This window comes from Corvus moneduloides, chromosome 2 (genome assembly GCF_009650955.1).
Source record: "Corvus moneduloides isolate bCorMon1 chromosome 2, bCorMon1.pri, whole genome shotgun sequence".
Lineage (NCBI taxonomy): Eukaryota > Metazoa > Chordata > Aves > Passeriformes > Corvidae > Corvus > Corvus moneduloides.
The window spans coordinates 90518689-90662867 of record NC_045477.1 but is presented as its reverse complement, the minus strand read 5'-3'; the positions used below and the strand labels follow the sequence as shown (position 1 = coordinate 90662867).

Below are 144179 nucleotides of genomic sequence, written 5' to 3'. Positions count from 1 at the left end.
TACACAGACACAGAGTGAATTGCTAGTCACTGCAGTGGAAGCAAACTCTTCCTTGTGACAACAACACTCTTGGTATATCATTTCATATTTCATAGTACATAATCCTGGATTGTTCAAGTAAGATGTAAAAATGGCAATATATTGAAACCAAAGAAAAAAAAATTAAAACCAGAGCAACTCTAAACTGACATTTTTAAAATTTCTTTGAAATGAAATTAAGCTTTTCAAAGACAAATGGGTTTCTTGTGGCTCCAAAAGAAACAGTCAGCAATAAAATCCAGACTTACTTGTGTGTAAATGATTTAGGTGGCAAGTGGGGAGGAGATGGTCATAAAGGGCTGAGCTGAAGAAAGTACATTTGCAAGTTCTTGAAAAACCCACGTAGGAGAGAGTTCCGCAGAAAAACGGAATAGTATGACTCAATCCAGATAAGGTTTTCCACAGGGAATAAAAGACAAAACCTTTGATCTAGGTTGCTGTGATAGAAAATTGAGGAATAAATAATGGTTCTGTTAATGTCTTAATCATAGCTTATACGTGATGTTCTCTTGCCAATATTCCTTTGCTTCTCATTGTACTTTGACACAACACGATTGCAGGAGTGTATCAAGTAAACTCAATAGCTCTTCCAGAGGAGGCCTGTCTCCTTGTAGCCCACCAAAGCTGGATGTATCAGAAGAAAGGGACTAGATGAAAAGCAGCCAAGGGGACTTCCTGGCTGGGGATTGTGTAGCCAGCCATCAGCCTACTTTCATGGAAAAGCTAGTAAGGGAAGCATCCCCAGGGAACCATTTGGGCAAACAATGACAGATGGATCTGGGGAGTCAAACGTCTTGCTTGAGCAACATCTGCTGGTGTTGGAAGTATCCAGAAAGCCACACCACACTTAAAAATGAAACAAATCTTCAAGAAGAAGAAGAGCAAACCAAGATAAATTAGCTGTAATAACCTGCACTTTAACCATCATCCTGAATGAAAAAGTTGCATAGCAGAAGTCAGGCCAAGTAGAAAGCAGAGATCATTCAGTATCATAATCAAGCCTAAGCCAAATAAGGGCTGGCCATATCCCAGACTTCCAGGTATTAAACTCTCAATCCTGCTCAAAACATGGTTATTTACATGCTAGTTATTTACATTCTAGTTCACCTGCACATTGCTCCTAAAGTATGGGGAAAGCAAAACACTTAAAAATTTTGGTAAATGAAGCTTTCGGTAGTGAAGCTTTGTTAGATTTTTGTGTTGTTTGTGAGTCTTGTATCTTTTTAAAGCCAGAAAACTGAGATACAGAATGGTTACACTGATCAAAAAGCAGAAAGAGAGGGCACCAAGGCTTTGAATAGAAAACATATAAATTCATAAGAAAAGGTATGAGGAAGCATATTTTTGAAACTATTATCCCTAATAAAAAACCAACAAAACCTAGTGCTACAGTGAAATTATGTGAAATTCTCACACCTGTTACTACATTTCACCTAGCATATTGATCTAATGACTGAGCAGGCTGTAGACTTTTGCTCAAAGATCGTAAAGACACAGTACCCTGCTCCAAGATGAAAAAGCTCTGTGTCTGCACATAGCAGATTAAGGCTGGTTCCATTAGTGTCAGAAACACCTCTGTACTGTTTTATTCACTTTTACAGATACAATTGTCAATAATTACTTGGCCTTCTGTTTAAACAGGGAGACACCTGGTCATTGATGAATGAGTTGGTACCTTAGTGGCTTAATGTATAGGAAGCTTTTAAGTTTCTGGAGGACAAGTGAAAACTGAGTTATTTATAGTTTAACCTTTCATTTCTTTTCATGCTTCATATCTTTGAAACCAATGTCATTTTTAGCTGTCAAAATACAGAGGCACCAGTTTCATTTTTGCAAACCTACATATTTAAAGAAGGATGTTTAAACAGTGCTGGCAACTTTGTATTTCTAAATGTTAGTGTTCTGGTTTTCATCTAAATAAAGGAAGCAGGATTTGCAGTTGAAATATAAGTTTGTAAGCACAAAAAATACAGTTGGGAAAAATATGTGGAGAAAAAAAGCGCCAATTAAAAATATCTGTGTTAAAATTGGACTGTAATGACTGCTGCAATATTGCTGTTACTGATGCAGTCACTGTAAAAAGCAGAGTGCCAGGGCCAAGTACAGAAGCAAGAGGAATTAACTTTTAGCTACTCCAGCAGGGCAGAGCCCTGTGAATCACACTAGGAAGCCCAGATCAAATCCTCTTGTGTAAACATCATTCGGGGCTGGCTCTAATCCTCCATGCACCCTAGGAGGACTGCTGATGTGGCATTCTCCAAACACACATTTGCTTTGCGTAATTGTGGGCAGTTGCTCTTGTGTGCAGGAGGCCTAAGTGTGAGCCTTCGTATCGTCTGCTCAGGGGGAGCAAAAATAGATGGGGGAAGGCAAATTCTGTACGTGGCTGTAGGCTCCCAGGGCCACCCCATACACCCTCTTGTTGTCACTGTCCTCCTCAGACATAGGATATCCTCCCCCCAGCACACCACCATCTCATGCCTGAGTCCAAGCCCTTGAAGAGCCAGGTGGCCTGTCCCAGTCCTACGTCCTCCTGGCTCTCCAGTCCTGTCACTGGTGTCCCCCTGCTTTTCGCTGCAGTTGTCCGCTTCAGTGAAGAATGCTGAGGACCCATCTCCTGTTTAGCATCAATGTTTAACTTGCTGAATCAGGACTCCATGTAATGATTCAGACCTGGTTTCTGGTGACTAATGCTGGGCACTCCCTTCCTCCTAGGCAGCAGTAGCTCCTCAGTGCTCCCAAACTCTGTTCAACCAGCCAGCTACAGGACTAGAGGCCAGATGTTCTGCTTACTCCCGCTAAACAAGTGGTGGCTGTTTTTTATGTACACAGCAGTGTCAATTTTTAGTCTGAACTTAATTTTTTTTCTTTTCAATCTGTGTGGTTATATGATCAAAAAGTATAATCCCTGCAGACACAGGTCCTATAGTTGACAGAACTGATTTTCTTGAAGAAAGTCTGGGTGGGGTACTGTGAAACTGTTGGTGTTCTTCTCACTCAGCTGGGATCAAATGTGAAATAAAGCAAATACCTTACCATGAAGACCTTATTATAGGCATGGTTTTATCTATGTAAATCTTTCTTCTTCCAGGCTATTTTATCATTCACACATAGAACTTTAAGACTTAGAGGAGCACTGAGTAAAAGCTCTGGCACATCTTCCATTTTCTTCTCCTCACCCATCAAACACAAAAAGTGTGATATAATACAAACACAGCAATTTCCCACAGAGACGACCATACAGCATCACAGCCAGGTACTTTCTGCAACATTTCCCTATTTCGTTCAGCAAGAATTTGAAAGCATTATCAGTTTGATCACTGTTGTGATTTCTGTGGTTGAAGGAAGCTCACCAGTCCTCACAGGCTCCAGTGTGGGAATGCCTGCTCATGCTGGGGGGATATCCTGAATTCCTGATTCTAGATTATTGGTGAGACAAAAATGTTTGTTCTATCAGCCAGGCCCATCCATCCTGTGCAATTTGTCTCTTCAAGGCTTCAGTGCAGAAACCAATGACATCCCCTGAGAGTTAAGCCTTCTTAACTAATCATCTAAAACAGCTTCAGAGACCTTTTGGCTTGGTCTGGATCTCCCTCCTATGGGTTTTCCTGAATGTGTTCAGTTTTCGTCTCTTAAATTAGGTAATTTCTCATCCTCTGAAATATCTCTGGTATAAGCATGAATATGAAAGGTACTTTGCAGTTACAGTGGTCTGTGCTCTGTCTTAATTTGTCAATGTCAGCGTAACTGGATGATGCAGACTCCCAGTCAAAACCAATAATACATTCAGCTCTTGACTGCAGGAAAGTTTGCTGCTATTTTGAATTACATTTCTTATAGCTATTGCAAAGCTTTCTCTCAGTTGTCTGTGAAGCAGCTGAGTAGATTTTTTTAATAGTTCCAGCATGGGAAGTTCAAGATGATGTAGATGTGGTCAGGCCATTTTCCACTACCCAATACCTCACAGATATCCATTATGACAAGAAAAAAAAAAAGCAAAGGCACATTGTGGTATATCACCTGATACTACACCCAGTTGCATGCTCAAATCCTTGCAAATTTAAGGTAAATGACTTGTATTAGAGCAATGACTTCTATTCTTTGTCATCTGTGAATATTTCCTTAATACCTATTCAAAGTGGGATGTTTCACAATTCTTTGCCATGACATGCTGTGAAATATTTGGCTGTTGTCTTTAGAATCTGGTAATGCCAATCACATTTTTGTTCTTACTTGGAGCCCAACTTTTGATGCCACATGAGGCAGCATCCTGACAAGGAGAAAACCTGATGGAACAGCTGTAGTTTCAAATACTCCAACAGGTTCACTTAGGCATACTATTACACAATGACCTAGTTTAGGTCTGTCATGGGGAGCAATTAATCTTTGTCACTCCATACTCATTCTAGAAGCACCTGAAGCCCAAAGAACTCCCCGGAGCAACATCTCTTCGTGTCAGATTTCTGTGCAGGGGTTCAGTTCTGCTCCAGAGCACATTTACTCGCTTCCGTAGCCCAGAACACCTTCAGGGTCCCTAGATGAAGGCAACTCTCAGTACAAAAGCAATAGAAATACTGATCACAAAACACAATCCACTGAGTTTTCACGCCCCCAAAGTTGATGGGAGATGAATTTCTTTTGAACTCTGCATCGGCCAGTCATTAGTAGCTCCCAGTGTTATTCAGGCAGTACACTTTCTTCCCCCTCAGACTTCTAAATATTTTCCATGGATCATATTTTCACCAAATCACAACTCTTTTCAGGTGTTGATTTCTGCACAGAGCAGCAGGTGCCTGGATGGCTCTTCACACATGTTCCTCTGTTTGGTGGGTGCTGACACCTCTGCAGCTCCTGCTTTTCTGGATGAGGCTTCCCTCTATATGGGCAACTCCACCTCCTTTGGCTTTTGTCTCTGCATCATCTGCAAATACCATCTGGCCTGGGGGGCCCCTAAAACAGCTTCTTTCACCTGACCCATGGGATGCCTATGAATGCATTGCAGTTAGGCCTCCTCCAACTCCTTAGTCACTTCACTAGAAATGTTTCCTTGAAATGCTGCATCTGGTCTAAATGACCCACCCCGAGGCTGGGAATTCACAGCTGATACCTTTAGAAAACCACCCTAAATTTCTGTCTCAGTGTTTATAACTCGTTGCTAACCTGTCCATGGAGTTAGCTTCTGCAACTAACAAACTATGAGTTGCTTTTGTGCAAACTCTTTACAAAGTAAATGTTAAAACAAAAGTTTTTAATAGTCTCCCCTTGGGCACACAATCTCCCTGTATTACTCATTCCAAATTCAATACACAAAGTTCTGCCTCATTAAAACTATCTTCTGACCAGAAGAGGGAAATCCCCAGAAAAGCTTCCTCAATGCAAGTAACCCCCTCTGTGGAGGTTGCCCTTCTGCTGCTTTTTGGTTTGCTGTTCAGTCACAATTTCCAAGGAGCCATATTTCTGCTTTTTTCTCTCCTGCACATCAAGAAAAGATTTATAAGACTCTGCTTTGCAAGATGCACAGCCTACACATGAAAATTTTTGACAAAAGCTTTTGGCCTTGACATGCTGTCAAGATGCCGTTCTCCTTTCTTTTTCCCTTTAGCTCAGTGACTGGAAAGCCCTCCTACTCAAGGCCAACGAATTTCTCTTTAGAAGGGTTTTTTTCTGTTTTGAGCCCACTGCATAAATCCAAAGTACACAATGGCTACCAGGGAAAGGCCCAGCATGGAGAGCAGCAGTGCCCTCCTTTACTGCCTCTGGCTCAGAGGCAGCAATTACACTATAAAGCTGCATAGCGTGTTATTAATAAAATACTGCACCATCTTTTGGAGGAAGTGCTGTCTGGCCTAATATTTTTAAACTACTTATTCCCTCGCCTGTCTCAGAGAGAGCAGGCACTGGGTGTTGCAACTTGGAGGCAATTGAGTTGCTAAAAAGGTAATGGTTGAGTTAAAGACTTGCTCAGGTTTTTGCAGAGGAAGGCTTAAGTTACATCAGGGCAATGATGGGAGACTTACAAGACTCTCCTAAACCTGAATCTGGCCCTTGAACTGGGAGAATCCTACAGAGTCCTGCTTTTAGGTGACCAGGCTTGCTGCTAATACGCTTTTCTTGGTAGATAAACAGCAACTAAGGCAAACTGCCTTATTCTCTTAATTAGAGTGAAAGAATATTGACTCATACCTCTGCCAATTTGTTTGCTGTGTGGTCAAAAATTTGTAAGGTGATCTAAGGCACTGATTCAGTGGGTTACCAATGCCTTTGCAATAAAGTATTTGTTTAAGTTTTTGTCTCAAGTAAAATAGATGTTATGAAGATTAACATTAGAATTGTACATAATAGAGTTTTTGCTCTCGTTTTTTACTTCTTCACGGAAAAGAAAGGCCTAGAAAAATTTCTTATTGTGGCAGTAAAATATCAGTTAACTTTCTAGGCTCTTTATTGTAGAATGACTTCCATGTAGCGCTATGGCTGACGTGTAAAGATGATCACCATTATTTTATTTTTTCTGTGACTCACTGAACATAAGTCCACATTCATTCAGACTTTGTAGAGCAGAATGATGGGTGGGAAAATTATAGTTACCAGGCAAATTAATATTTTAGTTCAGTCAATTTGTGTTGTGTATCTAGTTCTAGAATAAAATGCAGACATTTGGGACAAAAATCTTGTTTGAGGCCCATGGCTTTTGATCTAAGATTTGTAGGCAGCAGACAGACTTTTTATTCCTTTGTGTCTATGGGAGAACTAGAGTTATTAATGCTGGTAAAATAACAGCTGCTGAATGTTATTTCCATATGATCTAGCAATTATAGCACATGCCATCACCTGATAACTCAGTTGTTCTCTTTTACAGTTCTCACTGTGATGGTTTCAGATATTTAAATCCTTTATACTTCTCCCAGTGTATCAGATGACTCCAAACAGTCAGTGTGGTCCAATAGGCCCTTTGCAGAAGGCTCTGCTTTTTTTCTTTTCCTAATGGGGAAACTGCTTAGTAAGCCTTCTGGGCTCATAAATAGAAATACTGGATGTGTGTCCTGTCTCTGTGCCTGTCTCCTTCTTGCTGAAGGAAGGCCATTTAAAAAATTTTTTCCGTAATTCTGACAGTGAGAGTTACTGAATCCCCATTGCCAAAGATATCTGAGATCTGCCCAGCCATCTGCTGTACCTCTGAGACTGTGGTGCTGCACCTCCTATCCCTGTGGTGTGACTTCAGTGCTTTCCTTTTGCAGAGGAGGGAGAAGGGCCTTTGGAAGCCTCTGGTCCCATCACACCTGGTAATCCAACTGCCTTCCACTTACCTAGCATATGGTAAATTTATATTAACAGTAAAGGCTCTGACAAAAGAGGAACACAGAAATACAAGGAATAAATGACCCAACTATAAAAGCATTTATTTTCTAAGTTATCAAGAGATCAGTCATAGACTGTGCCTCTTACTCCTTCTTCCAGCCACTAGACACTTCTGCAAATACTATATAAAACCAATAAGGAATTAAATGCTGTATGTTGCTAAAGAATTTATATATATGCATGTTTCAGTTCTGCAATCTGTTCCTTTCCAATGAATCCAGGCATGGTGAACAAAACCACCAATATTTTAAAAATTCTGGAAGAAATCACTTAAATACAGCTATTTGAAGTAGAGCAAAGGATACCAGCTACAACAGGGAGATTGGTTTTTTCTGGGTGTTCATGAAGTTATGCTTTCTGCTGATTTTACTTTGTTGATTTTCCATAACTCAATTGTCACACTACTTTTTGTGCTTTACTGCTGAAAAGCTTTTGGTCATGGACTTCTTTTGACTAAACAGATACAGCTGAAGTTTTCCCACTGCCTGAATTCTTTAATTGGAAAAGACTCAAGACAAATATGAGAGGCCACCAGATCCCTTCCTGTCATCTGTAAGTAATTTTCAAAGACTACAGAGAATGTTGTAGACATTTCAAGTTTTCAGTAATCTCAGAAGGAGAGAGGGAATATCCTAAAGTAAATACCAAGCAGTATATGTTATCTGTCCTGGGAAGCTACCATGCCAATCGAACCAAAAATATGTTCTTTATTAGAAAGCTGCCTGCAGCTTTAATCAGCTTTAGCTGATATTTTTTTTTCAGAGTAACATACTTACCAAGGTGTAGAGTAACCTTGAATGGAAGGTGGTCTCTCACTGTCTGTTTTAGCCTGCAAAAAAATCAAATATCATTGTGTGCTGAAAATTCTCTTAATTATCATTGCAATGCAGAATGATCCCACCTCTGACAAGCCATCTCTAGTGCCTCATGGACACAGAAGAATTAATGTGGAGCGGGGAGTATGCTGGTTGTAAGGGCTGGGCTTTTTCTCAGATGAGACAGTTGGTGATTCCATGTGAAAACAAGAAAAATTCATCAAATAGAAGTTGCACCTCTTTAAATTTTGGAGGGTATTTACAAGAGAATTCCTGGAGAGAAGTGTATGGAAATGACAGTAAAGACTTCTGCAATAAAGAGCATGTGGTTTTGTGCCTATGATACATGGATGATGACACGGATAATGACCTGTAGGGCAATAATGTCATTTATGGGTTTCTACAACATAACCTATGCATTGGTGGAAATAATTACATCAGTAATTAAAGGTGCACCTGAAAAATAGATCCTAGGATCAACAACCTTGAGAAACCACAGCAGGTTGGGTATTGAGTTTGGTAACCAGACTGTAAAAGGAGGAACCATGAGCTGCAGATACTCCTTGTTAGCAGCAGTGCCTTCAGCTGGCATTTCAGGATGCTGTTATTAAGTAGTACTACCCTTAGAGATCTTTCGAAATGTTTTCTAAAATCACAAAAGAAATTACATTTTTTGCCCAACCTTATCCAGGAAATAAGGAGACAGTCATGCCTTTTCTATATGCAGTCAGACAGATCCCATGCAGAAGAGCTGCCTTCTGTCTTTGAGCGCTGCTTTAATCTCTGGGCAACTTGTGATTGCAACATGAATCCCAGAGGTTGGCTAAAAGTCCTAGACGTGATACATTCATCTCAAACTCTACACATACTGAATATTTCACTACTGGAATGTGTTATGAAAATTACTTTATTTAATTTAGTTGGTTTATGATGTGGGCTACAGTTTCTTTGGGAATCAGAATAATGCTGAAAAAAAAATCCAAATATCCATGTTTACAAGGAGAAGTCCTTTCTCTTCCTCCTTTCCTCATGCTTGGTTCCAAAATCTGGAAGAAAATCCCCCAAGTCATTAAAAGTATAGAGAACCATAGAATCATTAAGGTTAGGAAAGACCTCTAAGATCACTGAGTCTAACCATGTTTAGCTAGCAACAGTATTACTGTATGTAATAACAGGTCTGAAGAATAGACTACCCAATTTTTAAAAATTTTGCAATTCTTCTGACAGATCCTAACTTCCCAGAAAAGTCTGAAGACATCCTTCAGATATAAGGTCCTAACTGGACACATAATCATGTGATTGCCTAAATTTAGCTGTAGCATTTAAACTTCCAGCTTACAAGTTTGTTGGGGGCCATTCCCAAACATTTCTGTTCACTTAGCCAAGCAGAACATAAGCTATCCTCTAAAAATAGGGCAGCTGATATAAAATTATTTTGTTTGGACCTGTATCCCAATATTGCACATAGTTAAAGTGCTCAGAGCCACATGAAAACACAGCTTTGAACCACAGGAGAAAAGTCATGGCTCAAGGATGTATTACACATATGTGAGGACTACGCGGATGACTTGACAGCTTACAGATGCTTGGGAGGAATACATTTCAGGAAGGCCAAGGCTGTAGATCATTACCCGACATCTCTTCAGCTCTGTAAACTGTTCTCTCCGGGATCAGGTTTCAGAAAGGAATGCCGCCACAGGAGATTTTACCCGATGACTAAAACTGCTGACTTTCCAGTGCGACGTTTTAACCTCCCATTCCATGCTCCACGCTTGCTTTATTTACTAATCCAGCCTGTAGCTGTGATGTGGTGGAAGAATGGGGATAAATATGCCTTGAGAGCATATGTATGAGTGGACAAAGTACCACCCATCACCCCAGCACTGTAGTTGTAGAAGCCCAGAGAACCTGACTTTGTGTCAAGTTCTGATTCTGGTGTGGGTTGTCACTGTAGCCTCTGCTCTGAAACAGTAGGAAAAGACCTCATCTGCAGTCAGGGAGAGAGCATGAACAGGAATTGGACCTCACTCTCAGCTGAAAAATTAACAATATAATAGAGAATCCCAGGTTGCAATATATCTTCTGTTTACATTCTCCATGCTGGGAGGGAACATCTGGACAGGGTCCACTGCAAAGGCAACAGCTGCAGGGAAGTTTTGTAGCCACATTGTTCTACTAGATGTGGCTTTCTGGTGTCAGATTGATTTGGGACAACTCCTACAAAATATATCTTTCGGTGTATTTCAACAAACCACCAGCCAAGGGTAAAACCTCAAACTGTTCAGAAAGATCAATAATACTTAAAGGATAACAGTTTCTTAATGTCACAGAAATACCAAGCTTCTTATTACCTGCTCTTTTGTAGCAGCAAAAATACACGTCAAGATAGAAAAGTTCAAAATAGGAAACCATGTAAGCGTTGCTAACTTGTGCTGTGGACTTGGTTCAGCTGCTGTCCATGTTCACATGCTCTTTATGAGTGACAAGTCAGCTAAGTCATGTGATTTTATGAGATTCTTCCTTCTTGTCCTTCCCCTCCTATCAAAGGTTGATGCTGGCAGCCATCATGGAAGAATTTGAAACCATAGGCTTTCTGAAGCCTGAAAAGGGAGAAAGCAAATAAACCCACCTTTAATGTGTATATACATATACACCCATACATCACAGGTATATGTGTAGATGGTGTGTGTGGGTGCATCCCTGTGTGTCTGCCTATCCAGGTGGAGGGAGGGCAGGAGAGACACATTTCACGATCTCTGTGAAGGCAAGGATTTCATGTTTGGCAAGGCAGTTCCTGGCACTGCCAACCCTCTTAAAGAAACCAATAATGAAGGATTGCAGATACACAGCCAGTTTGGAGAAGACTCAGCCTGTTGCCAGACTAGGCCCTTTATGAGTGAGAACACTTATGGCTGGATCTTGCAAGCATTCGATCCACTTGCGCTGTTTTTGACATGGATAGAGGTGGTAGTCAGTAGAGAGCAGGAGCTACTCAGGAGGGAGCACAAAAGCTCCATCTCTTCCAGCAAGAGATTCCAGCACCCTCATATGGCACGTAGTTTTCTCACTCGTGGTGGTAGTTTGCATCATACTTTGTGAGGTCAGATGCTAAGGATCCAAAAATTACATTCTTTCTCATGAGTAAGCTGTAGTATGATCTGGAGTGACTCATCAGGTTAAAGGGTTGTAAGGTCAAACCATTTATGAAAATACTCTTTTAAATATTGGCTGAGTTTTCTGAGAAGGATATTTTGTGTAAAAAGCATGAAGAATTTCATCCACTAAATATTAAATATTTAAGGGGGGTTTTTGGTCAAGATTTGTAGTTCCATAAGCTGTAGACTTTCTTATTTGTTTCTTATTTTTTTCTGCATGTGAAAATAAAGTGTAAAGGAAAAAACCCAACATAGATGCTGGCAAATACTCATACTATCCAATATATTCAGACTTATTTAATTAACTTGTCAGGCTTGGTTTTTACCAAGCTAATTCTGTGGCTGTGACAAATTGTATCTTCCAGATCTGATTATTCATTAAACATCTACTGTGAATTTCAGGTTCCTGCATGCTTAAAATACAGTACATGTATAATGGGATTAAGAATTAAAATATGTTTCTTAATTTTATTTAATTTATGACTTTCAATTACAGAATTTAAATTCTAAGGATGCTGCAGAACACATCAGTTAACTATACTGAGCTAATTAACAATTATAATAACTTTTTTGGACTGCAGCTCACATATTTTCAGACCCGAAAGAAATGACTGGATTGCTTATTACTGATATTAGCTTAAAAGCTTTGCTTTTGTTTCAGTGGTGGGCACATTTTAATCCACTTTTGGAGTAAATAATGAATGACTGAATCATCATTGCATTTATCAGAAAGATTCAATGGTGAAATTAAACATTATTTTAGAGTATTGTTTTCCACTGTTTCTTGAATTGTGTAGTGAGGTCTTGGGATGAGCATTTCCCTGCTGTACTACTATACAAAACTTTGCTCTCCTGTGGTTGTGGAGCAGGATTAGAGTTGAGGTTCTTGGTAGCTGCTGCTCAGAAACCCCAGCCCTGACCCAGCACACACAAATGGCTACAGGGAGGTTCCCTCAGATTCCTACAGATTCTGGCTTAAATAGGTAAGAGCTGTGTTACAGTTGATACATTATTTTCATATGCCTGTTTCTCTGGAAAAAGTGGTTTCATGCTTTCTATCATAAAGATGACATATCACACACACATATATATATTATTTTTTTTGTAATGAACTATTGTCTCTGTGTGGCTGACTTTATTTTTTCCATTCAGTGCTATAAGAGAACCGTAAGCACAATCTTAGGTAAAATTTGCATAAGAAATGATTTGCAGCAAGCAGCCAACCACCACTTCATTATACTCACAGGAAACCCCTTCCCCTCTCAACAAAAGAAAAATTTAAAAATAGGGCTCTGTATGCAGAGCCTGATGTTATCGCTGCTGACTTCAGCTGCACTCCTGTCATTTATGACAGTTGTGTAGTTTGCACAGGTCTTCACAGGCTGAGAATATGCAGAGAGAAATGCAACATTTTTGAAAACGCCATTAAAGTAACAAGCAAGAAGGAGGACTCAGTGTTTTAAGTTTAAAAAAGAACACAAGCTTCCCAGTGTCGTTCTGACAGATCTTTTAATCTGTGAAGGAAAGTAACACCTGGACAAGTTGCCAGAGTTTGCTTTTTCTTCACAAGTAACTTTGAACTCCAAATGAAAGACTTTTCCAAGAGATATTTTCTGGTTCAGCTACTGCTGCTGGGCTGGGAAATGCATTAATTCAAGCAAGTGCAACAGCTTGTGTTAAGAAGGCCTCACCAACCCTGAAATGAACTGAAAATCAACAAATTTTTGTATTTTACCAGGCAAACACCTGTCAGGAGGATTAAGATTTGCTGTCAATAGGATACACTTCTCACAGCCCTTTTATATGTGATATCTATGATGATACCTTATTATCTCCTTTCCCTCCATAACACCTTCCTCCGTGGCATCCTCTTGTGCATGGAGGAAGCCCCATAAGGCCATCTCATCTACTGATAATATGTTTTCAAGTCTCTTTTCTGCTGCGGTGCCTGAAAGTAAACAGCTGCTGTTTAACAGTTTGAGTGAGGTAGCTGTAAAACAGGAGCTGAAATAAAAGCATAAAACACTGCGATACAGAGGGCTTTTTTGCATTTGTCAGTCTCCCCCTCTCCAAAACAGTTATGGTGCTGTTCTCTTAAGAGTCTTATCTACGAAGGGCAACTCAAGTGCAACACAGAGCACTATGAACCTGTGGGAGGTTCTAATAAACATAAATTAAATATTTTAAACCAATTATATGAACACCCAGCCCCAGTTAACTGAGGCTGATTACATAAGCAGACATTTTGCTGCTGATGGTGTTTCTTCCCTGCTTGGCAAAAATAGCTGGAAAAGGTTTTTTTCTGATTTGTAAAAGTAGTTTGTGCCACTGCCAGTTTCATAGTAATATGAACCCAGTTTCACAGTCTGAGATGGAAAGCCTGGTTGAAGCCATAGTAGGCAACAAGCCCTGACTAGAAGTAAAATAATCCTTAAATATTAGGTTTTCCTCAGTGACACATTGAAGGGGCTGCACTTAAGGTGCTGTCTGGCATTCATGGTGAATTTTGCCTTTCAGTTTTTGAGGAAAGAAATGAATTCTGCAGTTAGGGATGGTTTCAATAGGGAAAGATTCAAAAAACCTTCCTGTTTTCTCTCCCTGATTCTACTCTGGTGACTTCACGTGTCATTTGACTTTGGGCAGAAGATAACACCTGCCTCCATGCTGCCATAAGATTAGCCTCATGTTTGTAAAGCACTTTGGCAACATTAGGAGCTAAGTGTTACTTGGGAGCCCTATGCTCCTGTTTCTGACACCACCCCAATACACAGGGTTTCAACAGAAGGCAGACATGTCTTTTACAAGCCCATGGCAGAGGATGCAAACAGCCTCCACCATAGCCACTCTTTTGAGGAAGCCACCTTTGTAAGGCCATGCAGTGCTTTAAAATGACAGTTTAATTTGTTCAGCCTGTCATTGTTAATATGCAGCTGTATATATTTTGTTGTCTTCCATTTTGTGGTTATATTGGGCAGGTTTTTCTTTTGAGCAGCAGCTCTGATTGGAGGGAATAAGAAAACAGAAGTAGAAGGGCAGAATTGTTTTATGCTTAGTGTCATTTTTCAGATGTTTTACTCGCCTGCCTCTGCTTCTTTGGGAAATGGGAAGTGTTCTTCCTCTCTTTTTTTAAGCATCTATGCATTTTCCTGTGCTCGTGGGAAAAGCAGCGGGGCAATGACCTAATTCAATGCAAATGAAAGGGATTTCCTAGCAAAGGATGGTAATTGGTGCAGTGCTGCAGGTATGTGAAAGCACTGAATTGTAACCTGGGACTACTGAGAAAGGAAGACCTCTGCTGTAACAGAGCTATAATCACCTCACACTTTCACTAATTGCCAAGAGCTGGAGCTCTAAAGTGCCATGCTATTTTTTATATAAAATCTATTAAATTTCTACATCTTGGCCATTTTCTCCAGCTGTTCCTATCAGCCCTCATTATCACTGTCCCTCAGTAGCCAGTTTCAAAAATGAATGCAGTTCCTGCAGCCTTCCATTCATGAAACCCCTGTGGTAGAGGACACTGTAAAGAATAAAAAAGAGACAACTGCTCAGCACAATATAATGAAATGGGCTGTAAGCCTGGCTTCCCCTCTCAAAATTAAACCAGGAAAGATCTTCCAAACACAATGCCTTGCCTCAAATCAGATTCTTACACACCTATCGCTGATATTCTGTGTCATGGGGGTGCTGATGGTCATTCCCCCTTATATTTTCTCACGTCCTTCAGCAGGTTTTCAGGAATAGACAATATGCATTGTGTTTTCGTAATAGTTCTTCATTCTCAGATGTGAACATCTTCTAAACATTTCTTTTATCTCTTACTAATTTTATCTATCTCTTCCTTTCCCAAAAAGTTCTAATGACATAGTTGTGTGTTCCAAGTATGAATTTCTTCAGAGTGATAGAAATCACAGGACAAGGTAAACCAAATAATTGAAAGAGAAGATTCTGTGGGAGCCTTGAAAAATAATTCTATTTTTCTTGCTACATGTGCAGATCCATCCAAGTGCAGAGGAGGCGAAATATGCTTTTATCTTGCTCACGGATCCTCATTCAACCCATCAGTTATGACCCCTCAGTTCAACATGTTAAAGCTAAAGACTGGCTCATCCTGGATTCTGGTTTCCAGGATGCTGATAATATTTTTCAAAACCAGATACTTTCTGGCAACATTTTGGTGCTCCTTGTTTAGAGTTTGTGTCCAAAGGTGGAACAGGGGCTGTTACAGCAGTGAGATTTGTTCTGTTTCTTTGAGACTGCTCTGGGAAGACCTGAAAAGGGAAGACTGATGGAGTCTCTGAGAGGACGCGTTACCAAGAAGTCAAAAGAGGGAGAGCAGGACTTTCTCTAGCAGCTTACTAAAGAGCTCCTTGTTTGCTTTTGGAGGCAACAGCATTTTCTATGCTTAACATTGTGACACTGTGACAATACCAGAAAAAGAAAGGTATTCAACAGTCACCATGTGCTTACTTAAATACTTGTCAAAGCAAAAGATTTCACAAAAAGAATAAGAACTGTAAGGGCCAACACCCTTCTGCTAGTTAGGTACATCTTAGAGTGTATTTGTGCTCACTTTTATGCCTAAACTCAAAGTCTTCTTTGGCATTGAGGCCCTTTATTTTTCTGACACAGACCACAAAGTGTGGACACAGTGTGCAATCACAGCTTTATATAAGTATTCATTGCAAGGTCACTTCAAGACAGACAGAATTTAGGTGCATCTGAAGGCAATGAAATACCTGCAGGTAATGGAGTCTGATGTGATTATTGCTTGCAGATGTCCTGGGCACGCTGGGGACCACTTGATGGCACAGATTTTCTTATTGAAGTGGATTTTTGATATGGGATTCACAGCTTTTAGGCGCAAAGTGGTGGAAGGGCTTGTTACAGTATTTTCTTAAGCAAAGTAGAATAAAATAACCCCTAGGATCTCTCTGTAAATAAATATCCCGAGCTTCAGCATAGTCCTTCAGATAGGCTGTCTCTTTTTTTCCCTCCTGAATAATGCTTTGGATAGTATTTGAGAAAGGATGAAGAAGGGGTAATGATAAATTGATGACAAACTTCTAAGAATTAAGAAACAGGACATAAAGTTATTCATTTTAAGGATGAGTAACAGCTGAATCACAACACTTGAATTGGCAGACCCTTTGAATCTCTATTCCAAGTGAAATTCCAAAATAAGAAGTCACTTCAAAACAAAAAAATAAACTTGAGGTTGCCCATGGAAGTAGATTTTTGGATTTTTTTCCCCAGCACAACATTCTGAATGACATATTTGTTTGTCCTTTACTAATTTTCCCTCATGTTCTTTGAACAGCCAATAGTTTTGGCTCTCTACCATGCAGTGACGTGGGAAGCTGAAGAGAAGAAAACTAAAAAAGCCTGATTTCCTCAGATTTTTGGACTGTTGAGAAGCCAGGACTTGGAAGTCCTGGAAAAACCTTCACATGAGCATCTGTTTTGGAACCTGGATCTGAGGTATTGTGGGATAATTCATACGACGACACAGACTAATCACAAGGGCCTTGTCATTTAAATGCTCCAATTACTTTTCTTCTGCAATAACTTCTGCTCTTCTCCACATCCCACAATGCATTCCAAGGCTACTATGATAATTGGAAGTATATTCCTGTGTGTGAAGTGGACTTTAATTAGCACCTAAGGGGCACATTCTGGTGTCCTGACTCATGTGACATGGATGTACTTCTGAGTCACTCCATCACAGCCTGTGGGACTGCTCATGAAGAAAGGTACTTCCTGGCCCAGACAAAGGCTGGCTTGGAAGCTCTGAGCCACCCAGATGGGACAAGAGGCTCCACTGAATCTCCAGCATGCAATGCCATGGCCCGGGGCCCTATAAAACAATAGTTACACTAACACTTCCAATTATTTTGCTCAACTAATAAGCAATATGAGTGGCTCCAGATTTTAAGTCTGTGAACAATGTAGAAACACTGTAAAAACTGGGATTGCAGGCACCCTTGTAACAAATTAGTAACTTTAACTATTACATGAGTCATCTGTAAAATGGACCCTGAGTTACGAAGATACACACCAACTGTGGGGGATATAATGGAAAATTAAAATTAATGTGACATAATACTATTTCATTTACAATAAAAGTACTGCAGACGGAAGTGATGGGAAAAGTGTGTGGGGGGCAAAAGTCCACTGATCAGTATAATTACACCCATGCATCTGCTTCCCAAAGGCAATTTCAGCTCAGTATCAGCACCTCCTGCCAGCCATAGAGAGAGACATCTGTGAGCTGACATCCCAGCTCCTGCTCCGTGGGATGAAGCTGGCAGCCAGGGTGAAAAGAAACAAAAGGCACTGATTGAAACAAAAAGCCTAGTCAGCAGGTTCTTCAATCATGACGTAATCAATCTCTTTTTTTCTTTTTTTGTCTCGATGCTATTAATTGCGTTTCGAAGCCTTTGCAAAATGCTCTTCCCTGATGATAAGAAAACATTCTCTCCAGAATCAGTTATCCGGCTCTTTCCTTATTCCAAACCCACTTGCATTCAAAATCCTTACCTGGAGGACCATAGGTGGAGATGTCACTAAATACAGCTTCTTTCATGGTTACTACAGAATGATGCATGTCTCTGTCCTTTTCATGGACATCCTGTGACAATCCAGCAGGAAAAACCAGGGCCAAGTTATAAATCCCCTGGGCAGTGTCTCAATTGCACTATCTCTGAGAGTCAGGTCCTGCCCATAGTGACACCTTGGAATTAAAATGTCAGCAAGTACTTAATGAAAGTTGTTATCTATTAATTATTTCATAACTCTGTAGAATATTTATGAAACTATGCTGTAAAGAATTATTTAGACTTGAGAATTATCTTAATTGTGCTTAGACTGTAATTACAATGTACTGAGGTTACTGATCTCTTCTGAATGAGCTCAATGGTAGTCAAGTATTTTAAAATCCTTTAGAGTGAGGAAAGAGCTGAAGTTATTTAAAAACAAAGTTCTGCCTCAGAGTACTCTGAGTAGCATGTCCATCACAAATGTAGTAAGGAAATATATGAAAACTAAAAGGTGAAAAACAGGTCTTAATCGTTTAACATATTTCCTTCCTGTATTATCAAAATGTTGTGCAGGATTTTATCAACACCAAATCTATTTTATATTGTTAAAAGACAGTAAAATGCTTTAATATATAGCATGAATAGGTTTAATGTCTCCTGTTGAATCTAATGTAACTCATACAATGTGAAAGTCTAGTTATCTGCCAATGAGACAAAGCCAATCCTTTTATATCTTACATTTTGGAAATTATGCACCATTCTCTTCTAAATGAAATAACAGTCCAGCATACATCCTGCTAGGTAAAGAACTGTCATCTATAATATATTGCTTTTGGCCAAATAACCCTTAGCATGAATGAAGGTAATTATTTTATTGTTCAAAACGCAGGTCTCGGTATAAACACAGTGACTGGGTATAAATGTTGCTTTCAGGATCAATATTTATAAATCATGATTGTTGTTGGGCTGATGCTACATTTACAAATGGAAACAAATCTTTTTTAACCCCTTTTATCAGCAAGCCTTGCAATCTCAGCTTAAGATGTAGGCAGCATCTTTGAGACTTCGTTTTGACACATAACTCCCAGCAGCTCGGGTTTGGCAGAGCTGCGAGGCCCTCACACAGTCTTGGTCCCATCTTCCCTGCTGCCCTCCGGAGGGTTGGTGCGGACGGGAATGGCGGGAGCGCGGTGAACAGCCGAGCTCTCTGCTGCTGCAGCACAGGTCACTGCCTCTGAAAGCAAGCTCCTCTCTCACCAAGACACAGGAAGGTGTGTCTGCCTTGGCCCATCACACAGATCGGAGCCCACTGGTGGGACCACACCTGCCCATCATTCCCACCATTTCTAACACTGGAGAGACGGCGAGCACCCCTTCCTTCGCAGAGGTGCAAGCTGGCACACTCAGCCTGGGCAGCCAGAGCACACGTGGATGTGGGGAGATGGCTAACTCATCTCTCTCCAGTGACTTGCCAAGTAGGGCAGCTGACTGGTTCTGATTAATCACCCATTACACAGATGACTGAAGTCATATGAGGCAAACCCTTTTTTGGGGGCTTAAGTGATCAGCAATATGCCACCTGCAATTCTCACCTCCAGTTATCTCTTTTGGTAATGATGCTATACTCTGCATGAAATAAGTAATAGTTTAAATAATTTTTCAAGGTGATGCACTGTCCTTTGCTGTATATTTAATGGCTGATGAGGAGATAAGTCTACATCGACTTTACCTAAAATGGAAAAAGCTGGGTTTATAGTTGTCCACAATAAAATATCCAACCTGGCCTATACTGGAGCAGCTTACAGATGTAGATTTCATTTGTATATTAAAATGTTGAATTTATTGTTACATAACTACATATCTTGCAGAATGGTAGTGGGATATTTTGGGTCAGCTCCCATTCCTCTGATTCCCCCCTCTGCCTCCTGTTGTGCTTGTTTTCATCTGTGGCTGCCAGTTGCTCACCATCACACTGTGCCCCTCTGCAGCAGCCATCACTTTGGGGTCTTGCCCTTATTTTCATCAGCTGGTGCTTCTCTTACCCCATCCTTGCTGTCTGTAGTTTTGGCAGTAATTCAACCATATTACAGTATTTCTTGTCTAGGCTTGACTAGAAATCTTAACATAACCGCTTTGGTTTGCTGTTGCAGTGAAGATCCTCTGTTATCTGCTATACAAGATGGGCAGGTTCTTATAAAAATTGTTTTTAACAATTACTGGTCTTTTTTTCAGTCATCCCAAACATTTCCTAATCTCATAGGCTTAGTCACTGTAACAAGGATTTCCAGTGAACACATATTTCTCTACAGAAGGCAGACGACGTGACAGAAATGTATGTAACACCCTGGCACACATTTAAGAAAATAAAATACAATGGCAGAATTCCTTGTGTATTCACTGATGATTTGATTTGAGTATGAATAGTAGGGTCACAGCACAGCTAAAGTACAGTGGGTGCAGTGTGGCTCTAGATATTTATAAATAAAACCACCTGACTTTCATGAAGACTGTATCATTATAAATCAATGTCCTTTGAGTTAAATACAGCCTTTAGATATTATCAAAAAATTGCCTCCAACCTGGCTGGAATCCCAGGGACTCTGAGATATCTTGATAACTTTGTCACACATGACCTCCCTCTACCCTTTCACACCTGATGCTGCCAGAGAGATTTTGGTGTTTTTGAAGACAAGTCAATCTGTTGGTTTGCACAAACCACTGCACAATTTTATCACTGCTGCTCCCTAGTCCTTATGATAAGCCAAACCTTCCCTTACCAGAGGAAATTGTTCGCTCTCCATCTTGCCTTGAAAGAATGAACTTTTAGCTTTGGCTTATCCTAGTGTATTTAGCATTGAAGCATCTTCCGTGTAAACTGTCACAGCTGTGCCCCAAACGTTTCTCCACATTCAGTGTTTTTATGATGGTGCAAAATGAGTGTCTCAACCCAAAGTAAATTTTAGTAAGGGTTTTACATGCTCTTATTTCAAATACTCCATTGAAAATTTCCCCTCCAGTGCAAATTAATCTACTCATGCATTCATTCATTGATTTTCTCACTCCTCCTGTCTCTCCACTTATGCCTCATTATCCTCTTTCATTTCTATCTTGCACTTAGTATCCCTACTCCTAAGAATAGAGGAATGGGCAGGACCTTCTTGGTCAGTCTGTTCCGTTGTGTATTAACCTCTATCTTTTAAGCTGCTTGTGTCCCACCAATACTCCAGCTTAAAGTCCGTTCCAGATCCTCACTTTTTAACACATTTAAGAATTTTTTCTGTTTTCCAAAATAGAGTTATTAATAGCTACCTTAGTCTCCTTTGTTTGCATGTTGTACTAGCATAGACAAAAACCCAACAACCTTATTTTCCCACTTTTGCTCTCTGACCTTCCCAGCCCCTTTACCTGTATTGGTATTCCTCATTTCTCAATAAACCACTGGGCTTCAATTCTCTGTCCTGGGGGTCCACAGACTGAAGGATATTAGCAGGCAGATCTTAGTAGAAGTAGGCAGGGACTTTTTACTAACTAGAATCACCCTGTGATGGGAAGACAGAGATAGGAAAATGTCATTGCAAATAATGAGACAATTCCTCACTGGAACAAGAAATCAGTACCATTCTTTCCACTCCTCTTTAAAAGAACCCGTCAGTTCAAAGACAAGCTGTAAACAAGAGTGACTTTCAAAATGGGAAAGAAGCACATCACTGACAATGGTCTTGGGGAAGAACAAGAGCTGTGAGAGCCTCTTCTTTATTTGCTGAAGAAGACAGGAAGGGCTTCCAGGCAGCTTATGCCTCATACTCCTTTCAGTATAGTATCTCCAGTACTGGCATGATGCCTGCTAGCATGCTTTTGGGCTTGTGCAAGCAGGCTACCTGGAAAGAAATTCATGTGATTTAGGTAAGGCAATATCACCCCAGGGCAATAAGGAATCAGCAGTGTTTGTATCATTCATCCTCCATTCCAGAAGACACAAACACCATGTGGGTACCAGGAAGTGGCAAACCTTGATGTGCAGTGCCTGTCTTAAAAACAAAGGTCATGCAGCCCTGCGATCTTTTAATTATTTTTTAATTTTAAATTTTGACTGATCTGTTATGTACTGTTCCAAGTAGCATTGCTTCTTCAGTGACAAGGTCACCTCCATTAATGCCTGGTCATACTACATGTGGTGACTGGAAGACAGACATTTGCAGGGATGGAGAAGTTTCTGTTTGCTTCTGTCAGTTTGTAAACACTTCTTGTTAAGTATAGATCCAAAGAAAAGTTTAAAAGAAGAAATAAAAGTAAAAGCTGCAGAATGGTATATGCATATTCAGCAACTATGCTTCTTGCAAGACTGCACTGGCAGATTCAGGAAGCAGCAGTGTATGACTAAGTAGAGGAGACATGCACAGCCTAAAAACATGGGTGGGCTGGTGAGGACAACCAGTTGCTGGCTTCTGTTGGAAACAATTCTCTCTTTCCTCAAGGCCTGAAACTGGATTTTAAACTTGGGCACTAGACATTCACAAGAGATGCCCAGCTTTTCATTATCACTCTATGGCTAACAGTTTAGTCCTACAGCTATTACAGTTTATTAGACCTTTGTGCAGTGACATTAGCCTCCTACTCCCATGCCTTCCTTGTCCAGTTCAGTGCTCCTACAGTATGGGACTGTTTATCTGGTGCGACCTATTTGCTGCGGAGATTGTGGGTGGGGCAAGAGGCAAAAAGCCTCTCTACACACATCATTTCCACCAGGACAGTCAAGCCCTCTCCCATTTTCCTATCGAGTGTATTTAATGTGGATCTCACTTCTACAGCTTGAATTCTTGCTTCTCCCTGACACTGCACATCAGTCACATTATTCTTAGCTCCCTGCCTGTCTCTCGCTTTCCTCTCTAAAATTTTAGTTTATCCCCATTTGCCCTTCCCCCTGCCTCCCTTCATCCTCAGGACACAGTGTCTGTTTCTTTCATTTCATGCTACCTCCCTAAAATACCCTCACCCAAAAGAGTGATTACTTCTAAGTTCACAACAGATAAACTAAGGTACCCATGGACTGAAGTCAGTCCCAAGTTATAGGCTGCACAGCTCTGAAAAGCAAAACTTAAGGACTTCCCTTAAAAACTGAAAGAGCAATTTTAAGGAATGTTTATAAACTTAAAATACTTCTCTTCAGGTAAATGTACAGTGCAATACTGTATAGATGGGATTGAGCCTGCTCTGTCCCCCTCTTCTGCACAGCACTCTGTCCTGCCTTGACTGCCTGACTTCTAGGCAGGAACAGGTGAAATCCCACACTGATGCCAGTATACTACTGCTGACAGCAGGGGCAGCTCTTCTACGGCTAATTGATTTACCTCTGGTTTTCAGATACTCTGAAGAATTTTTTTTTAGAAAATTTTAGGAGGCTCTTGAGGGGTGAGAACAACATACACTTGAAAGGACTATTTTACTTCTTTGATGATATTTTTATGCTTTATCTATTCTGTGCTGATTAACTGTTTTTAGGTATATGCAGGGATTTTTTTAGACAATCACTGTAAACAATGTGTAAGGACAGCATTAACCCAGGTTCAGTCCAGCTTGTTTGTGTTCTTTTCCTTATCCCTTGCAACTGATCCCTGTTTCTCTTTGAAAGGGAGTCAACAGGAAGCATGACACTCTGGGGAAGGATGTGTGACAGCATTAAACTTCCTGGTGAAGCTTCATTCTTCGTACTATCACAGCCATAAGCATCAGTGCCATGAGTATCCTTACCTACTAATCCATGAGAAAGTGTCTTTCTTAATACGTTAGCAGTTAGATTAGATTCACCTTATACACTGCTTTGCATGGATAAAGAAATTTTGCAAGTTTATGTTAAATGTGGTTTTAGTTATCTAAAAGAAATAAGATATTATGTTAAAGAGTTGGGGGTTTTTAAAATGAAAGACAGAAAAAGAGTGGATTATGTCTGTTTTGATTGAAAAGGAATCATCATAAAACACAAGCTAACAGTTGCATATTCTAAGGACCACTACAGAGAAAATGCTGAGAATGCCAGTTTGAATCCATAAGAAAAAGTGATCAAATATATTTACTGATAGCTGAAGTACTCGAATCCGAATGAAGTCATGCTTGATAAAGTAATCTCAGGATGCATGTTACAATGACATAATAACATGTTTCTACCCATCAAAATCACTTTGTCATTCAACCTAAAGGTCAGATGACAGAATGGCTCCAGATTTAATTTTATCATCCCAATTGACAAGGAGTCAGTTCCCACTTCCAAGATATTTGGATCCCTGATGTCCTTTATTATTCATCCTTGCTTCATTCAGCAGGCAGCATCTGGAAAATACGTTCCTCGTTTTCATGAGTTGCAGAGTGGGCAATGGCCAAGGCAGGGCTTCCACATGAACAATGTTTATGAGATGTGTGGAGACCATTTTATTTTCCTAAGAATTTTACCTAAGAGAAAACACACAAAGCCCGTGGGAGTCAAAAGTAGCTTTGCATTTGTCAGCCTTTGCCCCTGGGCGTGTCAGGCAGTTCTGTAAGCCCTGCAGTTCAAAGCATTTTAAGGAATGTTTTCTTGCAACATATTTTACTTAGCGCAGCCAAGCCTTGAGTGAAGGTTTCTGGCACGCTCTATGCAGAGAAAGTTTCAGCACACATAATCACTTAAAAAAAACTTGTAATTACTGCATTTCCAGACATTTATACATGACAATATTTTCTGGATAGTGAGCTTTTCTGGATAGTGCATAAAAAATTACCTGAGTGAGGAATATTGAGCGTTGGAGAAAAAAGTTTTGCTGGAGCAGCATAACAAATCAAGAGATTGACTAATTTGATTTTTGGGCACCTACTTGTAAATCCATGGCACTTACACTTTCAAGAGAAACTTTTTAAGCCTTCCCCCAAAACTATGGGTGTCCACAGAAGCTTGTGCTATGGCAGTCATGGTGTCTGATCCTGAGAACATTCAGTACCTACTATTTTTAATTATATGATGGGAAACTGTTTCATGTCTGAGAAATAAATGCCTTTTCTGTACCTCAGGGAAAGAGTTGTGCAATCCCGAATGATTTGCCATGCCTAGGCTAGTCTTTAAACTCCTGGTTCCAACTATATGAGAAACTGGAGCTCCAGAAAGTCGGGTTCCCATCCCAACCATATGCCTTATAAGGAACTTTTCTTGCCTGTCACTGTTTAATAATCCCATAGAGTTGAAGCCAAAGCTTTGGCATGCTGCAGGATGGCCTATGGGTGCGCATTTCCATCTGAACATCAATATGTAGATAAGACTGATCCGTTGATCCTATAAAATGACAGATCTTTTATTACTCTGTGATTGCATAGTAAACCAGAGCAAAACAGGGAAAGTGCAAATCTCAGCCCTATGTGTTTCTCATCTGGAAACTGAACTCAAAAAAACATTTACAGACCAAATACTGCAAATAAAAGCCCGGAGTTCTGGTTATCTTACATCAACAGGATCTTTTTAATACCAACTTCAGGTTTATGGGGAACGTATTTTTGTATGTTTTACTACACTAGAATAGCTTTTATTTTGGCTTCTCCAGGAGAAGCGTGAAGGAGTTGGGCCTGTTCAGCCTCGAAGAGATGACTGAAAGGGGACCTCATTAATGCATATAATTATCTAAAGGGGGGATGCCAAGAGGAGGGAACCAGGCTTTTCTCAGTGTTGTCAATCACTAGGACACGAGGCAAGGAGTAGAAACTGATGCACAAGAAGTTCCACCTGAATATGAGGAAGAACATCTTTACTGTGGGGGTGACTGAGCACTGGAACAGATGGTCCAGTAAGGTTGTGGAATCTCCCTCGCTGGGGATATTCAAGAACCATCTGGACATAATTCCGTGCAATGTGCTGACCCTGCTTTAGGAGGCTGGACCAGATGACCCACTGTGGTCCCTTCCAACGTGACCAATTCTGTGATTGTGTGAGCACAGCAACTCCCCAGCTAGTGTATATGGCTCCTCTGACTTAAAAGGACATGCGTGGCTGCTCTTGTTATAAATATTGTCAACGGCTTAGCCTAAATTAAGAATTAACAACACCAGAAGGCTCGAATCCGCTATATATAGATTTCTGTAACTCTCCAAGTTGGCTCGCGTATTTCTGGCTCCCCAAGAAATGAATGCACGGCGTTGTGCCGGCGCCTGTTGAGGATGAATTTATTCTGCATTGGTTTCCCCGCGGCAGCAGTGGCAGGGGAAGGGGCAGGGTGCGGGCGGTGGCAGGGGCAGTGGCAGGGGCAAGGACAGCGGCAGTGGCAGCGTGAGGAGCAGCGGTCCCGGAGCCGCCCGTGCCCGTGCCGCCGGCCCTCGGGCAGCTCAGCCCTCGCGCGTCCCTCCCACCGCTCGGTTGGGGCGCGGGGTGAGGCGAGGCCGGGCCGTGCCGTAGCAACCACGCGGTCTCCAGGCTACAGCGGCAGTGAGGGCGGCCGGGCAGGCGGCGGTGAGGCCGCGGCCGAGGCAGGTGAGGGCGGCCGGCCGGGCGCCCCCGCACTGGGGGAGCAGAGGAGGCGGCGCAGGCGGCGGCCCCGGTCTCGCCGCAGGGCAGCGGCAGCCCGGCCCCGGCGCAGGGGTGTGCCGCCGAGCCGTGGTCCTTCACCGCAGAGGCCCGGCTTCCCTTCACCTCCCGTTCCCGGGCGGTGTATACGGGGACGCGGCCGGTCGCCTCAGGTGGCCGCTGCGAGGGCGCAGCGCCGGTGAGCGACACGGCCGGGACTCACCCTGGCCCTTGCCCCGCTCTCCGCTCTTCCTCAGACCCCGCTTTGGTTTTGCTGGAACACCTCTGCCCTGTTTGAGAAGGGACCTCATTAGTGTATAAATATCTAAAGCGGGGGGGGGGGGCGGAAGAGGTGCCAAGAGGAGGGAGCCAGCCTCTTCTCAGTGGTGCCAATCACCAGGACACGAGGGAAGGGGCAGAAACTGACGCACAGGAAGTTCCACCTGAATATGAAGAAAAACTTACTTACTGTGCGGGTGACTGGGCACTGGAAAAGATGGTCCAGAAAGGTTTTGGAGTCTCCCTCACTGGAGATATTCAAGAACTGTCTGGACACAATCCTGTGCAATGTGCTCTGGGACGATCTTTCTTGACCAGGGAGATTGGAGCAAATGACCCACTGTGGTCCCTTCCAACCTGACCCATTCTGTGATTCCATTATTCCATTTCTGCAGTGGGCAGCCACTAACCTCAGGCCCCTCCCTTCATCTGGGGTTCAGTCCTTCAGGTGGTATGTGAGGCAGCTTCTTGGGCTGTGTGTGGGCTTTCCCGAGGCATTCCCACCTGTTGGGGCAGCCCGGCGGAATGGCCTCAGCAAACATTGCCACCCGCACATGTGTTACACACGCTGAGCTGGTGGTGGGTTACGGCTTTAGCATTTTGTTTACACTGGCCAGAGCGGAAAGGGTAGAGGTGCCCAGAAGAACTCTGGTTCATGTTTTGAAAATAACCTGTTTGGATTCAGATCTTGGGCTGAAGATTATCCCAGCTATCATTGTTTTTGAGCTCGCTGTTTCCAAGACTTGAGGTAAAACTCACTGTTTCCATTGGAAGTTGCTTCATCTGCTTTCAAATGCTCCTTTTCATACAGAGCTAGCATTTCACATCCAGGTGTTGTTCAAGGAACTGGGGGTGGTGCTGGAGGCTAAGGCAAGGAAAAACCTGTTGCCATGCCCCTGGGCATCTGGAAAATGAGGTAGCACCTGGGATTCATTCTCTGATGCAGGCTGCTGCTTGAATTGTGTCTCAGCTATTTCCGTGGTACTTTTTCTTCATTTGGAGAGAAAAATGGCACAAGCCTTGTGGCTTGCTGTGGCCTTTCACTATAGGCGTTGTCTGCCATGGCTCCCCTGTGGCAAGGGCTTCCTTTTAATGCCCTGATGCCAAGGCTAGTCAGGGGTTGTGCTGCACAACACCTGGGGTGTTAGGGTGCAGAACAAAGTCCTGCTTTTTTCAAGTCCTCCCTGCCCTTCACACTGTTCATGTCTTTCTTTGTGAGCAGGACAAAGACTGGAATGGTTTATATGTTTCCACATGGGTATTTAAACCTGTGTAAGAGGAATAAATAGCATGTTCTATTCTGCATTGAAGAAAGAGGGAGAAAGCTAAGTCTTTGGGTTAAATATTTTATCCTGTTTTTGCTTTTCCTGTGGGAAAAACTGCTTGATGGCAATGGCTAACAGCTGGCCTGCTAATGATTCATAAATATCCCTCATTCATTCATCTTACTTATTAAAAGAAAAAACCAAGTCAATGGCAAAGAATGATGTCTGAAAGCAATACACTCAGCCAGTGTATGCTACCTTGCTTTCTCTGGTGTTTTGTCTTCTGTTCATCTGCTGTCTTATTCACAGTTGGGCCTTATACCACATTCACACACGTAATTCCTTTTCTTTGTGAATCATCTTGTAGTCTTAGGCAAAGTTATAAATCTCTTCACAAAATTGCATCTCGGATACTCCTAGGTTTCCTCATAAATAGAATTATAGCAAAGGTAAGGTATACTGCAAAATAAAAGAATATGATACAACTGGCTGACAGCAGGCCAAAGCACCACACTCATTTTTCTAGCATATTGGCTCTTTTTTATGATAATTAAGGGTGAAGGAAGGGAAACAATATTACCAATTTCCTGATTTCCCACTTTTGAGCTTGTGTATCCCTGTCAAATATGACTTCGGCCTTTCTTGAGATGGGAAGTAGCTATCCTTTTTAGTTTGTAATATTTTTTTGCTTGAGGAAAATCCTGATCTCATCCTTCTGCAGCTTATTATTGACTGGGCATGTGGAGCTGGTCTCCAGTTCATATTGACCTGTGCATGGCAATGTTTTAATTTTTTTAAAACATAATGATTCCTCAGGGTTTCAGAATAAAGCAAAGAGGAGCTGCTGGTCAAGAGATCTGTCATGACTGCTAATCCATCTAAGAGACTTGCTTGGAGTGACTGTGAGTATTTCATCACTATTTTTGCGTAGATTCCATGTTTTCCTAGATAACTTCCAGTTTTCTTTGGAGTACTGTGGTGTGCAATGCTGGCTGTGTACAAGCCATTCTGAAGCTGTGCCACTCTCACCTGGGCTGTGTATGGGGTGCTGTGCTGGCCTTTATGTATTTTTGGAGAAGGAAACTGGGAATGACTGTTCAAGTGACTATAAACAGTGCCTGACTATATTCAAAGCTCGAGCAGCTGCAAACCTTCACCTGCCTCTCTCTAGAGTTAACATTTGTCACTGCTGCTTCTGCACAGAGCAAAGGAGGGCTGGTAAAATGCCAGCCTCTATAGGCATGCCAACCTCTATAGGCATGCCAGCCCAGCGTCCTGCTTGTAGGACTGATGACTGTGAAAGAACTCGTGCCAGTCTACACTGTATAGAAGCCCTGTCACTGTAAGATGGTTTCTGAAGATAAGACTCTAATTTCCTTTATGTAGTGTTAACTGAGGAACTGTCTATCTAACGAACTTTTCAAACCAGGTCAGTTGTTATAATACTTGAATTTAGCAGGGAGTTCTGATCACTTTCCATACTAGACTGAAGGTTATTTTGAAGGCATTAAAAATGGAAGTACCTTTCTTTGTATTTTGGGCCAGTTTGATACATGCTATGCATTTACGGGCAGTTTATGGTATATGGGCAATGGAGGACTGGGACACACTGGATGATGTTGGTACTGGGGAAAATGAACAGAAATTTCCAAAGTCTACAGCAAGTAAACTTAGATACAGCAAGGGTATTTAATCAACTAGAGCCAGCTTAGCTCATGCAGAGTATTTTGGGAATGAACAGGAAATACCAAAGTCCTCCTAGAACCTCTGTGCTGAGGAACAGAGGCATTGTTGTTATTATTGCTTCCATTTCTGCCTCAGCACTCTGGGCTCTGAGCTGCCACTGCTGCCAAATACAAGTAGAGCTAGCCTAGCAAACCATACTTCCTTGCTGAAGTGTGTTCCACGTCCTGTAGAACTTCAAATGAACCTAGACCTTCATGTCCATGGTTTCTTATGCATGCACGTGGTCCATCACAGCCCAGAGCGGAAACTGACAGAATCATCATTTACACTTGAGGCAAGTGATGTGATCAGAGGGAATTTCACCAGCCTTGCAATAAAGTCAGGATCTTCTGGGGACAATGCTATTGCTTATGGTAGGAGTTCAACATGCCATTTTTTGGAACTACTTGTTTATTGCATAATACTTCTAATGTGTACATAGTGATGGTCTGACAATTTTTGAATGCCTATTATGTGTTCTGATTTCCAAGACTTAGGAGAGATGTCTTAGGAGCTGGGAGAAGTGCCGTTTGGCAAACTGGACTTAGATTTCAGGGCTTGAATTTCAGCATACAAGAGATGTTTCCTTTAATAAATTGAAGGTGAATGTATATGGATGAATAAAAAGATACAACAGCAAGTGGATGTGTAGGACTGAGAGCAGCTTTCCAGATTAAGAATATTATTCAGTATGAAAGAAAGAAAACAAGAGGTGAGCTTTATGTGTATACAGAACCGTGGAATACAGGTAAAGAAAGGAGGCAATAAAGGTAAAGAAAGGAGAAATTCATCTTGTTCAGTTTTGAAATTGTTTGGTTAAAATATAAAGGTTTTGTTTCCCTCGTTTCTCTTTACAGCAGATGCCTTTCATTCAAAGCACAGACAAGTTCCTGAAGATTCCCACGAGGTCGACAAGAAGAAATCAGAAGAGAAGGAAAAGAGACTGGCGGTCAGTCAATGGAGAACAGATGTACAATCCCTTGTTTCATCTTCTAAATGGCTTCAATGTTATGGTCTCAAAAGAAACAAATTGTCCCTGTCCCAGATTTTGTCACAGATTGGATTCCAGCACAGGAAAGGTATAAGACAAATCGATAATAGGATAATAAATCCCCCAACTTTGAATAGTCTAGAGGGTCACACTCATTCTGCACCCAGTGTACACAGTGGAGATTTTCATATTGTCTATTACAGTAATGGCAGAAATGAAAGCCGTATCCACAGTTGCTGACATTGCCAGTTCAGAGAACTGAGACACTCCATCTCCTTTTGATATGAGAAGGATTTAGGGTCTGAGAATGGCTTTCCTTACTCAGTTGTACTGTTTCTTTACCCTAGGCTGCAGTTCACATCCTCACCAATTTAGCTGTAGCTGGGAAATAGCTGGTGCTGCTGAGACTGTTAATCTTTTTCTTGCAAATAACACACGATAAGATCTCTGTCTCCTTTCAGATGGCAAATATAATGTATGCCATGCCATAATCTGTGATTTAATATTGATCATCAGGGTTAGTAAATGTGCTTGGGAGTAGTATATTATTTCCAGGTATCCAGCTTTAAGGAAAAAGTTAAATTTAATTAGAATTCAGTCTGCTTTTCATGCAAAGTCAGACTATAGAAAAATGTTCCTTTGCAGTTATCTGACAGCTGGAGGGGAAGAGTTTGCTAATAATTATTAACCACTGCCATAATGGTGCTTTGCCGAGCATGGTAATATATTCTTTTCTTTGAACAGCTTGCTGCCTGAGAAGTAGGAATTGTAATGTATCGCAATAGTTCTAGGTTGCATAATTTAAGATTTTGGCTGGCTTGTGTCCATGGGGCATTCAAAGATCACCAGTGCAGTTCCTGATATCTTGTGTGTTGCAGATTAAGAAGAAGCTGTTAAGCAGGGTTAAAGTTGTTACAGTATTAGGAGCAAAATGTACTAGCTTGGCAGGGCAGCATGGTGCACAGATAGCTGCTTTATGACGTTCACTATTCCCACCCCTAATGTTTCCCTATCAGTGGAGATCCTGGAGAAGATTTCTAGCTACTGAAAGTGCAGAGTGCAACCTTTTCCTTAGATGCACTCACTTCTGCACCCACTGAGTTGTGTAAGAGAACAGCATTATCTGTACCAGATTTTATATTATGTTTGATAGACAAATATTTGCAAGTCCTGTTGTGAGGTTGCCTAAACCTCACAATAATTAAAGTCCCATGTAGTTTTTGGCCTATAAGTAATTAGATGTGGTTTTTTTCCTCACTTCTGACTAAACTGGCAGGAAGCAGCAAAAGCAGGGCTGCTCTATGGGTGGAAAGTGAGCCAGGAGCCAAAAGGGACTGCAGCCCAGGCCGTGCCCTCTCTGAACAGGATACAGTCCTGCAGCAGGGCAAGGTAATTAACCATGTCTAGGGTCCAGCCAGGGAATGCAGCCAGGCACAACAGGAGATGCAGCCAGAGGCTGAGAGCCTCAAGTACCCATCATAGATATAACCAGAAAATAACTGTAAAATCAAAACAGAATTAGAATTTCTTTCAAGTTTCTTAATGTCAAGAGTCAATACTGATGCGTGTGCCTCACACATGGATGACATACACATCAGCCTGAAAAATACCTGTTTGAAGTAGTCTCAAAGATTAGCAACTTGATCTTTTGTAAATTTTACTGTAGATTATGTGACCACTTTGGGGAAACCAGTGGCTTCTCGGTATGCAGATGGTCTGTTTCCTCAATACAAGAGAGCACAAGATGGCAGCGTGTACAATGTAAGTGTGGCTGACTTGTGGTAACTTCCCTACGTGCTTAGAAGTTATTATCACTGTTGCAGAATGATATGACTAAAATGCCTTCCTATGGCATAAAATACTTACATTCTTTGTGAGTACTTTATCTTTTGATTTTTTTTCTCTGTTTTGTCAAACTGTTAGTGATAACTATCAGTGGTAGAAAAGCTAGACATCTTTTTTCCTTTCTAAGTCTTAGTCTCTTGCCTTGGTGCAGCATTGCAGTAAATCTTTTCCAGACAAGATTGCAGTTTCTAAGCAACATCTACCCTGTCTTGAAATACAGAATCCTTAAAGAGAAGATGCTCAGACTGAGTTAAAAAAAATAAAATTGTAATCAATAAAACAAATGGGGACATGGAAAGAGGAAGACAAAATGTGCTGTCATTGCCAATGCAAAGCAGTGCTTTGCTTAGTGCCAGCAGGTCACAAAAGGCTCAGCCTATTCTATAGAGACAGCTAGCTGGATCTCTGCCCGTGCTCATGTTCTAAGGAATGTCTTAGCAACAGCTGCTGGCAGCCCCATTGTTAAGAGCATGGATTCTGATTGAAGAGATGTGCATGTGAGTGTGGAAGGGAGAGAGTTAATTTATAAAGGATTTTACAAAAGCAAATGGCTTGTCATTTTTTCTGATGACTAGAGTAACTTTTGAGGCACAAAGCTTAAAAACGGGTAAAGAACGATTTCAGGGAGCCTTTCCCCCTCATTTTATGCCTATTAATTCAATATGAAATACCTACACATCTTCTAATCTTTGGACATGTTGTGAGCAGCAGGAAAGACATTTTTGCTACTATACAAAATCTGGTCAGATCTCCTTTAGGATATTAAGTACAAAATTGTATACAGTTACCACAGGCTTAGAATAAGCCATTCAAACCAGAGCAGGTACTGAGAAGAGCTGGTAGGATGAACTGCAGTGGAGTGATGATCTTATAAGAGGGCTTGGTTGATGCTGAAATGTAAGCCCGAAAGAAGACAGAAGAGGGGTAGTATTATTGCCCTTGAATGCTACAGAAAGGCAAATTACAGGGATAGGGCAAAGCTGTAGTTTTCTCTGCTAAAAGGCATGCTAGTCCAAAAATAAATGGGTATGAACGGCCATGAATAAAATTAGACTGGACAGTCAGAAGTTTCCTGGCCCTCAGAGAAATGGAAATCTGCACTTGCTTTCTATGAGTGAGAGGATATTCGAAGAAAAGTGCTTTATTTTAAGATGGAGTTTGGTCGATGTAGTGCAGTAAACTTTGTATGAATCTGACTGTCATAGGAGGAAACTGGATTTCTAAGTGCTCCTTCCCAGGCCGACATTCCTTTGGCAGACTGCCTGAGACTTTGTATCTGGGAGGCACATTACAGGGCCCAAGCTGATATTAAAGAACACAGAAAAATAAAAATGAGAGGGAGATGTGTGCAGACTGACGCACAAAATATCTTCTCCCTAAGAAATGTTCTTGTTTAAAAACATTTGTGTTTCCAAGGTTTTGTACTTAGTCCTGGAAAGGAAGTTAGAGGTAAAAGGCAACCAGTAAATCAGCTCACATGGCCCAGAGCTATTGGGGGAATCTGTGGTGCAGTTTTAGACTCACAGGTCATGGTGAATCTGTATACACTTACTCATTGGGAGGATGTGCTGGTTTTAATTTTAATACTGATTCTAGATTTTTCTTTACTGAAAAGGTATGGGAAGTTTTAGTTGTTGATTGCAGTTATCTGAACTAGATTTGCCTAAGTACCTATCCACAAATAGTTAATCTGTAATGCTGGGCATTGTTAGTGTTCAAACAAGAAACATTTTATGTTTTCCTTCCAAATGCTAAAGACAAGGTGGAGATTGAAGTGCCCTAGAACCAAACCGTATGCTGCCTTGTATTGCTGTAAAATTTTTTTAAAAGCCAGTCAAAGTTCTAGTCTAAGAAGGTACAAAGTTTCTGTGTCCTTGTTTGTTCACCCATCTGCTCTGCAGCCCTTTCTACATCCTAGCCTGTGTTCAGCTCATTCTAATTGCTGCAGTTTTGAGACAGACTAGTCAGACAACCCATTGGCACTGTCCCATGCTCACATAAAAAGATTATGAAAAGCAATTAGGACAAAATGCAGTGCCTTTTCTTTATAGCTTAGATGCATTTGTCAAGTATTTGCTCTTGAAACAGTGGAAGGAAAATGGGTTGTTTTCACTGCTACCTTGGCTGGCATGTCTGACACTTACAAACTAGCTATTGCAGCTGTGCTAAGCTTGGGGCTGCATTTGTATTATTTGTTTTGATATTCAATTTCCTTCTCTCCCTTATTTGAATAAAGCTGACAGCCAAAAAAGAACTGATTCTTCATTTTGTGGATTGTCTAATGGGAGCTATTGAGCTATATAAGCAGCGAATGGAATGGTTAACCAGTGAGAGCCGGCAGATATTTGGAGTGATTCAAGAACAGTGCATTGTCATTGTGTTGGATTTTGGCATTGCAGCTCCAACTGAATTTGATCTTTGTCGGGATGCACTTTCTATGGTACTTGTGGAACAGGTGATCCAAATTGCCAGATTCAACCTCATTCGGTAAGCAGAAAGAGTCAGAATCATAGAATGAATGGTTTGGGTTGGAAGGCACTTTTAAAGGTGATCTGGTCCAACACCCCTGCAAATGGGCAGGGACAGCTTCCACTACACCAAGTTGCTCAAAGCGGCATCCAGCCTGACTTCGAATGTTTCTAAGGATGAGGCATCTCCCACCTCTCTGGGCAACCTGCTCCTGTGTTTCAGCACCCTCATTATAAAAAAGTTCTTCCTTTTGTCTAGTCTGAATATAGGTTCTTTTACTTCAAAATCATCACTCCTTGTCCTATTGCTACAGGCCCTACTAAAAAGACTCTCCCCATTTTTCTTCTAAGTCCCTTCAAGTATTGAAAGGCCACAATCAGGTCTCTCCAGTCTGGACAAAGAAGTCCATGTCGGCCCATTGCTGGAGAATAAAAAAGAGTTGCATGTTATATGTGTTTGGATAAGGTGCTTTCTGTACTGGAAATTGTCGTGATTCATGTCATACTAATATCTGTAGATTTCCCACCAATTTTCACCCACAGTTATCCTGAACTTGCTACTTCCATTTAACAGAAGACCACTGTTAGCCCGAAGAACAGATAAAGGGTACCAGAACCCAAATACTGACACATGCCTTCTACAAAATCAGAAGGATTTGCAACAGCAGTAATACCCTTCAGATGTTGCAGTATTAGTGAAACAGTGAGGTTCTATCTGACCACCTATTGCATTCTTGTATCTTTAGACATTATAGGTTTCTGCCTTGCAGCTAAATGTGCACTCCCCGAAGTGCCATAGGCACAGGCACAGCCATTTGTATATCTATAGATTTCCATGGTCACAGAAATCAGTTGCAGCAGTAGGAAAGAATAATAGATTTCCATAACAAAAGAAGATTTCCAAGCGCTTGTTGCCTAAGAGGAGTAAATGAATTTGCATTTAGTTAGAAGAATAGAAGCAGCTATTCAACTCTTACCTATCTGCATAAAGTCTCATATATGCATGAGAGTTTGAATGTGTAAGCTTGGGTTGGGGTAGATGAGTGGAAAAAAATTATGCACAAATTAGGTCATATAATTTTAAAATTGGTTCTGCAATGTTAACTTACAATTGCATGGTGATTCTTAATGTTATTTTACCCAAGCATTGTCCTACAGATTTGATTCTGGTACCCTATCTTAATTCTCTAGATTGTGACACAACTGAGATTTGAAAAGGAGAGTAATACAATCACAGAATGGTTTAGGTTGCAAGGGACATCATAGACCACCTAGTTCCAAGCCCCCTGCCATGGGCAGGGACACCTTCCATTAGATTAGGTTGTTCAAAGCCTCATCCAACCTGGCCTTGAACACTTCCAGGGATGGGGAATCCACAGCTTCTTGGGGCAGCCTGTTGCAAAAGTAGATATTTTCCAAAGAAGATATTTTCCAAAGCAGATAACTTCCATAGTTTTTGATATCAGAGAACTTTTAAAAAGTGAAATGCAAAGCCAGGTCAAAATTGAAACAGTAATTATGGTCATCAATTTGTTTTTGCAGGACAGAGACAAAAGACAATATAGCATATAAATTATTACTTTAAAAGAATCTTGGGAAACATATTTGTCTTTTAGATTTGCAGGAAACCCTTCAAAATAGTTCTTGATGGAATGTCACAGATACTGGAACCAGTTGGTTTTTTAGTTCCTTTCTGCCTTTTTATGTACAAGTGCACAGGCACAAGTGCTCATTGGCTTTGTACTTCTGTTCTTCCATTAAGACTACGGTCTTCTATCAATTAAAATACCAAAAAGCTTAGCATCACAAATTTTATTTTTGATGGGTAGCCAAAGATCAGCTGTATTACAAAAAAAAGTGTCAGTTAAACTGCTCTGACACAAAGGTCGTGGAGCAAGTTGTGGAATGAGACTTGTGCAAGACGCTTTTTTTTATGCACATATTTTAAAAACCTGCTTGAGTTTTTATGATAAGGAGAGTTATGAATCAGGAACTCTTTTAAAAAATACTTTATCTCTCCTGACCCTACTTTGGAAACAATTGTCGCAAAAAAATTCTTATAAAATTACGCTATTTTTCTAATGGTTTCATTTTTTCTCTGCTTCCTTTATTGCAAGTATAGATTTAGTATCTGTGGTATATTGTAATTCTTACTTAAGAATATAAAAGAATTGTAATAATAGTAGAGCTCCACTCTCTTGTTCTGCCAGCGTGATTCTCACTGTTTCTCATTTATAGTTAATCTCATTTTCAGGGCTGCTCAGGATCTTATGAAGTGGCAACAGAAATGTACTCCTGTGTCTGAACATACTGTAAAGTCTGCAGTTACGTGGCTCTGGAAGCTGGACCATATGACAGCTGTCAGCCATACCAGCTCTGCTGAAGCTCTGCTGGAAGCCATGGGTGATGAAGCGGTAAGCTCATACATCTTTTCAGAAGCCTCGAGTAAATCCAAGAATATTCAGTGCTAGGCTGGCTGCTATGATTTGCCCTGATCAATGTTGCAAAGATAAATATTAATGACAGCATTTGGAAAGTTTTTTTTCCCCTCAAGTGTAGCTGCATACTATGCTTAATGATTGTCTTTTTATGTAAATGCACTGTACTTTGAATGCAGAAACTTGTTTATTTTCTTTCCTAGAGTACCCAGAATAAATAACATTCAGTCGTTAAGGGAAAAAAAAAACCATCTTCCTTTCCACTTTCTTTGCCATATAAGTTTTTCAGGGCTTTAAGTTTATGAGAAAATTTCTAGTACCAACATTATTGAAGGCAGAGAAGCAATTTTTATTTTGCTATGTATCCAACATGCTCATGAAAAGTTATATTTAAAATTCAAAATAGTGAGTACAGAGATATATGTAAATATTAACTCATGATAGGGCTATGCAAATCCTTTTTCATCAGCCAGGTGATAGCTAGACTTTCTTCCATGATAGAGACAAAGCATGCACAGTATTCCTGCAATTAAATGCTGTTCATTTCCAAAAGTACCGTGTTACTTTATTCATTAAAGCAGAGTCACAAGAAATGAAACATATATGCCAACATTTGAGCTAGTCACTTAAAACTTGTGTTATTAAAGGGATATTTTATGACTTTTCCTTACAATGTATATTCTTTCACTTCTCTAACCCCTGAATTTAATGGAAAATTTGGCCTACTGTCTGTGGAGTAGAATCACTGGTTTTCACTGCCATTAACATCCATCCCTGTGCACAGATCCAATCCTAACTCCTTTGTAAATCTCTTTCTGGGACATTGTTTGAAGGAGAAGGTATTTTTGCTTGAGTTACCTTCTGCTTTCCTATGCTGCTGGATTCTCATCGAGATGAGCCTTGATGATTGGTAACTAATATTAAGAAGGAACTGAGTAAGGAGCAAATTGTTCACCAGTGAGCTTTTTTTTCATGAATTCTTTTTAAAATGTCCCCTCCATAAATTTTATTAGCATTTTCAATTTCCAGTATAATGCTGATTTCCTGATGAGTAATTAAAAAATTTTATTTAGATTTCAGCATTGTCTGGATGAAAATAAGTCTTGTTGGACCTGGTGGGTCTGTTTGAATAAACAGAAATTAAAATCTGTTAGACAGTGAGACATCTATTATTATTTTTCCAGATATTGGTGGGCCAGTATCGGGGGGAGTCAGTTGTGGCAGGTGCTCAACATAAACCAAACTTCAATGGCTCCTAAACAGAGTCATTATTATTCATAACTGACAGTTCATTTAAGTGCAACCTTCACTGTAGTGCAGATGGAGGATATCCCATTCAGTCCTAGGCAAAAGTTGTCTACTTACTGAGCAGTCGTAAATAACTCATTCCTAAGAACTGGCTTCATTCACAGAAGTTGCTCCAAAACAATAGCTCTTTTTTTTTTTTTTTTTTCGCCCTAGACATGGCTCTTCTTGTCATTCCTTTAGCTGGTCTTTTCTTCCCATGTGTGGTGACTCCTTAGATTTTCTTTCCTTATGACCTGTCAATCCCAAACTGAAGATCAGTCTGCTGTAATGTTGCAATCCTTTGAGCTCTACCTGCCACAAATGCATCCACACTGTCTAACCTCCAGTTCTGTACAGGTGCCATTCTGTGAAGTGTGGATAACTCATCCAAAACACCTCCCAACCAAGATCAAGACTATGAGGAGCTATTCATGCTGTTCTCCTTTCTGTTCTTGTATGAATTTTGTTTAAATGTAAAAATTACAATTTTCAAAATGTGAAGGATTCATTTGAAAGGTTTTAATCTTTCCCCACTAACCTGTAAGGAACATTTCTTTTGTGGTATGTCATTGCTGGGTTTGTAGTTAAGTAGAGTGAATTATCTGGGGTTCACAATTTTTTTTTTATTTTCTTGTGAGGGGTTGGTTCTGTATCAGCTATGCCAAATAAATGTCAGCATTTTAAAAGTTGCAGAGGCAGGCAGTAAATCCCTTGGAGAAAGAGTGAAAATTGCTGTTCTTGTTGAATATCAAGTTTATGAATTAATGGCAGTCTTAAAAGGGAGAGGAAGAAGATGTGAATCCGAAGAAACACTGGGAAAAATGGTTGTGCAATATGCATGCATTCCTCTGGGCCAGGAGCCTCTTCAGCAAAAGCAGTAGGAACATGGTGTTGTCCAAGGACTGGGTCTCTTCTGGGAGATCTGTGTGCAGGCTCAGATAGCTTTTTAGCTGGAGGAAGGCAGACAGGGAACTTGGTAAAACTGAACTAGAACACAGATGCAAGAGTTTGTTCTTTTTGTTTCTGTGTACCTTCTTCTAAAGCTAGTAAGTATTTTGTTAATCTTGCACTTTAATAAAACACATTCATTTTTTTCTTTACCCTTGGTATTTATCTAGAATTATCAGTGATGCTAGTACATCTGGTCCTGCTTGCTCCCAAGCAAGTGGAGTCTGTAACTATGGCCCCTGCCTCCCATATGGAGTGTCTCGACCCTCTGCAAGATCCAAGAGAAGTTCAAGGTGGCAAGGTGCTGCTTCGTTAGTTTGCCTTATCCAGCCCAAAATTGGGTTGCTGCTTGGGAGAGACGTCTCCCAGTGTTGAGGAAGATGCCAAAAGGTAGATGAAGAAGGAAGCTTGAAATGCAGAAATGACTCAGGGAGCTAGAATACAAATCAGTATCAAAGGCAGTAGTGGAAATGTATGAGCACACTTGTAGGTGATACTGAATTTGCTTTACTACTGCATGAAATGACGTGAGTGCAGAAAGGCTTCCTCACTTCTACCCCAGACTCAAATAGTTGTCTTTTGTGGTGCATGTCCTGGGATTCCTAGTAATATTCATAGAATCATAGAGTCACAGAATGGTTTCGGTTGGAAGGGACCTTAATGACCATTTAGTTCCAACACCCCTGCCTAGGCATGTACACCTTTCACTAGACCAGGTAGCTCAAAGCCCCATTTAACCTGACCTTGAACACTTCTTGGGATGGGGCATTCCTAACTTCTCTGGACAATTGTTCCCAGTGCCTTACACCCTCATAGTGAAGAATTTCTTCCTTACATCTAAATCTACCATCCTTCAGTTTAAGGCCATTCTCCCTTGTCCTTGTGAAAAGTCCCTCTCCAGCTTTCATGCCCCTTTAGATCCTGGAAGGTGCTATAAGGTCTCCCAAGAGCTGCCTTTTCTCTGGCTGAACAGCCCCAACCATCTCAGTCTGTCTTCATAGGAAAGATGCTCCATCCCTGTGATCATCTTTGTGGCTCTCCTCTGGACTTGCTCCAGCAAGTCCATGCCTTCTTATGTCGGGGGTCTCAGAGCTGGACACAGTGCTCCAGGAAGAGTCTCATGGGTGTAGAGTAGAGAGGCAGACTCACCTCCCTTGACCTGCTGGCCATGCTGATTTTGATGCAGCCTTAGATACAGTTGATTTCTGGGATGCAAGCACACATTGCTGGGTCATGTTGAACTTCTCATCAACCAACACCCCCAAGTCCTTCTCCTCAGAGCTGCTCTCAATCCATTCTCCACCCAGCCTGTACTTGAACTTGGGATTGCCCTTACCCAGGAGCAGGACCTTGCACTTGGCCTTGTAGTTCATGAAGTTCACTTGGTTCCTTGTCTCAAGCCTGTCCAGGTCCCTCTAGATGGCATCCCTTCCCTCCAGTGCATCAGACACCACACAGCTTGGTGGTGTTGGCAAACTTGCTGAGGGTGCCATCAGTCCCAGTGCCCGTGTCACTGACAAAGATGTTAGAAAGTGCCAGTCCCCATATCGACCCCTCAGGAGCACCATGGACATTCCACTTGGACATCAAACTGTTCGCCCCAAGTCTTGGACTGCAACATCCAGTCAATTCCTTATCCACTGAGTAGTCCATCCACCAAATCCACATTTCTCCAATTTAGAGTCAAGGGTGTTGTGCAGAACAGAGTCAAATGCTTGATGCAAGTCCAGGTAGATGGGGTCAGTAACCCCGTTGTAGAAGGTTACCAGACTTGTCAGGCATGTTTGCCCTTAGTGAAACCTTGTTGACTTCTTATTTTCCATGTGCCTTAGCATAGTTTCCAGGATGATCTGCTCCATACTGGGCACAGAGGTGAGTGTATTCAAGTGTATTTTTTCAGTTAAACAACTATTTATCAGGTATTTATCAGCTGGTATGTACCATGCTATAGGGCTGATATACTGTACATATTGTCTTGAGAGTCATCATGGGATAGCTGTTTGTTACATTTGTTTTTAATGATGGTGAAAATTTTGGAAACATACTCACCGTGAGGATTGTTACATGGATAAGTGCAGGTAACATAAAATCCCTCAAAATGCATTATTCAAGCAATAACTAAAGGACATTTCTTCAGCTTCTCTCTCTTCTTGCAATAACATTTTCAGAATGTAAGTGTGTGTAGTTATAGTAAGCCTGCCAAACTCCCTCTGCCTTGGGAAGTATAAAAAATACAAATTATCTGTAAATACTAGCAGTAGCATTCAAATAATCACAGAATCACAGAATATGCTAAGTTGGAAAGGACCCACAGGATCATTGAACCCAACTCCTGGCCCTGCACAGGACCATGCCCAAGAGTCACACCATGTGCTGAGAGTGTTGTCCAAACGCTTCTTGAACTTTGTCAGGTTTGGTGCTGTCACCACTTCCCTGGGGAGCCTGTTCCTGTGCCCAACCACCCTCTGTGTAAAAAATTTTACTAATATCCAACCTAAACCTTCCCTCAACACAGCTTCAGGCCATTCCCTCACTGCTCACCACAGAGAAGAGATCAATGCCTACCCCTCCTCTTCCCTTCATGAGGAAGTTGTAGACTGCCATGAGGTCTCCTCTCAGTCTCCTCCAGACTGAACAGACCAAGTGACCTCAGACACTCCTTATACGGCTTCCCCTCAAGGCCCATCTTTGTTGCTCTCTTTTGGACACTCTCCGATAGTTTAGTGTCTTTCTTATATTGAGGTGACCAGAACTGCACACAATATTCAAGGTGAGGTTGCACTAGTGCAGAATGGGACAATCACCTCCCTTGATTGCCGTCTTTCCTAACCTCAGAATACATGCTGCCAGTAAAACTATGTCTGGTATAAAAGTTCCTACTTTTCAGCCCTGGCAAGGCACCAACATAGCATGTCTCTTGATAAAAGTGGCATATGGCACAGAACCTTTTTCTGACTAATGATGCAGTTGTCTTTCCTTACACCTCTCTTTGGCTTCAGTTAACTTCTGTGGAAAGAGGCTTGCCTTGGGCAGAATCAGACCCAGGGACTGTGGGACAGGTTCTTGTCTCACTTGAGGAAATTTTGTGTGGCCTTCCTTTGAATTACTAGCATAAATGAGAGGAAGAACCAAAGCTCTGAAAATCTCATAGCCCAAGTAATGTATCAGTTTTACCAAATTTTCCTACCAATACTGAGCACAGGAGGGTGCTGGAATAAATATCAGACATTTATGTAAAACAATGTCTTCCAATTACCTTTTTTTTCTGTTTAATGACAGGTTGAAGCTGTTTATTACTTTGCTGTGGGGGATGTTCCAGTGGACACGAAGCAGCTACTCCTTGAGAAGGTTTCAGATGGCTTCTGTCCAGTCAACACAGTGTCTTTCAATGCTAGGGATGATGAAACTATTCTTTTTCTGAAGGAGCTGAGCCGCTTGGCCTCTGGCAGGTAGGATAGAGAAGGACAGTAAAGATTTCAGTACTCATGAAGTGCTTTGCTGATAGGAATGGTATTGGGACATACCTGAATATAATCCATGAGGAAAATGAGACAGAGTAGTTCAGTAAGTGATCCGGGGATGGGAAAATAGGAGATATGAGTAGAATGCAGACCCTACTTAAACAGACCAGCTTTTTTTCGCTTGTGTTCTCACTGGCTTGGAGAAAGGCCATTCCCTTTTTATGCCCAAAATTGTCTGTCATTTGCCTTTCTCTTGAAGTCTGGAAAACTGTTCAAGGGAAATGGTCACAACATGAACTGAAGTAAGTTTTTATTGTGTTGCTTTGTACATTAGTAGTATCCACAAGCACCAGAAAACGATCTAGAGTTTTGCTGGATCAAGTGCCATAGAGACATGTACTGGAAAGGAAATGCCTGTCCTAAATGAGCAGCTCATGGAATAACAGAAAATTGATGGGGTGTTACTCTTCAGGCCTGGTTGTGTGGAAAAGCAGTTCTGTACCATGCTTTCTAGCATCTTTTTTTTATGGTTGGTGGAAATTAATATATTCCACATGGCTTGTTGACTGCTTTGTCCTGGGAATCAGCCATGTGGTGAGAATCAGCCTTCAGTAGAAGTGGATAAGACGACTTAAATCTTGATTCTGTTATCAAAATAAGGAAAACAAATGAACAAATACCAAACCCACAAGACCAAATTCATGCTCAACAGCAAGAAGGCAGTAGGTGTCAGTAGGTGTTTGTCTGCTTAACAGAAGTCACTGTACAGATACAGACTTGTGAAATGGCTGCTAGCTTTTTCTGTTTCACTGTTGTTTGTGCAAGAGTGGGAAGCCCTCCAACAGTAGAAATCTCCCAAATGACAGCAGAGCAATTGGTAAGATGGCAGCTGCTTAGCTCTTTTATAGCCATCTGTGTTTAGAAATAGCTTTTAGGAGATGGGAGCGTCTGCCAAAAACAAGACTGTGGGAAAGTGTTATGTTTGCTCTGGTCTGATGTGTGTTTAAAATGATTGTGGTCATTTAGAAGCATGGTACCTCTATGGTACCAGGTACATTGCTAGTCACTATCCCTCATTTTCTTTTGGTAGTGTTTTTACCTTCTTTATTAAAGGAAAGTGAATGCTTCTTGTATGGTAGAAACAGGCAAAAAGGGTTGTGGCAGGGAGCTGAGAGGAATTGTTTTGTTTGATACGATTCTCACTGTCGTCTTTTTACATGAGTCTAGCTTTTGTGCACAGACTTACAGGGACAGTTAATAACTTGCTGGTGGATATTTGCCCAATAACTGTCTATAAGTTTAAGTCAGCTTTCCCACAGGAACAGCCAAGATCATGGGCTTTTCATGGCTTGAACCTGTTTCTAGTGTAGTTCTGTTTTAGAAATGCATCTTTTTCCTGCTCTGAGAGCTTCTCTGTTTTGACAATGAGGATAAATGAAGTCTGCTTGGCATCCTGATTTGTATGTTGATAATGAAATAAATGCTCCTGTTAGTCTTTCAGCTGGGAGGATAATCTGATAAAAAGGTGTTAGTGTCATCTCAGACATCTTAAATTACATGCCTGCTCCCCCTGTTAAAAGCATTAATTAAAAATAGATTTCCAGGAAGAGTAAGGTGCCTTGCAGTAAGTAATATCAAAAAGAAAGAATATTCTACATGGGAAGACTTCAGGAAGTACATAAATGTAAAAAAAAGTTTGATAATATTAGTAATCTTACTGTAGTTGAAGCTTTAGATAAAATTCTGAAGTTGTATGTGTGAAAAGCATCTCTTTAAAATTGGAGAAGTATTTATGTAGTTTGTGTACTGGTGGAAACTCATTTTGTATTACAGATTCCATGCTTTTGCTGAGAAGAATGACTGTAGAGATTCTGCTGGACCTGCACTAAAGTACGAAGAGGATGGAAAAAGTTTAATTGCCCTGAGCTCCAGAAAAGTGAAAGGGCGAATGCCACTAGGTAGACAATATAAACCCCAAGATTATTCTGATACTATCAGCGATATGTCAAAATGGAAATGCAGTATAGGAACTTGATGAGTGTAAAATCAAAAGAAACCTGTAGGTGTGGGTGGGGTGAGGACAGGACTGGTCTAATGGAAATTCTCTGGGTGGGAAGGAGAGGGCAAGGAAAAGAGGAAAATGGAGTAGAGGATGTGCATGTGATAATGAAAGAGAAGAGGAAAAAAAGGGAGAAGAAGATAATTTATTTAGGAATATGAAGAACAGTACTTGTGTGCTTATGCCAGTGACCTTGTGGAAATGTATAGAGAAATGGTAGAAAGGAAGAGTAGTGCAGAAAACCATATGATACAACAGCCACATCAATATAGGCCAAGTTCTTAGGTAATATAAGGGGATTAAATCAACATGAGATTTACTTGCTTCTCCCAAGAATTTGTCACTAAGACAGGCAAAAAGCACAGTAAAGTGACTGTCAAGAAAGCAGTGCAAAGTGCTGGTGGGAGAATTGATAGAAAAAATACCAGGAGGAAACAACCAAAATAAACAGTTTCACTGGTGGGTGGAGCTGGGCAGAAAGCTCAGTGTGTTTCTCATTAGTCACACTGCTACTTCCTCTGGGTACGTGTTCAGTGGGACTGGACTGTGGTTTCAGGCGGGGTGGGAGGAGAGGGGCTTGTGATATGAAGTGAGGCTTTGTGTGTCAAATTTGATGTCTTTTTCAGCAGGAGAGTAAAAAAAATACTTCTTTTAGACATCAGGGATCATAAGACGTTTTTAGTCTAATGGCTTAACACACACGGCCACCCACCCACACACCCACCCACGCCCCCTCGTTATGGTGGGGGCATTAATGTTGCCCCAAAGGTAGAACGGTGTTATCCTCTTCTCACTGTTAGGGCATATGTGGCATAAGGTGGATTTGGTGGCTCATGTAAGGCTCATGTAAAGCCAGTCTTGAACTAACTGGCCTATATTTGGGTTGTAATCAAGTTTCTTGTGTACCTATCCTTCACTAGGACCATGATTATAACAGTACAAGAGAAAGAACCATTGTGGGGGGGCGGAAATAAAGGAGTGAGGTATCACCTGCTTTTTTGGGTTGTGAAGGGACACTCAAGCCTCACCCATGCAGAGTTCAGAAACCAACAGCAGAGTCTGCTTCAAAACACTATCGTTTCATACTAATGTGGAGCAGTATAATGCCTTCAGTCTGCCATGAGTGCTTTCTTGCTGTGCCACATTTGGGGGTGTGTGTGGGGGGAGCTGGCTCCCTCTTCCCCTGGGGCAGTCAGCCTGTTTCAATAGATGAGTCTAGAGCTCCTATATGACTGAAATTACTTCCTCACCACTGTTTCTAAAGCTGAAAGCTGAATAGCGTTAATCGCTCAAAAGGACAGTAATCCCCTTGAAGTGCATTGTCTGTTGTGTCTTATTGCTATTATGGAGTAGAATTTACACATTAAAAAGGAACACAATTAGCTTTCTGCATTTACTGGGTATTACAAGCACAGTCATGACATCACTGGCAGCCAATTGGAGTGTTTCAGTCATATGCAGAATCTAAAGTCCTTTCAGAAAAGAAAACACATTGAAGACATCATTCTGGTCTGAGTCTGATTTCTCTTGTTTCAGAGACTCCTTCAGGGTGTAGTAATAAGGCAATAAAAATAAAAGTGTCGATTACTCACTAATGGGCTCTGAAACTGGTTCTTGGATGTGTGGCATAAACTACACAAGGAAATAAATAGAGAATGAACCAGAGATTTAATCTTCCAAATGTGGTCTTTCTAGAAAATAAAGGGAGGCACAGGAATATTTTGATTATGTTCCTTTTGCACCACAAATGCAGCAGCTGGAAACTGAAACTCATAACCATGTTTTATGGACTGGAAAAGCTGTTTTAAGGACATCTGATAGTTTCTGGGTATCCACTGAATATCAGCATTTTGCAAATATGGGATATCTTCATGTTCGCTCCTTTGCATCGGCTTAACCAAAACAAGTCAGAAGTGAACTATTTAAAATTTTAGATAAGCGCTCAGTTCTCCCCTATTTTGCATCTTGAGCAGACATTTAGAAAACAAGTGTGAGAAACTGACAATTTTGAAATTTTTTACATCATATTGAGTGGGTGCTCAAGATCAAAACAGGTGTAACTCATTAAAGAATTAAGGTCCTTATGCTGGCAGCCTCAGATTTACTTATAGCAGAGAAATGCTTTTACATAAAGCCTAATTTCACCAATGTGATAATACCTCCTCATCCAGCACTAATTTTCCTGTTATCACTTCTGCCCACATTCTTTGTGCAGTTTATTCATCTGCAAAAAGATGTAGAATTAAGCAATCTTGTTATGTAGTTAAAATTATAAGTGGAAAGGAGGTGACGTTTAAGCTGGAACTTGAAGACATAGAGGGCAAGGAATGGTGGAAGCTGTGGAGAAAAGATGTCATTCTGAAAAAGGGCACATTTGTGTGAACTGCTTGGAGTAACAGGGTGAAGAGTGCTACATAAGGCTTGAAAAGCAGTGGTGCTTTGAACTAGATCCTGAAATGAACAGAGGGTCCTCGGTGGCTGACATAGAAACAGTAAATTTCTGTGTAGTGGTTTCTGTGTGGTGGAATAGATGAGCTGGCATGTGTAGGGAAAATGCAAATGGACTGAAATCAGGATTTTACTGATGTGATAAATCCAAACAGGGAAGTGTCTGACCTCCTTGTGAACAGTATAAGGCTCTGTTCTTAGGTGTGCTTGGCTTTTTACATTTACTTGATTGTCACAGGAAAAATTTCAGGTTGTGTGTGTAAAAAAGGGAATCATAAGAGCGTCATTCCCCTGTATGACATTGAAGTCAATGACCCCTGCGCTGTTTATTTACACTGACATGGGAAAGATCGAACCCTCTCTTTGGAGAGCCAGGATAATGGCTGAAGAGCAGCTACTTTGCTACTCTTTGCAAAGATCATTGCCTCTGCTTTTTTCTCGTGTGCTTTGTCTAGTCTCAGCAGCCTAACCTTGGCCTAGCAAATCTCTTTGCTAATGTGTAGGGAGTGATGCAGATAGCTGTTCTGTGATACCACATGGGATACAAAGTTCATTTGCTTTGTCCATTTGCCCAATGGAAAAGGGACAGGATTGGGCTGCAGTGAGTTTGAGTGCTGTTTGACCTGGCAGGTATGCAGGTAAAAGCTGTGGACTACCCTCTTATGCTTCTTTGTGCCTTCATTCATCCCCCTCTAAATGGAGATTTTAAAAATCAGTGCTTGAGGGTCTATTTCTGTGTTCTACTGCCACATGGAGGCTGAGAAAGGGACTGGCAGTGAAGAAAATAAATTTCCCCATCTTCCCTTGCTAGCAAATTCATTTTCAAATAGATTGTATTCCATTATATTTGGATTTGCTTGCTTCCACGGTCTAAGTCAGATAATCAGACAAGTAAGAAATACTTCTGTTTTCCATGATTTGCTTTTGTATTGGTATTTGCTTCCTGTTTCAAAGATATTGTAGATACTTTGTAGGCTTTTTATTTTTTTTTAAATATAGGCTTTTCCATTAGCAATATGGAAATCAAATAGGTTACAGTGACTTGTCAAACCAGATGAGTTTGTTTGAGTGGAGGTACATGTGGGGAAGCTGCTTCTTTTGAGATTGTCTGCCAGTTAAATAACTGGGAAATGGAAATGAGGGAGTTATGAGTTTCCTTGTACATGTGCAAGTGTGTTTGTGCTTTTGCTTAGATCTACTGTCTTGCTTCTCTATTCGCTGGTGTCAGCAAAATGCTTCTGCCCCTTGCCACAAGCTTTCCCCACACCCTTCCTCATCCTCTTCCTCTTTTCCAAGGCCTCCCTTCTCCAGAGCAGAAACGCCTCTACCCGCGGGCAGGGCACTCCCGGAGCATTAGCCAGGGTGAGGCGCTCTGCACGGTCAGGATGGCTGCGGGCAGAGCCGAGGGAAGCCGACTGCGCTTGGCGCAGGCCGACGTGTGCGGCAGCGTGTTCAGGCCGGTCCCCTCCTGTGGGACTGGTGGCCACCCTCCTGCCATTGCAGTGGGGTGGGTTTTGAATCAGAACCAGGGCGTCCCCAGAGGTCTGGCTGTTACACTGCCAGCCAGGGCACGTGGGGAAGTGCTTCATGGCAGGGGGAACCAGGAGGACCCTTTCTCTCCCTGGTTAAAGTCATTTTTAAAGACAAAATTATTCCTGGGACATGGATGCCTGAATGTGTGCAAGAGACAGTGGGCTTGGAGTGGTTGTGAACTGCACCCTCCAGAAAGGTGACTTTCTTTGGCTGGTGATCCCCAAAAAATGGCACATCTGAGGTGCGAGCAGAGGGAATTTAAACCAAATTAAATTTGGGTTCATGCTTTCTTGGCTATTTACCAATGATATGCTTTGAGGGATGGGCCACAGTTGAAAGCCACATCTGGAAGATACTATGCCTTGCATGTGTATGTAGGTTTTGATTTTGGGGGTTCAGTTTTGAAAGATACAGGGGTTTTCTTTCCATTCCTCCTTAGCTGTAGGGGAAAAGAGGTTGAGGTAGAGGTGCAGCTGAGCTTCCTGTGTAGAGAGAGAAAGCTGCTGTGGATATCATTGCTTGCAAGCTTCTCTCCCAGTTGAATCCAGGAAAAAATGTTGTAAAAATGTTGACAAATAAAGGGTTTTCTAAGCAACCAGAATTTCCCAATGTGCAATTCTTGGTGCCTGCATTTGTCCTGTGTACCAAGTGACATCAAGCATAGTTGCTTTTAAGGGGCATGCAGTTTTACTTTGCTGTGCTGCAAGCATAAATAGGGAAAAAATATCTTCTCATATAATACCAATTAAATACATTTATCTTAATGGGGACAGTAACAATAATCCTGTAAAACTGATGAGTCTATAGCATCAATTTAAGGGGAAATGAAGCAACAAAATGATATAGTTGTTACTGTTTTATAGGTAGTTGAAGTATACATATTTCTTCCACTATTTTCAAACTTTACATTAAAAATATTCATAAAATTAAATCTGGATGAAAGTAATTGATAGCTTGTGGAGGATATCCAGATTTAGTTGGAGACAGTGCCACTGGAATTGCATTCTTAACACCCTTAAACTTAGACTTATGTGCATGCATGGTTTGAATGCATGTGTTTGCATTTCTGGGGAGAGATTGCTTATAAAATAAAAGCTGACTTCTTTCTGAAATATTTGAAGAGAATACTTTTCTTAAGTTTAACAAGTAATGATTATAGACTGAGGTTTTTTCACCCTTTTGTGTTTTATGTTGTAGAATGATCTGCCTTACTAAAGCTTTTTGTGATTTCGGAAATGTTGATCTTTGTCCTAATGGTTGCAACAGATGTTTTTGAAATGCAGGAAGGTCCCAGGAGATGGCAGTGTATAATAACACAATTCAAAATATTTCTTGGAAGCTAAAAGCATTTCACAATTAAAATTGAGTTCTTATTTGTATTACATTCTTCTTCTTCTTCTTATTTCTGGAAAGTTTATCAAAGAACAAAATGATCAGGTTTGTTTGTTTACTGGTAGCCTACTTTAGTACACAAGTTTGCGTGTCTTATCTTTCATATAGTGAACCATCACTGTATATTAACTGAGCTACTGAATGATAATATATAGTTTGTCTTGTTCAGCATTTTTATGTGCAATTCATTAATGGGTTGTGATCTGCAATAGTTTGTAACATATATTTGTAGTTAGGATAGCTGATGATTCAGTTTCTTTTATATTTTTACTGTAACGCTGCACACAGTATCTCTGCATTGTCCTATATTACAGTTTAAACTCTGAGACTAACCTAATTTAACACATTTTTAATAATGATCATACTGCTTAGGTATACAAGGGGTCTCAATTTTAGTAGTTTCTCTTTGTGAAATAAATAAATATTTTTATTATTTTCACCAAGAAAGACATATCAGTCAAAATTAAGAAAACCTAAGAAAACCTTGTCTCAATTCCAGTTTTGGATTTTTCCATTTTTTTTTTTTTGACAATATAGCCTGGTAGTAAAAAAATTTTTTTTGGTAGCATTTGTTTATGACTGTTGAGAATTGTTGGGATGAAAATAAACTTATCTTTAGCAAAATTTCATCAGATAGTCATCAGGGAAAGAAGATTTAAATAAAATTAATTATGTACTTTAGGAAATGGAAAGAGTCAAAAATGTCTTCTCTTTAGAATGTCAAAACTGTGTTTAATATTTGGAGCCAAGTTTTGCAATGAAGTGCAGGGGGTAACAAGTGAATTTCAGTGTGGAGTTTTCTTATTATTTTCTGGCAGTGTTAAAATCTATTTGCTTCCACTGTGGGAACAATCTGTGGCCAACTTTGGAGGTTAGGTCCAACATACTGAGCACCTCTCATATTGTGGAGCCAGCTTTGAGCCCTTTTTTGAAGTCTGTCAGAGAATAACACTTGTCATTGCAACGGGACGTCAAGAAAACAAGGTTATATGGCAACATCTGGATATACCGATGACTTTATGGTGATTGAGGAGTTATAAAAAGTTGAAATTGTATAAAAATGTGAAGCTCTATTTATTATTTCTTTTGCAGTCGCTGGTGTCTGTGAAGATGTCTTTTTGATCTGGAAGGAGCTGGAGGAAGCCAGGAGTACAGTGAGACAAGTTCAGAAAATTTTATCAGAATCTGACCGGTCTGCTTCTCAAGATGGTATCATTTATGTTTCTTTCAAGACAGCTACCATTACATTAACAATCAACATCTTTTTGTGAACAGTTTTGATTGCACATCAATTTGGGGATGATTTTCTCAGAAATGTCTATTTACAGGTTATAGCACCTCTATGTCTATATAGCACCTTTAATTGTTATCTAAATTTAGGATTGCTTAAAACTTTCCAATACAAATCTCTGTTTACTATGGCTTAAACTTGCTAAACTTTAACAGCTCAGGCTGAAACACACTATTTTTATTTTACCAGTGACTCGGTTTAGAAGTTACCTGGATTTTAAGATATGGAAATTACTTCGGGTTATTTTTCATTATGTCTTCCTGTCTGCCTGAACCAGTAAATCTTTAGCTTGTTCTACACAGTGCTGGGGAAATACCAATACTGTCCCATCACAGTTTTCTTGGGATAGCCTCCAACCTGGTAGCTAGTTCATTCCGTGTAAAGGGAAGAAGCGGAGGGGTTGCATTTTTGCAAAGGCAGGGGTCTGAAAATAATTCAAAATAAGCACTCTGACAACTCCTGTCTTAAGAAACATGAAGGAATACCTACATGTCTTCATTAAACCAGTAGTTCTTGCCATTATGTTTGGCCTAGAACATGACTTACCTGTTGTTCTGTGCATATTGATTGAATTGAGCCCTGTTGGAGACAGAAGCATAGCTGGTTTCTGTAGTTCTGTTCTGGAAGGTTTTTACAAGGGACAGTGAGAAGCTACTCAGCCCCGCTAGGATGGAGATGCTCTGGGCATGCTATGAAGCAGAATAATGCCACTGACAAGACTTAAATACTAAAAGCTTAGGAATCTGTGGAGTCTAGGCACCTTCAGCATTGGACTGCAACTGAGGGGGTGGGTTTTCAGGATCACAGCCAAGATCATCAGTACTTAACTTCTTAAGTAGTCCTGGTTTTAAAATACTTACATGGTATCCAGTGGTATTTTTTTGTGTAAGTTGATACAAGATGCAGGTTGAATTAGCATGAGTCATGGGTGATTTTGTGTAGCTCTAGTACTGTTTTTGCAGTTGCTTTCACTTTGTCCAGATGGAGGCTGGGACCAGGTGGCCTTTTCTGGATCATCTGCTGAGGAATGCTTTGTACAATCAGTTGGTCAGTAACTTGAACTGTTTTGACATGTGTGACTGGTGTGGTGATGATGAAGATTTGAAGCTGAGAACTCTCTCTGGCTGCACTGGGTTTGAATTTCTGTCCATAAGATAACTATAGTTAAATCTAGAGGTTTTTTTCATCTCTGAAGGCACGATGTCATTTGTTATACTGATAAGAGCATCTTCTAAGTTAGCAGGACTTCCCATACGAAGTTAAACGTCTCTTCTGTAACGCATATGAACAAAGAGACCACAATAAAACTGCAAGGACAGCCTTGATGTCAATGTTTCCTGACTGCACAGCTTTAATGTTCTTTTAGTGTTTGCCTTGATACATAATACCTTCATAAATAAATTAAAAGAGATGAAAGTACAGTGTGATATATTTTTTAAGTTCTTCAGCATTATTTGGCCATTGCCCATTGATCCAAATAACTGTAGTTTTTCAGTTTTCATGTGTTTTCTTCCCGGTTCTGCCTTCCTGATCTGTTTAAAATGTTTTGCAGCAAAATATCTCTATGTAAAGCATGTGGAAGAAAGAAAACAACAGTTTTCTTTTCAAAATTGTGAGCACATTTGTGACACTTGTTCTAAGGACCACAAGCAATCATAAAGCAAAGGTTTCCATATAAACAGGCTCTGATCGTGCACCTGCCCTGATGTTGGCTCATCTCTGTGTGTGTAAGGGCAGTGGATGCCTCCATAGGTTTATTTACAGGCTCAGGATCTCACTATTGTGGTCACTGTAGCTGCATCTAAACTGAGTAGACATTTATACCACCTTGGTACAAAATTGAAGTGTGACAAAATAAATTCAGCCTGCTATGAGACCCACTGCCTGGTCATTTGGTTTAGGTGTGGTTTACTGGGATAGTGATGAGTGAGTGGAGAGTCCCGTATCCTATTATTTTATCTGTATTATCTGTATACTGTACTGGTGTCCAGAGATGTGCAGTGCCCTACCTTAAGACAGCCCTTGGAAAATTTATAAGACAATATGACATTGTCGTTTGCCTTTTACTTTAAATAGCTGTCTCTAAAAAGATTAGTGTTAACCAATGGTCTTGACTGTATTTTCGATTATATCTCTATTGTTTCATTTGCTCAAATGATTCTCCTTGAAGTTAGACGTCTTATTCAGGAATACTTTCTGGCATTTTGTAATTCAACTACTAAGAATATTCCTTTTATATGTTGATCTTACTATTTATTGTCTTTGCTCCCTGTCTTCTGGTGTTTTTTTTCCCAGTTACAAAGGAATTTGTTGCAATGAGTTGTCTGATAAGAAAAAGCCCCACAGCCGAAGTAGAGACTACTAAAAATCACTCAGAAATATCTATTCACTGCAGTGCTGTCAGAGCAAGCAGAACAAGTTTGAAAATTTTGATTCCACAATCAGAGTCTGTTTTTGAAAATAGCTTATCCAGAATGAACCATGTTATGCAGGAGGTTTTGTTTGTTTTCTTTATTAGCAAACAAAGCTGATCATCCATTACCAAAACATATAACTGACAAATATTTGACATCTGAGAAGTGGTTGCAGAAGTATGGCTTGAAAGCTCAGAAGCTCACACTGTATGATGCACTTGCTGATTGTGTTTTTCGCCATGTAGATGGGCTTGTTGACATAAAAACTAAACCAGAGGATGAATGTTCACAAACTGATGCTGTGAGTACTGTTCATGTTCCCTCACATCCTGTAAGTTGTTTGTTTTTTCTTTTAAAGTTTCAAAACTTGATTGATGGATAAATTGATGATATAGTATATGGCCTTGTTGTTTTGTAGTTCTTGTTAAAATCAGATAATTAATTACTGAGATAAAGAGTGTCTTAAAGAGCTTTTTGAGAATGACTGCTTTAAGGACTCCTTGCTGGTTCACATAAAATCTAAAAGGGAGAATCAGAACTGGCTTAAGCAATGCCTTGGTTTTCTTTGTCTTTGTGGGGCAAAGATTGCTTGTCATCTTTAGAGGATGTGCTAGTCTCAGCTGCTGCAGTGTCTTGCAGGTCCTTAAAATATTTGGATTAATTTGTCTTCTGTTTGTTTTTCTCAAGTTTTACCATTGCACTGTTTGGTAAGCTTCTGGTTTTTACTAGCTGCAAGAACAAAACCAGTTTCTATTGAATCTTGCTAGGAGCAATTCTGTGACCACCATATCCCATGTTTATTTCTACTCCTGTTCATGTGCAACAAGCATGTACCTTTGAAGTTTGTTCCCCAAATATTAAAGGCACTGCAAAATAGTATGTTTTGGACATAAAATGTGTTTTCTTTGTTGTAGGAGACAAAGAGGAAGGTAATTCATGCAAGATACTGTGACAAGTTTGTACATACTCTCTGGAAAGATGGATCTGTAGTTCATGTATATGTTACTACAGAAAAGTATAAGCAGTACAAAGAGAAAATGAGGACAGCTCTCAGACAAGTGGAAGGAAGGTTAGTGTTCTGTCACATAAAATCAGTTTGATTATTTTACGTGAGCGTTGAAAAGTTTGACATTTACTGTCATAATAAGTTGAAGTGGTTGATAAACTGACAGCAGTTTATCAGTACTAAGCCAGAAGTCTATTTTAAATCAGAATCCTGTATGTAGGATTTCTTAGTAGCCATAAAGGAAACCTGATGAGGATTTTGAATTTTTTTTCTCCTTCTTAAACACAAGTGTGAAAGTCAGTCTGCACATTTTTGAATTACTGCTAAAAGTGCCAAAAAGTATTGGGACTATAAGGTGGCAGACAACTTCAAGAATCATCAAGAAAACTCAGTAAACATTCATCCTGTGTACTTAGGATCCCTTGCAACACCAAGAAGCACAGCTTGGCTTGTGCTCAAGTGGTTATCTGCGTTTTTTGCAATTTTGTGTTGAAGACAATTTTGAACAGTCTAGATCAGAGTCAGGGCATGAGCTATTAAGTAATGCACATGATCAGAAGTTCACTGCTCAAACTAGCTGCCTAGTTTACATTTATGCAGCTGTACAGACACTTAGGTTTTGTATGAGATCTACAGAAAAATAGGCAGTCTAAGGTAGACCTATTTTAGGACAGAAAAAATAAATGTTGCTCTCTGTTTTGTATATATGGACAACGAGATGTCTCAGTGAAGAAAGCAGGATGGAACTTTCATTTTATTGGTGAATTTTTCATTTTATTGTTGCCTCTCGACCAAAAGTATAACAGCCTGATTACCTTTAGCAAGGTCAAATAGAGTTTTGTTATTGCTTCTGGTTTATCTTCATCTTACTGTATTTAAGGTAACATTTATATATGGTCAAAGGAAAATTTGAGAAAAGCAGTTTTGGTGAGTATGTATTTTTGAAATCCAAGTCAAGATTAAGGGCTTGCTGTTCTGAATGTTTCATCTAAACGTTAAGAAGTCTTGGTGGACCTCATCAAACACTTTGGGGGAAATAATCAGTGACAAAATAGCTATTGGTAGGTAATGTAACAGGATCCTTAAGTTTCCATGATATCATTATTTTTGAAACCTTTTGTAGAAATGAATATTTTTCCCAGGGCCATTATGTTCCATGTGTTAAATGTCTCTATTTCAGAGCAGATGAGCATTTTATGACTGTCAAGGGAAATCAGATTTGGACTTGCTGCGCCCATTACTGAGGAAATGTTCTTGTGCACAGCAGTATGTATGCATGAATTTAACTGGCAGGCACATTCCAGTCCTGTTTAAAATGTAAATCTAATTCTGTGTTTAAGGCTCAAGGTCCACAAACCACTGAAGCATCTGTGTTGTATTAAGCCTCTTTGAAGTGCTTAAGGTCCTTGGAGAATAGGTTCTCAAGTGGTTTCCTGAGAAGGGAGGCATAGTACTACGGACTTAAATGATTTACTGAGATGAGTCTGGAGAACAGATACAGGGACAATAGTTATAGTTGCTTCCACATTGGATTTCCCAGCCCAAACTACCTGATAACTGACTTTATAAAGGTGCTGTATTGTTTTGTCTTTTTTTTTGTCTGTGTCCAGATTTCTATTGAAATTAAAAATGTCTTGTGATGTTACATAGGGACAGGGGACTGATTCATCAAGGGCTTCTGACAGTGACTACTAACAGGTGCTTAGGGAAAGAGAATAAGGAGTACAGCAGCAACAAAAAGATCCTACCTTTCAGATTCTGATACACAGAGCCCCAGAGATGTTACAGAACAGGTTTTGATATTTTTTTTCCTCCCCCAGGATTAAGTGGCTTCAACAAGGAAGTAGAGGGCTTTTTGGGAATGTGTTTGAAGACGATGTCTATATTCTTATTGATACATCCCAGTCCATGAACAACAAGCTGCCACTAGTGAAGGAAAAAATATTTCAGCTAATACAGGTGTGATAAAGTGATGACTCTGAAGGCTGAGGAGCATTTTAGAGTAAACTGATCTTTTCTCAGTGGTTGTTACTCTACTTTTTATTTTTAAAACGTGTTTTTAAAATAGCAGCTTTATAAAAATATTTAGATTTTTCTTCATGTGCTCATTTTTCAGGTAATAATTTATATTTCCCCCTCATTTATACAACTCTTTGAAAAAAGCTAGAGAAGATACTAAAAATTATAAAGGCTTAAGTAGTTGTTTCCCTCAAGCCACCCCCTTCTAAAAAAAAAGAAAAACAAACAAACAAACAAAAAGAAAAACAAACAACAACAACAAAAAACCCAAACCAGAAACAAGCTATGCAATGAAACACCTTTTGGCATTTTAATTTTTGCTTTGAAGCAGTGTCATCCAATTCCATTGGCTTGTTGTGATTTGTAATGTGTGTTCTAGATTCACTCTCATAATTCTACAATAGAGGGTGTAGAACATTTTGAACTTCCTTGCACCTTACAGTGACTCAGAACTTTGCAAAGGGACTGGCAAAGTGCAGAAGTACCTCAAAAGCTGTGAGTACTGGAAGACACACCTAGAACAGGATTTGTCTTGCCTAGTTTTAGAAGTCTACAGTGATGTCACCTAAGCTTACATTAATATTTCAGAGACATGATTGATCTTTAATTTCTTTAGTGCTAAGAGAAGTAACTGAAATAAAAATTCAGCTTGGCATTGATAACAATCATTAGTAGGACTAGAAAAATTAAAACTATGACAGAGAGGTTTTTGAGCTAAGTGCTCAAGACATAGGGCATAGTATCTTGTGCTCCTCTAAGCAGATCAGCACTAGAATTATATTAGATACTGTGCCAGAAGGTTTCACAGGCAGCTGCACAAAAATTGTGATGAAAGAGAGGCAAAGACTCCAGACTCTGAAAGTTTGTGCTCGCTTGCACAAATCTTCCCTGACTTATAACTTCTGTCCAAAAGCAACTTCAGCAAATTCTTGATTTTCTCCTGCTGTCTAGTTCCCCTTGCTAGTGCTCTTTATATGATTCTTGTTCTCCTCCTCTAGATGATATCTTACTTTCTTTCTGATTTCAATTTCCTCTGGTAAGCAGTGATATCTCTTTCTTACACCACTGATCATATCCAGTTTCATCTCTCTCTTTCATGCCCTCCTAGACATTTGCTATTTAAATTGTTTGAGAAATATGAGTATATGGAGACTTATTGGGAATTTCAAGCAATCTTAATAGTTGCAAGCAATAATTATCTCTGGTTTTGTATGTCTCCCTGTACACCATAACATTTATTATATATGTTATAATTATTTATTGTAACCATATAATTAACTATATATTAATTAAAACTATTGCTATTACTCAGTGTTTCAGGATACAAGTATTCTTTCTTTTAATAGTAGGTAAAATTCAGATGCCATCTCTTGCAGGAACAACTGAGACACAAGAAGAGATTTAACTTTGTGAAATTTAGTGCCCAAGCAGTGGCATGGCAAGAGAAACTTGCTGAAGTTAATGAGGAAAATTTGCAAGATGCTTGGCTTTGGATAAAAGGGCTTGAGGTAATGTGGCAGCTAATTATCACAAAGCGTGCTTGCTTTGTATACAAAGTTGTATTTGTTTCTCCACTTTCTGTATGGCTGGGGTGATTTTGCATAGACTAAGTATTTGACTCGAGTAAGCTGAAAATATAGATGATGGGTAAACTTAAGTAGAACTGAATACAGTACGTCTTTCAGGTTTAATAATGCTTTAACAATGGACCTGTTTATAAGATCATAATAATTCAAGTTGCAGCCTGCTATGTTTAGCAGCCACAATGCAAGCGTTGGCCAATTTGAATTCCGTAGGAACCGTATCATTGCTCAGACCTTGCATCTGAATTTGTCATTCTTGCTGCAGGGCTGCTGCATGGTTGAGAGGTGTTGCTGGCAAACTTACAGCTCAGAGGTGGTACAGGAAACCAAACCCAGCAAACTGGAGAAGCATTTCTAGTTCTTTTTGATGAATAGACAGCTAACTTTAGGTGCCCTAGAAACATGAGAACAAACATACTCAGACCAAACCTCTGTCTATCTACCCGGTATTCTTTCTCTGACAGTTGCCAGAGCAGAGCTGCTTGTAGTCAGCCACAGTCATCCACCTGATTGTAACTATCAACAGCTTTAGGGCTACTTAATGTGTAAAATGTGGACAGCAATGTTATGAACACGGGACTGAAAATCAGTCATACAATGGTATAGATACATCGCACTTCATGTTTTTTAGCACAAAAACCCATGTTCATGTAATAAAACTCCTCAGCATTATGATAGCTCTTCCTCAGACTTAATTGGAAATTCCTGGGGAGGAGGGAATTGGGGAAGCTGTATAATACCTCTGAGACTACAAAGCAAGATCAATAACTTGGTATTCTCAGAAAATCCTAACAGACCAACACACAGAGAAAAGGAAGTATTAGTGTGGCCTCCCTGAGTAGTTGAACATTTGTAACTGAGCTTATTTAGCCTTATTTTGCTGCCCTGCTTGAGGCTTGAGAACTTGGCTCTGTTTAAGTCATGTATGTTGTACAGCATCATGCAAGTTTAATAATACTTTGACCTACCATATTTTGATACCACTTGTATATACATCAGTGAATGGCCTTTTCCATCATTATTCAAAAAATTTTGAATTTTTTGTTTATAAATTTCATTCTAAGTTCAGATCTAGATATCTGAAATGGAATAGGAAATGGCACAAGAACGATCTACTTTTTTCAGGGATGACATCTGCTGCTGACCTTTTAGCCTCTTTTAAGCATTGCAGGCATAAATCTGAGATCAAAAAGCCGGATTTACAGTGAAGCTGAAATGAACAGAGGATTTCTCTGGAATATTAATCAGAGTAGATCTTTTGATCCCATTTTATGCTCTTTGGTCCCAGGATTATGAATGAGGAAGCTGAGCTATAAACAGTAACTAACTGCTCCTTAAAAAATACTTTAGATGTGATAACATTTAAAATTTTAGTGGTAGCAATGTCTTATAGTTGAAATAGGTCATCATTGTTTGAATACTGAGAAAATTGGTGTTCATTTGTAACAGTAGCAATTGAGAAACCTAAAATGAACAGCATTTACCATAAGGTACATGGTTATTTTCTGCACATCATCAGCATCCACCCTGTGTTCTGATGATGTGAAAAGAAGTGAAAGAAGCTGTTTTGTTTCAAATCTGTTCAAAACTATTATTGAAAGAGCCAAGATGGCCAATGAGCGATGTGTCTAAAACTTTATAACTACTAAAACATCAGGAGTATTAGATAAATTTAACAAGAGGAAAATGGCTGGTTATTTCTTATGAGTGGGTACTGGTAAGGTTTGCTTGTGAGTTAGAATAGTAGATTATAAAGTAGATGAGCTGTTGTGTTGCCTGGCCCACACACTCTTATGCAGTCATACAGAGTAACTCTCAGAATGTACCTCCTATCCCATCTCACCTGATTTCCTTTGCCCTTTTAGATAGAACTGACTGCTCTTGGGAAGGACTGGAAGAAGTTTTAACACAATTAATAGGACTGAAGAAATAATGCTATCTCTTAGCATATTTTTGCATATATGGGTCAGTGTTAGAGATTTATATTTATCTTCTCTAATGCACTATATATGTGTATCCTAAGTCTGTTCTCACACCACTGCAATCCTCACTGCCCTCCAGAGCAGTACTCAGGTGCTATATAAGCATAAAACAGATTCTTGTCTTTTTAGAGGTTTTGCTTTGGTTCCATTAAAAGACTAAAACTTGATGAAATAGTTTTCCGTACTGGTAAAACCTTACATATACCTTTAGTTTGGAAGGTTTTGTACACAATGTTTGAAAGGTGGATGTTTGAAGATACAAAATGTATCTAATGGTTCCTAAGCCATGAAACGCATTTCAGTGAGTTTAGTGTAAAGAGAAGAAAGATACACTAAGTATGTGAATGACACAGGAAAAGTTCTAGAATTACTCCAATGGATTTTTTTTGTGAGCACAGTATTAGTTTACTGGGCATCTTTTGTTGCTATAGCTAACTTTTTTTGTGCTAAATCATAAATGATATTTACATTAATGTGCCAAGGGGGTTCATGAGAGAGAATCTGAAACAATAAGTTTGGACAACTAAGAACTCCTTTACCAGTTTTGGAGAAATAAACTTTTGTAACTCTTTTGTGTAACCTTTGAACTGTTTGGTTAAGTAAAATATGTGTTTCAATGGAGTGTTTCAAGGCAAGCAGGAGCATCAGTGGGAAAAATGAAGAGAATGCATCTTTTGTCTTACATCTTCCTATCTATTTATAGTCTTTTAGTGATTGCTTTTGTTTGTACAGCTCAGATTGCTGCTGCCAGCATTTTGTTCATGTGTGTTTGCATAAGCACTGAATACCAATCTGGTACCAATTTATGTTACTTTGACACTTGGGTAGCTTTTCCTAGCTACATGACATAAATGTTTTCATCATTTTATTAGTCATTTTGGTTCTGTATTATCCCTAGAATCAGTACACTGTCATTATGAATTTAAGAACAGAGGCAAAGGACTGTTAGTATTTATGGCTGTTTCTTTGTCTTTTTCTCTTTGGTTTCTTAGGTTGGAAGTTCCACAAATACACTCAAAGCTCTCCAGATTGCTCTTGCTGATACTGACACTCAGGCTATTTATCTCTTGACTGATGGGAGACCTGACCAGGTGTTTCTAAAATGAGAAAACAGAAAATGCAGAAAAGTGGTGTCAGAAGTTGGAATTAGGAGATGATTGTCATGCCTGCAGTGCTGAGTCTCATGGAGTCTCTTGCATGTTTACTGGCATTGTTTCACAGTTTTTCTAGCTAAGAGCATAAATTAATATTTTACCAAAGAATAATTTGGCTTCATGTACACTTATTCATATTCTTATTTTAAATATTTTTATTAAGTTCAAAATGAGTGAATAATTTCTTTTTACCTTGTTAATAATGTCTTTTATGAATTATGTTATACCTTTTTAACAGTTAAAAAAAGGAAATGGCTGATATTGCTTTTAACTATCAGAGTGCAACCAACACAACAATTATATTGCAAACATTGCTTAATTTGTCAAGATTTTTGAGTATTTTGAACAACTGAAATGTTATCAGAATTTCGAGAACTGAGTCAATAATTTTTTTCTACCAGATCCTTCAGCATTTTTGGAGATGGTAGATCTATTTTTTCACCTAATTTTTATTTGTTTATGGGAGGAGGAAACTAGCATTCTTATTTTCTCAGCCTCTATTTTGTTTCCTGGTATTGAATCAAATTTTCTTGGAACTAATTCAGTTTCAGAAAAATATCTACATTCATATACTTTCAAAAATATTTATATATATATATATATCCAGTGATACTAAACACTAATGTAGTAGTTTAATTTCCTATACATTAGTAATTTCTTTTAAAACTTCATAAACAAAGAGTACTGATTATATTACAATTTACATCATGGGCCTTAATGCGTTTATCAGTCTGTCCAAATCTGTTTTAAATTAGCTCATTTAGCTAATTTCTGATTGAAATGGCAATCTGTATAAAGTGGATGCTTTTAACTGATCTATATCCATCTCTGACCAACTGATCAGAACAACTGATTAAATTCTTACAAATTCTCCATGTTTTGATAAATATGTTTCCAGATGCCACATTTTTAACATAAGGGTTTTTTTTATTTTTAGCCCCCCCAGATAATTTTGGCTGAAGTCCAACTTCACTGTAAAATTCCCATCCATACTGTATCCTTCAACTGCGATGATATAGAAGCCAATAAATTTTTGTATGAACTATCAACTAAAACAGAGGGACGGTTTCATTATTACAACATTTATTTGAATGATCCTGATACTACAGAGTTTATGGTTGTGAGTATCTGAAAATAAATACATTTGCTGCTTCATGCTACTTGGAAGAGCCACATGACTTGCATTATTGTAATTTTGTACTACAGTAGATTACTAAAAGAAGAGAGGGTTAATCCTAGTCAGATTTGACATGATATGAAAGCAATGATTTTTTTTGCTTGTGAAATTTTTCCAGACCACAACAAAATAGCCCAAATATAATGCAAAGTACATCTATAGTGCTATTGTTGCAAACACATTCTCCCTTCCCTGATGACCCCATCTGAAAACTAAAACCTGAAATTATGTGTAGACCAAATCAGCTCTGGAAGAAACACGTGATCTCTGGTGTTCCAGAAATAAGTTACTGTTTAAAATGAAAATATGGTTTGTATCCTGTTAATAAATAAGAGAATGCAGAGCTGAATTTGAATGATAATGATTTTATGGATTTTGTTACAAGTTTGTTCTACAGTAGCTGCTGGGATCTATAAGGAGTAAAATGACTAGAGTAACAGTCGTCTATCAAGTGTCACTAAGCAGCTCAACAATCCCCAACAGGAAATTTCTAAATAGACTAACAGAAGCACCCATTTGAAATGTATTCTTGCTTTTAATTAAAGTTAATTTTAGTTAACTCAGTGAATTGATTGCATAGATTTCAGATATGCTGGTAGTGGAACCATGAGAAGAAGCTGGAACAAGACAGTAGCGGGAAATTTGAACTTTGCAGACACCAGTCAGAAGGAAGATGTGAAAATAATCCAGCTCTTGAAAAATATCAGTGTACTGGGCAATTTCAGTGATTCTGCTGGTGTGGACTGTGTGACACTGCTCATGTTGGAAAAGCGAGGGCCAGAGTCTGTGTTGTCCATCTTCAGACTTGGAGATGGGAGCCTGTGGCCCTGTGGGAGCTGTAAAGGGATCATCATTGGAATTCCCTTCCTGTTTCCTCCTCTAGTCCAAATGATTCCTCGTCAGTTCCAGTGTTCACTTGAAGAGTATGTTTTTTGCTTCCCTGGGCCTGGGACAGTATGTGATACAGCTGAGATCTGTAGAATGACAGGCCACCACTTGTAATGTACATATCTTGTATTGTATTTTATTTATTTCCTTACTTATTTTCTTGCTTGCTTGGAATAAGTGGAGCTACTTATTACCTTATTCAGAAATACAGCTGTTCATATCTCAAGGGGTAACTGGCTAGTTAGGGAATGCTTGTCATTTTCCTAGAAAGGAAGAATAATTTGAAAGGCTATAATGCCTAGCACAAGAGCCTACCTGAAAGAGTATACAAAATTTGGAAGCTGTCCTGAGTCATTATTCAGAATTATTATCAGAACTTACATAGTTTCAGTTCAGAAATGAAACATATTTAGGAGTAATTGTACTGAAACATTTAATTTTTTTTTTTTTAGAATAAAGACATACATCTTTTGAAAAGAGAAATTGATCAAGGAGAGAAAGATCTAGAGAAAGTAAAGACCTTTCATGAGAAAAGTCTGATGATGAATTCTCATAATGAAGATGATTATCCAGAGAATAAGTATGTCCTCATTCTGTTATTATCTTAATAATAGGTGGAAACATTTCTCCTTTTTCATTGTCTTGCATTTTTAACCTCTGACAGTCTATTTTTAAAATAAAGGTTGTTGCTCTCTTACTCTGGGGTTTTTTTTTTAACTGCCAAGGTAATGGAAAAGAAAAATCTGGAAAAATATTTTAATACTGTGATGCCTGAAACAAAATTATCTCAAATATACCAATAGTCTCAACATATTATGAATAATTAAAGCAAAGAGGGGAAATTATTTTTTTGTCTCCAACACAGTTGCTCCCTCTGACCTAGAGAATTCATGAAAAATTATTGTCATCTAAGTAGAGCTGGCTTGATACTTCATGATTAAATGGCTGCTCATTGGGATATGCTGATTGAAACATAAATTATGTACAAATATATTTGTGTATTTATTTGTACAGTGATAGTAAAAAACCATAAAAAATTGCATTAAAAGAAATCAGATTTTTAAGACAGAGATCTATTTAAAACAGTAATTTAAAGTAAAGGTATGAAAATAAAACAGATTAACAGTGGACAGTGATGTGTTATGATTTCATGTGTGTGGAACGGCAGGTAGGATGTCCAGAATGAAAATTTTTTTAAGTGTTTATTTGAGAATTTGCATATTTTGTTTTTTATTAATGCTGTGACATAGATATCTATGTATGTGTATATATATATGTGCATATATATGTATGTAGCAGATATTTTCATTGCTGATAGTAGACTTACTTAGCTCTTGGATTCAAAGTAGCTGTTACAGAACATTCTGTCCTTACGAAAAATAGGGTGTTACCTTAAAAGTAATGAACATCTTTTAAATAAACTAAGAAATTACTTTTAAATAATTTTAAAAAACTAAGAATATTTTAACCTCCTTTGAACTCTCCTTTGAAATGCATATTAGTATAACAGAAGAAAATATTTTGCACTGTTTGAAGCATTTGAAATCAGTGTTTAAATGACCAGAAAACTTCAGCTTAGTGTTTTTTAAACAGGTGTTATATATTTGCAGTAATTTCTTTTTGTCACTTACGAGCAGTAGTCACAAGCAGACACACACTGTGTCCCTGTATCTAAACACATTGAAGAGCTGAGTACTTCTCTTAGCAGTAGGCCGTGCTGTGCTTCAGAAGAACCATCAGTGCCATCACATGAGCAAACCCGGCAAAGCACTGCTGACAGTCCAGCCCGAAGAAAGAAAGCATTATATGCAGGTAAGACTCAAATGAGCTGTAGTTGTTAGCAGAATTCATTCACTGACTGGAAAAGATTCTGTGGCAAATGGCAAAAATCATCCCTCGTTTTGGGAACAAATTAAGTATTTGCTGACTTAAGTAATCATCATTTTGAAAATCTTAACTTCTCTTCATCTCTACTTTTCAGCCATCCTACTCATTTGGCCCAAACAGACAACAAATGTCTGCTCATTTGTGCTTTGTCACAGGCCCTGCTGTGGAAAAACAGCTATTTTAGCAGAATGTTTTTAAAGCACTGTATTTTAACAGTAGATATTAAACCCTAATCTATTTTTATTCTAAATAAGTGCATAATTGGCAAGAATGAAGAGGTGATCTTTCACCAATTACAGCATTACTTATACTAATGTTTCCCCTTACTACACTCATAATACTACATTTCTCCTGGAAGTGTCCTTTGTATGCAGTCTGAAACCAAAGTTACCCAGCTGAAGTAAAATAAACCCTCATCCTTGGGGAAAGTACAAAGTACAACTTAGTGTTGAAGTAGTTTTGTGTTTGAAGTCTTGTGTAGGCAGTCCCTTAAAAACCGAAAGCCAAAGAGGAACTCAAAAATCCCAAGCATGTATTTGAGCAGTAAGTTAGCTCTTCCTTTCTTTCCCTTTCAACAACTACAGATCAAACAAAGACAAGTCTGCTGCGAATCCTGAGCCATGTGAAATCTAGGGAAGAAAGCCCAGAGGAAGGAGTGTCTCCAGAGGAAAAGAGTTTTTCTGTCAAGAAGGGTGTGAAATGTACAGCCATTTTCAAAGGCGAGTTGACAGAACAAGAAGTTCGGAGTGGGGCAGGTGATAACATTTCTCCTGTTACATTTGTATCTAATGGTGCCTCGTTTGAGGCAAAACTGTGCAGATCTGCTGTACAAAGGACTGAAATTCAGCAGTTGGACATGAAGTTGGGTATTGTGACAGTGCTCTTACAGCTGTGGCCAGACTCCTGCCAGTTCCCAAACTAACAGTTTGCAACAGGGTTTTCAATGGGGCTTAGAAATACATCCAGATAATTAATACGTAGTAATTAATACATAGTAATTAATGTATAGTATTAATTTCTTTCAGTAATTAGTCCAACTCCAAACTTTTTAATACATCCTCTAAGTCATGCTATAACCTTACCTATGACACTTAAAGATGTTTGACTTCTTTACATTTCAGCATCTTATGTTTAGTTTTTTACATATCTTTTATACAAATTTTCATAGTGGTGTACCTTAAATTAGCTACTCCTGGCCATCTCATTAGTGGTAGTACTTGTTATCACATCTTGACTTGGGAAATAAGCTGGTTAACCATACGTTTTGGTCAAAAATAAATATACTGAAACAAATTTTGGTTTACAAAAGAAATTGCCCACCTATTTTATAGATTTCCTTGATGGTTAATTAGGGCTCATGAGGCATATGGTAACACTGTTACTATTGATCAAGCACCAAGAAACCTAGGAAAACTAATTCTCATTGATTAATTTAGAAACTGAAATGTTGTATTGTCTTTGTGTGTGATGCTGCTTGTAGGCTCAAATTTTAAAAAGGGTGCTATTATATTGCAACTTATTTATGCATGCTTTCTTGTGCACAAAACTTCTGAGATAACAAAATACAAATGTTTTCTCTTAGATCTGAAAATGCAGAATGTGAAAAGGGCATCTAAAAGGTATGTGTGTGCAGATATAAATGTATAACAAAACTTACGGCTTGTGTTTTTTCTTCAGTCATTTCAAACATTTCAAATGTATTTCTACCTTGTGCTACATCTCACAGTCTCTCTTTTCTAGCTCTCTAGATACCTCTTCAGCTCTTTGGTTAAAGACCCATGGCTTGGCTGCTAGGCGACTCACCATCATGGATGCCTTAGCTCCTACAACTGTCCCTCACAGTACAAAATACATCCCAGTTCTGGACAAGCATGTAGTTTCCAAAGTATTTGATAAGGTAAAATTCTTACGCTGTTTGAAAGCTGGAACAAAACTTGATAGTGTTTTCAGAAGGATTTTTAAAATTAATTTCTATGAATGTCATAAAAACATTCTCTGGTATTGTAGATTGCTGATGTGCACTAAATGTATAATACATATCTGAATGTTCATTCATGCATCAGTAAGAAGATAAAACTGATAGTTAATAGTACTATTTCTTGCATACTTTACCCTTAAGTTCTTTCACAGTTACCAGCTGATGGCAGTATGCAGCCATCAGGTGTTTGGCAATTTCTTGAGCACCACAGCCTCCAGTGATGCTTACTTATTCACTGGAGTATGTGTTCTATTCCGTAACGTCATCTGGAAAATGGTGCTGGTGCACGGTTTGTGCATTTCTGCATTCTCAGCTTTTACATGTGACTGCTAAGACTTTTTGAAAAGTATTGTAATTCAGTAATTAAAATTAAATTTTGATAAGTGTAGACAGTTGTAAGATTGTGCAAAATTTATGGTGAATTGTGTATCATAAAGTTCTAATTGCCATTCCATTTAAAGGAAATCCATTTCATGGCAAGTTGCTGTAATTTTTCTTGTGTTATGCATCCTGCAAAAGTCCCATGAATATGCTGCAGCTCATTTCATTTAAAAAAACTGTTTCTTTAAACAAGACTCCAAGAAAAAGCTAAACAACGTTTTCTTTTTTAAATAATAAAGAAAGAACAAGGGATTTGCAATAGAATGTGGTATAGAACTAAGTAAAAGATTTATAACAAATGTACACAATTTTACATTTTGAAGTTTTCATGCTTGTTTTTTAAATTTAGGAATGGGAATTTTTGCTAAAGCGTGCAGATTGTTGAAGAAAAACCAGTTCCTCTCTTTTGGTAAAAACAGGTCTACTCTTTTGGTAAAACCAAGTCAAAACCAAGATCTGTAAGGATTTTTTTTAACTGTGATTTTTTAAAAATATAACTATGTCTTTTTATATGAGAACATTTGAAAAGGTACATTTTCACATTTCGGATGTAAAATAGCCATTTTTCAAAAAAAAATCAGAAATCCAATGATTACAAAATTGTGCAAAACAATCTACTGTAAATGTAAAACAAAAGACTTTGTGAATTTCACAAATCTCTTACATCTCATTTGTGAGCAGTCACTTCTTTTTCCATCTTCTTTTGAATATACCTAAGAGGACCTCTTTCTTCCATGTTTCTCAATGAGCAGCCCTTTGAGTCCTTTACAGACAACCCTTGCAAAAAACGAAGCAGTCTGTAAAACAGACTATCTTTGAAAATAGTCTAAACCATGATTCAGCAAGTACTGTGTACAAGTAGTTCTTAGTGGCAATTCATAGGAACTCCTGGTAGTCTAGTTCAGGACTGAATTAAGTTCAGTGTTATTTGAATGAACAGGTGCTGTACAGAATCCAGACAGTGATCCATGGGCTTTCTTTAGATTCAGGGATGTAAAGGCAAAATAATAATTTTTGTAATTTCTTCATACCTACTCCATTAGTTGTAATCAGACATCCAGTTTCTCAGGCAGTGGAGAATTATTGTTCTATGTGCAGAGGAATGGATTTTTCTGGATCTGAAGCTGAGTATAGAAAAGAAGGTTGAGGGTTGCACACAAGATGAAAGCAGTAGAATTTCTGAGCTACAGAACCCACTTTACCTCAAGCTTCAACCAGCATATCAAGAAAATAGGGTGAGACTAGACATTGAGCTTGAATAGACTTTGAGGATCTTGATTATTCCAGTACTTTAGAAGATTTCATTGAAGATAATAAATGGACAGATAATTTTGCATTCTTCCTTCTGGGATCTTAGTTTTCTTGGCATGAAATGCAGACATCTTTGTTTGCTTTTCAGGGGATAGTATAATTTTTATTTTTGGCCTTTGCCAGCAGTGATGATGGAATAACTATGAACAGTTTTCTTACCTTGGAGACGCAGCAAGAAAAAGGTTTCCATGACAACTGTTCATTAACAAAAGGCTGAGCTGTTGTTTTCAGTTCTGTGTGATCCGTCAGTTCCGCCTGAGTTATTTCAAAGAGATTAATTTATTAAACTACCCATCCAGATTCATATTCAGAAAAAAAATAATGACTTGGGAGCTTGTCTAAATTATGCTGTGGTAATTCTGGGGGAAACCTTCCCCGTAGAATCATGCGAGTGTATGTTGCAGGTTGTGGCATCATAAGTACAGGTTTGCTAGTCATGGAGTTTTGACTCAATGCTTTGCTCAAAAGAATCAAATTCAGCCAACAAAAACATCTTTCTTTGGTCTAAAATAAGTAAAACTTTCTAGGGTTATTGTGCTTTAGTTTTGTCTTTAAGATTTTGAAATTTGGAGTTTGAAATAAAAGCCATTTTGAAACAAGTGAATTCTTTTAGCGTGGAAGTTTAAGTATTTAATTTAGAAAATGACAAAACGTTTTGGCAATAAAATTTCTCTGTGATTTCTATCAGCTGAATCTGTCAAATTACACTTGACTTTGTGAGCAGAGTTCATTGTTCTCAAAGCACGCATAGTATTTCAAGTTTAGTATTTGCTAAGAACACATTTCATTCTGGTTTTTGTCTTCAAAAATATAGTAATGTGTTTATGCTTGTCTGCCCCTTATACTCTATTCAAAGTGTTTTATAAACTATATTAAATATTGATGTTGCAAATTATGCTGTTTGTACTTGAAATTGCTCAGAATTTCAAGGCAGTGTAGAAGTGTGCTCCTACATGGTGAGGCCCTTCTGAACTTCTGTTAACTTGGTTTGAGTAACATCGTAGACAACAATCATGGCATTACGGAACTTGAAGAGGGGTCATCACTTCCCCGCCTTTCAGCTTTCAAATTCACCTGGAAATGATAAGTAGCCAGATGTCACTGCTCAGAATTATGGGCAGAGATTTACCTCATCTGTCCCCTGTAAGATACTTCACTGACATGTTCCCATTGTCTTTAGCAAGTGATTGTAAGATTAATGTAATATTAGGAGCTCTGATGTGGTCTGGCACCGATGTGACACAGATTCATTAATCAGAGAGATGATGTCCTTGGAAAGAGAGGGTGATATAAAGTCACACCACCGCTCCTAAAAAAATGATTTATACTGCTGTAATTTGGAATCCAGCTATGCTGAGATGATTCAAACACAAATAAAGCATCACTGAAAAATGTTCTCAATTAAATAATTCTCTTTATTGCTCTATTTTCTGATTGTTTCTCTTATTCCCCCAACAGGGCTTTTAGTTTAATGTTTTTCTCATCTATATCCTGATCTCAGACAGGCACTTGGGGAAGATTCCCACTCAATCATATGCATTGAAGACAGTTTTGGGGAGAGTAACATTCTTTTTCTTCTCCAGTTCTTCCTTGGATTTTTTCCTGTTTATATTCAGCATCAGGACACAGATATGTAAAATAGCTTTTCTTTTACAAACTACTGCGTAATTTAAGAGGCTCAAAGATGGTGGGACTTTAGACTTGAGAGTTTGGAAGGCATCTTTCCTCCTCTTTTGTCATCCATTTCTACCCTTTTCTCTGCCTTTTGAAGATCCACTCGCAATTGTATTCATTTTTATTTTATAATGAAGTTGAGTTATGTAGGTGTTGTATTGGGAGATTTGAAAAACACTGAAGTTCCTGATTCTGACAAACCTGATTAGGTTCCTAATTAATCAAGGCAAGTTTCAGTGACCAATGTCCACCTTGTTCGCTCTTTGGTGATCAGTGTGATGGTAAGAAATGTCTTTCTATAGCTTTACTACTCTAATTCCTTAGAAAATAATTTCCTCCAGAATAAGAGCATTAAATACATTTAAATATCTACTGTCACACCTGTATGCTAGAATTAGATGCTAGAAAGTATGAGAGTGTTTTAAGGCAATAAAACCTGGAATATGGTCATGTACTAGATGTACTTGTTTCCTTCTGACTTACATTATTAGAGTGAGTTGTTTGACAGTACTGACTTAGTAGTTAGGAACCTTAATTTGTAACTTCTGCATAATGGGTTTGTATAATTTTAGAAGAACTGGCTGGAAACTGTGTCTTAAATTCTGACATTTGTGGTGCTTAGATTTTTCTTTCTGCAGTCTTCCAGTGTTCCTTCTGGCTTTTATGAGCCTTGGCATACAGTCATTCTGGTGGAGGAAAATTTGTATGATAAATGGATCTGTGTCTTTTATTGTATAATAGATGTTACCGTTGGCCCGTGTTAGCAATGACAAGAAGGGGATCTCACTAATTAATCCTCAGGCAGTGAATCTTGATGCCTATAAAGAGAAGCTGGAACAAGCAATTAAATCCTATGAAAGGCAAGTCTACTCACAAGAAATTTATGTTTGCAGTTGTGTTTCAGTTTTTTTCTTAGGTACTGGCTATTTCCTCGCACATGCTTTGCTCAATACTGATAATTCTGCATGTTGGCAGACTTTAATCCACCTTCAACATGTGGGAGAAATGTTTATTTTCTTTTAAAAAAAGCAGACTGTAAAAACAGATAATAGGTAAGGAGATAACAAATAACAACATATTGCTCATTTTATATTTTTTCAGTGACAAAAGCAAAATTCTGTTACTTTTTGGGAGCAAACTTAAAACCAGTCATCCCTCAGGAGGAGTCATCTGTAAACATACAATGCTGGCTAGACTTTTACCTTAAAATTAAGCTTCTATATCCGTAGACTGACGCTTAAATTAGGGACCTGCTTTTTGCTGCCAGCTCTCTACCACCCAGCTATGCATGCAAGAACGTAACTGAGGCACCGATAAGATACTGACAATTAAAATTTGGTGGGGTTTTTTTTGAGAGGCATATGTGTCCTACTTGTTAATTAAATGTTAGTAAAAGCAGAACTGAAGTAAACAGGAAAAAGGCATTAGATCTCTAAGCTACTCCTTTCCATGATCCAACTTTGTGGATTTTTTTGAAATAAAGCAATTATTTGACTATAGTGTAATTCAGTAATCATATGGAGCTTTGGCTAGAATTGTGTTAATAAATATTTTTAGGCTGCATTCTAATAACATTTACAAATGTAATTAGTTTATATGACCAAAACCCCCTTGATGACAAGTGTTTAGTCCTTGTTTTTTTGTTAATTCCACTGAGGCTCTTTAAGGTTTGAGGTTATTTTCCTTGGTAGCTATATGATCATACCAGTTCTTTCTAAAGCATGTAATAGCTTTCTTTTTCATTCCTATTGTCCTATATACATCTTTTGTGGTAAAATCAAGCATTTTGATTTGAAAATGCTGCTTGCTATGTCTAATATTAATGGAGTTCAGTGAATAAAAATCTTTTGTTTTGTTTGTTCTGTCACTGAGACAATACTGTTGTTACCAGGCTGATGAAGAATTCATAGAAATTGATTTGTCACTCATTTTAATAGAAGGTTCAAGTAGTGTATTTGTGATGGTGAATTCTGAAAAAAATTCAAGTTTTTCATTGCTGTGCCATACCACTGAATATTTTACATTTATTGACTTTGATTTTAAGGGAAATGAAATTGTTTTCTGGTTAAACTCTGGTAATCTTCTACTGACAGCATTTCTGTAAAACGTTGGTGATAAAGATTACTGTTTACTTCTGTTTTCCAACAGAGATCAATGAATTAGTGTATTTATAATAGTGGGATTGAGTTCTTACTTCCATGAAAAAGAGGTATAGAAGAGGTATAGAAGAGGTATAGATCTGCCTGAAGATCCTTATAATTGACAGTATACAGAAGAGATCTCTTTACTTTTCATCTACATGTGAAACGTCAACCCAGTCAAATTTATTTTGCTCTAGATGTCACAGCCCTTTTCTAATAACTGAATTTCCAAAAGCTGCAGTTCAGCTTTGTAAATAGTGGTTGGTCACAAATTTATTCTGACATAAGTAAATGAAACAATACATCAGGGCATCCAGGTTTCAAGCACAGAAGCAAACATGACAATATTTTCCTCATATGTAGATTGACTTTGGCATCAGGTTTAGAGGGAGAGAAGTGGTGAGGGCAGAATTTTTGTGCTCTGGCAAAGACAATATACAGTATTAAAGAAGAAAAACACTGGAAGCTTCATAATGTGTATGATCTTGTATAGCCAGAACTTTTTATAAACAAGTTAGTTATGAGTGTGCAGATTTAGAAGGATGAAATAGGCAGTGGAGCATGCTGAGACTGTAGATTGAGAATGAACTAAGTAGTCTGTATTCTTAAAATGCTGGGATAGCATTCTAGTAGATAAAATGAATCATCAAGAATTTAATATTCAGAATCTGTTTTTAATGTGCTTTTCCTTTTGTACATGCTCCAGTAAATCTGGCAAGATTACTTGTAGTCAATCAGGTTACACTCTGAATTTTTCCTAGCAATGAATTGGTTCTTGTATATCCAAAGGAAATCTGGATTTTTTTCTAGAATTACTGTAATTAGGATCATCAGTAAAGGTTTGTTTCTATAGCAGAAATGAAGTAATTGGGTGATGGCTTAATTGTTTGAGATGTCAATAGAGAAAACCATAAACTAGATGATTTTACAAGATTTTAAAATTTATGTCTTGAAAAGCAAAAGCAGAAAGTTTAGTGGTGCTTTTAAAAGATCTCAGTACTGCATTGCTTTGGGATAATCACTTCTGTTTTCCTGTCAGTAGTTTTTCTTCATAGCCAGAGTTTAATGAATTAGAAGCCTGAATGGCACAACTGAGGGGTACTCTTAGCAGGGAAAAAAGTAGAAATCAGCATTACTACATTCAGACTACATTTTCTGAAAATGTTTAATTGGAGGAACTGTGCAGTTTAACTGGCTTTTAATCAGTTTTGTTATTTGATTTAACTTGCTGGTGCTGAAGACAACCATCCATAGAAAATCCTGGCAGGAAGCAGCAGTGATTGCTGTTAAACCTTCTATGACCCTGAAATAGTCATGCTGTTACTTGATGGAAGATACTGTTTTCACATCTTCTCTTCCAGTTGATAATTTCATAGCTGAATGATAATGATACAATTTGATGATACAGTGTGCTTGGAATACAAATCAGTGCAGATATCTTAAGAAAGTGTGTTTATTTGCTAGTTTTGAAATGATCAGCTGCACAAGGAACTGCATTCCCTCAAAAACTACTTTGCTTTCTTTAATAGGCGCCTGAACCTAGTTATTTGGAGAGCACTATCTCAGGAGGAAAGAGAGAAGTAAGCTATCACTTTTGGTTTTCTAATGTGCCTCTGAAGGGCTGGTCATAGATATCTGATAGTTTTTTATCACTATTTCTATAACCAACTGGTTTAATTTTCAAGTATTTCATAACTATACCTTGCTTTCAAATATGTATATATGATATGGAGTAATATTAAATTCTGGACATCCTTTTTGTGGGGCTGATTATTTTTAAAGGAAAGGACATGCATTCCATTTGAATGTTGCTTCTCTATCCTTAATCAGTGTCAAGTGCAGGGCCTTGGGAGGGCAGCGTGTCATTGCTTTTGACATCAAAGTAAATCTTCTCTCATCCCGTAAAGAGCACTCTAGTGGCTGGTTTGTTAAGGTGTAATAAGCACCTTAAAAGCTTTTGCTGGAACTGTATATCACTCTGGAAGTTTTTACTATGTTAACTAGCCTATTTTTGTATATTGATTTAGAAAATTAATGGCTGTTTAAACATCAGTGAAGTTAGCATCTGTTTGTGCTAGAGAATAAAGTGAAGATCAAGTAATGAAAATGGGCCTGAAATATTTCTTAACAGAAAAATGGGAATAAAAACTAGAATGCTTTTAAGAAGACATAAGCTAATGAGTAAAAACCCCACAATTCTACCATTAATAAGGAGAACTAAAACTCCATTCTGGTGCAGAGAGGGAATGAAGACTCTTAAACAAAACAGCATGTAATTAAAAAAAAAAGGAATAGATGTCTGTTGATAGATGAGTTGCTGAGTATAGAAATTTGACATGGTGTCATCCAAAATATTTAATTTTTGATAATGTATGGCCAATTATGCCTGTAATGAGAAGACAAGTCATAGCAATTGCACAGTCTATTGCTAGAGGAGCATATTAATCACTAATATTGGTGCATAAATATTAAAATATTTGATTTATTTCTAAGAAATTATGGCTCGGCCATTTGAATTGGTCTGTAGCTGTGTTTCTGTAAGATATATTAAAACTAGACATGAGTGTTTGACCAAACACAGCAGTATCTGGATGAAATGCAAGAATTTGTAGCATACAGAAGATAAATTGGTTGAATCTGATTCTTTATTCTGCCTTTACAATTGGTGACTCTATCTGTAAAGCACTGACGTAATTAAAATTTTTCCTACTTGTGATTAATTTTTAAAAATATATTTTTTTTAAGATTTAAAGAGGATGGGCCAGTCCAATATATACAGCATAAAGAAATTTTGCTGGAGGCTTTAGAGAATTTGGGATGGCCAATTTCCTATGAAGATATAAAATTATTAGAAGATGAGATATTGACAGCATTAACATATATACAACAAGCCTCTGATCTTCAGGAAACTGTCAAAAAGGAAACTGAGAAAAGCTCAGAATCACACATAAGCAACAATAAAAAGGTAATACATGGGAAAGGATTTTTTTCCCCTTAGATATTCCTCTTCACTATGTACCTCTGGAATATTTTTTTCCATCATAGCTGATAAAGTAGACATTTAGCATGATGCTAAATAAAATGGATAGAGGAAAAAAGGTAGTTAAACAGAGAGAAAGCTTTCAATTAGTTTTTTTAAGTATTGGGGAAGTAGAAGTTCTGAAGTTGCAAGAGCCACAGAAATCGAGCCTCTACGAAATAAATTGCAGCAAAGGATCTTTATCTCCTCTGCAATGATAGCAGGAAAGAGAAAGAACAGATATATTAAAGGCAATTTAGATATAAATTATAATATTTGATAAACAGGACTAAAAGATCTTGTAATATTGGAGTAAATCTCCATCATTTTCCATGGTACATTTCTTGTAACAGAAAAGATGGAGAGAGGAGGTGGGATACAGCTTCATTTTTGTACACTAAAATTTAACTGTCCCTAAAATGTGGGCACACATGAAGTGGTGGGCAATCTCACAGCATTGTGAACTGAGTCAGTGGCATCTGGAGCTCATTCTGAAGTGGACACCTGCTTTTGGCTAGTCAGAGTGGGGTTTTTTTGTCTCTCCATTTCATTAATATATTAGTCTAGCTACTCTGAAACTGTGATTGAAGTTAGTGTTTTTATATGTGTGTGTGTGTTTTCTGTAGTTTTTGAGATTTTTTTCCATTAAGACTGTACATTTGAAAACATTTTAATGTCTTCAAAAAACAGATGATCTTGATTCATTTTACATTAGTTTAAAAATACTACATTGCTGTTACAGCTATTTTGATTATTGATTTACCTATGCCGTATAATGTCCCAATACAAGAGCAGCAGAAACATGTTTATGTTTCATTTGTTGAGTGTAATTTTACTGTTGCCGTGGAACAACCAGTGTGTGCTCTCAGACATGATGTGATTAACATTGTGCAATCACTTATCCTGAGTCAACCTGCTTTAGGAGTCTAATCAGAGCAGCATCTTCAGTAATTGCTAATCTGCAACTGAAAGGCTTTAAGAGTGAGAGGCAGAAATGCAGATGTAATTAGAATTCTGTTTATGTGGTAGCAAAACAGTGGAAAAAAAATGAAAAAAATGAGAAAACTTTTAAGAGTGTTGTTGAAGGTTTTGCTGACTGTAATGCCTGCCTATGAAATGGGTATAGAGAAATAAGCTACCAACTGAAATATATGACAGCAAGGAAATAGCTGATTATGGCACCGAATGAAAATTTTCATTGTGACATGGTAGAAAAATCACAATTATCCTGAAGTTCTACTCAATAAAGCAGACTTTTAAATTTCCTGATGATTTTTTCACTAAATTTTAAATAAAACACCTTAGTTTTTAGCATTTATGGGTTCTGAATTACCTACACAACTTCTTAAAAAAATTAGTGATCCTTTTTAGATGTCCTTGCTATGAGAGCTTTCTGTTTAAGGCTACAACTGAACTAATGGTCTGCACTTCTCTGGGAGTTGTGTTCAGGCTGCTCCATTTGCACAAATCTGTGAAAGGTGGGCTGTGCCAGTGCTGTATTGGTGCTGGATGAAGGAGACATCCACCAGCATAGGGCTATGAGATGACTGAAGACCTCTTGTGCTGCAAGAAGTAAATGCTTTAGGAAGTGAGAAAACACATTTAGTTATTTTCAGACAAAGTACAGAACACTAAACATAGATGTAGGGCTAGTTGTAGTGCTAATTGTAGATTGTATAATACTCCATTTGCTCAGTTCTTTTTGCTGTTCCGACTAAAGCATGAGTTAACAAAAGTCTTCCTCTTCAGGTTGGTTTTCAACTTTCATCTAAGATACGGAAAATGAAGAATTTATAATTTTTTTTTCTAATAAGTAGCTGCTTTGACTAAAAATATTTTATCTGTTCTGAACTTTTCATCCACCATTTCTAAGTGGTTTTTTCTCACTGAATTATGAAACTGTTTACAAGACGATGGCACCTAGTGAAAGGAATTGTTCAGGTCGCCTGCCCACCTGTCATTAGACAACCTCAGTCTACTGGGGTCGTGGCATTACTGTTCTCCAAATGTGGTAGATTCCAGGACAGTTTGGTGCTTTCTGTTAATGGCTGCAACATTTTAGTGTGAGGTATTTATTTCCCCACTGTTGTAATCTGGCCTTTGAGCACAATGGAGAACATTTCCTTGCATAGTAATTATTTCTGTTTCTGCATAGTAGTGGATTTCTGCAAGTAATCTCATGGCTTCTGCAGAGAAAGCAAGCTGCGTTCATTGCAAAGAATTAACTCTCATTAAGAATATACTTTTAAAACACTGGGTTTCACTAAGAATGAGCTGGAGTGTGCAATGCTCACTCTTGTTTGTCACCCTGCTGACTGTTTACCATATGATTAAAAAGAACATAAAATAGTTAATAAGCATAATGTGTTTTGTAAAGCATGTTTATTTGGGTGGAAAGGGACCTCTAGTGGCTCACTGAGTCTCTTCTTTCTGAAAAATTTATTTCATGTACAATTGATTTAGTTATTCCTAATGCAATATTTATTGCTAAGACTTGATTCTTTGCAAGAATGGAAATTCTGGATCTCCCTTTCATTTCCTGGTGTCATTTTCTTACACTCCTAATTCTTCCTCACTGTTTAAGGATCACTAATCACTATCTGTTGATAACTTTTTTGCATTCATGTGTTCCTAAACAGCTTGGCATCTCCTGCCTTTGTTCTTCTGTCTCTTTATGGAGACAAAGGAAGAACAAGCATCCCAAATAGCACAACTAAAAAGTTTTAACTACCTAGAGATGTTTAATCAAATTTTGCATTGTCACCAGTGAAGTAACCTGCTGGACAGAGACAGACAGTAGGTACAAAACGATAGGCTCTTTCACAGAAATGGGCTGGTTCCACCCAGAATGGGCTTGTTCCCACTGGCAGCCCAGGAAGAGTAGTGTTTGCTTGACTCTGGAGGTGTCAGGATTATGAAGGCCCAAAGTTTGAGCCAAGATACATGGAGATCTGTGGGTATGCTTTGTGTCTGTTCTCACTTATAGTAGGAAAGTGCAAAACCTATTCTTTTTGAAAGGGAATTTAAAAATGTAGCAGCTATTGGAGGGAGTAAACAAACTCTCCTTCACCCATTGTGGTTTAATGCATTGCCTTCAACAGAAGCAGAGCTAAACATGGTAAAAATCCCTGAGAATCAGATGGGGCTCTTTTGTAATAAAAATACTGAATGCCGGAAATGGGCACTCTGACAGTGTCTGGGTCAATCCTGCTGAACACCTAAAAGCTGTGTGAGAGAAAAGAGAGATGGATTTGAATTTAGACAGTGTTTCTGAGCCACCTGAATTCTGCAGGACTTGGAATCCTCGTTGTGGATTCTTGTGTCGTCTTTAGTATTTGGATTAATGTGGAGTGCTGGAAGTTGCCCAAGTTATTAGTCAAGCATTACAAATCAGTTGATAATAAATATTCAGCAGCAGCTGTCCTTTTGGTGCCTAAGGAATTAAGTAAATGCTTTACCCAAATACCTTTTTGTGTCTGTGGAACTGTAGGTCTGCTCTCAAATCAGCCTTTGTTGAGTTGTATTTCAAGCAGTCAGTTAAGCAATGTGAAGAGCCTCTGGTTTAGTCTGAGTTTGAAAACCCAAACTGTTGATATAATTAATATTCTGTAGGGGGAAAGAATAAGCTAGAAAAATCCCATATATCTCCAATTTAAAATAACTCCTTGCCTCTTTTGTGTGTGTGTGTGTTTTCATATTTTTAGGACTTTTTTTCTGGTGTTGTTTGTGATTTTTGAGGGGGAGTTTGAAAAAAAGAGATTGTGATAATTATAGTGAAACTGAGAACAAACAATTTAATCAAAGTTATTAATATCTCTTCCATCATTATTGACTATTAGGGAAAATCAAGTATCAAATCAAATGCATTTTTGTAGGAAAAAAAATGTCATCAGACAAAGAAGAAAGTCATACACATCCTAGCAAGCAGGGGTTTTATTAAGAGTCTGTGAGTTATGGTAGTTTTTCAGAACAATGTGTAGATCTGTGGAAAAGTTTGAGATTTCGAGTTGCGTATTTTTATGATTCAGAAGAACTGCATAAGAGGTGGATGCCGGCAAATTGTTCATGAGGTAGGCTAATAAATATTTTAAAAATAAATGGTGAAACTGATTTATTTAATGGTGAAAATAAATGTCACCATTTTCATTTAATGGTGAAACTGATTTATTTTAAGTGAGTTTTGCACTTGCTTGTAATTTATATTTAGGAACATTATTGTGATCAGAATGGCAAAAATAATTAGTGTATGAAGGACTCAAACTAGTGGAGCAGAATAATAGACAGTGGCAGCTCCAGAATATGTGGTATAATATTTTGCTAAACTGGAATGTTTTAAAATTGTTGAAAATGTCAATTAAATTTTGAATTTATAGTTTGGAAATAAACTTTTTTCCCCAGACACTTGAAGATTTGTCTGAACATTTTTTTACTTCATATTTGATTTTTTAATGATTCATCCCATATAGTGAGGTGCTTCTAATGCAAATCAGATTATTATGAAAACTCTCCTATCTGGACAAAAGGAATGTGTAGAGCAAATTTTCTTATACTGAAAAAAGAGTTGATTTTTCCTTACCTCATCCTTTAATATGAATTGTGCAACTTCATAAAATTTTTTGTAGGAAAATGGTAGCCAGAACTATCATTCATCAAGATAAATGTCTGCCTGAACACATGAAAATAGAGGTATTGTTATGACCGTATAGAACAGGGTTTTATAGTGAAAACTCTTACATGAGTGCTTCCTGTACTTAGAACTATTCTGAAAGTTTTAAGTATTTCCAGTTTACTGTGAATTCTGTACAGATGTCATAGCATTACGTTGTCTCAATTTTTAATTAATTCCAAAGAATAGATCAAGGCTGACTGGATTAGCTGTTGTAGAAGAAATAATTGTGTCAAATTACAGGGACTTGAAGAAGAAACTGTGAAGCTGAAGTCTAAGACAAGACAAAAATGTCAAATATTTGTGACTCACAAAAGCCAAAAGGTAATTGCAAGATCAGACATCACAGGATTTTATTATCCAGGTATCTATTTTTGTCCACATTTTCAATATTATTTAGTGTTCCTTAATACTGATAAAACATAAGTTATGGTCATAATTAGCTACTTCTTTTTTAATGAGATTTAATATTACATGTGTATATTAATGAAAAATGGTAATATATTTTGTATGTGCACATATATATACATTTATAAGAAGACATTCATTTTGTAAAGTTGGAGAGCAATGATATGTTTGTCTATGAAAAGTATGGAAGGAAATTGTAAGCCAAGCTTTTGCATGTGTTCAAAAAGATCACTAAATGCTGCTGCCTTTTCGTTGAGTTTTAAGCCAGAATGATTAGTAGGTAAAACTGAGTTCTACTGTTTCTTAAGAAAAATATTCTCTCTGTGTATATTTTTGTGTTGCCTTTACTTGTTTGGTTGGGTTTTTATTCAATTACATGTTTTTAACTGTGGTAGTAGTTTTATTATGTTAACTGTCAGTTTTATTATGTTAACCTGATCAGCTTACAAATTTCAGACCTGTGCTTGAAAAAAACTTCATTTTATTTTTATAGCATTACTACGAATGATTAGTAAGGCATGGGGTTTTAGGTACAAATGTCTCCATTGCCCTAGCACAGCTTACTGTAGCTAAATGAAAATTAAGGATGTATAGTATAGACATGTTTGACCTCAGTGATATGTGACAGCCTATAGGATTTTTTTACAAAATAATTACCACAAGGGGTGAAAGAAACATAATTTGAATATTTTATTCTGTTGTTTTTCAGGAACTGTGATAAAGAATATCAGTTCTACCTGTGCACTTGTTGACTTCAGCAATGGGGAGAGCTGTGATGTCCCTGTCAAGTTCACTATACCTGTGGGAGGTGCTATGCCATGCCCACATCTGCAGGTGAAAAACTGTATTTTTTCATGATTGCAAATATGCATTTTATATTTAGTTTATGTGCTCAGACCTAGAATGAATTACAGATTTTTAAAAATTAGTTTAAATACATCTATTTATCTTAAGAAAAGATTTTAATTATAGTAATATCGTGCTATATCAACATGAAGTTTTTCATTTGCTTGAAGCTTGTTTTCATTGTAATCCTATTCCTTTGTTTATCAAAATTATGTATTCTAAATTAATCTATATTGTTTTCTTTATAAAACATTAGTATTTCCCCAGCCATATTAAAAAGGTGAGCTTTTTATTAGCAGAATTGTTTCCTAGCACATAGATTATAAATGTAAGAGAACATTTTATACTTAGTGTGATTTACAGCAGGTTTTAACCCGTTGGTTTCCACAACATGTTTTAAATCCAGCAATTAACCATATACTAAGGCAAATAAGAGTAATAAAAAAAAATACAATCCCTGTTCTATTTCTGGTTTCTTTTAAAATGATAGAATGATGATTCATGTGAAAATATCTTAGTAGTTACTTTTTTTGTCTTGTAAATGTCACAAGTTATATGGCTCTAGCATTGATGCTTTCCTCATGTGCAGGTTGGAGACTATGTGTTTGCCAGAACTGGGACACAGGCAGGAAATGAATATTATGTACCTGCCATTGTCATAGCAACACCAGAGAGGGTGGAAACAGGTGACAAACTCTACACAGTACTGATGTTCAACAACAGGGAAGTAAGTAAACCTAGAAAATTATACCAGTCTGGCAATTTTACCATTATTCTGTTTTTGAAGAGGCAGAGAGAATTTTCTAGGCTAATGAGTTCACTGTCCCAATCCAGGTCTCCAGCTAACCAGAGTAAATCAGATTTCAGAGTGCAATGAAGACCTCATGTAATAGACCTGAACAAAGAAATTCTGTAGGATAATTTATTCTTAAATCATACTCTGTTCTTTCTTCTTTAATACATTTGGTGGCTTTCACAAGTTCCATGCTTCTAAAATAAGAAACATAGGAAGTTTTAACACAGTCAGTATAGTCTGAAATTAATTTCATTACGTTTGTTTGGTTTGTTTTTGTTTGTAAGCCATTATAATTTTACTGCATTTTTCATAGCATGTATTAAAGCAAATTTACTTTGTACTTGAACATTTTATATTAATTATCTTTATTAGAGGCTGATTACAGTTCCATTTAAACAGCTGACTTTTTATGCATGTGTATCTTCGTTGCTTTTGAGATTTCAGTTTAAATTAGATGAATGTTGATTGTGTTATTGCAGGAACACTGTGTAAGAAGCGAGCTCATTAAAATCAGCCAGACCAAGTATGCCTATTCGTGTCAGTACATAAGAATGGTGCAGATGGTAGATTATGAGATGTGAGTATGTTTGAACCTAAAAATGCCAAATTTTTAAAATGTGAATCATAAATGTTGCACTTGGAGTTCAGCTATGCTGTCAGGTTTCCATACGTAGTACTCTTAACTACAGCTATTGTGAACTGGCTTACTCTACGCATGCAACTAAGTTTATATGAGAATTTATTGCCCTATTTTCATTTTGGAAACATTGGCGGGATGTGATGGTTTGAAGCTGAGTCCCAGGAAGTTGTTAAGAGGATTGCTGAAAGGTGAGATGGAGTTTCTATTTGTTGTAGACCTTATTTTCCTTTTAAGATACTTCTTGTTATGTAAAGCTACACATTAAATTGCAATTTTTTTCTAAGATACTTGTTCATCTTCTGGGCTTAAAACTGGAGAATGACAGAGAGAGAAGTGTGTAAGATGAGTATGAGCCCTTACTTAGGTTCTGCAGAATTGATGTGCAGCAGGATGTGAAGTGTCCACTGAAAATGCAGTGGTTCCAAGTGATTGTGGATTACATTTTCGTCTTGTATTAAGTTCTAGTTTAATCCAGTTGAAATAGCATTGAATTGTGACATCCTTCAGAGCACCAACAACCTCAGAGAGCTAGAAACAACAAACCTTAGGAAGGACAGTAAGATCAGAACAATCATCTAGGAATATTTCTCCAGAATATATTCCCGACCTACAATAATTTGGGATTTAAAAAATCTCTGAAGCAGAACTGGAGTCTCTGTATTAATCAGCCGTAATGGAATTTTCTTCCATGAATTTGTGCAGTTACTTTTTTGAAACCATGTAAATCTTCATCATCCATAGCTTCTTCCCAGGGGGAGTCCCACAGTTTCACATTTTGTGTGAGAAAACATAATTTTGTTTTGAATCTTCCATTTGCCTTGACATCCCACAGGATGAAGGATTTCCTCTTCCATGTAGTATGAGCACTGCTGCCAAAGAATTGTATAATCTCCATCATGGGAAGTTTATTTCCAAGAGGTTGCATGAACAGGACAAATCACAGAATCACAGAATTAGCTTGGTTGGAAAAGACCTTTGAGATCATTGAGTCCAACCTATGACCCAACACCACCTTATCACCTAAACCATGGCACTGAGTGCCACATCCAGTCTTTCCTTAAACACCTCCCTGACTCCACCATCTCCCTGAGCAATCATGCCAATGCCCAGCCTCTCTTTCTGTGAAGAATTTCTTTCTAATGTCCAGCCTAAACCTCTCCTGGCGCAGCTTGAGGCTGTGTCCTCTTGTCCTGTTGCTGGTTGCCTGGTAGAAGAGCCTGACCCCCATCTGGCTGCAACCTCCTTTCAGATAGTTGTAGAGAGAAATAAATTCCATTAAAGGCAATTTCAGATCACAGAATCATAGGCTGCGTCAGATTGGAAGTGACCACAGTGGGTCATCTGGTCCAACCTCCAAGTGGGGTCGCAGCAGAGGACATTGCACAGAATTGCATCCAAATGATTGAATATCTCCAATGAGGAGGCAGCACACCCTCTCTGGGCAACCTGCTCCAGGTGCTTGGTCACCCACAGATGTTCTTAATTTCCATTGAAATGTTCCAGTATGATTATCATCATTAAAGACTACATCTAAAAATTATGGGTGAGGGTACCAGTTGTGGGCGGATCTATGGATTCTCTGAGAATGATGGAATGAAAAGCAACTAAGATTCAAGTCCTGTGATTCCCACATATTTTCTAGTAGTGACCCCAGCACAGTTTAAAACTCAAATTTCCACCAGCTTGCAGCCACAGCGCACAAACAAATGCCATCTCTTAACTGAGCAGAATTCCACATCTTGAAACACATCGATGCCTTTTCCCAGGCCACAACACTGGTATGACGTAGCCTCTTCTCACCTAAAAGCAAACCTGAAGACCACGGTTTCCTTCTTAATGCATACAACCAGTTGGAAAGGGGCAAGTATATTACTGGTCTGAGTTCCAGAAAATTCAGCAGCAGTCTTTCCCTTCCACTGAGTTGGATTGTATTCTAAATGAGGTACCATATTAAGAGAAGATGTGATTAATGCATAAGCAATAAGAATAGGGTCCATTCTACATGGATGTACATGCTTTGTTGCATGAAAATGTGCTTTAATACAAAATATTCGCTCTCCAAAGAGAATTTATTAGCAAACTGACTTGCCATTTTTATGTAAAAATGAGGAAAAAGTTGAGCTATGCACTGGCAAACAGAGGAATTCTCTGGAGAATTAACTGAAATGAATGTACTAAATTGAGTTTCCATTAGAACCCCTTCCTTTTAAGAGGGCGTGAAAGTGTGCTTTCCAATGAAACTTGTTATTTATTACATTTCTGAAAGAAATCCCTACCTCCTATGTCATACTTTGAGGGGAACACTGCAGCATATTGCTCATGGGTGTGCACAGATCTAATGAGAAAGTGCTATTGAATTGAAAGTGATATTGTTGATAGGAACAATGTAAAAACATAATTTAATTGGAAAAGAATCAAAAACTCTGAATGCAATATGATATTAGAACCTCAAAAAGAGACAAACCCTTTGTGTTAAGTCCTGGAGTAGTAAGGGATAAAAAAATTAAAAGGCATATCCCAGCTTCCCATGTTGACAAAGTCCACAGTGCATGTAGATGTATTACAATGGCTTGGCTAACTCCAGCTCTGACTTCTTTGGGATTGTCTTTTAAGGTTTTTGTGGTGTGTATTAGGGATTATGTGTAATTGACTGATCTTTAGAGGTACTAATATATCTCTCATGATTTTAGTATCAGACATTAGCAGCTGTTTGGGGTATTTTCCTGCCATCACTGTGGAAAGAAATAATTGTGGCAGAACAAACATTCTGCAAATGTAGCTAACAAGTTCTATATGCAAAGAAAAACACTGTGTGATCTGGACCCACACACCTAAAGAGCATTACTGCCCACATCCTTTCTGGAGTCGTAAGAGACAGATAAGATTAAGGGCCAGAGCCCTGTTTTAGGCTATCTTTCACTGATTCTATAAGTACAAGGGAAACTGAATTGTAGGACATTTATAGCCCTGTCAAATGGTAAAGAGTGTGATAAGTCGTTCTCTTGTCAGTACTGTGAGATGTGGAAAAAGGTGAAATCTGTGTCTTGTTAAAGAGAAGTTATAATATGTGTGCTTTTAGCTTTGTGAATTTCCTTTTCTGCTTTTCTAGCCTGGATGGTGAGACCACAAAGCCCTGCCCTCTCCCACCTGTGGAAGATAAAGGAGGAGAAGAGGAAAAGAAAAGTATTGTAAAAGAAAAGAGGGGAAAAAAGAAAAAGAAGAGGACAACAGTAGACAAAAGGCATCCCAGGGAGAAGATGTCAGACTTTGATGATCTTTTGTTTGTCTCCAAAAGTGAAATAAAACAGAGAGGAAGAAATTCACTGTCTAGCAATGAGGAAGAATTTAGATGTAAAGAAGTAGCTCTGGAAAAGTATAAGTATTAGGAATTAAACAGTTCTGATGGGCCTTTAGCTATTACCCACACAAGGACTTGGTTTCTACACTTCTGGGTGTTAGCCAAGTTAGCTTTTCCATGTCCTATATGATGAAATTCTTTCACCTCCTTTAGAAACTGTTCTTGACACTTTCTCGGCATGTGTTTTCACAGCAAGGGCAAGAAATGAATAAAGCTATTTCCAGCATATGCCACCTTAATTTCCCTAACAGTTGTAGTAGCAGTAAGGATGCAGTGACACCAAACCTTAGTACCTGCTTGTGAACAGAGTATATATTCCAGTCCCTCTACTGTTTGTTCTGTGTTAGATGAAAGTCTATATTGCAGGTACTAAATTATTGCACCTGTAGCTCAGTGCTTCAGAGGTTAAATTGCTTTTGGTGTATGAGCTAGCTCAGTTAAAGCTGAGAGCAGTACCTATACTCCTTGTCACTCTGCAGCAGAGACTGGGCTAGTGTAGGCCTGCCATTACATGCCAGTCAGCTCTTCATTTTCAAGATCCTACTGTCAGTGGAAAGATAACAGGGTTTTTATCCTTACTTGCTAGGTGTATCTCCTTGTACCATTTAAAATATGTTCTCAACAGCTTCATTATTTATTTACTTCCAGAAGTAATGGGTTATAAATTCACTCAATCATCATGTTGTCAATCAACTTGAATTGGCTCCTCTGAACATTCCTTTTGTGTTCTCACTCATCCTTTAAAGATTGCCTGCAAATTCCATTTACATTGCTTATAGGGGGTGTTATGGTGCCCATTACATAATAGGCATTTTAAGAGTGGCTTGATCAGAATTATATGAGAGCAGAGGTGTTGGGCTTGTCCAGTGAGAGACCATGGTTTCCAAAGATGGGCTACGTCACTGGAAATGTTCAGTTGTCCAAGAGCCTTCCTCTTGGACATTTTGAGATGCAGATGCTGAGGAAATGTGAAATAATGCTACTGTGATCAGCAAGTCCTGTAACTGATTCCATGCAGCTTGGAGGAAAGATTACACAAGACCAGTGGTTATCTACACATTTTAATTCTGCCTAGACTTAGCAAATAATCTCATAGTATTCTAACAGGCTTCAATGTGGTATGCAGGTCGAATACGTCTCTTCTTGTGACACCATCAGTATTGAATATGTTTTTCTTCTTTTTCCTAAAGTTTATTTTCCTTTACATATCCTTCTGTGTTTTATCAGAAAAGAAAAAGTCAGAGAGGTGATAAAGATGTTAAGTAACACTATATGGTCATCCTCACATGGTTTCATTAGATACCTCTTTATCCAGTCTCTGTACGTGACTGTGTATTTCTCCTCTTTGGGTGTAGATAGTTACTCCATTTTCATACCATGCAAACGTTTCACAGCGCTCTGTGTATATAATTTTGTAAGTTATATCAAATGTGTTACCTGGCCCCTGACATACACATCTATTTGAACTGTGTTAATGGTGGATTTCATTTTAAAGATGAAGAGAACAAAGAAAACAAATTTGCCTGGCATTGCTTTTTCCTTCTGCGCAACTTCCAGTCAAGTATGAACTATTAGTTTATACTTACTGCTTGGCAGTTCAATATGTGTTGAGCACCAGATCTGTGAGATTCACCTATGCAGGTTAACACTTTTCCTTAGAAGTTGTCATATTTGATTACAGTGATGTGAGTAGGTGTTAAATAACATGGATGAGAAGTTGGGAAGCCCTGCCATTTTAATGAATTATTCAGTTAGTCTCTGTGGACCAGATATTAAAAATATTAGGTATCTAACAATGGACTTTCCCTTCATGGAGTTTTTGCAATGCTGAAATAAGGCTGGATATTCAAGTCAGGAGCCTAAATTGCACAAGTGAGGTAAAATACCCTGTTTTCCTCTTCAGACCCCTGTATCACTCTGATACAAATGCTGCCTTTCATACGCTGGACACACCAGTGTTCATCAGAGTCATCCCTTTCCAGGTTTTCCTAGTATTTGCTTTCATTACTTCATTATTTTTAGATTGTTTATAACAAAGGCAGATTTTTAAAACAGTCAGCATGTCAGAGAAATGTTTTGAATAGCTGTAATAATTACTTTTGTAGTTAAATGTTTTGTATGTGTTATATACATATAACATAAAATGTTACACTTTTTTTTTTATATTTCTAAATGCAGTCTGTTAAACTGAGTTTATCTGAAAGATGTCTATTCCTCCCACATATTCTTTTCCTTGTAATATCAAATACGTAAATAATTTCGATATCTTTTAACTTTTGAAAAAGCTCAATAGTCCTGATCTGTTTGACTGAAGTAAAGGCATTTTCTTCATCTTTATATAAATGTTTTCCCTATGTGTGTATTGTGTAATGCATTAAAAACATTTAATGCCATCAGCATTTCTTGCATTTCTTTTCTAAAGGTTTTTGTCACTTCTTATGTCCAGATACATATATATGTACACACACACATATACATATATATATTTAGTAATCTGACTGGGCTATGTTTTATAACTAACTGATGTGTTAATCAACACTTCTGTCTTCGTTTCTGCTGACTTCATGTGTACATTCATCTGTTATATGAGGATGTAAGTTCTCCTAAACTTGAATGAGAATTGCCAGATCCTGAGATGGATTTTTGTGCTCCCCAGATAATGTGGATTCAGCTACATCGCTCTTATATACGTGGTTGACGAAGCTTTGTATTTCCATAAAGCCTTATATTTCCACAGAGCTGTGGGCCCTTTATGAATTAAGGAGGCATTTTGAGCTGTTTGTGGTTTGGTTTATGCTCAGCTAAAATATTTCTGATTGTTAAGAGGAATTAACAGCCCATTCCTGCTGGTCCCACTTGCAGAAACAACATAAACAGGAGTGAATAAAGATTAAGTAATTGTGTTCGTCATTTAACATATATTAGCTTCATTATTGTGTTGAAGTGAATTGTCTTATTTCTTCCAGAACTACTATATTTGAAACATTATTATTTTGATGTGTATGCTTGCCGCTCTTACTGTTTCAGCTAGCTCTGTGTGTTTATAAGAGAGCAAATGAAGGCCTGGCAAATTCTTACTGACTCTTGGCTAATGATTCTTTGTCTTGGTAACTCAAATAATACTATTTGATGTAACAAGATCGTTGATACTTAACTCTGTCCTTGGTTATTGCAATAGTTGTTTTTATAGATGCAATAAAATTGTGTATCTCTTTCTGTAGAAAAATTCTTCTGCCTGTCTTTCTAGTTTTCTCTCTCTTCCGTAATGCCTAAAATCAATGTTCATTCCACATGACTTCCTTGTCAATTTTCTAAAATGTGTATCTAGTAAAAACAAAATAAATCAGAAAAAAATTTGGAGTGAAGTACAGGTATGATACACAGTAATATTCTGCACTGCTTGATGCATTAGCAAATAATCACTATGAGAGCCAAAATCTCAATTTCATTTATAATGAGATGTGACTTGAAGCAATTATGCTGATAATTACTGTAACTGCCAATAGGGGGTAGTTGGGAGGCCTTTGAAAATGAACATTTTCTATCCTTTCCTGTGGCAAACATAGTTCCTCTGAATTGGGTTCAAGAGTGGAGCAGCTGTGGCACCTGGCATTCTAGTGGGTTGGCTAGATTTCCCACAGTAGGATTTCCCATTTTTAGCACCCACTCATTTTCCAGTCTCATTTTCCATCTAGTCCATTCAGCATTTGGAGAAGGCTATCATAATAAAGCAGTGTTCCCATCTGTTGGTCATGGCTTGTTTAACGAGCAGTTGATGTCAATTCAGCTATGCCTGCATCTGTTCCTTACTGCAGCTGTGTGTGGCTAAGGGCTCCCCAACAGCTGCCAGATTTAGCTTTTGTTTGTCTCTCGATACCACGTTACAGCTTGGCCAGAAACATTCTGTCTTCTCTCGGGATTGTCTGCTTATGGAAAGAGGAAAGTGTGCTAAACTCTCCATCTCCTTCCCCATAAAGAATGAAACATGGGGACAGGCAAGGGAAAAAAGTGCAGTTCCATTGTTTTAGGAGGCATGTTTGGGGGTATCTGAGGGCAGAGGTGGAGGACAGTTCAGTCCAGATCCTAGGAGCAAGACCAGAATGGGTTCTTTCAGCATCTTAGGGAGAAACACAAAGAGCCTGTGCACTGGCTAAAGGAAATAAACAGCTTGTGAACTGTGTGTGGTGGGGAACACTCATTTAGCAGTGCAGCTTCCACTTTACTCATGGAAACACTATGGCCACAAAACCTTGTAGTATTTTAGTCTGGCAATGCTTTTGTACTGCAGACAGACAGGACACAGTCAGAAATTTCCTGACACTTACACACGGGAACTCTAGATTTCTGTCTCTTAGGGTGCTGAAGAAGAATCAGAATGCTCCTTTTGTGTGTGTAAGTGCTGATGGTGCACAGTCATTAGGCAGTTTTCAAAGGCACACTTTTAAGCTGCAGTGTCAAGAGTTTAAGTGGTAGCTATGGATGAAAATCACTCCTAAAACGAATCATAGTCAGGTCTCATACTCTATATATTCAATCTGTGCTGCTGCTTTCCCAACCTGTACATCATATACTTATCCTTCTTTATTCTTCTGATTCCTTCCACTGTTTTGTTTTCTACTACACAAGTTCTTACATGATCCTTGAAAATCAAAGTTTGAAGCAAAATAGAGTATATGCTTTTGTTTACTTTGTTTCTTCCTGTTTTATTCTCTTTCATTTTTCCTCCAGCTTCTGGTGTTTTGTCAGTCATTATGACTGTCATCATTTTGTGCCAGGAGGGTGCCTAGTAGTTGGTGGTCTCATTTGATATGACTAAAAAGTGACTTTTCAGTGACACAAATAGAAAAGGAAAGAAGATAAGCATGGGTCAGACAAAGGTCCATGTAGCCTGGCCCCTGTCCCCAGCAGTTCCTGGAAGATGATTCCTGAGAAAGAGTAAGATCAAAGGTTGGCCTGTGAATACAACAGCTACAAGCTACAGACTTAGAAAATGAGAATTCTTAAAAATACCTAAAAACAAGACTGGTTTGAACTTGTGAGGATGAAAGCAAAAGATCTTTATGCAAAACTACTGCTCTGTTAACATGGTCATTGAGTTATTTGTTCCATGATAAATTTCAGGGGTGTTTGAACTGTGACATCCAAGTTCATGGTGGGTCAGTGTGTTCTCTCACTAAAGATATCGGTTCTCTCCTAGCATCTTCCCTCTCCTTTTCATCATCCTGATGTTCATCAAGGTGTCAAACTGCAGTTGTTGAGAACTTCACCTTCCAGCTCACTGAAGTCTCCCTGGTGCTTGCACAGTCCAGCTATGGGAAATTCTCCAGAGCCTGGTAAAAGCAACATCCCCAGGGTTATTAGAGTCAGCATGGAGCAGTGAGGATTGGCAAGATAGCCTCAGCACCACTGCACAGAGCAAAGGAAGCTGCAGGAAGGGTGCATGATGAAAGAGCTTGGGAGGAATGGATGAAGCTGAAGACAGGAAAGATTTTTAGCACCTGTAACTGTGAAATTTTAGTTCTTGAATCAAAAATAAACTTATGAATGAATACTATATTATTTATGATTTTGCAGACTTACTTTGGAGGTATGAAAGAGAAACAGCAGCAGAGGGTCAGCTGTGCTGTTGAAGAGTATCAATATCAGAAGAGTTGTGAATGGACATTAAAGAAATTCTCAAGCTTGACCCTGCACTTTCCAGGCAGATGAATGTATTTATCTTTACATCTGAAGTAAATGGTGTTGGAAAGATACATTTAAGCAAATAGAAACAGGGAAAATTAAAGTGTACACATGTATACATTGTAACCCAGTGGTACATTTATATTGGGTGAATTCCAGCTTTTATGGTAGTCAATTTGATTACAGATCTTTTTTGTGTTCCAGATGCATGACACATTTATAACTGGGTCTGGCTACTGGGATATTGCTCTGCTTTGATGTAGCAGTAATATCTCAGGTCTTGTCTTTTCTGGAGGGAGTTGTGGGTAGGGCAAGGACAGCAGCTACCCCATTCCAAACAAAACAGATCAAAACCCCCAAAAATTGAATGGGGTAATAAACCATCCCCAAGACATTCTCCCAACAAGATGAATTTTCCATTTGGATTTGCCAGATAGCTGAGCTCGACCAGGAAGGCCTAATTTCAGATTCTGGCAAGGGAGCATAACCAGATCATCAAAAAATCCAGGTTGTTGCTTCATCAGACTGCCTCACACAAAGTTGGCAGTGGTGGGGTTTGGGCTGCTGAGACTATGCTCAGACTACATCTTTCTGATTCTTTTCCAACTGCTAAGATGGCACTTTTCCTAGTTGCTCAAGAAACATAGCCTACACAGCAAAAACAACGAAACAAAAGCCCCCAAACGAACAAACAGAAAAGAATTTTCACCTGCATATGTATTTGTCATTCTGGATCAAGCTTTGGACCCAAGGTTGGGTCAGCCCCTGGCATTCAGCACTGCATGAAAGGGATAGGGAGACAACACCTGTTACCTGTCCTGTTGGTACCAGCTGATAGAACGTCAGGAAAAGTGTTTGAGCCTGAATTCCTTTAGAAAGTCATCAGTAACCTCCTACTCAGTTGTGAAAATGGGAAATCAGATCAATGTACTATCTTCTGAGAAAAAGGGAAGCTTCGTGGAAGTTTGGATAACAAACCTTGGCTCAATCTGCACAGGTATGCAATGGACCATTTCCTCCAGGGCTGTTTCCTTGCTTGCCTACAGCTTGGCTGCTGCATAAATCCAGCAACGCTCTGAGAGAGCACATAGCTCCTCTTAATCACACATGCCCACAGCTCTGAGTGCTCTGGGGCCAACTGTAACCCTCTCCTGTTGATAAAACGAGAGTGTTGGCATCAAAGCTGAGGTTTTCCTCCAGCTGGGAGGTGCTTCTCCTGGGAGGGGAGAGTGCTCGCCAGAAAAGGATGCAGGTTTTATGCTGATTGCTCTTGAAAACCGAGCAGTTAGTGATCCCAGTCCTCCTCACAGTGGCCAACAGTGCTGTTGGAGCCAGGCCAACAGCATTAAGCAAGTGCTGTCTCTGCCCAAGCCATGGGACGAGGTTTGCTGATGCGGCCTTGCTGGTTCTGCAGAGACACACCTCAACCCAGCTCAGTAGTGCCCAGGTTTCAATTTAACAGCAAACATGCTGAAGGGAAAAACTGTGTGAGGGATGATTTCAACACATTGTAAGCTTGGTCTTCTAATTACAGGGCTGTAAGAAAAGGTGAGAAGCAAACAAATACAAACACGTCTGTGGCCTAAACTGAACACCTGCTCTTTTTGCCCAGTTCTGCTCCAAAAGCTATTAAGGTTAGGATCTTAGCACTGGGAGTGTCACCCCTTCCTGTGAAAGCTGCCTCATGTATCAGTCCTTAGCAGGTTTAAAAGAGGTAATTGTCCATCTCCAGTGGCATTCCCTGCTCCAGACAGTTTCCCTCACAGGTAACTCAGGGCTGAGCATTGCACGGTGCAAGCAGCTGCCTCTCTGCCTGTTTTCCATGTGATCTTAAGTTGCTTGTGGCTTTTGAGGAAAGGATGTTGGGAAATTTGTGACACAGACTTTGATATGTAGTAACAGCTAGCTACATGCACTGATGTTGAGCTCAGATTTGTGACTGTATGCCCATATATATATTTCTGTTCATATATATATTTATTTTCCACGGGACTCCTGGTTTGATACACGCGTGTTGCAGTATCTGCACTGTAACAACTGTATGCTGAGTTTTTGCTTTGTCAGACAGTGATGAGGAGAATGGAGATCCCTGCACACCTCATCTTTGTTTTATGTTGTACATATGCAGACTTTTTTTTTCCAAACAGATCTGTCAGTCCCCTGAGTCAACCAGAAGCCACCTGACAGTGGCTATTGCATCACTGATGCTGCATTGATCAGCCCAGACAAGAAGCAGCCTGCACCGGTTTAAGACCTACTCTACAATGCTGGAGCTACACAGATGCTCGTAGGCTCAGAGTTAAAGTAGAGCTTGGGTGCTTGTGCCCGAAAACAGAATCCGGGACAGCAGTAAGTAATAAATATCTGGGGATGATGACTTTTCAAGCCCAACATTCTCCTCAGAGAGATCACTGACGTGACACCTTCCTTGGAGTGTCTTGTTAGCCCCTGCCTGGCGGCACAGCTGGTGCAGTGCGCGGTGCCGCAGTGCCACTGCCTCTCCTGCGCTCTGGGCGCTGCGCTGCCGGAGCAGCTGCTGCAGGCTCTGGCTCTTCAAGTCTTGGGGCACTGCTCTCCCTGCTGGCTGGGATGCTGTGGAACTGTGCTGGGAACATGAGAGGGGTTCCTGCGGGGAGACGGTCTCCTTACATGCCAGAAATTCACAGAATCACCATCTCCCCATGCTCTTTCTAGTACAATATGCTGTGAATCTAGTCACTTTTCACAGCTGCAGTGGAAACCCAAATCTTTAACCAAGAAATGTGTGAGGGGAGTAATTTCAGGCAATGCAGTGAATGCAGACAGCAAATATAGCACAATGGTTTTTTGTTTTCTTTCTACTATACTTCATGTTTTCAACTTTCTCTGCCTGTCTGCAGAGCCTGGCTTTGTTCTGAGTCTTTTCACGCATCCTGCATTCGTTTACCACCCACAGATGCTGCCTGTTTATTCTCTTCTGCTGTTTTCATTGATCTAACATGAAAGTCACCTTGAACTGCAAGAGCTTTGCCCTTGCTAGGTGTGCAAATTGTTTAAAAAATATAAATACAAGCATACAAAATACAGGGACTAAGCAAGTTTTTGTAGGGATTTCTGTTACAGGAAGTCATGGATACTGAATCTGAGTTGTCCATAAAAAGGCAAGATGTTCTTGGATTTAATTGATAGGTCATAGAATGGTGGCAGACATGACACCAAGGCACAGTGTGTTATACCTTTCAGTATTTATCTTAGTCCTTTTCTTCCTCAACAGAAGTATATTTTGGTGTTTACTGACCATTTTTTAAAATTTACATCTTAATGGGTGACATGGGGTAATTTACCCGTAGGTAAACTATAAGAGGTATTGCACCAGAGAAAAAGTCTTCCACAAGAAAATTCCTGCCAGGACTTACCATCAATCTTTATTTTATGCAGCTGTTTTACAGATGAAGGTAACTCAGACCCTTCCTCGACAAAGAAGAGGCAGCACTTTGGCCTAACAGCTTGGTATTGAGTGCCTAAATATCGTCTACACATGAATTTAAAAACATGTTTCCAGACAATTACATTGTGAGTATGCCTGCAGGGCTGGCTGCTGAGTGTTGGCCTGTTTGTTCCCTTAATTAAATATATGGCTAAATGCATTCAGCCATGTTAGCTCTGGCTGGAATGAGCAATGCTGTGCTTGCTGATCCCTTCAGTTCTGCCAGCCCTCATGGTCAGAGAGCAGCTACACTCTGTCACTGTGTGGTTTCAGCCCAAGCACAAAAGCTACACTGACTTCCTTCGTGTCCTCCAGGACAAAAAATAATTTTCTTTGCCTCTTCTTTCTCATTTTCTTACCATGGAATCTTTAGCTTAATTCTGGCTGTAAGAGCAGCATGAGATTGCAGGTTTTAACTCCATGGAGAGATGGGTTACATTGGAAAGCTTAAGGAGATGTGCTTTTTAATTGGCACAAAACAGCAAAGCCCCAACATATTTCATGGTTGGTGGGAATTTTGGGAATTCTTTCTTTCATAAATGTGTGATATTTTGTGCAGGGTGTCTGATCCACCAAGAGGAACTTTCCTAGTGACAAACTGGCTACTGACTACTAGCCTGTGGTCCTTTTTTCTCCCTTTTCTAAGCCTACCCACTTTGTATTGCTTTAAGAGATCAATACAATCAAATGACCAGTATGACCAGTTTTGACCATTACCTGTACAACTGAGCTGCAAAAGCCTCGAAGTTCACAGCATGCCAAAGCACTGAACACAACATTCCTCACCTCCCACCAGCTGAAACTTTTGTTCCTGTATAAAAGTGACCTTGTTTGTATGTGGTTTGCAGGTGCTTTGGCAAACACCTTTTAACTTCAAAGAAGTCAGGGAGAAGCTGAGAAGACAAGGCCACTCCTGCACAGAAACCAGCAAAGACAGTTCTCAGAATATTTATGCAGTGGTTCTGGCAAAGTTGGTAATAATAAAGAAATTTTTATTATACATTGTACCTACATGCACATCTATTTCTGTTTGTTTTTTTTTTTTTTTCCTTGAATTAAACTACGAGCACTTCTACAAGGGCTTTGGACTTCTTACAAGCTGTGTAATGCTGAGCTCAGTGGCACTGCCCTTTTGATCTTCCCAGCAGTGGCCCCAGATAACTGTGAGGGCTTGCTGTTACAGGAGCTCTGGACACCAATGTACATGACTTCAGTTAGTTCCCCATAATACTCACCTGGTACTTAAAACTGTACAATACTTTAAAAATGTGTCTCATTTGTGATGTTCATGGGGTTTTACAAACTAACATGTACATTGAAATGTACAAAAATAAAGGTAGTCAAGTTTGTGGTAAGACCCACTCTTGCTGATTTTCATCTGAGAGTTGAAATCTAAATGCAAGCACTTGGTCCAGGACACAGATTTAGCATCTAAGTGAATGGAGAGGAGGGAAAGTTCCATGATTCAGGATTTTAGATGTGATGGTCATAAATGCTGTAGCCACAAATATGTTTCCTGAGGAAGTCTAAATAAATTAAGGAGTTTTAAAAATCTCTCAATATATTCTTTCTCTTCAGACCCACAGAATTGAAACAAACAGGATGAAGGCCAGCTGCCTAAACATCAGTCTAGTGCTATCTGAGACGTCTAAGGGTCTCCAAGACATTTGGTTCAGGTTGGCCTATATGATATAAGACTTATTAAAGACTCATTTTGTCTGGCTGCTAGATGCTGGGGGAGATAATCCACAGCACCTAAAATAGCACTGAGCCCTGTCAGTAAAGTCATTCCCTCTGGGGAGTACTGCAGGAGAGGCTTAGGTTTGTTCATTTATATCCATTACCATTTATATCTGCCTAATTATGTGAAGAGTGGAAGAAATTGTTTTGACATTAGGAAACTGCAGAAAACAAAGGCAAATCTAGTGATACTAAGGCATGCCATTAAAAAAAAAAAATCTAATTGAAAACATTTTCTGAGCTGCTACCCAGAAAGTCATCAAAAGAATAATTATCCAATCTGCAAGCCCCACTGAAAAATAATTCAAGTCTCCTAATCAGTCATAAATGACATAAAAATAGGGGGGCAGTCTCTTCTGCCAGGTAACAAATGACAGAATGAGAAGAAATGGCCTCAAACTCCACCAGGAGAGGTTCAGATTAGACACTAGGAAAAAACTTCTTCACTGAAAGGATTGTCAAGCACTGGAGTAGGCTGCCCAGGTAGTGGTGGAGTCACCTTCCCTGGAAATATTTAAAAGACATGTAGATGGGACACCTGGGGATATGGTTTAGTGGTGCCAGGTTAATAGCTGGACTCTGTCTCAGAGGTCTTTTCCAACCTAATTAATTCTAAAATACTGTGATTTTTAGAGGGGTTAGTTTGCAATTCCTTTTTTTCCGTTACTTTGCTCTTGAGGTGAGGTGATGGACAGGTTCCCTATTGCCGTCTACACCGAGACACAGCTGTACTTCCAGCACCTGATTTCTTTTGCTGTGAATTGTATTAAACAGGGCATATTCCACAGAGTGAACTCAAGTTTTCCTTTAAGCTAACACCCTCTACTGTTCACTCTTGCATATTATCCATAAACAAAACATAGCCACGATTAAAGTGACTACTGACTTCAGTGTGGTACAGCAATTTCTAGAGTATTGTCGTAATTTTAGTTTTGTTATTCTTTGAAATGAGTGCAGCAGTAACTTAATCACCTGACCTACCCTACATCTTTCAGAAAAAGCAACATGCTGCAATGTTCCTTTTCAATAGTTTCGATGTAGTATACATGTTTATGATTTATTTTTGAAAATAACTGTGATTCCTACAGTGCCAAGAACACCCTGATCACAATTTGATGTTGTTGAATGCTGGGGCTTTCCTTTAGCAACCAGAAGTTTCTGAAGTTGACTTCTCTCTTTTTTTATGCTGTATTTTTGACATAGTTATGAAAGTTGAATGAAGTTTCCTTGTGAGTGATGATTTCTCACATTTCAAGGTTTTGTGGAGAAGATGGTCCTCTTCTGTACTTAAAGAGTCCATGTGAATGAGTTATCTGACTCAGAATGGCCATGCAAACCAGACATCTGGCTTGCCTACCTCCGAATTACAGCCACATGCCATTCACCAGCTGCTCCTATACGGATCAGTTCACGCTTTGAGGATAAGGACAACATAAATGAAACAGCCCTAGAATTAAATATTATTTGTCACTCAAAGAAGGCTGCTAAAGCTAAAAGGACTCTTAGTTGTTCTCTAGAAAAGACAGCAGCATGACAATGAAAGGGGCAGGAGAAACTGCAGAGCTCTCCTTCCCAGCTCTCTATTCCTACTCTGAGTAGCGTGACACAAGTGTCTGAAGCTCAGTTTTAATCTCCTTATTTTTGCATAAAAACACCTAGCACATCATGCTTTCTAACAATCCCCACCTCCCTTGGGAAGAACAGGGCTTAGGGATCAACTTTAGGAATGCTGCTTGCTAAGGTCATGAAACTTGTCCTTCAGGGCTATTCTTTATATGTAAGGCAATAAATGGGAAGCTAATCTTAATGAATATATTTTGTGAAATCATTCCTTCCCCTCTAACCATTACCAGCATCAAATCAGCAATTATTTGTTGTTCTGTGCACGGGAAGGTGTAAGCATTGTTAAGTCACTCAAGATTTTAGCAGTGTTAATCTCATGAGTTTTTCTGTCTTGCTGCCAGCTGCTGAAGCTTTTCTCAAAAACTCTATGGGTCTGTCTCTAGCCCTCAGGAAAACCACTCAGAGTTTCCCCTGAATTTCCTCTGTGCTGAAAAGAAGGCACCATTCTGGGAAATCCCTTTTCTCAATGGCAGCTGTGCTGCCATTTCTCATTTGACTTCCAAGAGACATCAGAAGATTAGTTGCAATCTCTTTGCAGGCTGCTAATCCAGAGTGCTGCATTACAGAGCCCTGACGTCCCTCTGAATATGACATTAATTTGACAAGAAACAGAATAGTGTTCATAGGTGCTACAGAGATATTGGCAAAGACATATTGACACCCCTGCCTTGAGCTCCATAAAAACGGCTGTAACACCCCCAAGGCAATTCCACAGGTCTGCTTGTGGCAAGAGGCACAGCTTGATCCTGTTGACGCTGTTTTGTCTCATCCTGTCACTGGCTGCCTGGGAGAAGAGACTGACCCCCACCTGGCTGTACCCTCCTTTCAAGTGGCTGTAGACACCAATAAGGTGTTCCCCCCGAGCCTCCTCTTCTCCAGGCTGAACAACCCCAGCTCCGTCAGCTCCTCCTCATAAGTCCTCCTCATTCCTCATGCACTGGCAGTATCAACTTTGAAACTTAGGTTTTGCCGGTAGTTACTGCTATGGATTGTCTTTGACCATTGTACAGGACTTTCAAGTATGTTATTCGTTTGTCGAAATAAAACTCGTGTCGGTATGGAACTAGGACAGGCTGGCTTGAAACCAGGATGATTTCACTGTCTTGGGGAATATCTGCATTCTGCTAAGCTCTGATGGGCTATGCCATGGGCTATCACGCCTTAGCCATGTGGGTGTGTAAGCTGAAAGGAGATAGGGCATGGGTAGCCTGGTGCTCACACTACAAAAGAAGGTATCCCCCCAAAGAGAGACAAGAGTCAACCAACAGGAACCTGTCTCTACCACCAAGATTCCAGTGAGAGCCAGGAACATGCTCAGTTCAGGTACATCAGCAAAGGATGTGCTCCTTTGCTGATGTCACTGACCCCAGCTCTCAGACTGCTTGTTTGTTTAAGCAAAGCCTGTATACAGAATGCTCCCACTGGCAGAGATTTCCTGAGTCTCTGGCTTTGTTTCTATTTCATAAGACAACAGTTCCCACCTGTCCCAGCCAGTGATATTTGTTCTTTAAAAGTGTTTCTTATTTCAGCATTTTGCCTTTGCCTTACCTAACTTGTATGAGGTGGGGAACCATGCTGGGCTGCTCCTGCCGTGCTTTAATCACTGCTCCCGAGAAAGCCTTAGAAAGACATTTAACAGTGCCAGATAGATGAAGATTCAGCAGAACTCAGCACTCTACTGAAATACTGAACTTTCTGTCACATTTTCAAATGCTTGCTTTTTATGACTACTGTAACATGAATATTAGTGAGACATGCCTTGTACATGACATGAGCCTTGTATAAAGTAAATGGAAGTAAAAGGTATTGGCTAAAATAATTCCAAGGCAAATCATAGAATCATAGAATGGTTTGGGATGAAAGGGACCTTACAGATCACCTAGTTCCAACCCCTAAAATGAAGTTGATAGGATTTTTTCTTCTCCTTTTTACTCAGTTGTTGAGGTAAGTCACTGCTATCTGCTATGAGGCATTTGACTACTCAAACTCCCAGTAGCCCTCCTATAGACTTTTCTAAGTTCTTTGATTTCTTCAGTTCTAAGTTTACAACTTGAGACAGTGCTTACAGACAGCAGTTAGAGATTTACCACTCATCATTTGTCTCCTGCATCTCAGGACAGTCCATCACAGCGCCTGTGAAGGCTGTTGTTAGATCCAAGTAAATATATTTCTGGGTTCATGAAAGAGACGTCTTTAATCTGTGATTACCAACACTTGGCTGCAGACTGTCAGCTGGGTTTCCTCAGACTCATTAGCGGGGCCCAGCAATGGCAGTGACTGCCATCATACAGCACAATGGGAAAGGCTTTTAAGCCCTAATTTATATTTCACATAAGTGCCTCTCTTTCCTGTGCTTGCTGCTAATGGACCGTCATTATGTGACTGGAAATGTCAATTTATTCTGTTTGGAGGAGCTGGGCTGTCTCCCTATCAGTGCCTCAGGCCTGACTAGCATTTTGCTGAAATTCCCCTAGAGACAGCAGGATAGTTTTATTTTCACCAAGAGATAGGATTGTCCTGAGAACCAGCATAACAAAATAAGTCCTCTTGTGTATACTTATTATCCGAAGCTAGCCACCTGGGAAACATTAACAAGGCTGCATTTGCAATTGTGTTTGTTTAAACAGAGCAGCACGAAAATTCACAGGAGAATTTCACAGCTCCCTGATCGTCTGTAGCGCTTCTGCGCGGCTCGCGGAGCCCGTGTCTCCGGGCAGTGTGACTCACACCAGGCGGTAAGTGAACTCACAGCTCGCCTTGCAGGCAGCAGGAATTTCCATACCTCTCCTAGGCCAAGAGCCAGTGTCCCTGCTGATGGTGACCATGTGCTCCCCAGCCCTCGGGGCTCTCTTCTGACAGAGAACGGGGCAGGGGCATCTGGGAAACGCTGTGGGACAAAACTGCTCCAGCTGAGCGAGCGCTCGCTGGGGCCACGGGCGGGAAGGCTCCTTCCTCACCTGTCCATGCCCTGGTCTGCTCTTATGCAAATGCCTCCGTTTGCTGTGGCAGGAACACCAAACAGTGCTAGAGGGTTACCTTCATTCTTTGGATAGTTCAGCCTGTAATGGCTTGCACTGTGGTTTTGCCTGGAAAAATAACTGGCTCTAGGTGGATGCTAAGGCCTTCGTCTACGCAACAAGGACCCAACCCTGTTACACCAAAACGTGTGGGATGCTTTTCACTGATTTCAAAGGGACACAGCAGCTACTTTGCATTCAGCATTTATTTTTACTCAATCCAGGTAAAAGCTCACTAATTTTGCTTAAAAAAACCAGCAGAGTCCTATCTTTCCGCCTTACTGTACCTCACCTCAGTGGTGCAGAGTAAGGTAAAATAAATAGAGCTCATTCACAATTAGGACAACATGGAGCTTACAGTGTAGAACACTAAACAGGTACATGTGACCTTTTGCTCTTATTTATCAGGACATCCCTGGCTCTAGTGGGGCTAGTTTATGAAAGCAGCTTGGCCATGTCCAGTTTTCTACAGTAGTCAGTTCCTCACAGGTTCAGGCTGTTAAAAAACTGTGAAAATACCCGTGATGTGGATTTCACAGGCCTCATTTGGATGTTTCTAATCTCTGTTTCTGTTTATTCTGTCTTTGGGTCTTTTTGTCTTGCATTTGCATGTGTTAACTTCACAGTTTTGTTCAGTGGAGCTCCAATTCCACAGATCCTCTCCAGGTCATAACTCACACTGTTCAAATGAGAATGGCTTTCTAAGGCGGATCTAATCAGTGTTTCTCTTGGGAAGGAAACCAAATGAGCTTTTTTCAGGTTGGCAATTCAGTCCAATTATTTCACAGATCTTTGTTCATTTATTTCCTCTGAAGTGGAACAATCAGAAGAAACAGGGCAGTGCTACAGTGCAAACAGGAAATTACGATTTCTCAGTTTGAAGAAAATGAGATTTTGTAACACATTTCTCCATTTATTTATTTATTAAGCTTTATTCTTTTGTCATGCATCCTGGAAGTGCTTTATTGCTGAGCACAGCAGTCTTGAGAGAACTATCAGAATAATGTCAGTACCCCTCAAAACAGAGCTGTGTAGCCAAAGCCACAGGTACTGTAAATAAGCTCAACTCCATTGATTACCAGGGACATATATCAGTTTAGAGCAATGGAGAACTTGCAGTTCACTGCAGTGAAAGGATGCTTTTTCACTCCTTGGAAAACATCATTACATAGAATCATAAAATACTCTGAGATGGAAGGGACCCACAAGGATCACTGAAGTCTAACTCCTGGCCCCACACAGGACAGTGCCAGGAAACACTCCATGTGCCTGAGGGTATTGTCCAAGTACTTCTTGAACTCTGTCAAGCTGGTGCTGTGACCACTGCCCTGGGGAGCCTGTTCCAGTGCCCAAACACCTTATGGGTGAAGAATCTTTTCCTAATATCTAACCTAAACTTCCCCTAACACTATTTCACACTATTTCCTTGAGTCCTGTCAGTGGTCACCAGAGAGAAGAGATCAGTGCCTGCCCTCTGCTTCCCCTCACAAGGAAGTTGTGGACTGAGATGAGGTCTCCACTCTGTTCCCTCTTCTCTAGGCTGAAACATGTGCTTAATGACCACATATGTTATCATTAATCACCTAAGAGATTCAGAAGGAGACTTCTAGTAATGACACTAAGCACTTCTTTTTGACAACAAAAGTTGATTAGGTGTAGAATTTCTACTCTGGCTATTGACCATCTTCCCTGCAGGGCCTGCCTCTCTCTGTGTTTTGCTCTGTGAGGTGTGCTGCCTCAGATGACTGAAAAACTGGGGCTTATGCTCAGATTACTAATGACAGGAATTGGCCTCAACATGTGAAAGGACAGCTCTGACACAACGCCTGCTTCCAGCTCAGGGCCTGACTCGGTAAAATTATTTAAACTGAACTCCAGGTCAGTGCTCTGAGCCCAGGCCAGCAAAGAGCAGGGCAGATTTACAGAACAGGTCACAGTCCAGCTGGCTTTATCCTCTTCTCAGATTTACTTTTTGCCTCATGGATCTGACATTCCACAATGTGGTCTAGTGCTGCTGGATGCAGGAGGACACTGCAGTGTTATCTTCCAGCAAGTGATTAGTGAACAACTGCAGCATGTGGGAAGGACTCATATTGGAGAAATTTGTGGACAACTGTCTCCCGCGGGAGAGACCCCGTGTTGGAGCAGAGGTGGATGGAAGACGGAAGGAGCAGGAGAGGCAATGTGATAAACTGATCATAGCCCCCATTCCCTGTGCCACTCATGTGGGCATCTGATGTCCAGCCCGGGTCAGCCGCCAACAGCCTCAGAGGAGTTTCACTTACAAGCTGAAAATAAGCTGGAAATGAATAAACTGAGAAAATAAGCTATGACACAGAAGACTGTGTTTAATAACCAGGTATCTGAGGATCAAGGTATGAAAGATTAACATAAGGAGTTGCTTTTTCTTTCTTTTTCTTCTCCCCCTCTCTTTTCTAATTTGAGGTGCTGGAACTCCAGATTTTCCTTTTCTTATTAATTATAATTTCCAATCACAAACTATCATGGATGCTTTGCTTAATTGCAGACATCTGGGAACAAAATTAATCTTTAGTTTGGATATAAAACTGAAAAATACTTTGTTGAAATTAGACATGGTAATTCATGGTTGTCTTTTAAAGAGGTGTCTATCTAAGACCAATAACTTTAGGCCACTGAGATAGATCATCAGTAGTGCCTTGATGAACATAATAATTTTGATGGATGATATCTTGCAGCTGTCAGCAGGTTGAACCTACTTATTGATGGTTCTCAGGGGACTGGCTTAATGATTGCACAAATGAAGCAAGAACTAAACTGACAATTTCATGGAAGTTATGAAAATGCTGGAAAGAAGCAGTATTTGTTCCCTGAATAAGCATGTGTTAATTTCTACCTAACAAGTAAGAAAATGGAAAAGGAAAGAGGTATTTATTTTTTTCCCTGTCATCTTCAATTCCTAGGCAACAGGTTTTGAGGTACTGTGAAGATGTATTACAACTTTAATACAGTCTTTTCTCCAGAATTTCGTGCACCAGTACCACTGAATGCAATGACAGATTTTAGAAAGTGATGCCATTCTGGATATGGATCTTCATTTTTGGTGTTTCAGCCTGATCCCCTTACTGTCCAGATCTGGGACCTTCTGGAAGCCTCCACGGCTTTTTCCTGGGTTCCATTCACAGGCTTCCTTCACATAGCAACCAGAACATAAGGGCAAGGTGTACAACTAGACCTTGTCTAAGTAGGAAGCCAGGACCTGCGAGGGGCACGCATCTACGTGTAACCCCCGGGAGGCGCAACGAGCGCTTGAGCCTTTGGAGGGACAACAGCAACTTGGCTCTTGGTGCACATCTGGTTGGTTAGCTCCAGTACCAGTGCTTCCAAAATGCTGCCTGGAGTACTCCTGAGGGGTCAGTCCAGCAGCAAAGGACATGATCTTCTTCAAATGCTTTCTGCCTTCTGCCTTTCTGCCTAAGGTTTCTATTCTGATCCTCAAAAAACCTGTTACTCTGAAGCCTGGTGTGATAGCAATAGGAGATAAAAAACTCGAGTTTCTGATGGGGTTTTAAGAGTTTTAGCCATGGCCTTTCTCATCTCCTCAGTCCTTGTTTTGTGATGTGGTTCATCTTTCTTATGTAAAACAACCCGAGCACTTAGAATGCATTTCTAATGTCCTGTTGTGTTCAATCTAGCTCAAATGACATGCAGCAAAGTGCAGCAGCCTTTCAGTTAGAAATGACATGGCTTCTGCTGACATTTCCCAGCTGAAGAATCATTTTGTGAATCATACACACTCTTTCTTTCCAGCTCTTCTGAACCCTGTGAAAAGCAGAATCAGAACTGAACAGGTGGAGTTCGGGGGAGTGTGAAAGCCTTGAGGGAGCTGCAGCAGGGAAAAATTAGGGTCAGCACCCTCAAGGAGGTCAGGGAGCGAGGGCCAGAGCTCTGAAGAAGAAACCTATTCATCGGTACCCCGAGGAGAAGAGCCTCTCGTAATGGAGAGGGTGTCGGCCCCAGCAGCAGTTCTGGGAGCGGCTGTGGGGTACCATCCCCTCGCGGCTCCCCGCGGTCAGGACGCGCAGGGACGGAGGGGCAGGGGCCTGGGAAATCCACTTCCCGACGGCTGCCGAGGGGGACGCGCTTCCAGCTGGCAGCGGCACGTCCCCACCTGCCTTCCTGAGCATCGCCGCTGCCTCCGGCCCTCCGCCGGCGGCCGCGGGCGGTGTGTGCGAGGGGAGGGCGGCGGAGAACCGGCTCTCCCTGCCGGCCCCGAGCTCTCCTCCCGAGCGCGGTCGGGAACGCCGCCGAGCCTCCCCGCTCCGCCCGGGCTCTCCCGGCGGCACGGACCGCGGGCGGCGGCTGATGCGCGGCGGGAGGCGGATGGCAGCGGCCGGAGCCTGCCCGGCCCAGGGGCGCTGGGGCCGCGGCCCCCGCCCCGGCGAGGAGGGGTGAGCGCCCGACGGGCACGGCTCCGCCCCGCCCGGGGGACAGCGGCTGCCGCGGGCACCGGGGCGAGTGGCCGCCCGCAGCCGCCCCGCACGGTCCCGCCGCTTCTGGCATCGCCGCCCGGGGCTGCGGATCCTCGCTCCGCCAGCGGCCTCGGGCCGGCCCTGCCCTGCCCTGCCCGCGGCGGGCTCCCAACTTTTCCTCGGCGTGGCACGAAATGTGCCGGGGCGCCGCCGAGCCGCTTTGACGTCTTGATCCTCTCCGAGAACTTAACAGGATCGCAAAGCCCTTCGAGCGGCTTTTCCCGGAGAGCCGGGCTTAGGCGCTCGGGCTGCGGCCGTAATCCGCCCGCGCCGCGCGGAGGGGCGGCTCGGCGGGCCCTGCCCTGCCCCGGCGGGCCCTGCCCTGCCCCGCCGCCCCCGCCGGGCCGGGCGCGCTGCGCTGCCGGGGCTCCCGGAGCGCGTCCGGGCCGGCCGAGGGCAGCGCTGCCCGCACCGCGCTCGGGGAGAGCGCCCCGGGGCCCCGCGTCCAGGCGGACGGACGGACGGACGGAGCGCCAGAGTTCGGATGCTGCGGGGAAAAGCGTGGGCAGGTGAGTCTGAAGCAGGAGGCAGTAAGCCTCCCTTTCTGTCATGCCCATGAGAGTGGCATCGTGTCCTGCATCAGACTTCAGTTCTAAGCCTTAGTTCAGAAGCTTGAAATGGAAACGTAAGCTGTATTTATTTAATTTTGAAGAAAAGTGTTAATTTGATTAATTGATGCAGAGATCTGTACTTAACAATTAAACTGGATTCAGGGCACAAATCTGAACAGAAGTGGGGCTGAGGGGACTTATCCACTCCTGTTGACTGAGGCTTAATTTTACCAGCTTGTTCCATGTGTCTCTTAACTTCTCCACTGTCTGGTGCCTGTGGTGTAAGCAATGAGGCTGTCAAACCCTGTATAAAGAAAATGCTAGCAAATACTGCAAGCAGTGAAAGGGAATAATTTTCCAGTGATTCCTGGTAGTTCCAATAAACTGACCTTGTTTCTAGCAATATGACATCTTTTATAAAACTCCTGTAGTGTAATCCAGACCATAGTCTTCCTAAGAATGTGCAAGATATAATAATAACTATAATCAGTGTCTTTCTCTAATGCAAGGTCCCCTCATTTGCCAAGAGGAAAAAGTCAGAAGAAGACAAGGAAAAATGGCCTGAATATTTAGATCTCTGAAGAAATAATGTTAAATGTAAATATTGGTACCTCTTGAACTACCTGTTTTAGCTGTATTTTGTTTTCCAGATTCGTAGTTGTTGCATTCAAAGCACATTTAAAATCTGTAATTTTCATTGTTACAACTGAGCAAAGTGTAGTTTCAGATGTTACAGCTTTCGAAATAGCATAACTGTGTGTCTTCAGTCAGCACAGTGTTTTTTTTTCCTCTGGTATTTCTCATGTTGTTTTCATTGAGCATGCATGCTAAAGCCATCTGATTAGAAAAATACATGTTGCAGATGATAATGGGACTGTCAGGATGTCGAATCAGCAAGGGTGATCATGGTAAACAAGTAGTGCATGACTTGAGGGAAGAACACATCAGCTTTAAAAAATTATATGTCATCCTTCCATATCAGCATCTCTCAGCTTTGCCTTCTATATATCCCAGTCTTTGTCATCCAATTTGCACCCAGCTCAGTCATTTCGGTTCAGCACGTTGTCCTGCAGCCTTCTCTAATGTTGCCATCTCCTTTCATTAGCATCTCTTAAATCCTCTTCGGTAGGATGCCTCGTTACTGCTTGTGAAACGTGACACGATTACCTCTCGTGCTTCCCTTCCCCAGCCAAATGGGATGGCTCCGATCGTTCACATAAAGTGGGCAGGGAGTGAATTTAAATGGGTAACATTCACACGTATGCACGTGCACACATGCAAACATACATATTTATTTTATAGGCACGAATTCAGGAGTGTAAACCTGCTGTGTTCATGCTGGATTCATGCCCCTGCTATGTTCACTTTTAAGAGTTACCTTGGTACATGAATGCACTGACAGCAGACGTTGGCAGAACCGGTGAATTTTAAACAGTGGGCTACAGAAGCCTTGCACAGAGCTTACTTGCTGTACAGAAACGTGGATACCTGCACCATACTGGCAACAGAAACAACACGATGTGACTTGATTGTCCAGGCAGCTGTAGTTTTTAACTTACTATGTTTTAATTTACAATGTTAAATTCAACATCCACAGCTAGTTTCTCCTGAAAAGCGTCCAATCTAAAAAATAATTCATCTGCAGAAGATGGTCTGCAGAAAACTTTAGTAAATCTTAGAAAATTGAACTGCATTGCTAAGAGTTCATAGTTACAGAAGGAAAACTCAGTCCAAATAATTAAATTTATTTAAATGATTATTTTAGTACTACAAGGTGCCAGAGACTCAGCCATCAAATAGATCAAAGGTAATCATGTGCATTTCATTCTAAGACTATAAATTATACATACATGAATAGTGAAGTGCTTTGTGAGGTGCATGCACATCTAAAATACTTGTGAAAGGTAGAGAATTTGACACCTTTGGTACTGAGGCTACTAGGCTGTGCATATAAATTATGTGCATTCTCAGGAGATGTCAGTGCTTGTAGACTGTAGAAAATGCAATATGATGTAGCAGAGAGTAATAAATTTTGAAAAGTGTGCTTTTAAAAGAGGTCCTAGAATTTAAGAATTATTGATTTAAACTGTAATGAATTCGTGAGGGTAAGGTGTACTGCTGGTTGCTTTTTCAAATCCCTGGGCTTGATACAATAGCCTTCATACAAAGCTGATTTCCGTGAGAGTGTGCCAGAGTCCAGTCTGCAGGTGAATTTACAAACCTCCAAATCATTGAAGCAAAGGTTGTGCCTTCTCTTCAAATCAAATCTAAGAAGGTACTTAAAAGTTCCAGTGTCCAGTCTTTGAGGTCCATTTGTTGCCAGTACTGAATCATTGGAGCTGCAGCCTGTCACACATAGCATACACAAGATACATAATGCCCAGCTGAGCTACAACTATTAGCAAGTGATATAACAAGGATCATGTAGGTGGAGGTCAAATCCCAGAATAAATCCCAAAGACTTATCAGGGTTGAACCTGAAAGGCTGTGTGAGGATTTGGAATGTGTCTTAACCAAAATGATGTAAGTGATCCTATGCAGCTTATCACTGCTTCCATAGCAATAAATAAAATGCTGAAAGCTTCAAGAACAATAGTATTTAACAACTACACAAACACATAGGATCCATTACAAAATTGCATGTAAAGTCATCTTTTACTTTGTGATGGTGATACATATTTCACCTTGAAAAGCTATTTTTTGAATTCTGCTATATTTTCTTTCTGTAGTCCTTTTACTCTAAGTAAATAAGCTTTAAGAATACTAAGTGGTGGTATAAATAGCTTGATCTGTCATTATCACCTGATTAACAACTATATTTACTTCATATCAGATGTATTAATTCTTGGTTGGTTAACAGTTTTGAATTAAGTTGGGGTGGGTTGACATATTCTGCCCCAAAAGGGAACTGCTCGAGTAGCCCAAACATGAACTCTCAATGCTCTTGAGAGAGAGACTACAGTAATTCAAAGTTCCTTCACAGATGTTTGACAGGCTGTAGAGCTCACTTTGATGGCTTAGCTGGTAGCCATCAACTTCCTAAATTTGTTATAATTTGTGTTATTAAAGTGTGTGCCTGTGTGTTGGGTTTTTTTTTCCTGCAAAAAAAAGGTGCAAAATTGTCTGAAACCCAAGCCACAAAGCTGCTCAGAGGTCTTGACTCTGTCCAGATTGCAGTGGGTGCTGAAAACAGATACTCCTGCTGCCATACATGTTCTCAGAGCACTGAAAACCCATGAGAAAGTTATGTGTATCCCATAATCTTCTGGTAGCAGGCTCTGGAAAAAGGAGGAAAACTGGTTTTGGCTTGCTTAATTTGAAGCACACGTGAAAGGTTTCTCATTTTTGAGGTGCAGCTGCTCAGCACAACGCAATTTGCTGCAAGCAGGTGAATTGACTTGCGAAAGAGGGGACTTATGGCTGTGAGTTGGGTACCGCTCCTTCTGGGCTGGAGTTAGAAGCCCAGTAATTCTCGGTATCCCAGTTCAGCTTCAGTCATTTTGCATATGTAGTGTCCTTCTTAGTGCCTTATTCCTGCTTACCTGCATTTCTGCATGCCTACTTTAGGAAATCTACTCGATGGCAAAGCTCCTAAAATTTAGATACTACAGCCTTCGTAGCTCTAGTTCTAGGTCTTTAATGATGTAGTTCTAAAGAGATAATAGAACCTGATTTTCAAAACTAGGAAATACTTACGTGAATCCGAAATTTTCATATGTTACTTGAACTCATATTTGTTGTCAAACAACTGGCTGTCTTGTTAAAAATACTTATTTTGTACCAGACAGTGCATTTAAAATAGTTGGACACAAAACCTCAGTTGCTATTGAATCCAAAAGGAAGAGGATAAAAGAGCATGAACATTTGCATTTCAAGTAGAGAGTGCTATCACTAATGTATATAATTTGTTACATTTTTAGTACAATAATACATCTATCTTGTTTATCTATAGTTTCAGTCTCAGTGATGTAGGCATTGAAATGCAGTGTTCTTGAGTGTGGATTTATTATTCGTCTCTTTCAGGTAAGTACATTTGGTAGCAAGGAAAAAAGTCCAGGTGAGAAAGCATGTTAAAATTCTGCTTAATGCATTGGTAAAGATGTCAATCTTTCAAGAACTAGGAGGGATTCAAGTTTTACTTTGCTGGTGACTAGACTGAGGCTCAGAGGACTATGTGTCTGTCTGTCCATCTGTTTCTCTTGTTAACTCACTTGTAAGATAAATACCTGTTCTAAGTGCCTAACTTAGTACCAGACTTGTCAGCCTTTAGGTAATCAAGTTTTACCCTCAGTGTAATTACTGGCTTTAAATATCCAGAGCAGTGAGTGTAGTTCCCAGGTAGGAGATACTTTTTTATAAAAGGCGGGTACCAGTGTGGGGTGGGTGCAGTGCCCAGGGGCTGGCCGGGGCTGTGGGGCCCCTCGTACTAGCAGCCAGGGCTGCCTGTGCTGGACACAGATGGCTCCAGCCAGCTCCAACTCATCCCCTGCGGCCAAGATGGTGTCACTTTAGGGAAAAAGCATTGAAGAAAAAGTAGGATACCACAAATGCAGTGTATGGGGACTGAGGGGAAAAAAAAAGGGTGAAAACCGTTTCTGCAGAAACCAAGGTCAGAGAAGAAGGAGCAGATGTGGTGTTCTGGGTGCTGGAGCAGGATTCCCCTGCAGCCCTTGGAGGGAACCATGATGGAGCAGACATCCACTGTGGAGGACCCTTTGGTGGAGCCAGGTATTTCCTGAAGCAGACTGCAGCCAGCGAAGAGGAGCCTATGCAGGAACAAGTTCTCCTGACAAGAACTGTGGTCCGTGGAGGACTCACACTGGAGCAGGTTTATCCTGCAGGACTGCAGCCTATGGAGACGACCCACACTGGAGCACTTTGTGAAGGACTGCAGCCTGCAGTAAGGACCCACACTGGATCAGGGGCACAGTGTGAGGAGGAAGGAGTGGCAGGGAGGAAGCATTATGGACTGACTGCAGCCTCCCATTTCCCACCCCTTGTGCTGCTGGGTAGGGTAGAGGAGGTGGAGGAGTTGGGAATGTAAGGGTGAAGTTGAATCTGGGGAAAAACGAGTGGTGGAGTGTTTTGTCTTTGTTTCTCACCATCCAAATCTATTTTAATTTGTAATAAATTGAGTTTTCCCCAAATTTGAGCCCTTTTTGCTTGTGATGACAGTTGGTCTTCCAATGTCGTTTTTCTCCCTGTTTTTTTTCTTGACCCATGAGCATCCTCATCTTACTTTCTCCCACTGGGTTGCTGAGGAGGGGAAGTGCGATAGCAGCTGGGTGGGCATCTGACAGCCAGCCAAAGCCAACCCACCATTCTACCCTAACAATTGTGGTTTTAAATATGAAACCGAGCTCTACTCACTTCTTAAAACTGCCTTGTAAGACCCAGCGTTTTGTGGCAGTTTTGGGATTGCAGGTCCCAGATGGTCAGAGCCGTCTGTCCATGGCCCTGCAGAAGGTGTTTGCTGAGCCTCACGACTCTTCAGGACTTTCCTGCTGGCTGACTCCTGTTAAGCTGCTCTCTTGTTGGTTGCTTGCCATATTTTGAATGCAAGGTTGAAAGGCCAGTCTCCTCCCATGACTATTAAACACATTTATCATTAGGATCCTTAGAGGCCTAGAAGGAACAAATATTTCTCCTTTATCAGATAGCCAGTAATTTGTCAGAATTTTAGGCAGTGCCAGACTGCTTTATGCAGTGCCAAACCATGTTGCTTCAGGAGGTCTCAGCACCTGCACTGTATCCAAATTACTACACTGTTTATTTCTGTCAGTCCTGCATTTAGTCTCTCTCTACCACAGCTGGGCACAAGTAACACACACTCATCCACTCTTCCTACCTCCTTCCAAAAATATATTAATGTATTTTATTGATTAATAGTAGAGTTGTATTTCTGGGAAATTTTCCCCCCCTCCTTTTCTCCAATATAGTGCAGAATAAGAGTTCAGATCACACTGTATATTGAATGCGAATTTTGCAGCTGAAATTATTGTAAGGGTTCTGAAATGAGCTGAAATTTTACTTATTTTTAATTTATAGCTTTCTAGTGTTCACTTTCTAGGGTGAGCAAGCCCCATTTTCATTCTCTCCCTTTTCTGTGTCCTCAATCATTCTTGCCATGCTGTTATCCTTGCTTTATCCTTTCTGTTTAAGAGAAGGACTTAAGAGTGTTCCAGGTAAGTCTGCACTGTTGTTTCATGGAGCAGTTTTAGTGGTTTTTGTGTCATCAACATGTTCCATGTATACACTGTGAGTTGTTGTGTCAGCAAGCCTGCCCTGCAGTGAGCACGCTGTTTCACTGAGCTGTACATACGTCATAAGTTCATAAAGTGGTTTGGGTTGGAAGGGACCATAAGGGCCATGTAGTTCCAACTCCCACTAGGCCAGGTTGCCCAGAGCCTCATCCAGCCTGGCCTTGAACACTTGAAGGGATGTGGCAGCCACAACTTCTCTGGGCAACATGGTCCCGTGTTTCGACACCATCACAGTGAAGAATTTCTTCCTAGTATTTAATCCAAATCTACCCTTTCAGGTTCCCTTTCTGAGAGCATATGGTTCATTTGGAAGCATGTAGGGCAGTAGCTTACATGCTTTTTGCCTTTATTCATGGACTTCCATTTGCCTGTGTTGCACATCACTTGTCATCAGATTGAAAAATTGCTGTAGTTGATGTGGGCCACCCTGAGGGTTCCCTGCACTCCTTTTGTTTCTCTTGCCTATAGAATTTTTTACCCTTCTGAGATCTTACTGTATCGCCACTCCTTCTTTTCATCAGCATCATTAACAACAGGCTTTCCTATAGAGCCCTGAGGAATACTGTTATTAAACTTTTGTAGTGGTGAAGGTGGCTATTTAATACTGTTCTTGCTTTCTGTCTTATTGTTCATTTAACTCAAAGTAGTGTTTGGCTTCCTACGCTATTACTTGCTTTTTCTTCTTCAGTGGCCAAGCCTTTGGAAGTCTAAGTAAGGTTTCCTGTATTCAGTGCTCCACTGGCACAGTCAAGCCTTTCAGGAGATTTAGAATATCTAATTCCAGTATCAATTAAAAGTGTTTAGTTCCAGACTAGTAATACCCAATTTCAGCCATTTCAGTTTTAAGTTTAAGGAAATACTGTGCTTAATGTTTTTTAGCCAAACTGTCGGGTACTGATGCACAAATGTGTCTGGAAATCCAAATGCCACCCCTACAGCATCTGAAACACAGAAAGGCACTGTTCACTGATCTCCACTTTCAGAAGCAATGTATCTTCTCAGTGAGGGAATACATGGTGTTGGTAGCAAATTATCTACATCATCCCAAGACTTTGGAAGGGTTTTATTAGCTCATGCTTTAAATGTTTTAACAGTTTTATTGTTTTAACAGTTACTTACTTTGTTGGAGGTTATAAACCAGGTGACCCTTGTTTTTAAGAACTGCTGTAGGTAGACATCAATCTGACGGTGACTCACCAGAACTGACTGTAACTGTTGTGTCAAGTGTCAGAACTAGTCAAGAACTTAACTCAGTTAAGTTTACTGAATTAACTAAGTTTGTGCTGAAATTACATCTTTAGAAAAAAGGTTTAATGCTTTGTTATTTATCTTATGAATAATTCTTCCCACCATCAAGCTTTTAAAACTCTGAGTTACGTTTTTAGCATAAATTGTCTGCACTTTAGAGTTGATTCTTCTGAGCGAACATTCCAGTCTGAATGTGGGTTGAAAGAATTCAATTTTTTTATATCCATGTGTAATAAAAATGCATTTTTTCCACCATAAAACTTCAGCTAATTGGCATGAACAAGGCTCAGTTTAAGGTGAGACACAGTTAGACATTAACTGCTTTACACTGAGGCAAAATTAGTAATGGGAAATACTAATAAAAATTTTGGATATTAAGTGATGCCCAAGGCTGTTTCTAGAGTAATTTCATGATTTCTGAATGAAAAAAATATTTAAAATATATTAAATGATTTTAAAAGTTGTACATGGTTTTCTTTAATTGTCTGGGAGTTGAGTGGAGGGTAAGTCAGGTATCTGTTTTTTAAGAAAGTGAATGCATAACATTCTAATCATGGATAGTGAGCTTTGCTCCAGGAATAATTCAGGTCACAGTTTCTGAAAGATCTGTATTTCATTTGCTGTTAAAGGTGAATCTTGTGTGGTCAGTAAAACAGAGGATTACAGGTGAAAAATGGACACTACCTTGTCTGAGGGAGTTAATTGATCCTGAGAGATTTTCATTCTAGTAATATTTCAAACAAAAAAGGCTCCTGAATGGAGTTTCAAAACTTATATTTTTCCTTTTCTAAAAATTCAAAGCTTTCACTGAAAGTCTTTCAGTCCGCATTTGTAAGACACTTGTCTTGAGTCTTAAAACTTGTTTTGCAAGTGGTAGATGTGATATGAATTTGGAAAGGCATTGAAGATCAAATCTGGAAAGGAATTCAGATAAATTTTGTAAAACTTGTAGGAGATGAGCTGCTAAATATCTTAACAGAGACTCTTTTGAACCAGGATAATAAAATCCCCTAGGGTGTGTTTAGGGCAGAGTTTTAATAATATAGAACTATAGCATGGCCTATAATAAGCTGAGGGATGAATGTCATTAATTATACGCTTGGTTGGTATGGATTTTTGGAATAAAAAGCTTAATCATAGATAAAATTAGGACAAGGGAATTAAGGTAAAGTGGAATGGGTTGTCCTAGCACATGCATTACCTGGCTTTTTTTGGTTGACTTCCTAACTAACCTCCTTTTAATGAGGTTTTAAATGCAATTTCACTATGGATAATAGGTATGACAGTGTAGGTATCCATAAAGCCCGGAGACTAAAAGAATATAGTGTCATGTAACCCTTTTCTTTGGTCATGATGAATCTTTGTTGGACTTTTACCAACACTTTTTTTTTCTGTCTACTGCAAATAAATCAAGAAACACATGTCATATGTGTGTGTAAATATCACTGACTGTTCTTCAAATGGTTGAAATTGCTTTTTGCTGTTCCACTGTTCTAATAAAGAACTCTTTTTAAGTACTGAGGACATTCCTTTTGCAGCCTTCATAAGTTTTTTTTTTTCCCATTTCAGCTGTCATGTAGATGTTGATATGTAAAGCAAAATGGCAAAAATCAACACCCAGCACTCCTACCCTGGTATGCACAGCCTGTCTGTCAGAACTATTGATGAAGATATCGAAAGGATTGAAAATGGCTATATCAGGTAACATTTTCCTTTCATCATAGTCAAGAGGATAGATTACTCCATAATTTGTGGAACTCCTGTATCTCCAGGCATGGGAGCTAGAATTATGGGAACACTGTGTCATGAGATTGTTGACCCAGTGCACTTAACTGACTTAAACACATATATCCCAAGTACAGGAGAGATGGACACAGGGAGGTTGTCATGGCTTGCCGTTTTGGAACCAGGAGCTGTATCACCTAAGGAATAAAGCCCATTTTCACGTCAGTGGGAATTACATTAACTCATTAAAAAGAAACCTCTTTCTCGAGTCACCACACAGACAGCAGGGTCTGTGCTTCCAACAGAGTATGTAGGATCTGGTGAAAAAAAAGATCCTTCCAGCGCCATGCAGTGAAAAGCCTTGGGAAGTTTTTTTAAAAGCAGCCTCTGCAAATTGCCTAGTTCCTGTGATAGGGAAAGTCTGTAGTGTATAAAGAATATCAGTATTTTTGTACTGGATTTTCAGAGTCTCTCCCTGTACAGAGGAAATGTAATAGTTTCTTTACATTTACCTTTCTCTAGTTTTGATAGTTTTAAAGTGGCTGTTTGAAACGTGCCAGTGAGCTTGCACTTACCTTTTGCACAGTAGCAGTCATTCCTCTAGACTGGGCAAAACCTGCTGGGCCTGCAGAAGGATGTCAGATTATCCATAGCATCTGTGAAGACTGGAAAAAGTTTTCTGCTTTTGGCTTGTTAGGGCCAACCACCTCCTCTATGTGGACCTTGTCAGATTGTCTCTTGCTGTTCAAATGCATACCCAGACTAGAGCACCCAGAATCCTGATGGGCTGATAGGACTCCCTGTATTATGAGGATTTTTGGATTGCATGTCCCTCGCAGCTACTATGGATGCTCTGTTTGAATTGTTCCTTTTTTTCTTCTTGCTTTGCTTCCATGATACCTTCTGTCACACAGGTGTACCTGCAGTACTGAAAGTGGACCTGATTTGTTCTGCACAGTAAGGCTTGCTTGATATAGTTACACTACCCCGTGGTCTCCTTAGGGAGATTTACAAGAGCCCTGTCCCTTTCTCTCCATTAAGTCATGTCTTAGAAAAAGTGAAAACACAGATCAAAATGAGCCTCTTCCTCTCCTTTTTTTAAGTGTCCTATTTGTAGCGGATGTAAGTGATTGGCAGCTCACAGCATGGAATTACTGGCAGGGGTGTGAGAGTGGGGTTATCAAGGTTTGAATGTAGAATTAAATCCCTGTGGTCATCTGCAATTTCAGAGGCAGTGACTTTGACAGATAGAGGAACTGAAATATGAATTTCACTGTATCATCATGGTGATGGTCTTGAAGAGGCATTTATTTAAAAGAAAGTTTGATATTATCAGCATTAATTGCAGGAGTTCATAGATGAATAAAAAGATACAGTCTTGCTCTGTAAAAGAGATCTCACATTTAAGATTTTTGGATTGTTGAAATGATTGCTAGTAAGATGTATGCAATATCTTTGTAATACCATTCAAAATTTTTGTTATATATTTTTTTAAACTCAGATTTGGTTCAGAATATGTCTGTACCAAAAGACAGAAACCATCCAGAATTTTAGCTCTTCTGGTATTAAAATATGCAACTATAGACTTTGGGATAAAAGCACCACATTTTCTAGAGTAACAGCATTTCTTCTTTGCCTTTACCTTCCTCCAGCTCCTGTTAGCTATAGTTCAACAAAGCAATTAAACACATTACTTAGTTCTTATTAAAGTCAGTGGGTGTTAAATTTATGCTTAGTGCTAGGGATGGGCTTTAGCACTTTTCTGCTGTGAAATGAGGCGTTACCAAGAAAAAGCATTCACTGCAACAGTTAACAGGAAGCTGCTACTGATCTGTAAAATGCTGTGCTCATTTATGCTGCAGTGATTCATGTGCCCATATCCTTACTCTGTAGTGTGTTATAAAGTTGGTTCATTTTGTTAAAAAAAATCAAAAAACCCAAAAAATAACAAACAAAACTCCATTCTTAAAACCCAGCCTCTGTGTAGAAACAGCTCAAATAGGAGAGGCAGCCCATTGGCTTATAGACACAGGTTGGCTATCTCAAGGTTGGAAGTAGGATTCAGCAGTGCCCTGCAGACATCTGGATTTCGGTGTCTTCATGTGAGTGGGTGCCTATGTTCCTGCTGTCCTGAGTGGGGATGTAGTCAGTACTGATGGTCAGCAGCATGCGGGGAACTGCTCAGCTTACCCTGAAATTCAGTAACTCTGCAGGCTTCTTCACCTCTCATGATTATGAGAGGTATTTAGTTGCCTAAAATAGGTGGCTAATGCTATTTGAGATACCATAGAGTATTTGAAGTGTTTAGCTGGTGCTGGTGGATGTGAGGAGAGACCTATGTGCCCTGGAGAGGTCCAATAAAGTATTGTGAGATGTTCCAAATGGTACCAGACTCCTATTCTGTAGCAGCTGACTTAAGCTCTGAGATGGCCATTGGCTGTAATGGGAACTTAGATGCTAATTAGTCGTGGCCATTAACAATATTAGAATTTATTGCTAACATCTCACAAAATGTATATTATTCTGTAAACAGGAATAAAAGTTCTTAAAACCAGCCATAGTAGTGCAGTCTGAAAGACTGACTAGTCCAGTATCCTTTCTCCAGCAGGTCTGTAGGCAGTTTCTCCAGGAAACAGTAAAAAAGGGTGGACAAACTGTACTGTTCTCGCAGCATTCATCTCGAGAGAGTTCTTGGGCTGAGTGTGGGCTTTATGTATCTGTCAGTCTGTAATGAGTGTCTGTTCCATGAGTTTGTTCACTGTCCCATAAAAGGACGTTAACTTTGGCAACCACAATATTCTCAGCACTGGCAACATAAACTAGGTTATAAAAGATTTTCAATACTAAATTATATCTGTTGGTGTTTTGTTATTGGAGGAGAAGTAGAAAACAGCTAATAGTTGAGAATCCTGGGACCGTCAGGATCTGTTTTAGCGTTGTTCTTTGGGTAGAAATAATGAAGTTTCAAGTCTGTTAGTTTCTGAGCTGTGAGTGCACATAAAATTGAGCTGCTAATTATCCTCTTGTGGGTATTCAAAATGCTGTTTCCAGTTGTTATGAAGATACTGCAAGTATCGTTTTAGTCAGTGTTTTCCTGGCAACACAGATTAACAGACTCATGTGAGAGTTCTTGTTTGCATTACAAAGGGGGAGAAAAGTGATCCTTAATGGATGTAACAAAGTCTTGTAAAAGTGAATACTAAAGACTCAAAAACACAGAGAAAACCGAGGAGTACTATAAAAATAAACCTGGAGTGAACCCTAATAAAGTCCAGGTTCCAGTGAAGTCAATTTCAGAACGCCATTACCGGAAGATGAGACTAAAATTTCATCTATTTTTCTCAAATGCTGATTTTTGTAAGTGCTAATAAGTAGTCTTTAGCTTCTGAGCTTGCTAGAATGTCTTGCAGAGCCTCTACTGACTTCAATTCGTACTGGATGGCTCCAGAAGAGTAGGAACATGGGCTTAGCAATATGGTTATCAAATATATGCTGTATTACTAGGGAGAGGACAATTTGCTGGACTGTTTCCTGATGCAGTGGTGGAGAGAACCAGATGGGGGGAAGTCTGGTGAAGGCTGCGTGGAATTCTTAAAAAACCAACTTGTTTTTGCAGAACCCATTCACTGTATGAGGATGCACCCTCAGAACTGCAGGGAGTCGTTTCTGTGGAGGGAAGGCATGTACCTGAATCCCAGGCGAGCTCCTTCACGGGCAGGGGAGCAATGGCAAGGTAACATACTAACTAATATAATTTCCAGTATTAAGTTCAATTTGCTGAAAGAGACTGGTCACAATTTGGAGGCAAAGAAACAAGAGCCGTTGCTTTCCAAGAAAATGGATGGAGTCTAGCTGAAGAAAGTCTATAAGAAGTAACAGAAGTTGCATTTGACCTTGATTCATCACTTACTTACTTCTAATAAAAATCTCTGAATCTGAGAGAGGCTGAATAAGCCCAAACAAATTTGTCAAATATAAAAAAATAAATTATTTTTACATAATTGTATCTGAAAATACATTAAATGCTGGGGAAATGCATGAAGTGAGGCCGACTGTAAAATAAATGGGTAAGTGTTTGGTTCTGGCTGATAGCTGATGCAATGTTTGTTTCCTATCAAATAAAACATAATGATTGTTCCATTTTGGTAGATGGCTCTGGCAAGGGAGGAGAAGAGGGATCTTGTGTTTTGAGTGCAAGAATTTCTCTCAGTTTTTAGAATCCAGTTACGTTTATAATGGATTTGGAGCCTTAGCCAGCAAAATTAAAGCCAACCATTGTCTTAAATTGTTTAATTTACTGGGACTTAAACCTGTCCCAGTGGAGCTTCAAAACCTTATTGTGTCTACTTTGCATCTGAGTCTGCAGGGCTCTGCCTTCGGATACCATTGTTGGACACAGCACAGATCACAGTCAGTTTAAGCATCGTGTTTTTCAAAGAGCAAAGAACAAAATTATTTTAAAACTAGGGTTAAAGAGTATTGTTTACACTTCAGCCTTTTGAGTAGTGGAGAATAAACTAGTATTTCCCTGTTTGCTTGTCGGATAATGACACTGCCAGATGTAGATTACAAAGTCTGCAAGAAGTTGAGTTTAGATGAAAAAAAGATTATAGATGTGTCTTTTGTGTAAAAATAAAGCACATGAATATATAAATTAATACTGAGAACTTGCATTTTAATCTTTGTTTATAGTTTCCTTTACCCTTTCTCAGGACAGTTTGAATTACATGTGTGTGTAGCTACAGTTATATATACTCTGAATATACAAAGAAGTTTCTGATGTAAACATGAATGCCTAGCAATTTAAATATGAGTGTAGCATAACATGGCTCTTGAATGGAAATTCTCAAGGATCTAAGACACCTGAATCTGATAGACTTCACTTTGAGATGTAAAGGCCCCATACTCAGCAAGAATATTCTGTTGCTCTTGCAGAGCTGATACAGTAGAATGGGAACTGTTGCATGAGGTATTTTTCTGATCCACTGCAGAAAGTGATCTGTGAAATTGTGGAAAGTGACTGGGTTCACACAGTTACTCTATCAAATTTAATTTCGTAACAGGTGGAGATGTGGAGAAAAATACTCCTGGGCTGGTGTTTGTGTGGATGTTTTAAGGCATCTCACGTTCCTGTCTGGTTCAGTTGATTTTGTATGTGTGTTCCATGCAGGCTGTCACGATTTGTCTTATCTGTAAGGTCATGGGCCATGAGACACTTGCACCATGAAGACCAAAGGCCTGATTCTTTCCTAGAACGTATCAGAGGGCCGGAGCTCGTAGAGGTGTCCACCAGGCAAAGCAATATCCGCTCCTTTCTGGGTGCCCGTGAGCGGCCCGGGGGAGCAAACAGGTAAGAAGGCATGTTTGTACTTTAAGTGAAGATGACTCAAGTTAAGGTGTTTTCTTGGTAATTAGGATGTAAGTTGTATTTTAAGAAGAGGGTAAGGAGCTTAGCATGGGAGATGAACAGAGTATCTAATGCTGCCCAGGAATCTTCACTAACTGAAGTGCTGCACTTTCAGCAGACTTTCTCTTTCGCCCTCAAACACACTGTGACCAAGATCATGAAGTAAAGGATTTTGATCGTGCTGCTTCAGGCAGAATGATTTCTCAGAACTGGAATTTTATCATACGCAACTTGATGTTGCTAAACTGCTCTCGACTGAGGGAGAATGCAATTTCTATTTCAAGAATCTAGGATGTTTCTACTTTTGTTTTTTCAGAATCTTAATGTGCATTATATGCAAGTGTTAGGAAACTCAAAGAAGCAGTTGTGCAAAATGTGTCATTATTTTGTTATACTTACTCATAAGTCCATCTGATAACAATACAGAAAGTTTCTGATGCAGAAATGACAAAATCGTTTGGATGCTGATTTCACTTACTAGCATATACACAGTCTTTGGTATGGAAGGCAGGCTTAGTCTTAATTTTTTTCCTGTAAAACAAAAGAGACGCCTTTATGTGTTTACAGTTTTTGATTTGATGAATTATTATTACTTTATAAATGGTTGATATAGTGTTTTAAATTTAACTCCAGCTAAAATGGGAAAATGAAGTCCTAAGACAAAAGCTGACTTTCTGTTTGGCATTAGGCTTTGAAGCAGAGAGTCCCATATTTTTTTGCATAATTAAAGATTGGTAGGTAAGCAAGTAATTAATTTCAAAAATCTCAGCAAGTAATTCAGATTAAAGCAAAAACCGTTGAAGGTCTGTGCATTGTACAGGTTACTTTGATTTGTTGTGGTCCAGCACAGCCTTATTATTATCACTTGATCTACTCCTTAGAAATTCAGCTCAAGAGCACATTTTATTGAATTAGCCAGATTGTTGCCTGATTTCTCAGGTGTCTGGATCAGTAACAACTGCAGATGGGAAGTAATTAGAGAGAACTACATTGATCCTGGGCCAACAAACCTCTGTATAAGGCTATTTGAAGTGAATTTAAGAGCATCCATTCTCAGAGCCTTCTCAGTTGTATGCTGTTGCTGGTTGACAGTAACTCTCCGTTGTTGTATCATGAAGGCTTAATTCTGCAGCAGTGGTAGGTATGCTCGTTACTTATCCACAAGCCTTGACACTGCATCTGTGAAGAAGACTTGAAAGGATTGAGGAAAGCTTAAAATAGTAGCCCAATGAGTACAGGGCTAAAAATAGTGAGGTGCGTCTTGCCATGCACTAATACGCCTAAGGACAGGCTTCAGACATCAGATGTGGTCACAAATGTGTATGCCAGGCACATGGCAAAAAGGAACTGGTGCCTTGAAGTAGTTATGCAAAGGGGCTTATCAAAGCAGTAAAAAGGGACCTTGATAATCTTATCAGAGCGTATGTGAGAAGCTCGTGAGTCGGTCTTTGTGTCGGTAAACACGTGTGTGAAATACCAGCAGTCTTTACACTCTTTAATGTGTTTTATTTAACTTGCTTGCAGTCACTGGCCCTTAGCCAGGTTCAATGTCAACTTTAGCAACAACACCAATGAAGAGTAAGTACTGTTAACTTCCAAAGACCTTTCTACTACCAGCAGCTTCTCTTTTTCCCTATCCAGCCTAGTAACATTTGTAGTGTAAACTCCTTAGTTCTTCCTAATCCTTTCCTAAGAATATATTTTTATTATAGAGATCCTAAGAATATAGTTTTATTATAGAGAAAGATCTAGTTTTCTTAGCATGAAAAGCATCCTTTGTGCTCTCTGTGAACTTCTTTTTGTCTGAAGTTACCCTTTCCTCTCAAGGAGTGAATTTAACTAAGCATTTAGTCCCTACTTTCTGTAGTTCAGCTGGCTGATTTTACTGCATTGCCAATTGATGCATTATTTTTTCAGTTTTTAAATGAGATTCATATATTAATATCTAATAATGGTCTTCTTCTTTTAACACAGTGGTCCCTTTTTGCAAATCAAGTGCCCCAAAAATTTCAGGTTGTCAAATGAGAAGTGGATACTGATGAGGGCACCAAAACCCACTTATGTGTGCATCTTTTTAAAGTGTGTGTTTCAGTTCAGCAGGTACTGTTGTTTTAGAGTGAGTGACAGGCACCATAATAAGGCTGGTATTGCCACAGAAGCTCTGACAGAAGTTGTCCTTTTGAGTCTATTTAATATCATTGACAAGCTATTTCACAGTGTTACACCAAAGAGAAATTTATGGAACAATGTGAAGAGCTCCTGCAATTTAAATTCACCCAGCACCAATGTTTGTTGTTTGTCTTAGACCACAGCTATCTGAAGACACATCTGCTCTTTAGTATCCAGCAGCAGATCTGTTCTCATGCATAATGATAGGAATTTTTTTCATTGCTTTCCAGATGAAAACAAAAAATTTAAAAATAATCAGTACATCTTCTGATTGTGTCAGAGATACTTCTAGAAAACTCTTGGGGTTTTTTTTCTCCAAGTAATTCTATCATAGGCAAGTTTAAATTGTACCTTTTAAATGATGCTGCAAAACCTTTGTGCACATAGCTGAACAAGAGATATTCCTGCTCCTAAAGCAACTTTTTGGTTTGGTTTGCATAATAACTTTTATTCAAAAGGAAAATCTGTGTGCAGTGAACAGTGACAGAAATGTGCAGATTTTTATTTAGACTGGTGTAAAAGAAATGCTGTAAGCCTGGAGCCAAGCCTGCTAGACAGAGCCCAAAGGACTGATTAGGACAGAAATACTTCTGCCTTACTTTGTTTCTGACAATGACTCATGTACCTTGGGCAAAACTTTCATCCTTTCAATGTTTCATTATTTTTAAATGAAGACAAGACCTGTCTGTCTACCTGCCAAACAGTCTGAAACATACTTGATTTGCAAAGTACTTGACAGATGAGAAATGCAAATATTTGACTCATTCAAAGACTATGACAGTGTTTTTGTAAGGGCTGATGAAGTAGTTTTCTAAGTCTAAAGCTGCACACGGCTTAGAAACACAGCATGGATGCTGCTGTGTTGGGATCAAAGAGAACAGACACAAACTGTTTTGTTAGTTACTGGATTCCAGTTTATTCAGTGTCACTGGTAAAGAAAAAGAAATGTGGAGTTTTCATTATGTTAAAGACCTAAGTGTGCCAGGACTTGGGGAACTGTACATGGTGCTTTCAAGTCTTTGATTATGGCCAGCCATTTCCTCTGAGTGACTTCCACTGCCAGACTGCAAGTAGATGGGAGTGGGACAAGTTGGGAGTTACCACAACAGAAAGATGAACAGAGGCAACATAAATGGAAGAACCTCACTTACGAAAGATACCTGTAGTTGACAGATGAGTTTATAGGAGATCTCAGGCCAGAAAAAAAAAGTATTGGTGTTAGATGTTGTGTGAAATAAAGTTTTTTCACTTTTTAAAAAATAAAACTTAATCATAGGAGGCAGCTGGAATTGTCAAAATATTCAAAGTTCACCACCACTGAGACTTTTTGATGGATTCTCAATCTCAGCCTACTTCTCCCTGCATACCAAGAGCCACAAATATACAGTGGCCCTACCCTTTGAAAATTCTGTTTACTCGTAACTCTGCCTTTCTGGTAAGAATGCCAGGCATTTGAAGTGTTGAGGAGCTATGTTAATGCTAACAGCAGCAACTGTGCATAGTAATCTGCAGTGAAGTCCTGACATGTTTTTTAAACGGGGAGGAGTTTTGGGGGCAGATTGGAAAATGAAGTGTTAAAGTTCTGGGCAGTCAGTGACAGAAATAAATTTTTGAGCAGCAGTTCCCACTGCTGTGTAGGAAATCAGCCTTGGCAAATGAAAAACTCTTTCTTTGATTTGAGATGCATGTAGAAATAGAAGATCAGTCAAGCCAAAGGTTCTTTTCCCCTCCAGTTTTACTCCCTTGCACTGTGTAATTTTGAAGGTTTCAGTGGTGTTGGTCAGCTTGGTAGGTATTTCCCCGGATGTGGCAGAGTGGAGGATCTCAGCATTTTTTAGCAAATGAGTCTTGGCTTTTCCAAAGAACACTGTGGTGGTGCATCACTATGGAAATGTCTAAGGGTGAGAACTGGAACAGGTGCTCACTGCTGGTTGGTGAAAGCTGCTACTATCTTAAAATTGGTGGCTGTCATCTCCTTTGGAGCCCTCCTTTCTCCCTGTAACAAGCACATTCCTAGATGTGACTGCCCTTCACAGCACAGACCTTTCTGGCCTGAGCAATGTGAGCAAGTGTGCATGGAAAGTACAAGTCCTGCAAGCAGCATTATTGCATATTCTGTCCTTGCTGTGGGATGTTGCTGTCATTAAACTAATTTGTCCATGCTTGACACCAGTGCAAAGGGAGACTCAGACCCAGTCTTGGCCGTTCAGAGGAGAACACAAAGCTCCCAAGGGAGCAGGAATCCATGGCATTCATTCAAACCAGGCATTATGTGTGGGGAGTTTCGTTACCCACATACACTGTAGTGTGAGGAGCACTCTTAGGCTTTTCTGTCTAAGGGGGACACTTTCTGCTTCAAGGACTAGACAAATTTCAAATAAAAAAGAAGGAGATCTCAGATGATGGATTTTCTGCTCGTGTAAATGAGGACGGTTCTTCACATCACATTACATGATTCTTGACCAAGGCATGTAACAAATCTAGCTTTAAGATAAAGTATTGACAGAATCTTGAGAAAGACATTAACTTTCTGCAAGTTTGAAAAGTATTTGTGGGCTTGTCTGCATAAGCTAACATATTACAAGACTCTTCTGTTCAGACAAACCTAAGAATGGGGCAAGTCAGATGCAGAGGCAATTAATTAATTAAAATTTTGCTGGTTTTAAATAAGCATGAGAGGAGATTTAGCCTCATTTTGTATAATTACCATGAAAGCTTCAGACAGTCACAGTGGGGTTTTGGCTGTGCAAAGAAAGTTGACAGTTTGTTAAGCCATTTCACACTCTGTCATCCTTTGATAGGTTTCTTTTTAGATGCCTGGGTTCTTAAGAGTCAGTCAAACTGAAAGCATTTACTTAAAATCAGCCTGGTACACTGATGTGTGAAAAGGTCAAGAAGGTGTGGGTGACTAAGGCAGAGAATCAGCCAGCTGGTTACCTGATGTGATGGTGTGGTGGTGTCAGAGTGAGAGGTCTCAGCCTGTAAACCCTCTTTTCCAGTTGGATCCCTGTCCTACTCTGTCTGGGGTCTAGTCTAGTTTCCCAAACCTCCACCCTCCCCCTTAACCACTCAGTATTGGTAATATTGCTAAGCCTTGCATTATGTTGCACAGCAAAAAGGAAGAAAAGAAAGAGGTTAAAGAGGAGAAAAAAGAGGAAAAGAAAGAGGAAAAGAAAGAGGAAAAGAAAGATGACAAAAAAGATGACAAAAAAGATGACAAAAAAGATGATAAGAAAAAGGAAGAGTAAGTATAAAGAATGTATGTGTGGTTGTAACACGTCTCCTACACTGCAGAACATGGTATAGCATTTCACTGTAACACTTTTACAACTGTTGTTCTGTAGACTGCAGATTCTTAGCTTGTCAAATCTTTAATACATTTTCCCCTTTGGGAAGGTTTCAACTGCTCAGCAAAGTTGTTTCATCTTGAAGACCTGTGTTTAGATCTTTCAGAAACAGCTTCCTATGTCAGTAAAAGGGAATTGAGCTACCTCTGGTTACTTTGAGTTGAAGATCACGCTTTAATTATGAGAACACTTTAGGACAGCAGCCTGCTTTGCAGAGCTGCACAGACTTTTCATTGTTCCAGAATTTCCATAACGATTCAGAGCAGATGAACCAAAAGTCTGGCTCATGTTACCATGTAGAAATATCTTACATGTAGAAAATTAAAGGTTTGCTAGTAAGTTTAGTTATTTCACTGACTAGTATATTTAATTACTTAATATGGTGCAGTTCATTGCTAGTGATCACTAAAATTTGCTTCTCTTGGTTAGGGGATGGTGTATTTCTGCAACAAAATGAGGTAATTTGAATGCTTTTGACAGAAATGGATCCTGTTCTTGCTTTGTTCCCCTAAAGCTGACCAAAATATGGTACCATTTGTATTTCCAGTGATTGAAAGTAACAATGATGGCAGATAAAAAGAGAATGTATTTGAGTGGACTTCACAGTTGAGGAGTATGTTAGAATAACATACTGTAGGTTTATATGTATGTATATGGTGGCACATGCTATATAGACTTGGGGGCATTCCAAATGGAATCTGATTGATCTTAAGGTCTTTATTAATCAAAGCTTTTAATTTTTTTTTCCAGTTAGAAAGCCTTTGTTCTAAGCACTCTCGTTTGGCTTTAATTACTCTGTAGTGAAAGACTGAGCTTTGCAGTAGCCGAAAGTGTTTTGAAAAATTTTGTCAAAGAAAATTAATGTTTTAATGTCTACAAGGTAGTGTACTCTGACATATAAAGACCATATTTCATGATCACCAGTTTTGAGGTGGTGACCAGTTTTCTAGAAGAAATGGTTTAAAACCAGTAGTGAAGATGGTAAAGTAAATACTTCACAGAATCACAGAATCACCAGTTTGGAAGAGACCTCTAAGATCATCAAGTCCAACCCAAACTTTTTAGATTAAAGCTGCTTCCTTTACTCACATCACCTGGACATTCAGCTGACAGCAATGGTAATGCCAGAAATACACACAAATATGAAATAAATTATAATTTCGTTTTAATATATTTACATTCTTGGAGATTAGGAAAAGTCACACAAATATGTATTCAACCACTGCCTGCTCACACATTCTACACACTATTATACAGTCCATAGATCACACTTTTACTGTTGAAATAATTTTGCAGCTGTGGACCTCAAACCCACTAATATATATTTCCTCTGATTACATGCCCAATTGCTCTCTATTCCATATCAACCTTTCTCATGCTGGAGGTGGGCACTTCTGAGCATACTCTTTGCCATTAGTCATGCTGTTATTTAAGTCTTTACATTCCAGGCCTGTATGCTTCCTTTAGCATCACTTCCTTGTTGTGAGGCCTAAGGAGCCAGGACTGTGAATGTGTGAAATTTGCCTTTACATACTAAGACATGTTTCAGCTTTAGTCACACACACTGTATGTGCATATGCACACAAAGATTTTTACTTTTACAGACATGTATTTGAATACATGTGTTTTACTTGTTCAAATGTGTGCTTATGCAGTCATTTCCATAATAGAATTTGCTACAAATCAAAAATTAGCCTGCAAAGGAAGACTCTTTCTCTAGCGATGAAAGGTAACCTTCTAACCAGAGTGATCATAAGAAACATTTAACAATTAACTTTTTTTTCATTGTGGTGCTTAAAACACAAGGCTGTGGGTTTCAGCCTGGGAGACACGAATGTCTGTGTTTCTCTTTCCACTCTTACTTTTTCCGAAGTTGGGTCAAACAAAGAAATAGAGCTTGTCAGATGGGCTCCCTGGTATCCCATCTGCACTGCCTGCATGGATACTTTCTCTTCTCAGGCAGCTGTGAGTTCATGATGAGATGAGCAGTCTCAAGAATAGGGAGATTCAGCAGGTTGCTTGCTTACATTTTCAGTGTAAATCTGCATGTTTTGCTTTTCAGGCAGAAAAAAGAGGTCTTTGTGATAGATCCTTCAAGCAATCTGTACTACAACTGGCTGACCATAATTGCAGCACCCGTGTTCTATAACTGGTGTATGCTAGTGTGCAGGTACGGATTTTAGTTAGTAACAATTTTGCATTTCAATCACTATGTTTCCTATGTAAGTCACCCTCTTATCTCCCTGCAGTATCTTTTGGGTGACTTACCTAGAAGATTTACAGTTCATATACCCCTTGGGATATATGTTATGCGTACCACTGGGAGTAGGTGCCAGTGTTTATTTTTTTTTCCCTTTTTGTCTAAAAGCAGGTGGATGTAACTTGCAACCTCATCCTGAGCATCCTCATGAGCGCTGGTGTGGCCTTTGTGTGCCACCTGCTGGCTGGCGGCTGAGCTGTGTCCTGGCCACTGCAGCCGTCTCCCTAAGCGCTGCGCCAGGAACGAGGGCTTCTCATTACCCAGGAGACAACAGAAGGGAGGAATGTGGGCAGTGGTGGGGCCTCTTAAATTCATATAGTGCCTCTTTTGGATGCTCGAAGGGCACGAAGATTTAACTCGAGTATTTTTTTTCATGGTAGAATGTGGAAATCAGCTTTAGTGAAAGTGATGGGGGGCTGTGGAAATGGTTTCCTTACACTGTGTAAGATGGTAGGGAGAGATGAGGATGGCTTGCCACTGAGAAAAAAATCTTTTATTTGGGAATTATTTTCATGGAGATGTTTATTCTGTGAAATCTGGTGTAGTTTTAATTGTAGGGATATGTGTAATCCTCCATAAGTGCACTTGTGTGGCATATATGTGTTTGAGTTTTATTCCTGTCCAGAGCACCTTTGAATTCTGAAAGATCCTGGTGTCTGTTTGGACATAGCTCCAGTGTGCAGATGTCTGGGCATGGAGATATGCTGCCTGTAATATTTCTGTTCCAGAAATGTGCACTAACATGCTGCTAGGACACATAATGCAAGTACTCTGCTTATGCAGTTGGCCTAATTTTTTTTCTTTAAATCTTTTGTTTCTTTAGAGCCTGCTTTGATGAGCTACAAATGGACCATATTAAAATGTGGCTGTTCTTGGATTATGTATCTGATATTATCTATCTTCTTGACATGCTCATCAGATTCAGAACAGGTGAGTCCTTCTGGGATTTTAGTGTTTTCAAATGCTGCCTGTATATAAAGGGTGGAAACAAAGATTCCCCTGTGGGGTCTGACCACTGTAATATCCTGTCAGAACGCAACACTGGAGGCTTTGGGAAGATTAAATGTCTGATCAGTTTGGATTTTTTTAAGACTGGACATTCCAACACTTGCTCTTCACTTGTCTGTAAATTCAGTTCTGTCAGTAACAGGCATGCCAGATACTGAGTGAATAGCCACTGTAACAGGCTGTGTGGGGAAGGGACAATAGGGCACTTGGGGCAGGAAACCAACTGCACCTCACAAGTGCTGTTTTCTTAACCAAGCTGTGCAGCATCCTGGTCAGAAGTGGTTATTGAGTTGGTCAAGTGCAAGACCTGGCACCTGTCTCAGACTTCAGTCTGTTCAGGTCCTACACTGGGAACAGGCAGTGCAGCCCCTCTGCCACCAGCTGTGCTTCTTGCAGCCTCTACAAGGTCCTGGCTGGGTTTCCCACTGCCTGGTGATGGGATAGGTTTAACCTGGGAACCTCTGCTTAGGTCCTGCCTTCCTGGAGGAAGTGTGAACCCAGAGGATCTGTGAGGGCTATGCCATGCTACGCGTGAAGTGGTTCTTTTCAACTTCTTGCCCCTGTTTCTGTAATCCAGGCAGGCTGAGATTCTAACCCTAAAGTGCTATCTGTTTTAAACTGAACAAGGTTGTAATATAGGCCTAAGTAATGACATACAATGAACCATATCACCAAGTTGCTGAATAGTCCTTGATGCACTTTGGTGCTTGCACTTTGGTCCATGCCAGTGAACACCTGGTGTCTGGGCACAGCTAGGAAGACAGCGGAGGTTGGGTGTTGTTCATGGTGGTGTTTTTGGAGGGGCCTGGAAGAACTTACATGTGAATAGAAGCTGTCGTGGTAGCTAGTCTTGGGCCAGAAAACATTTCCTGTCTCATTCTCGTCACTGGTACAGACACAGCCTCAAAACGTCCCTTGAAAGGGTCCAAAACAACACTGATCATTAAAAAAATGAGAGTAATTATAAATCTTTCATTTTAACATCTTGCCAATTTTATCTATTTATTTATTTAAAGTCATACTAACAGCTTGATATTAATTATGGCCTGTGACGAGTTGTAAACATAATTACAAGACGGGCTAAAAATGCTGTCATGTGGGAAGCACACAAGTCATGGCAAGCCAAATTCTTAAACTTAGCAAGTATCTTTTTCAATAGGAAAGTCAGTTTCAGGTACCAGCCTAAATCACAAGACTGCTGTATTTGGGGCAGGATGGGAGGGCTTAATCTTCTTTGTGTAGTTAAAATGTCAAATGTGCCAACTAAATTTAGCTTCTGCAGTTGTATCTGTTACTGTAATGGGAAAGAACAGAGCAGAAATTAGGCATGTCCAGGCAAGGCAAATTACAAATTTCCATGAGTTGTCCTGATAATGATTATATGGCTGTTAAAGCCTGGCTGGAATTTGAATTTGCTGCCTGGCTTGCAACTGCAGAATTGCTGGATGCATCTCCCGAATGCATCAGTGCAGGTGTCTGCTGCAGTTCCAGGCACTCCAAGAAAGAAGTTGCTTCTTTTAGGTGGCAAAATCTTTGTCAACTCTCTTAACAGTCCCTCCTGGCTCTGCCTTTGCCTGCTGCCTTTTCCTGTGAACCTGCAAGGTCCATCTGCCCTGGAAGCCTTTGGGGAAGAGTGTGGCTTCCTGCTGTCTGAGGGCAGGATCTGCCTTTGAACTGAGATCTGGGTAGCCCCACAACTACTCTGATCATCAGCTTCTCCATGGTGCTTTTCTGTCTAGCTGCAGGGCCAGTTGGACTGCATTTCACCTATTTGGTGACTGTACACTGTGAAACAGAAAAGATTCATGTGTCAGCAGCTGGTAGTGTTTAGCATAGCCTGTATTCTAATGCTTTCAAAAGATTTTACTAAAAGACTTTAGTTCCATAAGGGAACAAAAAACAGAGAGATTTTATCTCCCTTCAGGAGGAAGGTGTTTTCAACGTTAATTTGCATAATTGTGTATCAGAAATTCATCAGGCTAGCCAGCTTTTCTGTTTAGTTGTATAACTAAAGGGCATATTTGACCAGCTTTTTCAGCAGTTTTCTGGGAGGCAACACATGCATAGCACGGGAGCTACTTCCATTTGTAGTTGCCATCAGTTTGCAGATCCAAAGCCAGATACACACAAATAGATGAGGCATCTACAGATATACCACACATTCCAGAAATACAGACGTGCTGTGTCGGGCACAAAGAAATGCAGATACTTCCCTGAGAAAACTTTAGATTGCTAAGGGATTAATCAAATGTGATAATCCTGGATATACTGGGAATGCTTTGGTTTTTTCTCAGTGGACTTTTTCTCCTGAGTGGCCCGGTTGGCCAACAGTTGGCTATCTCCACTTGCAATTGCAGCAAGTATATTGCAGTGCATAGACTGTTCCTTGTGGAACATTTTTAATGCTCTCAGAGGCACAAAAGAGCACTGTGGCTGTACTGTCTGCAGTAAAGGTTTCTTACTGCAGTTTATATCTACTCGTAAATTTTTTTAATCTAATACTTTTCAAAGTCTTTGTAATGAAGAAATATTGATGTGTGAAATTCCGCTTAGTAGCTCTCTCACTAGAAACACAAAAAAGTGCAAACCAAGGAAAATCCTGTCAGTTTTAACATTGGACGCAAGAGGAAAAACATGATTTAGGGAGGGAGGTAACTGTATTTCTTTATTTCAAGGATATCTATATTGTTTGGAAAAAGTTTCCAACAATCCATTATACCTACTTGGTATTGATTTAAAAATACTCCACTCCTATTTTATATGCAATTGCTTAATACTTGCTTAACTTTAGTTATGACTCAGGCCATTGCTTCATGAAAAATTAGACTCTTTTTTTTTTTTGCAAAGATACAAGAAAAAGATACAGCTGTCCCAGAATAGAGTGGAAAGCCTCAGAGAGCACTGCGGTGATAATAGAGTCATTGTTCTTAATCATTATATATCAGCTTTGAAACTTGATTGAAATATTTAAATATGCAATTAAATGACCTCATAGTGTATCAATGTCTGTAGGCATAACAGTACAAATTTTAACATGCTCAGGTCTGAAATGTAAGTCACTCACTACTGCTGATGGTATTTTTATTCTAACAAGTAAAATCCTTTTAATTCTCCGAAGGCTTCCTTGAACAAGGCTTGCTAGTTAAGGACGAGAAGAAATTACGAGAACATTATACCAGCACTATGCAGTTCAAACTGGACGTGCTGTCTCTTGTGCCAACGGACCTGGCATATGTCAAGCTTGGTTTGAACTACCCTGAGCTCCGATTTAACCGCTTGCTGAGGATCGCTCGGCTCTTCGAGTTTTTTGACCGTACTGAGACCAGGACAAATTATCCGAACATGTTCCGTATCGGCAATCTCGTGTTATACATTCTTATCATCATCCATTGGAACGCGTGTATATACTTTGCAATATCGAAGGTGATCGGGTTTGGAACCGACTCCTGGGTGTATCCCAACGTGTCTGTTCCGGAGTACGCGCGCCTGTCCAGGAAGTACATTTACAGCCTGTACTGGTCGACCCTCACGCTGACAACCATCGGAGAAACACCGCCCCCCGTGAAAGATGAGGAGTATCTCTTTGTGGTCATCGACTTCCTGGTGGGCGTGCTCATCTTTGCTACCATTGTCGGTAATGTCGGCTCTATGATTTCCAACATGAATGCTTCCAGGGCAGAGTTCCAGGCCAAAGTGGATTCCATTAAACAGTACATGCAATTCCGAAAAGTGACTAAGGATTTGGAAGCCAGGGTTATTAAGTGGTTTGATTACCTCTGGACCAACAAGAAAACAGTGGATGAGAAGGAAGTTCTCAAAAATCTGCCTGACAAGTTGAAAGCTGAAATTGCCATCAATGTCCATTTGGACACACTGAGGAAAGTGCGTATATTCCAGGATTGTGAAGCTGGACTTCTCATTGAGCTGGTGCTGAAACTGAAACCTACAGTCTTCAGTCCTGGGGACTACATTTGCAAAAAAGGAGATATTGGAAGAGAAATGTACATTATCAAAGAGGGGAAATTGGCTGTGGTGGCGGATGATGGCATAACCCAATTTGTAGTCCTAAGTGATGGCAGCTACTTTGGTGAAATCAGCATCCTAAACATCAAAGGTAGCAAATCTGGCAACAGGAGGACAGCCAACATTAGGAGTATTGGTTATTCTGATTTGTTCTGCTTGTCTAAGGATGATTTAATGGAAGCTCTCACAGAATATCCAGAAGCCAAAAAGGCTCTGGAAGAGAAAGGACGTCAAATTCTAATGAAAGACAATTTAATAGATGAGGAGGCAGCAAAAGCGGGAGCTGACCCAAAAGACTTGGAAGAAAAAATAGGACGACTTGAAGTAGCTCTGGATACGCTGCAGACTAGGTTTGCGAGGCTCTTGGCAGAATACTCCTCAGCTCAACAAAAGGTGAAACAGAGACTTGCCAGAGTAGAAACCCGAGTGAAAAAATATGGTAGTGGCAGCTTATCAATTGCAGAAGCAGAGGCTGAAAAACCTGAGGAGGAGAAAAAGCAGTAATGGAGTATTTATATTTCCTCATTTATTGGAGAAAGTTGAAGCACTGAAAGCCATAAATGTATGTAAATATGTGTGTGCATACATAGACATAATTATTTTTATATGAACTCAAGAGAATGGTTTTTAGCATTTTTAACTGAAGCAGTATTTTCTTGTAAATAGAACACTGTCACTTTCTTCTTGGGGGAGATTTGGTCTGGCACTTGGGTACTTTTTTGTACTGAGAGTGGGTTTCTTACAAGTCATGCTCAGAATGTCTGTTTTGTTTGGTACCTGTGGGTCTTGACACATTGTCTCTTCCTGCGCATCATGCGTTAAGAAGGCATTGTACTTGAAGGGATTAATTTCTTTTCTTTTTGAGAGCTTAAAAAATATTTATAGGGTACCCTGCTCTAACTTGCTACTTTAGTAGCTGATTAAATACATGGATGTATGTCTGGGTTTCTCAAAATCTTTGTTCTTTCACAGTCTGTGCAAACAGTTGGACGACAGCTAAGCAGTGTCAGGTACCTGGTTCTTGCAGTGCACCCTGCACGTGTACGGAATAGCCGTACATCCAGATGCTTTAGTCTGATTCTCTCTAATGAGCTGGGCTCTGCACAAAGGACCATGCTGACAGAGTAGCAGTGCTTATTCATGTCCCTTCTGGCAGGGTCTGTGACAGCCTTTGCTGGTCTGCAACTGCTTCACAAGGGGACAGAGGGGGGATCCTCCCTTCTGCTTTTTTTAGCCCAGTTCCATCCCCACTGGTAAAACCCACACTTGGAAAGGAGTCCTCTAAAGCCTGCTGGTGGAAAGTGTCTGGGGCAATATGGCTTCACCGAAGCTGGGAAAAGAGGGCCCTGGTGCATGCAGCTCCCATATGTAGGGTGCTGAGTGAACTCCCTGGCAAGTGGGCAGTCCCTGAGGGAGGCTACTGAGAAATCCCATGGCCCAGCAGGGCAGGCTTTCCTTGCCTGTCAGGCAGCTTGCTCCCACAACAGGGTTGCTGAAAGGCAGGGAGAACAAGCCCTGTGTTGCAAAGTCATTCCACTCACTTAGGCCTTTGTTTTCTTCCTTTTCATTTCTTCTAAGCATGTCTACTCCATCTCCCTTTGCTGTTTACTGCCATCTTTTCTCCAAAATAGTTGTCACATTACCATGTTTCCATTAGTTAGGGAGAATGCAGAAGATACTAGCTTTCATTTTTTGCTGTACAGTATTTTGCTGTCATGCAACTTTCCCTATGTTACTTTCATCCTCCTGTATCTCACTGGCTTTTGAAAAGTATGGAGTAGCAGAGGCTGTTCAGCATGTACGGCATGGGATCCTCCAGTGGCATTAGGTATTACTAAGGGCAGTGCTCTGACTTTTGTTTTCAGCCCTTACAACAGTATCTGGGATTGATGGCCTGTTGGAAAATTGGTGAGAAACTCACTGAGAAGAGGGTGGTGTAACTGGGTGGTAGTGGAATGAAAAGAGACAGTTTTGCTAAACTGAGTACTACTGCTCAGAGTAAGCCCTTGTCGCTAGGCAAGCAGCTCTCCCCTTCTATTGACATTTCTGAGCCTGATGAGGGAGACAAATCTGTCAGTGATTAAGGAATGGGGCTTTGCCAACAGCACTGGCAAAGCGACCACTGGGTAGTAAAGTCCACACATGGCCCATGTCTAAACTCCTGTTACTGTTAGCCTAGAAGCCAACTACACTTACAGATCTTCCCTAAATTGGGCTTTACTGCTGTTACCAAAATATCCACTGATGGTAACAAGTGGTTTGGAAAGTAGCCAAGATCTGTATGTGGCCAGTGGCACTCTGCTACTCCATACTCCATCAGCTGAATCTTGTCCTTATTTTCTTTAAGGGCTTGAGAGAAATGGGGGAACTGCGAGAGGCTGGTTTTGGCAGGGGTGTAGTGCCCTTGGTCCCGCCCAGAGGCAGGCAGGGCTGAGGTGGAGCTGGGCTTATTGCAGGGTGCCCCTGTGAGCACCGATGGTGCCGTCACAGGCTGCTCAACTTGCAGCTTTCACCTCGTGACAGAGGTGGGTACTGCACTCGCCTTGGCTGACATTCACTGTTGTGTGACTCAAACCCACCTGGTATCTGGTAGGGGTTTTGTGCATATCAACATGTTCTCCATCAGTCATCGTTCTCTGTAAATACCTGTCTACCCAACACAGCACAGCTGTTCCAGTCCACTAGGGTGAGTAAAACTGTTCAAAGTACTCTATACCGAATTTATACCTGTTTAAAAACCCTACAAACACAGGACTGCTTCTTTACCTGATGGATCAGAACAGCCTAATCTATCAGTTAAATACATGTTTGCTCTTCCCTTTCCATGCCTCTTGATCTGGTTTTCATATGCCAGAAAAAGAGCATTTTGATGCTATTGGCTTCAGTCACTTTGAAACATACAGCTTCTGGCATGATGAAATCACATCCTTTGACGTCTTTCATCTCTGTAAGATGTTTTTTCCTCTTCTTTAATGTGGCTACAACATGTACATTAAAATACTTTGAGTACTGTTCAAGCACCTCTGTGTTTTCTCTTATCCATATCCCTCTAGATTTTAGTGTTTCATGACAGACTTTGATCATGTCAACATTACACGGCCCGGAAAATCGTTAGCTGGAACAGAGATCTGAAGTGACAGAAAACCAAGTGGGAATGGTGGTCTCCCCTCACTGCAGGGCAGCTGGCACACAGCTTTGGTCGTGGGCCCACTTTTGACACCATCCCTGTTTGCAGATACCACACAGGCACAAGAGCCTGACCATTATCCCACTGCCCAAGGGGTGCCAGGTCCCATGGGGCGCAGAGCCTGCCAGGCTCTTCATGCTGCTGCCACCTGTCTCCTGTCTTTCCCTTCCCAGCTCCAGGCAGGGTGGCACAGCAGGGACAGTGTCTTGTCTAGCAGAATTGCGTGCAGCTTTCTGCTACTTGCACACAGGTCACCTACCAAAAATTGCCTGGCACAGACTGGGCTGGACTTGTCCTTCAACCCTGCCCCAAGAGAAAGCACGGAACAGGGCAGTGCTTACAGAGCATTTGAACATAGGCCTTGTATTTAGAAATAGGTTTAATGGCCACAGCACTCACTTCACATGGGCCTAAGTGGGTAGCCATGGGCTGGTACTGCTGCTCCAAACTGCCTGTGCAGAGTGAGACACCAGATGGGCAAAGTCTGAGATGTCTGAACATCTGCTCCACATACAAAAGGAGAGGAAAGGTGGTGGAGTGGCACAACAGGCTCCAGCTCCTGTTCAGAGTGGGCTTTTCCAGGGAAAGGCTCTCAAGCTATGAACCCGGTACTCTTGACAGCAAATGATTTCAGCCTTGCTCCTCTCTGAAGTGCTCTCAGTAGTAGCACCCCATCCTTTTACCCTCATTCCCTACTATTATTCTACTTTACAGTTTTTACAGCAGAAAACTACCCTAGAAAATTCAATTAACTGGACTTCAGAAGTAGCAGTGACAGCAAAACAGCTGATGTATTTGTACAGCCAAGGGTTGGGGTTTGCTTGACAGTGCACTTTCTTCAGAAACAGCCCAGGGAAGGTACAATTATGCTTTTTAACTCTTTTCTCCAAGGCATCAGCTTTAGAGTTTCATTCCTGCCAAATATTTATTAATGTACAATAAGAGGGCTCTACTTTACATTAAAATCCAAACTGCTCATTGTCCTTTTCCCCCACAAAAGCATTAGTGCTTTCTCTGAGCTGGTCCGTGTGTTGCCGGCTTTGGAAGACACACTCGTGTTTGCATCACTGCTGATACCAAGGATGAGACATTCACAGGCCAAACCGAGGCCAGGTTGTCCAGCGAGGTGACACAGGCAGACTAAAGGAGAGCTGCTCTTCACCCTCAAGATTTGCAAGATGACAGCATCTGCACTTGACTTCGAGGTCCCTCAGCTGTTCTAGTAATGTTTCCAACCTGGAACAAACAGAAAGAATCAAACCCTTGTCTACATAATTCAGCGTTTGCAGAAACCCCTCATGTATCCCTGAGAGCAAAACAAATTATGAACTAAATGGATCTGGCAACTATACAGGTGGTTAAAGCGCAAGGCTGCAGTTGTGGCAGCTTTCCTGAGGAAAGCCGTCAGTCTGGGACTCCCCTCTCCTCCCAAGCCCCATCCACAGTCCAGAGCATGAGAAGGGTGTTTGAGGAGGGAAGAACACAAGCCCTGAGGAACAAGCTCTAGGGCTGAAAATGGTCAGGCCTTTTGTTTCTGAAATTCAGATTTTACAATCATTTCCAGCTCACCCTCAAGGGCTGAGGCTTGCTGCTGCCAACTGCCCTTGCAGCTTCACTGTGGCAAATACAGTTCTGCTATTCTGTTTTCGCAATCCTCCCCATTCCACATCCTAGGAGCGGAGGGAGCAGGAAAGGCTTGCATTCTTTAAGCCGTTATTTAAGGATGAACACAAACATTAGCTTTACTCCAGAAGCAACAGCAGGTCTCACAGACTTCCTTCATCAGAAGCTGGGACATCACCTGGGCTCCTGCAGGGAGTGTGCAAGTTGCAGTGCAAATGGCTCAGCTTCCATGGGCTGTCTTCCCAAGAGGCTGAGGAGGACACTATCCAGTTCTAACAGAGACCTGTCTTATTTGTACAGGTAAGTTGGGGTAGAGTACTAAAACCAGAAGTGCAGAAACATAGAAGGAATTTACTAACGGATGCTATTTCATTTTTCTTTCCTTAGCATTTGTGGTGGCTGGTACCAACCTTTCTGTAAGAGGGCAACTGAAGAATACTAACACAGAAAATCAGGAAAGCACAGCTGTATTCTAGAGCAATGGGCAGCTTGACGAATAGCTATTAATTTCTTAGCTTTTTGTCTGTTTTAATACATTGTTTCTTTAGTCTCCTGACAAGGAAAAACCCCCAAACCATTCTGTTCTTATTGTCAACAGTTATATTCTCTCATTGCCCTGGAAGGGGAGCCACCCCACAGCAGTCACACCTGAGCAGCCCCTTTAGGTGAGTAGCATAGCAAGAGCCCACAGGCACTACCTGCCTTTTCAGAGAAGGAGACAGAGAAGCACAAAAAGATTTTATTGTGTAGCCTGTCTCCAGGGCTGATGACTCAAATCAACTGTGCTGTAAAGATCTACTCTTTTTAGGAGAACCAATTGCCAGTTCCTCATCAAAGTACAAATACTTTACTTGCATAATAGTGCAGATAATTAATCCAACTTCCTGCAGTGGGATTCCCACTGTTTTCAGATTACTCGTAGATTTAGGCTGTTTAAATTAAGTCCTCAGGCTGCTTGTTCACAGGTCCAATGCTTGGCCCAGGAAAGCCTCTCTTACAGCAACAGCTTTAGGTACTCTCAGTGAAGGAAATAATCCAGAGGTGGGATTTTTAAGTTCTGACTATTGAAACCCAATGCCTCATCTCTTTGCAGTAACAGCTGCCTCTGACCACACTTGCATCAATGTCAGGAAAAAAGCTTATTTCTAGCAGCACAAAGCTGCAGAGCTGTTCTAGAAAAGCACCTCATGCCTTTCCAAACACATCAATTACCACCACAGCTCATTTATCCGGTCAGCCACAGCCAGGCTTCTCTGTGCATAGTTCAACCTGAGCACTGACAGCACAGGGAAGGCTCTTGGCTCAAGGTAGATTGACAGATGAGCTGCCCCAAGGAGAAACACTTTCAATTCAGGGCTTCAAGGCTGACACTGTCGTTGCCATAACCTGACTGCACCAGCTGTGAGCACTGGCAGCCAAAGAAGGATGAGTGCAGTGAGGAAGGAGCAAGAAAAGAGCCATGCAGCACTTGGGGGCAGCTGCTGGCAGTTCAAACCCACAGCCAAGAGCAGGGGTGACAGACATGCTGGGCAAGGGAGACACCCCAAGCTGCTCAGCTTCCTGCCACAGGGGGAGGGAGGCTGGTACAGAAGGGGTGCTGCAATCTGGAGCCAGAGAGAGAAAGGAGAGAGGGGAGCCCCTGCAGAGCTTTCTAAACTGCTTTACACTTAGTTTGATGGCCAGAAGGGGCCCAAGCCAGACTGATGGGTGACAGGAATGACTTCAGCAGGGCATGTTCCCCCTCCCCAGCCACTGCCTGCCAGTGCTGAGAGCAGACCTGTTGTGCAGCACAGCAGAGCTGCCTACTCCATATGGGGGTTTAGTCCTACACAGCTTCACTCTTACTTGGGAAGGGTGAAAGGAAAATTTCAGAGCAAACCCAGGAGGTGATGAGACCGACTGATGCTGCCATCAGTCACTAGGAGACCCCCGAGGCTGCAATCATCCTCAGGATCCAAGATTCCCAGGAGAAAGGTAAAAAACAGCAGAGTATGGCTGCTGGAGGCTTCCACCTTGCAGATGCCAGGAAGAAACTGCTGAAAGAGCCCATTTTTACCACCCACAGCCCTGCAGCAATGAGGCTTGGAAGCAGCAGGCAAATCACTGCCGCCAGCTGCCCCCAGTGTCACTGCTGGGCTGCAGCAGGACATGGTGTCCAAAAGTGCTGGCTCCAGGCCAGCCCTTGTCCTGCAGAAGCAGCCAAGAGCACCAAAGAGAAAGAAGGGACTAAACCCATCCTCTGAAGGTGGCAACAGAGGATGGGGGTGGTCCCAGAAATAAAGTCTCAAACCCAGGAAACCTTTCCTAGGGCCTAAACCACACAAGAAATCCTCTCTCCTCCAAAATCAAAGCTAGCAAGAAAACTGCCTTGGATGATAACACTGCTTGTCCAAACTGCTGCAGGTCTGAAGCAGGATTGCTTCTGAAAGACCTGAGAATGTTGTCTGGAACAAATCCTAGCACAAGTGCAATGCTCTCACCCAGGCTGGCTGCTGGCCACTACAGCTAGGGCAAAAAGGAGAGCCTGGTGGCTCCAGCCCTACACCAAATCAGCCAGACAGGAATTTTGTTAGAAAGGATATCATCATCTTGGGGATTTTAGTTTGGGAATTAGACCCTCCCCAGAGAGATTCAAGGTGTAAAAAAACAGTGCAAGAGCAACCCTTATCAGATGCTCACAAGTCTGTTTTGGAGTACCCAAACTGGCAAAGCCAAAATGTCTTTTATTTCAGGTGGCTTGCTACAAAATTCATAGTATTCTTCATGCAAAGATGACAAAAATTAAAAAGCAGTGTGCATGGCCCAAAGGAGTTTTTTCTTTAGAAAAAAATCTTTCATCTAGAAAACATTCTTGTGCCAAGTTTCCCATTTTTATTAAAATCAGTTAGGAAACAAAACGCCTTCAATTTTAACATATTGGCTCACCTGATCTTTACCCCTTGCTGCTCAGACAGAGTGCTTGCAAAGGGAAATGTTAAATCAAAGGTAGCAACACATGATGTATGGCAGATCAAAACATGGAACAGGAAAGTTCAACTAGTTGCCATTTCATGGCCAGTTACTCCTGAGCACTGTTACTCATACTGCTGTCCTGTACAGGTTTGGAAGCAGAAGGATGCAGTGGGAAGACAGATTTAAAGGATTTTCTCTGTGCATGACATCAGTGGCACAGCAGATACCCCAGAGCCTTCAGTGACGTTAACAAGAAAGGCTTCATGTCAGGTTTGCATGTAATGGTTGAGCTACAAATCTCTGCATATTTTATCTTGACTTGACGTTGGTCAGTCCAAGCTGTGAGCCAGCGCTGCAGGAGCAGCAGGTGCAGTTGTTTGTAGTTGAGCTGTGCTGTCTGTCCTTCCAAGGGCAGAGGTTTAGCTCCAGCAATTGCTGTCTGACTTTCAGTCAGCTCTGGTCTCAATTTTTAAGTCTCAAAACTATGCACAAACCTACCCAGCAAAATAATGTAGGAGTTCCTAATGCAATCTTATTGTCCTAAAACAGAATGATTCCCACCCTCCACTTGCATCTCCAATGTCCTTGTCTCTTAGACATGTCCCCACACAGAACTCCCAACACAGGATATATATTGAGCAAGACATCCATAAACACAAGCACACTAGGCAAACTTCAGTTGTTTATCAGAATCGCTCTCTTGATGTATCCTACAAGTGCTGCAGAACAGAACAAAACTACACTTGTATATCTACAATTAAAACCATCTTCCCACACACTTTTAAATTTGGTTAATGAAGAACAACAATAAAAATCAACAGCTGAAGACATCTTCAGATGGAGCACTGGAGAAAAATACAATGACATTTCATGGTTTTCCTAATGAATTCATCTGCGTAAGAAGTGATCTGTCTAAAGACTAATGCCAGTTGTCAACTCTTATTTCTAAAGCAGTGTCCCTTCCATGATACAGTATAAAACTGAATTTCTTAAAATTAACTTAATATTAAGTCCCCGATGCTCTTACGAGTTTTATGACAATTTAATTAAAACTTTCAACTATGAACAAGAACTGTAAGGAACTTAACACAAACCCTTGTGACTCAGGCTAAGCATAATAAACTCAGCTTTTGTTAGGCAAGGCTTGATTTTGAATAGCTAAACTTGGAAGAAATTCCTGCTCCATCTTGCATGCTGAAA

At 40.1% G+C, this 144179-nt stretch overlaps 2 protein-coding genes across 5 annotated transcripts; both read left to right on the top strand.

Moving 5' to 3' along the window:
* Positions 1 to 26132: 26132 nt before the first annotated feature.
* Positions 26133 to 89570, top strand: VWA3B (von Willebrand factor A domain containing 3B). Of its 2 annotated transcripts, none has more exons than XM_032100310.1 (28): positions 26133 to 26386; positions 28780 to 28865; positions 30546 to 30767; positions 32346 to 32440; positions 34761 to 35011; positions 37247 to 37406; positions 42945 to 43114; positions 44960 to 45084; positions 51651 to 51767; positions 54368 to 54564; positions 55178 to 55332; positions 57090 to 57228; positions 58665 to 58796; positions 61846 to 61944; positions 62945 to 63127; positions 64525 to 64652; positions 65778 to 65884; positions 66544 to 66714; positions 67542 to 67578; positions 67700 to 67856; positions 72045 to 72163; positions 74974 to 75024; positions 76190 to 76409; positions 81373 to 81493; positions 82247 to 82371; positions 82973 to 83110; positions 83659 to 83756; positions 86929 to 89570. In XM_032100310.1, exons 2-28 carry the CDS (start codon positions 28826 to 28828, stop codon positions 87203 to 87205), a joined length of 3834 nt encoding a protein of 1277 aa, XP_031956201.1. In that variant the 5' UTR covers positions 26133 to 26386; positions 28780 to 28825; the 3' UTR covers positions 87206 to 89570. The 2 variants fall into 2 exon arrangements, with proteins under 2 accessions (XP_031956201.1, XP_031956202.1); XM_032100311.1 differs by having other exon boundaries at positions 26135 to 26386; positions 66544 to 66678.
* An 18010-nt stretch (positions 89571 to 107580) lies between these two features.
* On the top strand, positions 107581 to 138237 carry CNGA3 (cyclic nucleotide gated channel subunit alpha 3). 3 transcript variants are annotated; one of them, XM_032100308.1, is made up of 9 exons: positions 107581 to 107725; positions 116848 to 116979; positions 120620 to 120736; positions 122201 to 122353; positions 123935 to 123988; positions 127692 to 127823; positions 129989 to 130096; positions 131010 to 131116; positions 134313 to 138237. In XM_032100308.1, exons 2-9 carry the CDS (start codon positions 116879 to 116881, stop codon positions 135719 to 135721), a joined length of 2181 nt encoding a protein of 726 aa, XP_031956199.1. In that variant the 5' UTR covers positions 107581 to 107725; positions 116848 to 116878; the 3' UTR covers positions 135722 to 138237. The 3 variants fall into 3 exon arrangements, with proteins under 3 accessions (XP_031956199.1, XP_031956198.1, XP_031956200.1); XM_032100307.1 differs by having other exon boundaries at positions 107582 to 107725; positions 122174 to 122353; XM_032100309.1 differs by lacking the exons at positions 123935 to 123988; positions 127692 to 127823 and having other exon boundaries at positions 107583 to 107725; positions 122174 to 122353.
* The last annotated feature ends 5942 nt before the right edge of the window (positions 138238 to 144179 follow it).

What these genes read in the sequence shown, in the direction of transcription:
- VWA3B (XM_032100310.1), top strand. Translation starts at nt 28,826, where the DNA reads ATGACTGCTAATCCATCTAAGAGACTTGCTTGGAGTGACT. An exon ending in GCCAGATTCAACCTCATTCG is followed by an intron (nt 35,012 to 37,246) that starts GTAAGCAGAAAG and finishes TCTCATTTTCAG; the next exon opens with GGCTGCTCAGGATCTTATGA. An exon ending in GCAATTAAATCCTATGAAAG is followed by an intron (nt 72,164 to 74,973) that starts GCAAGTCTACTC and finishes TTTCTTTAATAG; the next exon opens with GCGCCTGAACCTAGTTATTT.
- CNGA3 (XM_032100307.1), top strand. Translation starts at nt 116,879, where the DNA reads ATGGCAAAAATCAACACCCAGCACTCCTACCCTGGTATGCACAGCCTG. An exon ending in ATTGAAAATGGCTATATCAG is followed by an intron (nt 116,980 to 120,619) that starts GTAACATTTTCC and finishes TTGTTTTTGCAG; the next exon opens with AACCCATTCACTGTATGAGG. An exon ending in GCTCATCAGATTCAGAACAG is followed by an intron (nt 131,117 to 134,312) that starts GTGAGTCCTTCT and finishes AATTCTCCGAAG; the next exon opens with GCTTCCTTGAACAAGGCTTG.